The sequence below is a fragment of the Eptesicus fuscus genome, chromosome 12 (assembly GCF_027574615.1).
Source record: "Eptesicus fuscus isolate TK198812 chromosome 12, DD_ASM_mEF_20220401, whole genome shotgun sequence".
NCBI classification, from domain to species: domain Eukaryota; kingdom Metazoa; phylum Chordata; class Mammalia; order Chiroptera; family Vespertilionidae; genus Eptesicus; species Eptesicus fuscus.
The window spans coordinates 37,199,727-37,343,905 of record NC_072484.1 but is presented as its reverse complement, the minus strand read 5'-3'; the positions used below and the strand labels follow the sequence as shown (position 1 = coordinate 37,343,905).

Genomic DNA, 144,179 nt, shown 5'->3' with positions numbered 1-144,179 from the left:
GGGTTGGGGGAGCCGTGGCTGATGGACGATTAGTTCTCTCAGTTCATCTCCAGGCAAGGGAGTAAACAAATTAATCTCTGAACGGGGAGAAGCCTGGAAGAAGATGAAAGCCTGAAAGATCCAGCAGTCCCTGCTGGGAAACCAGGAGGCGTCACCGAGGCCTGGGTTCTCTTTTACTGCTGGCTCAGAGAGGTTGGGCACTTGTTTGAGGTCACACAGCAAGGTGGGGAACGCTGGCTGGGTTCTGTGGACAAGGTGGCAGCTGGGACTGGAGCTGCGTCTCCCACACAAGCTTTGGGCAGAGATGCAGCCTTTCCTCCCCACCCTTCTCCTTGACCCCCAGGACCCTCGAGTTGTCTCACCTATGTGGCTCTAGCGTCTGCGCTCACCGTTCCTTCTCATCTAGGCTGCCAGGTTCATCTCCCACTTTCACTGCATCCGGTTTCTGTAACCTTCAATGGCTCACTACTGCCCTTTGTTCAGACTCCTTCTCCTGATATTTAATCCCTCTAGGATCTGAGCACAGTCCACTTTCCCAGCTTAATTACCCACTGCTCCTTGCAGTTGCGATCAGATGCATAAAGGAGGGTCAGAAAGTGAGAAGGAAGGAAGGTGGGAAGACAGGAAAGAAGGGAGGAAGGGAGGAAAAGAGGAAGGAAGCAGAAACTGATGTTGGGCATTAAAATATTCCAGATTTGCTAAATAGTTTATATAAAAACTAGAGGCAAGAGTAGGCCTTCCTTCCCTCCCCCCTTCCCCCCCTCCCCCCGCTGCAGGCACTGTCACCGGCTTCCCTCTGGCACCCGGAACCTGGGCTTCCCTCGCAGCCCCGGCTTCGGAAGTCTGGTCTAATTAGCATATTACGCTTTTATTATTATAGATAATAGTGATGACAACGATGATCTTAGTAATTGCTATTGTCTACTAAGTGCTCACCCTATGTCAGCCCTGGCTTAACAGCACTTAACACTCCCTTTGTCCCTGTGAGGCAGGTATTGTTATCTCCACTTCACAGAGGAGGAAGCAGATGTCACACACATCGTAAATGACAGAACCAGCCTATTGGACATCAAAATCTGGATTCTTACCGATTGCACCTCCCACCTCACATGGCAGTCATTACTATTTCATTTTACAGCTGAAGACAAGGAGGCTCAGTGAGGTTAAGTGATATTTCCTACCCAGAAGAAACAAACAAGCAGAAACAAGAGAAATCAAAATTCTCTAGTCAGCCTTGTTTCATCTTCATAAGCACCACTCCTGGAGAATAAGATAAAATGCACTGAGCAGCCAGATCCCTGCATCCTGCAGTCGATGGTGTCAGGCACCCCAGAGGGAACTCACAGCCTCCCAGAGACCCAGCAAGGCCATGCTCTCAACGTGTCCACCAGATGAAGCCTGCAGGCTGATCCTGGTGGTTCTGAGAGGCAGCCTCACCCAGGGCCACGAACCCAAGGCCTGTGCAATGAAGCCCTGATGCAGAGCCCAAGCATCATTTCCCTACATTCTGGACAGGAAAGAGTGAATATGATCAAACTCATGCATTTTAACGACTTCTTCAGGACGCCTCGCTCCACGCGCTCGCCGGAATAAAGGCTGACAGGTGCAGCTGAGTTAATCAGAGTGGATAATAGAGGGAGAGACAGGAATCACTGGCCAAATTGCAGCAGGAAAAAATGGGGCAAAAGCATGAGTCGCCAGTCAAAAGTGTCCAATTAAAGTGTGATAAGGTTTAAAGGGCAAGAACCATCTTCTCAGTCCCTTAGAAGTTCTAATGCAACACTTAACGTGGGGCTGCATGGACCAGCGATACAGGAGATAATTCCTAGTAGCACACAGGTAAACATTTCTTTTATTTGAATAGTTATGTGTATTAGAAAACATAACTAGAATATAAAACCTGTGATTTGATGTTTATTGGGACCTAAAGTGAGTCTAAATTTCACCCAAAGAAGCCATTTAGTTGCTAATCAATTAAAAAATATTTTCAAATTGTATAGATAAAAGAAGAATGCAGCAAAAATATGAAGTTAGCACTATGTGACCAAAGTTTGGGAGACAATATTCCAGCTCCTTATTACTGAAAGAGGGGTCCGTGAATTAGTAGCAGCAGCAGCGTCTGAGAGAAATGCAGACCTACTAACACAGCATCTGGACCAACTGAAACAGCATCTGTATTTTAACAAGATTGCCTGGTGATTCACAAACATGTTTATATATACTTTGTTTTAACAGCACTGATCTACCTTATTTATTAGTGGGGACAACAAAGATCTTTTCAGACTTGGTCCCACAGGAGGAGCCCTGGACTGGGAGGCCATTCCAGCCATGAGATCCTATGACACTGAAAAGTTTACACTCTTGTAATGACAGAAGAGGAGACTGAGGTCCGGAGAGAGCAAATTCAAGATTGCAATGTGTGACTGTGTTAACCTTGGGACCAGACCAGGTCTCCAAACATCTGGTAGAAGGGAATTGCTCACAATGCTGTCAACAGAATGATGTAGCTTAAAAAAAAAAAAAAAAGATTGTTAAAGACATCACAAGGAAACAAAACTATAGACTAATATTCTTTGTGAATACAGATGTAAAAATCCTCAATAAAAATACTAGCATAGCAAATCTAGCAACCTATAAAAAGTATTATACACTATGACTAAGTGGGATTTACCCCAAGAGTGCAAAGTTGGGTTATACATGAAATAAATTAATATAATACACCATATCAATAGAATACAGGACAAAAAAAAAAACACAAAAAAAACCCCAACACGTGATCATCTCAATAGATGCAGAAAAAGCATTTGACAAAACCTAATTCTCTTTCGTGACAAAAACACTCAACAAACTAGGAATAGAAAGGAACTTCCTCAATCTGATAAAGGCCATCTACAAAAAACCCACACCTAATATGCTTAAGTGTCCAAATGCATTTTCCCTCTAAGATCACGAATAAACAAGAATGTGCTCTCACCATTTCTATTCAAGATTATCCTTGAAGGTCTAGCCATGGCAATGAGGCAAGAAAAAGAAATAAAATGAATTCAGGCTGGAAAGAGAAAGGTAAAACTATCTCTATTTGTGGATGACATGATCTTGTAGATAGGAAATCCTAAGGAAGCCATATTTTTAAAAAAGCTGTTAGAACTAATAAATTAATTCAGCAAGGTCACAGTTTACAAGATCAATTTTCTATATACTAACAATGAACAACCCAAACGTAAAATTAAGAAAACAATTTACAAAAAGCAAAATGAATAAAATCCTTAGGAATAACTTTAACAAAAGATAGTTCAAAACTGGTCATCTGAAAACTACACAGTATTTGTTGAAAGAAATTAAAGACCTAAAGAAAGGAAAAGACATCTCATATTAATGGATCAGAAAACTTCATAGTTTTAAGATGGCAATACTCCCCAAATTAAAACATAGATTAAATGCAATTCCTATCAGAATTTCATCTGGGGTCTTATTTTATTTTGTTTTATTTTCTCTGTGTGTGGTTTTTTTTTTATTTCAGTGAGTTTTGTTTTTTTCTGCAGAAAATGACAGCTGTTTCTAACAGCCATATGGAATTGCAAGGGACTTCAAATAGCCAAAACATTTTTGAAAAAGAATAACAAAGTTAGAGGAGTCACACTTCCTGATTTCAAAACTTACTTCAAAGTTGCAGTAAGCAAGACAGTGTGGTACTATATAGATGTACAGATCAGTGGAACAGAATTTAGAGTCCAGAAATAAACCCTTACATTTACAGTGAATTGATTTTCAACAAAGGTATCAATGGGAAAGAATCATTTTTCAACATGTGGTATTGGAAGAACTGCATATCCACATCCAAAAGAATGAAGTTGAACCTGTACCTCCCATTATATGCAAAAGTTAACTCAAAATGTATTATAGCCCTAAGTGTAAGAGCTAAAACTATAAAACATTTAGAATAAGTCATAGGAGCAAATCTTCATCATCTCAGGTTAGTCTCTTAGATACAACACCAAAAGCACAAGTGATGAAAGAAAAAAAGAAATAAATTTAACTTCATCAAAACTAAAAACATTTGTGCTGTAAATGATATCATCAAGAAAGTAAAAAGACAACCAACAGAATAGGAGAAAATATTTGCAAACCACATATCTGATAAGGGACTTGGATCCAGAATATATGAAGGACTCTTACAACTCAATAATAAAATAACTCAAATTTTTTCATGGGCAAATGATCTGAATAGGCATGTCTCCAAAGAAGATATACAAATGGCTAAAAACACATGTAAAGGGGCTCAATATCATCAATCATTAGGGAAATGCAAAAAACCACTGATATCACTTCATACCTATTAGGCTAGTTATAATAAAAAGACAGATAATAACAAGTGTTGGCGAGGATGTGAAGAAACTGGAGCCTTCACGCACTGCTGGTGGGAATGTAAAATGGTGCAGCTGCTGTGGAAAACGGTATGGCTGTTCCTCAAAATGTTAAACATAGAGTTGCCATATGACCCATTAATTCTATGTATATACCTAAGAGAAATTAAAACATAATTGTTCACGCAAAAACTTGTTCATGAATGTTTAGAGCATCATTATTCGTAATAGTTGAAAAGGGGAAACAACCCATATGTCCATCAACTAGTAAATGGATAAAGAAAAAATGGCATATGCATACATTGGAATATTATTTGGTAATAAAAAGGAATAAAATACTGGTATATGCTACAATATTATACTAAGTGAAAGAAGCTAGTCACAAAGGACTGCATATTGTACAATTCCACTTATATAAAATGTTTAGAATAGGCCAATCTATGAAGATAGAAAGTAGACTAATGGTTGCCTAGGGCAGAGGTGGGGGTTGTGTGGAGTTGTACTAATAGGTACAGTGTTTCTTTGGGTGTTGATGAAACTGTTCTAAAATTGAATGTGGTGATGGTGTCCAACAACTCTGAATATACGAAAACGATTGAGTTATACACTTTAAATTGTGAATTATATGATGTGGTAACCAGCATAATGACCTCTCAAAGATATCTATGTCCTAATCCCTGGAATGTGTGAATATGTTAGGTTATAGGAAAAAGAAGAATTAAGATTGAAGATGAAATTAAGGTTGTTGATCAGCTGATTGTAAAATAGGGAGGTTATCCTGGATTATCTGATCGTTCCAATACAATTGGAAGGGACCTTCAAAATTAGAAGAGGGAATCTGAGGAGAGAACCAGAGAGATGCCATCTGAGAAGGGCTTGTTCCAACATTGCTGGATTTGAAGATGGAAGAAGGGAGCCGTGAGGAAAAGAATGCGGGCGGGCTCCAGAAACTAGAAAAGATAAGGAAACGGATTCCCATAGAGCCTTCAGAGGCCTGCTGCCACCTTCATCCTAGCCTGGTGAGATGTGTGTCAGACTTCTGAACTACAGACGTATAAGGTAATACATTTGTGTTATTTTAAGGCACTAAATTTGAGCTAATTTGTTGCAGCAGCCGTAGAAAACTAATACATATGGTATGTGAGTTATATCTCAATAAAGCTCTTTTAAAATGATTATTATATTAGGCTGCATAAACAGAAGTATGATGTGTAGAAGGAGGGAGGTGATAGTCTCCTTGCAATCTAAGTGAGACAGACCCCATCTGGAGTTCAGCTCTCAATGCCACACTGTAACAGGAATGTGGGAGAACCAGGGTGAGTACAAAGGAAGGTCACTGTGAGGTGAAAAAACACGAGATGATGGAGGGTGGGGACTCATCCAGGAACTTGGGGCAGGTCAGCCTGGGGAAAAGAAGGCCTGAAGGTCTCCATCCCTGTCCCTGAAGGCTATTGTGGGCACGAGGTGGGGGTGAGTTTTGTGGGACATAAGAAAATAGATCTAGGGACAGTGGAATGTGTTACCTACAGACAGGGTTCAGCTTGGCATGAAAATAAATTTTCTTTTTCTTTGTTTAAAATTTTTTTCCACCCACAAAACATGTTTATTTGGAAAAAAATAGAAAATACAGATAAGCAAGAAGAAGTCGGGAAAAACAATCACGTAACATTTTGTTGCACTTTATTAATGCTTCTAGCTACCCTGCTCTGGGAAGGTAATACCATGTCTATCTTTTATTGTGATACTAGAGGCCCGGTGCACGAAATTCATGCAAGGGCCTTGGCCCTGGCCCCCGCCCACCGCCGGCGCTGCGGCCAAGGGCCTCTGCCGCCTCTGCCGCCTCTGCCATGGCCCCCGCCTGCTGCGGCTTTGTCTGGAAGGAAGGATGTCCGGAAGGGCATCCACTCTAATTAGCATATTATGCTTTTATTATTATAGATTCCCAGTGTGTGGCTCAAGGTAGCTAACCATAGAATGTTTGTTGAATGAATACATAATGCACACACACATTTTTATTTTACAAAAGTGGGATCCCACTGTACATATTTCTTTATAACCTTCTTTCCCCCTTTACCAATATGAGTTTCTTTCCAGTTCAATAAATACATATTTACATTAGGGATGTAATAGATATTGCCAGACTGCAAATAGAATTCAGTGGGTCCATGAATTTGAATGTGAAAAAATTACATCCTTATTTTTCCTAACTTCTAACTAAAATTTCTCATTTCCTTCCACTTGAACGCAGGCAACAAGCCACAGTAGCAGCAGCAGTATCTGTGACTTCACCACCGATAGTGATCACAGATATTTTCATATCAAAAGCCCATTGTTTCAGGTATCTTCAAATACTGTTAATGCTCATCACTGCTTTGAAATTACAATGCTGTTTTTACACTTGCTGCTAGATCTTGTTAAGTGAATATGGTAATAAAGCATGATATGTTACTATATCAGAAATTTCCAAATATTTTGGTAACTGTACTTCAATATAATTGGTCTTCTTGGAAAGCTTAAGCATCTTTTACATGTTTAAAACCATTATTCCGAGAAAGGGTCCATGGGTCTCCCCCAAAAGGTTCCTGGCACAACAAAGGTTAAGAAGCTCTGATCTAAACAATCATTTGTTTGTATTTAAAAATTTTTTGTTTTGAAATAATTTTAAATTTACAGGAAAGTTGCAAAAATAGTACATGGACTCCTCACACAGCTTCCCCTAATGTCAACATGTTACATAATCAAAGAATAATTATTGAAGGAAGGAAATTAACATTGGCACAATGTTATTAAATCATCTTCAGATAAAATCTGAATTCCGCCTGTTTTTTCTACTCACGTCCTTTCTTTGTTCCAGGATCTAATCCAGGATCCTACATGGTGTCTAGTTGCCATGTCTCCTTGGTCTCCTCCAACCTGCCATCATTTCTCAGTCTCTCCTTGCTTTTCATGACCTGGACACTTTGAAAGTACTGGTCAGTTCATTTGCAGGCTGTCCATCAATTTGGGTTTGTCTGATATCACCTCAGGATTAGATTGAGTGTGCGCATTATTGGTAAGAATAACACAGGAGTGATGTTGTGCCCATCTCAGGGCTTTTTTTTTTCTTCCCCTCTTTAACAATCATGGGGGCTGAGGGCTAGGAAGTAGGGAAGATCAGGCAGGTTGGGCGGAAGGCATGAAAGAAGAGACTGGCAGAGCTGAGGTTGGGAGGCCTGACATGTCTGCATTATAGTCAGGGTGCAGCGTATCCATTATATATTTAATTGGATGTAACATAATTTACTTAATCAGTCCCCTTCCAATCGTCTTTTAGCTTATTTTCAGTTTAGGGCTGTTGCAAATAGCATTGCAATAAATCAGGAAGTACTATGTGATGAGCAGAGCTGCCTGAAGAAGCAAGCAGCAGCCAGGAGTGGTGATGAGCATCCTGTCCCTGGAGGCATACAACAGCAGAGAGGCACCAGATGCCGCACCGATTTCCCCACCAAAGAGCATCTGGTGACCCAGAACAGTAACAAAATGTGCGCGGACAGTAATAAAGGATGTTCCCTTCCCCTGGATCTCCACCCAGGCACCCCATCTGCAAGGCCTCAGCCCCATTGGAGGACAAAATATGCTCCCCAGAATAGGCCAGGTCTGGTTAGTATTCCGAGCTGCCTGCTTCACTGATGGCTAATTGCCCCTAAGAGCTGAGATCATTGGAGGGGAAAATGCAAGGCAGCCTAACCTTTGCTGGGCTCAGCCAGCCCGCCAGCCTCCCAGCAGAAAGGACCGCACTGACACTCAGCGCGACCTCCTCTCCCTGCTGTGATTGCTAATGGAGCTGGTGGCTCAGGATTCAGTCTCAGGAAGGCTGGGGCTGCAGGAGAGTCAGTGCCAAACCTTCCAGCTGCTGGGTTCCTAAAACACCCAAACCACAATCATTTTGTAAAACTGTTAGACAGTATCTAAGAAAGTTAACCACATGCCTAAGCAACCCAGCTATTCCAGTCCTAGGTATACACCCAACAAAAAATAAATGCTTATACCTACCAAAGAAATATTCATGGAAGCTTGACTCATAGCCCAAAACCTGGAAACTTCTCAAATGCCCAGCAACAGAATGGATAAACAAACTATGATATATTCATACAATGGAGTACGTGATGGCAACAGAAAACAATAAGTGCCTGCTACATGCAAGATCATGAGTAAATCTCCAAATATTGTGTTTAATGAGAGAAATCAGACGCAAGAGGTCATACTGAATGAGTCCATTTATATAAAGTTCAAAAACAGGCAAACGATGATGATAGAAATGAGAATTAATGGCTACCCTTTGGAGGAGGCGGCATTGACTAGGAAGGGGCCCATTATGCGGGGGCTTCTAAGATGCTGTTCTACAGCTCAGTCGGGGTGGCGGTTCTGTAAATATTAAGTAAAATTTTACCAAACTGGACACGTTTTTATTTAACAACAACAATAGCAACAAGATGGGTAGGAGTCAAGGGCAGACTCGCTGGCCCAGGGAGGTGGGAAAGGGGCAAGGAGGTGGTGACAGGCTCCTGCTCTGTCAGGACTTGCTCTGTCACCTGGGCAACCAGATTAACTTCTCCAAGCTCTTCAGGTGGGGAGGGGCTGACGACGCCCGCTGCCCCTGCCAAGTTATTGTGAGGAATACATGAGGGTGTGTGACAAACCGACTTCTAAATTGGAAACTAATGTCTGGGTATTGACTCAGCCAACATGTGTTAAGCAGATACATGTGCCACGTGCAGGACTGGCCACCTAGGGCACACAGATGAGCCCCAGTCCCTGCCCTGGCAGAAAGTCTCAGACTTGGCCCCTTCCAGGCCGTCATCTGTGCGAGATAAAGACCAACCCCCAAACAAACAATTACAAACCAGGATGAGGGTTATACAGAGGCCAACCGGCACGGAGATGGTAAACAAAGGGTGGGGCGGGGGCATGGGGATGGCCTCTCAAAAGGGAGGATTTAAAGAGAGGATTTAGAAGCGGGGACTTGAAGGATGAAAGGCGTCAGGCCTGCAGGACATTCTAGGCAGAGGGATCCAAGAGGGCAGAGACCCTCCCGCTGCAAAGAGCCGCTGGAAAGAGCCCCAGAAATGAAGGGAGGCCGGTTTGGCTAGTGAGGGCAAGCCAGGGAGTGGGATTCCTGGGGGTGGGACCGTGCACAGCCTGGTGGGCAGGGGAAGGGTTTGGGATTTTAGTTGACGTTTATTGGAAAGACAATGGAAGGCTTTGAATCAAGAGGTAAGGTGATCTGATCTGTGTTTTTTTAAAAGATGACTTCAATAACTAGTTATGAGCCAAACATAAAAGATTATATACGCAAAAGTTCCATCTGTGTGAGATCCCAATATCTCACAAAACTAACCAGTAGTGATGGAAGCCGAAATAGTGGTTAACTTTGAGGGTCGTGATCTTGGAGCTGCAGGAACCCTATCTTGATCTGGATGAGATGTGCAAAAATGTGAAAACTCACCGGGATGAGATTGGTGCCCTTTACGGTATACTATACTATTTGTGTGCCATTCCTTAATAAGAGAAAATAATAAATTTTAAATTAGCTAACATTCTTATTGGCTAAAATTACTTTTAAAGTAAGGTTTATTGAGATAAAATTCCCATGCAATAAAATCCCTCTTTGAAAGTGTACAGTTGAATGAGTTTTGAGAGATATAGAACATTTCCACCGTCTCCCAAAATTGCCTTGTGCCCCTTTGCAGTTGACTCCCCTCCCCCACCCCAGCCACCCCAGCCCCTGGCAACCATGGGGCCTGTGTCTTGGCCCTTTCCAGGCTGTCATTTATTGGAATCATTTAGCATTTAGCCTTTTCAATCTGTTTCTTTCACGTAGCAGAACGTTTTGGAGATTCATCCATGTTGTTCTTTTTCTTGCCAAGCAGTATTTCAGCGTATGGATGTACCACAGTTAATTTATCCATTCATCAGTTGATGGACCTTTGGGTTGTTTCCAGTTTGGGGCAATTATGAACAGAGCTGTTATAAACATTTGCATGTGGGTCTTTGGTGGACATAGGCTTTCATTTCTTTTAAATACATGTTAGTATTCGGATCATTGGAATATATGATAAGTTCAGGTTTAATATTATAAGAAACCGACACAGTGTTTTTCAAAGTGTTTGTCAGGCACTACATACATTATCTCATTTTATTCTCAAACTAGTGATCCGGTGCCCTGATTCCTGCACATTGAAAGGAAATTAATTAGAAGGTGGCCAGTGGGGCGGGACTGGGCGAGATGGGCCGGACATGCCCTGGAGCCAACCTCCCACAGTCCCTCCCCGGAGTCTTCAGAGTGAGCGGGGTCCCTCCAGCAGGTGCGGTCCCTCGGCCTGGCCTGTGGGGATCAGGCCGAAACCGGCTCTCCGACATCCTCCGAGGGGTCCCAGAGTGGGAGAGGGCACTCTGCAAAGTTGCTGTCATACAGGGTGTGGAACGCAAATGCAAGTGTGCAGTAAACCAGATTCGGGGCCAACAGTGCCCCAGCAACAGCATAACCCACGGCCGGTGGCCCTACAAGGAATCGAGCTCCCTCCTCTCTGGTTTCAGGGTGCGTCACCCAAGAACTGCCGCTGCCAAGTCACTGCAGTTTGGCAGCTCCTGCGTTAAGCGTCTGCCCCCTGGTGGTCAGTGTTCGTCATAGAGACCAGTTGGACAGTTGGACACTTAGCATATTAGCCTTTTATATATATAGACAGGTAAGGAAAGTGAGGCTCACAGACTAAGCAACTTGCCCAAAGCCCCACAGTAAGTAGGTGACAGTGCCCCACAGGTAGACGCTGTTCTCAAGGTCCTCCAGAGTGGCCACTCCCATGAGGAGGGCCAGTGGGTGAGCACTGGTCTTCCCAGAGCCAGGCTCAGGCAAGTCCCAGACTAAAAATTAGGACCATGACAAAGGAGATAGTGGTGGATTGCATTACCTCCCCAAGTAAGATGATAGAAGAAGAAGAGGAGGAGGAGGAGAAGGGGGAAGGAGGGAGAACAAAAGAGAAGGGGGAAAAAGACATGAAGCAGAGAAAATTGCCAGCCACAAGCCAAGTATTAATTTGTTTGAAGTCAGCCATTTCCCTCTGCTCCCGATGTCCCTCAGTCCCCTGGCAAGCTTTCAAATTACAGTGTTGAAGACACCCCCCTCTCTTTTCTGACCCCCAGGTGGCGAGGGCTGGCAGGGTTGGGGGCTGTGGCCAGAATATTGCCTGGAACCAGCAAACCAGAATCCCCCACCCACCCCCAGCCCAGACAGACCCGGACCCCAGCTTGCTGGGAGGTGGCTTTTTTAAAACAGGCCTGACCCCAGCTGGGCCACTGGGGAAACAGAGGTTAATGAGATTCTGATGGACCTGCAGTTTCCATTTTTTGAAGGAGAAGGCTCAGAGCCTCACTAATTAAAGGGAGCTGACCTGTAAAATGAGTCTGGGGATAGATGGCGGGGCGGGGAGGCCAGCTGAGGGAAGAAGGGAGGAGAGCAGGAGGCCCCCAGCAGCCTTGTTGATGCATTCTAGTCTGATCGGGGAGAGCAGGCCCAGAGATGGAAAAGGATGGGCTCAAGGACACACAGCAACTCAGTCTAGACCTGGATCTTGAAAGGGGTAGAGGGAATGAAGGGGGGTGGGGGTGGGATCTGAGAAACAGAGAGATGGACAAATAGGTTGAAAGAGCACAGAGGGAATTTTGTTGATTGCATATTCAATAACAATAATATCCAACAGTCACTGAAGGTGTACTCCATGCCAGACACTTATGCTAAGCTCCCATCATCCGTTATCCAATTGAATCGTCACAGCTCCAGAAAGTAGGTATTACTACCCTCACATGAGGAAACTGAGGTTCAGAGAACTTAAGCTACTTGCCTAAGGGAACTTAGCCAGTCAAGTCTATGCTCCATGCTCTTTTTAAAAAATATATTTTTATTGATTTCAGAGAGGAAGGGAGAGGGTGAGAGAGATAGAAACATCAATGATCCCACACCCCACACTGGGGATCAAGCCCACAATCTGGGCATATGCCCTGACCAGGAATCGAACCATAACCTCCTGGTTCATAGGTCAATGCTCATCACTGAGCCACGCCAGCCGGGCTCCATGCTCTCAATCACCTTGCCCTATGCTTGGGGTAGCCATGGGTTCCTGTTTACACATGCTGACCCAGTGTAAATATTAATAGTGTCCCTTTCACTGTCCTAAGTGATTCGGTTTAGGCACAATATCATATGACTACCCTCCTTAGACTGCATCTTATAAATTGCTTCCTGTGGGACATGCCTAGCCCAGGATCCAACACACAAATAGTCAACCTAGACACAGATTCTAGTCCGTCATGTCTCAGAAATGAGGCAGCAGAGCACAGTGAGAAGGAACGTTAGCTCTGGAGTTAGCCAAACCTGGGCTTCCACCCAACTACATGGCTTTGGATTAGTCACTTGACTTCTCTGGGCCTCAGTCTGCCCACCTGTGAAGAGGGAATAATCATGGCTACTTCTCCAGGTTGTGAGAATGACCTGGAGAGAGGGGTATAAAGTGCCAGCATCTTTCGCTGTGATTATGTGGCAGACATAGGATTTTAGCACGCGCCTTTCCCGCTGCACCCTGTGGATTTCCGCCATGGGCACCTGGTTTGTGTTTACCTGGGAGAAAGCGTGTTTACAGATCTTTCTCCCATGGCTCACTCTGCAGCTCCCAGCTCCCTGCCACAGGGCCTTTGCACATGCTGAGGCTTTTTGTTTGCTTGTTTAGTGAAAAATTGTATGCTGGGCACCATTCTAAGCATATTACATATGTGAACTTACCCAATCCCCCAAATACCCTATGTTTAAAAATGAGGAAACTGAGGTACAGATAGGTTAATCAACTTGTCCAAGATCACAGAGCTATTTAGTGGCAGAGCTGGGAGTTGAATCCAATCAGCCTAGTTTAAGGTTCTACCCCATAACTACTTCCCTCTGTACGGAAGGTGCTACCCTACCCCACTCTCCCCACTGACCGCTCCACCTGCCTTTGTCTGGATAACTCCTACCCGCCCTTCCTGCCTCTGCTGAAATACCACTACTCAGGGCTCTCAATATTTGTTGACTGACTGCATCAGTAGCCTGGAAGGTCCACCTGCTCGGGCCCTGGGGCCAGGGGCGGCCAGGTGGGGCAGGGCTGAGGCCAGGCTTGGGGCAGGGAGGGACTCAGCACTCTGTAGTCACCAGCCTTTCCTCTCTGTCTACACACAAGCTCCCCACCACCATCCAACCCCTCCCTTCTCCCTTCCTCTCTTCCTTTCTGAGATGAAGCAACAAAATGATTTTTCTACTTGAGCAGTTTTCAATTTAGATTAAGAAAAATGTGGCCCGCAGTCACTCAGCAAGAGGGCCTGGCAGCCTCGTCCCTCCAGGGGCTGGGGGTTTCTCAGCCGTTGACAGAGCAGAGCTGGTTCTGGAATGGGGGGAATTTAGGGGGGACTTCCCACCCCCTCTACCTACCTCCATGCCCATCCCTGTGACTTGGCCTCCTTCTGCCTTCCTGGGTAAGGGACCAGGATCAGGGATCAGGCCCACTGTGTGGGTACAGGCTCTAACCCCTACAAACTTTGTGATCTTTAGGCAGGTGCCATACCTCTCTGAGCCTTCTTGTTTCACTTATAAAGGAGTTAAAGGTAAACCCTTTAATTTGGTCTCTGCCTCCCACCCAGATCAAATGGCTCCTTCCCAGCCTTCCCGACTGTAGAAGAATAAATAGCAAGGACAACATGAGGACTTTTAGTTGGGCTAGGACAGTGGTCGGCAAACTCATTAGTCAACAGAGCCAAATATCAACAGTACAACGATTGAAATTCCTTTTGAGAGCCACAGTTTTTAAACTTAAACTTCTTCTAATGCCACTTCTTCAAAATAGACTCGCCCAGGCTGTGGTATTTTGTGGAAGAGCCACACTCAAGGGACCAAAGAGCCGCATGTGGCTCGCGAGCCGCAGTTTGCCGACCACGGGGCTGGGACAAGGTGGGCAGAGTCTCAAGAACCCAGGGTAAGGGCAGAAAGCAGAAGAGAGGCTCAGGGTAAGGAAGGCTTGATCAGCATAAGTATAGATGGAACTTTCCAAGGAGGCCCTTAAGAGGCCAGAGGTCAACTAAGGCCAAGGCCAAGGGCATCCGTGTGTGTCATGGGGCAGAAGAAGAAAGAGGTAGAACTTGGGGGCTACAACTCTTTTCTAATCCTGAAATCTTTATTTCTGGGGTATATTTTGTGCTGTCTGTTAATGTTGCCTTTCAAAACAGAAGTCAGTTTTGTTTGTGTGGGTAAATATATGACATGTATTACCTGTAGTTAGTGGCACCAGTGCTGGAGTTGAGCACATGTGGGTCTCACTTCCTGCTCCCCCCCTTCAGTAGCTGTGCGACCTTGGGCAACTTAATCAGCCCTCTCTGAGCCTCTCCAAAATAAATGTATCATTTTCATACTGCCCTGCTTTTTTTAGTTTGTTGGTTTGGTTTTTATTTTTTTGTAAATCAACTTTATTGAGGTACAACTTACAAATGATAAGATGTACCCATTTTAAATGCACATTTCAATGAGTGTTGACAAATTTATACACCCATATAACCATCACCTTGAGCAGGAAATGAACGTTTTTATTAGCCTAAAAAGTTCTCTTGTGTGCCTTCCCAGTCCTTCTGTTGTTCCTAATATAAAAATAATAGGTTCTCCAGTCCCCATGACAACAAATCTTGGCATCAAATAAGCATTACAGGAAGGTGTGTGGTGCTTACACTGTGACTCTGCCCATGTACTCCACCAACCCCATACTCACACACATACTGTCTTTTTTTTTTAAATTTCTTTATTGATTAAGGTGTCACATATTTGTCCTCATCCCCCCATTCCCATCCCACACCCCTCCCCACACATGCCCCCACACCCCTGTTGTCCTTAACCACTGGTTAGGCTCATATGCATGCACACAAGCCCTTTGGTTGATCTCTCCCCTATATCCCCACCCTCCCCTCCCCTCCCACTGAGGCCTGACAGTCTGATCCATGCCTCCTTGTTTCTGGGTCTGTTCTTGTTCATCAGTCCATGTTGTTCATCATTTCCCCTAGATGAGTGAGATCGTGTGCTACTAGAAATACACTTATAAGAACCAAAAATGAGACAAGCAATAATGGTTATGCTGAAAGGCAAATGAATCAGTCTGTAGTGAGTTTCTTTCTGGGCCAACAGTTCTTTTGCGACCCAATTTCAATGTCCAACAGTTCCTTATGTGCACATGTCAGCAATGACATTTCAGTTCTGGATGGTGGACCAATGGTGGTAATGCAGGTCCGACCCTCTCTGGTCTGGCCCTGGGCAACCTGCAGTGACGCACAGCTGCTGACCACACATACTGTCTTATGGACCTGAGGACACGTGTTCCTTGTTAGAAAACCCAGTACTGCAAGATTCGAGGTTCTCTCTGACGTCCACTGGCCATGGTGAGCCACTAGATAGCCAGTCGCTCCCTGGGCAGACAACTCCAGCTGGCTGCTGGGCTCCCGGGCCACTTGCATGTGTCTCTCTAGGAAACCTTCATGAGTTTGTGAACTCCAGGGAGGGCCTGTGGCTGCCACGTGCCATTCACTGCTGTATACTTTGTGCCTTGCAGGGACCTGGCACACAGTAGGTGCTCAATAACTAGGTGTAGGATGAATGAATGAGAAGGGGGCTGCCAGTGAGAGGACCCCCTGATGAAGTGTGAGAAGCGTCAGACACTTCATCCAAGGGTTTCCCAAACGTCCATCCTTCAAGTCCTACTTTCACAAATGTTGTATCCAGGTACTATTATTGCATTCACTTTATTTATTTATTTATTTACGGGGGGGGGGCGTGGGGGGCAGGTTTACTTGCTTGAAAATCTTCATTTCTTCAGGCAGCTACCAAATCATTGCTGACCCGGGTAAGGATGCTTCAAAGTCACCAGGTGGGAATTTATATCGTCTTCAGTGTTTCCCCCATTCTATTCATGCCTTTGACAGAATCTCAGGGATGTATTCAGCCATATTTCAAAGACTTTTTATCCCAGTGATAAAAAAAATTTCCTAAATTAATCCCAGAAAATGATGTTTATTTGTTGATTGATGGATGGATGAATGGATGGATAAATTATGCACTTTTTAAAAACTGGCATGCTCTATAGACCATTCTTTTCTCAAACTGGTCTACAGAATCTTCATAGGTGCATACTAAAGTATACTGTAGCATCCTATAGTGTAGGCAGCCTCAAGGCTGACCCCAATAATCCCCGTCACATTCTTGTGCAGTTCCCTCGCAGATTCTGTTAGAATTGGTTTCTATGACCTTATATTTTTTTTATTGATTTCAAAGGGAGGAAGGGAGAAGGGAAGAGAGATAGAAACATCCATGATGAGAGAGAATCATTGATCACTGCCTCCTGCAGGCCCCCTACTGGGGATTGAGCCCCAAACCCAGGCATGTGCCCTGACCAGAAATCAAACTGTGACCTCCTTGTTCATGGGTCTATGCTCAACCACTGAGCCACACTAGCCAAGCTCATTTACTTTAAATTAGCTCAGTTAGTTTTTATCCTCTCTGTCTCACCTTAAGTAACCATGGTATCATGGTTTGATCTGATATATATATATATATATATATATATATATATTCCATATATAAAAAATATATCATAGAACTTAATTTTTTATGTGTGAATCCTCACCCAAAGACAATTTGTCTATTGATTTTTAGAGAGTGGAAGAAAGGGAGGGAGGGAGAGAGAGATAGAGTTAGAGATAGAGTTAGAGAGAGAGAGAGAGAGAGAGAGAGAGAGAGAGAGAGAGAGAGAGAAATATCCACGTGAGAGAGACACATCATTTGCTTGTCACCCCCATATGACCTGACCAGGGCCAGGGATAGAACCTACAACCCAGGTATGTGCCCTTGACCAGGAATTGAACCTGTGACCCTTCGGTGTGCAGGCCAATGTTCTAACCACTGTGAAACACCAGCCAGAGCTGGAACTTATTTTAATATGATTTCAAACTATTCAGAAAAGTTGCAGAGAACAACTATACACCCTTTTTACCCAGATTCACCAGTTTTATACATTTTGCCCCATTTGCTTTATTAATCTCTATATATCCTATATAATAAAAGCCTAATATGCTAAGTGTCCAACAGTTCGTTCAACCATTCGACCAGTCGCTATGACGTGCACTGACCACCAGGGGACAGACACTCCTATCGGTAGGTTAGCTTGCTGCTGGGGTCTGACTGACTGGGTGAGACGGGCTGGACACACCCTGGAGCCCTCCTGCGATCCCTCCCCAGCCCCGATCGTGCACCAGTGGGGTCCCTCAGCATGACCTGCACCCTCTCGCAACCCAGGACACCTCGGGGGATGTCCGCAGGCCAGGCCGAGGGACTCCACTGGTGCATGAATCTGTGCACCAGGCCTCTAGTATATATGTGTGTGTGTGTATGTGTGTGTGTGTGTGTGTGTGTGTATATGCATAGCTGTGTATTTTGGAATACACCTTAAAATAATTACTGTACTAGGTTGTATTAGTATTCAAAAATACTCCCTGCACCTCTTACCAGGTGCCTTCCTGCAAATGATTATACTTTCTGCCTCACTGCCTACACATTTGGCCATGTGACTTGATTTGGTCAATGAAATGTGAGCAGAACTGTTGTGTGCCACCTCTGAATGGAAGCTTTAAGAGCCATCATGTGGTTCTACCGTTGTTCTTTTCCCAGTACCATGAAAAGCATTCTAGGCAGTGGCTGCCCCTTTGGCTTGGTTCTCAGAATGATGAAACAAAGCAGACCCAGACTGACATGCAGCATGAGCAAAAAAGAAAACCTTATTGTTGAAAGCCATAGAGATGTGGGGGGGAGTCATTTGTTACAGCATAACTTTCTTTTGTTTGTTTATTTATTTATTTATTTATTTATTTATTTATTTATTTATTAAATATATTTTATTGATTTTTTACAGAGAGGCAAGGAGAGGGACAGAGAGCTGGAAACATCGATGAGAGAGAAACATCGACCAGCTGCCTCCTGCACACCCCCTACCGGGGACGTGCCCGCAACTAATGTACATGCCCTTGACCGGAATCGAACCCGGGACCTTTCAGTCCACAGGCCGACGCTCTATCCACTGAGCCAAACAGGTTTCGGCACAGCATAACTTTCTTTATGCTGACTGATACAAATCCATCACTATTAAAATGAAAAATGTTTATGTACCACCTACAAATACACTGCAGATTTTAAAAGCCTGGTATTAGGCATGGAGACCCCCCAAAGGTTTGGTTGAATGGCCCATTTAATAGAAGAGGAAACTGAGGCTCCCAATGGGTAAGTAGTTTGTCCAAAGCCTCTCAGAAAGGGAAGAGGCAGAGATGGCTCAGGGTACTGCTGTCTAGGGGACTGTTTAAGGGAGAGGCTATGGAATTGTCATGTGGCAAAACAGCTGTGTCATGGGTGTCCCTCCTAGACAATCTTCTCTCCTTGCAGAGCCCCCAACTTCTCCCCCTGGGGCCTCAAGACCACCAGGAGTCCCCCCACCCCCCACCCCCTGCCTCCGGCCCGTTCCTGAAGCTTCTTACAGCTGAATGTTGGGTGATTCCTGTGAAGGAGTTAGCTGCTAACTAGAGGTGTTAACTGTTATGAAAGTGCCAGCACTAGCTAAGGTATTAGCTAATAAGGATTAACACCTCTCAAGGTGTTGGCAGTTTAATAAGGGACCTTAGGAAGATCCAAACAATGTCAAGAGCCTGAGGCACAGAACACAAATGGTGGCAGAATAATTTGGTTCTGCAATTCTTTCTGCCCCTGTTGTGAGCTGGGCCCTGAGCTAAGACATGCAGTTAACATGTTGCATATACACCAGGCTTTACAGTATACACAACACTTGACAGTTTACAGATTACTTCCTCATCCATCATCAGCCCAGTGCGCTAAGCTTCGCTATCACCAATTTGCCAATGAGAGAGCTAAAGTGCAGAGAGGGGGAGTGAGTTACTCAAGGTCATGCGAGTCAGGGGCTGGGCTTGCTTCCCGGGTTATCTGACTCCCAGCTCCTTGCTTCTTTCGTGGACTACAACCTCCTAACACAACAGGGGAGTGACCACTGGGGGGCCAGAGCATCTCAGTTCACATCTGCCTTCCTCCTGGGCCTACCGTGAGCTCTCGCCCCAAGGAGTCAGGGCCAAGGCTGGTTCTTAGAATAACCATGACCTTCCTGCTGACTTCCCACCTTTTCAGATTCAACTCAGGTCTCACCTCCTCCTGGAAACCTTCTCAGATGGTCATAGGCAGCCTCTCTTTGGGCTCCCAATATATAGGGCATGTCTTGGTCCAACACACTGCATCAAAATGATCTCTTTACTAGCTGTAGAAATCTTGGTGCCTCCAGTGCTGGACATGTAGCACAGAATGAAGAAAAGTGCCGTAAGTGCTTGCAGAAGGAAGGAAGGAAGGAAGGAAGGAAGGAAGGAAGGAAGGAAGGAAGGAAGGAAGGAAGGAAGGAAGGAAGGACTTCTCTGGTTTGTAGAGAGTACTCACCAAAGTAAACTCCATTGTCTACCTGCCTGGAATAAGATTTATACAAAACGTGGTCATTTTAAAGTGAAACAAGAGATGAGCTATTCTCATTTCCTAAAAACCCTATTAATATTTCACTATCTAGCAGTAGATGATATTTGTCTTTTAGGGTACCTCTGTGTGTGTACAGATTTTATCTACCAATATAGCATTTCCAAGATATCTTCTATTAACTAGTGAGGGCCACATGAACAGTATGCTTCAGGAGCCTCAGACTGGAGAGAGGAAGTAATGTTATGAGAGCCCAGGAGCTGGGCTGCCTGGAGGGAGGTGAAACCACAGAGGGAGGAGCTATCTTTTTAGGACCAGGAACCATAGAAGAGATACAGCTACTGGAGATGCTGGGAAAAGGAGAGAACAGAAAAACTGCCTGGTTTCTCTCTCCCTCATGGCCTTCAATCTCTAGGTGCTACGATCTGGAGAGAAAATCAAAGATGGGGCCTGCTCTTAAAGCTTGCAGGGCACAAGGCATCATCTTGTTCCTTGAGATACTGTCCTGCAAGATACTTCTTGAAAAAAGGTTCTGAGTCAAATCAAGTTTGGAAATGCTGGTAAGTGCCTGGAGCACAGGGAAGTTCTGGAGGCCTTCCTCCTAGTCGTGTAGTGAGCTTCTCAGCCCGGGAAGTGTGCAGGCAGGGCCTGCAGCAATACTTCGCATACTATTTGAAGGGAACCCCCTAGCGTTCGTCATCCAGTTGGACTAAATGGTGTTTAAGACCCTTCAAAGCTCTCCTCCCCCGAGTCTATTAATGGCTCTACCCTCCAACCAGTCCCTTAAAACATGAAGCTACCAATGATGTCATCAAGACAGTGTCCTTGAAGATCCTGATCAAACACTACCTCCCTTATGAAGTTATCCCAGAAGCCCAGCAGAAAGGAGAGTTCTCTTTTTGACGCTCTGCATGGCTTTTATCCCTAATGAATATGGCCAATTTTGTGTTGGCTGGCTTGTGTTTGTGTCTTATCTGGTCTCCTGGACTGGAAGCTCAGAGAAAGTAGAAACTGAGACTAACTCATATGCCCCTTTATAATCCAACCCAGTGCCTTGTGTGTAATAGATGTTCAATAAGTGTTAGATGAATAAATGGATAGATGAGAAAAGGAAGGAAAGAAGGAAGGAAGGAAGGAAGGAAGGAAGGAAGGAAGGAAGGAAGGAAGGAAGGAAGGAAGAAAGGAAGGAAGGAAGGAAGGAAGGAAGGGAGGGAGGAAGAAAAGAAGGAAGAAAGGAAGGAAGGAAGGAAGGAAGGAAGGAAGGAAGGAAGGAAGGAAGGAAGGGAGGGAGGAAGAAAAGAAGGAAGGAAGGAAGGAAGGAAGGAAGGAAGGAAGGAAGGAAGAAGGAGGGAGGGAGGGAGGGAGGGAGGAAGGAAAGAAGGAAGGAAGGAAGGAAGGAAGGAAGGAAGGAAGGAAGGAGGGAGGGAGGGAGGGAGGGAGGGAGGAAAGAAGGAAGGAAAGAAGAAAAGAGGGAAGGAAGGGAGGGAGGAAAGAAGGAAGGAAGGAAGGAAGGAGAAAAAGAGGAGATATGAATAGATGGATGAGAGGGAACAAGGATGGGTGGATAGATGGGTGACAAGTATGCATAAATGTCTGGATGAGAAGGTGGATACATAGAAGGATGGATGGATGGATGGATGGATGGATGGATGGATGGATGGATGGATGGATGGTAGAGTGGATGGGTAAATAGATGAGGGGCTGGATGGATTGATGTGTGAATGGATTGATGGGTGGATAGATAAAAAAAATAGAGACTGTGAAGTGCTATGCAGTGGATGCTGAAGAATGTCTATGTGTGTGCAACAAACTGGTTGGAAGGGAGGCTTGACACTATTTGCAGAACACTTTACATAAGACTCAGAAACTATCATTTGTTCACATGAAAAAAAGAAGAAAGAGGTGATGAAAATAATGAGAGTTAAAGTCCCTTTAAGCCACCTCTCAACACTCCCACTATAGGTGTGACTATAGTAATAATATAAAATAGCAAGATCCTGAAAAATCAATGCACTTAAAAGATTCAAAGGTTTTAAGGTTCTGTGTTTCTAAGACTCAGAATTTAAGGACTCTACTAACTTGAGCAATGTACTATGTTCTAAGCACTTTACATAGAGTAGCTCCTTTAATCCCCACAACCACCCATGTTATAGACACTCTTATTATCGTCTTAATGAGGCACAGGGATGTTAAGTAATTTGCCTTAGGTCACACAGCTAATAAATGGCAGGACTGGGATTTGAACCCAAGGCTAGTCAGGGTCCAGAGTCCATGTATTTAACCACTGCACAATCCCACCTAAAGGAATCGAGGACACTGTACATCTCACTGTACATCTAAGTTTCAAAGATTCAGTGCCAAGGATTAAAAAGTCTGCAGTTCTGGGGCGCTGAGTATCTCCACACCCAGGAGGCTGGGCCTTTCTCCTGGGAAAGGCTGCAAGACGCCCTCCGAGGCTAAGGAAGGAAGGGAGGGAAGCCTGGCTGGCTCCTGCGAGCACCAGCCCAGCTGATGTCAGGAGCCTGGCCGTCAGTCTTCCTGTTAACCTTGGGGGAAAAACACATTTGTGGCAGATAACAGGCGCAAGGGTATGCCAGCCCTCCGCCTGCTCCCCAGACTGATGGATGGGTTACACGGGCCCCCCTTGACCTGTGTGTGTACCTTTATCTGCTCGGCCAAGGGAGGCTGTTCATCATGCCGACAGCTTGGCAAGGCACACCTGCTGGGCCTGTGTTAGCCAGAGCCACCAGCATCTCAGGAGGAGAGAGAGGAGGTAATGGGAGGGGTGGGGCAAGAGAGACACAGAGAGGAGGTCTAAGAACCCCCTGACAGAGCAACCCAGGCCCAGAAATGGCTCAGAGGATGGCACTAAATTCTGGGCATGATGGGTTGCTTCTGTTTCTGGTGATACCATGGATGTGCTGTGTGACGTGGGATAGTTACTGAACCTCTCTGGGCTGTAAAATGAGAGTAAGCTTTGCCAGAAACCTAAAGGTCATCCCGTTTCTCCTCCTCTTGCTCCATGCCTAGTCACTAGGTTTGATCAGTTCTGCCTCCCAATCTGTTGTGATCCTGTCTGTTTCCACTGCGACCATCCTGGTTCAGGCCATCATCATCTCTTGCCTGGATTGCCTGCTTCCTTTTCTGACCCATATGCTTCTTTCTACACATGCCAGCCAGAGGGATCTTTGTTACAAAATCACATCATATCGATGCCTTGCTTAACACCCACCGGTGGATCCCTGACACACTTAGAAATAAATCCAAACTCCTGAGCTCTGCAAATCCTGGCCTCTCCTTCCCTGTTCATCACCATGTCACACCTGCTCACCAACTTACCCAGATCCAACCACACGGCCAAGTCCTTTCCCACTGCTTGGTCTTCGCACATGCTGTTCCCTCTGATGAGTAAGCTCTTTCCCCTGTTTTTTGGCATAATTGGCCAACTCCTTGTCATCCGCAGATCTCAGCTCAGTTTTCACCTCCTCTGAGAGGTCTTCCAAGCCTGAAATAATACCTCAGACTACAATCTCACGCTATCATAGCACCCAATATATGCCATTCCCAACACTTTACAAACCAAAATCATGTTGTTAACTTATTTGTGCATTTAGATATTGTCTGTCGTCTCCACTGGAATGTAACCTTCAAAAGGTCCTGGGTTTCTGTCTTATTCACCACTGTGTCCCTGAATGCTTCCTCAATACTAAGTTCACCCCAGCGTCTTTGTACCAGCTGTCCCTCTACTTAGAACCCTCTTCCCCTACTTAACTCCTATTCACTCTTTAGATCCATGACAGATTGTATTTTCCAAAGATTATCACCACAAAAATCTTTCATCCTGCATGTTCTTAATAAAATATGATCCTGCTACTCCTCCCCTTGATTTGGGGGCGGGCCTATGACTTGCTTATAATGAACAGGATGCAGTGGAAGTGATACTGGGATACATCTGAGTTGAGGTCAAGGACACTGGCTCCAAAGCCCTGAGCAACCAGGTAAGCAGCATGACTGTCCGGAGGACACCATGCTCTGAGGAAGCCCAAGCTAGCCTATGCAGGAAACCACATGGAGAAGACCCAAGATTACCTGCAGAGAGGGAAAGAGATGCCCACAGCTCCCCAGCTGCTCCAGCCCCAGCCACCAGCTGACTGGAGCCTCGTGAGGGGCCCTGAACCAGAACTGTTCAGCAGGGCCCTTCCAGAACTCCTGATCCACAGAAACCATGAGCAACGACAGAATCATTGCTGTTGATTTAGCCACTGGGTTCCTTTGTTATGTGGTATAGATAACCAGCACAAGATCTCAGCTCCTGCTTGCCTCCTCTGGGAAGCCCTCCCTACCCAGGAGCACTGGGTCAGGTCCCCCTAGTTCTTTTTCCTTTTTCTTTATAACATGTATCACAATGGGTAATCATACAGTTATTTACAAGATGGTTGATTTTTGTCTCTGTCTCTTCCACTAACATGTGGAAGGCGGGGGGAAGGGATCACTGTCTTGCTCACCAGCATCTTGACTCATAATAGGTGCTCAGTAAATACCTCTGAATTAATGATTTCTTTAAAGAATCACACCAGCCTTGCAAAGTGGACTCTGTTGTCTCCATTTTGCAGGAAAAGAAACTGAGACTCAGAGAAGTTTAGTCCTGGTTCAAGGTCACACACCACGACTGGATTCTAGCTTGATTCTCTCTGACCCCAAAGCCGGAACCCATATCCTGACAGGTGGGGAGGGATTAGGATCCCAGAAGTGGGAGCTGAAAGGGACCAGCACGTCCTTTGGTTTTATACTTGGAGAAAGACAGGCCCAGAGAGGAGAAGGGACATTCCCAAGGTCACATAGCTCACCAATGTTCTGGCTGGGGCAAGACCCAGAGCCCACTTTCCTGGCCTAGAGCTCCTCTACCTACACCCTCACAGCTGCCCCGAAGACCTGCTATGCAAAAAGGGCAAGGCTAGACTCCAGGAGGGACAGAGACAGGAAAATACACTGTCCCTTTGGGGAGAAGAGAAGCCAAATTTCTCTGCACAGAGCAAAGGAGATAGGAAAAAGAAATTATTTATGGAAATCTAAAAGATATCTACAAGCCTAAATGATCTCTCTCTTAACAAGCCTGTATTATTATTTCCACCTTCCACAAGGGGAAACTGAGGCTCAGAGAAGTTAGAGGACTTACCTGAGGTGACCAGGATTGTAAGTGGCAGGGTCAAGATTTAAGACCGGATTTACCTGTCGCCAGGGCTTCTTCCAGCATGCCAGGCTGCCTCGCCAGGAGCCAAGGGAGCCCTGAGGTCACATAAGAACAAAGAATCAAGAAGGGCTGCATGGAGGAGGGAGCACCGGAGTTAAGCCTTCAAAGAAGCAGCATGATTTCTGAAGACTGAGCAGGGGAGAGCATTCCGAGGGAAGAAGAGGAGTGTGGGTAGGAGTGCCGGCAGATCTGGTGATTCTGAGGGAGGTGTGTGGCTGAGGCTGAGATGGATGCCTGTGCTGGGCCTCAGCAGCCAGGGCCAGGACTGGACCCTGCTGCTCCTGCCCTCTGTCACCTCTGCAGCTCCCAGTCACCTTCCCTGGCACCCACCCCCACCACCTCACCTCAGCCAGAGCAAGGACTGGAAAATAGATGAGTCTGTTTATGAAGCCCATAATGTTGCCAACAAAACAAGGCACTCAGCAGAGCAGCTCGGCACCTCTAATGGGATATTATTTATGTCATTTTCCTCCCGGCGCTGGAGCCATTACCGCCCGGGATGGCGCTCCGTCACCCTCCACTCCTCCAGTGATGCTCCAATGTCACGCTGAAGGATGTGCACTGCAGCCATCATGGCTGGGCCTGGGGGTGGGGAGCCGGGCCTGATGGTAGGGCAGTCCTGCACTCTTCCCATCAGAGGTCCCTGGGCCCACTTCTGCCAATGGGATCGAGCTTGTCCTGAGTTGCTCTTGGTGTTGGCCATCCTGCCAGGTATTAAGAGTCCCCCCTATAACTCCCCTTTGCCCCACAGATCAAGTCCCCTGCCTCCAGTCAGTCAATGAGGCCTCTAGGGTTTGGCTCCTGCCCACTTATCTAACCTCAGCTCTGGCCACTTTGCTTAAATTCCCGACTCAGACAGATCCGGTGCACCAAATCCAATTCACGCATCTTCCCAGATTGACTCAGTCCTACCCGATCCCTCTTGCCAGTGGCAAGCCTGGCCTTCTGCCTTTGCCTCATCTTCTAACCCAGCTGCCTCAGTCTCCCCCAGGTGCAGGTCAACCTTCCTCATGACCTCCATCAAGCCGAGCTGCAGCAGCTGACACTTGGGTCTAACCCATCGAGAGAGGCTCTGGATCCTTCTGCCACTTTCACATTCAGATAGAGCTCCATGCGCGGGCTGTGGGACCCAGCTTCCCCAGGGCCTCCGGCGGCACCAAGTAATAGCACCTCAAGGAGCAAATTGGGACTCCTGGCTTTCATCTCACCTCTCATGGACCCCCTCCTGCAGGACACCCCCAAGCTGCTCCCCCCTTTTGCAGGTTCCTGGCCCACGTAGAGATGAAGCGGGAAGCCTGCCCTGTGTAGCTTTCGGACACCTGAACAGCTCCACCACCTCAGCAGCTCTCATGGGAGCTGAGGGTTTGACTTCACCTCCAGTAAGAGATCTTCCGGGGCCGCCTCCTAATTTTACAGGCGGAGGAACAGTAGCTGGAGCAACTTCACTGTGCACCTATGTGCCTGGCACGTTTACACTTATTCTTATTGTTTTGCAATATTGCACCACTTATGGGTGAAGAACTGAGGCTCAGAGAGGGAGAGTGACTTGCCCGGAACCACAGAATGAAAAAGCCATGAAGCTGAGATGAAAACACAGGTTGGCCCAACTCCACAGGCGTGAGGTTTCCATTACACTTAGTTTTAAGATAGGAATCAGGAGCGTTTCAGCCCCTGGAACCAGACTGCCTGCTTCCACCACTTCATTTCTCTTTTCTGAGTCTCAGTGTCTCAATCTGTAAAATGGGGATAAGACTACCCGAGCACGGGTTAGCCCCATATAACAGCTGAGTAAGAAATGAGAACTCAGAGAGGTCAAGTGGCTTCTCCAAAGGCCCTCGAAAGGAGGTGATGAGGGTGGACTTGAACCAGCCTGCCTGAATCAGGTGCTGGGTACTTTCTGCCCCACCTCCCTGTCCCCTTGGCCCTGGGAGGAGTCAGTGGGGCCAAGTGTGCAGCGCTGGGGGGAGTTTTGGGTCGGGACTGAAAGAGCACCAGCTTGGTGGCTGCTGGATGGGGCCTGGCTCCTGATGGGACTTTGTCCCCAAGCCTCAGTCCTGGTTCCTGGGAAGGGCCACAAAGTGCAACAGCCCTGTTGGCTGCCCAGAGGGCCCTCATGTGCCTAGAGGAGTCAAAGGAAGGCTGGTGAGGAGGGGCTCCAGGAACAGAGGGTTGAAGCCAACTGGGCCATGACCCCAGGGCACTGAGCTGGGCCAGGGCCTAATCCCAGCCAGAGACCTGACCCAGACAAAGCCTATGTAGCTTGTCCCTGCCCTGCCTTTCCTCCCCGATGACCGTGGCACCGCTGCCAGCTGGACCACCAGCCTCCCACCAAGAGAGAACTTGGCCCATGGATTCAGGCAGCTGTAGGTTTGAATCTCAGCTCTGCCCCTCTGGAGCTGGCATGTCTCTGAGCCTTGGTTTCTGCATCTGTAAATTGGAGAGAACAAGTCCCCGCTCATGGAGTCCATCATAGAGATTAGAGAGAAGAGACATAAGGAATGGGCACATAGTAGGTATCAAGGAATCCCTGGTGGCATCTTCTCTCGGTTCACACACACCCTTGGGAGGAGATACTTTGGAGAATCAACTCATCAAAGACAGGTCCTGCCTTCAGGAAACCCACATGCTTGGGGAGGTGGAAAGGCTGAAGGGGGAAACCCTTTGGGTTTGGACCAGATCATCCTGGGTTTGAATCCTGTGTGACTTCAGGAGAGTAACTTAACTTCTCTGGACTTGCTTCCTCATCCATACAATTAGCTCATAATTCCTCTAATCGGGAGCATCCAGTGAAAGAATGGGATTGAAGGTGCTATGTGAACTGCAAAGTCCTGTCCAGGTGATAGTGCTCTCATCGGCCAGATATTCCAGAGCACAGAGTGCTAAGCAGATCTCCTTGAGTGCTAAGAAAAGGAGGGAGGGGGGAGAAAGGGAGGGTGCTGACTGAGCCCCAAGGTGTACCGGGCTCCTTCTGAAGGCTTCACATGGAATTCTCATACTGCCCAGGAGAGGACCATTTTCCCATAGCAAGTGTAGGGAATCATGGGATATTCTCTTCTCGGCTGTTCCCATTTTTTCAGGTAAAGGAGCATACCCAGAAGGACTAAGTGACCTGCCCCAGGTCACACCTCTGGTAGGTGAAGGAGCTGGATTTCCACCACCAGGCTGGGTGGATGACCGGGGTATCTGAGAGTCAGAGATATTAAAGGAGGAGGCAGGGGACAAAGGCTCCAGGTTTTATCTCCCATTCCTGGTATCCTCTGGGGTCAGGAGTGGGCACCAGGATGGATATGGAGGTGGCCTATGCCCATCATCGAGGAGTCTGGATCTGGGTGCCACTACCAGCCCCTAGCTGCCTCCTGACATTCTGTCTAAGTTTAAGAATCTCCTGCCTGGAATATCAAGCCCCTTTTAGTAGCCCTCTCTGCCTTCTGTCCCCTCAACCCCATCCAGGCTACCTCGCACGTTTTAAATCCCAGAATTGGTCATGCCGCACCTTGCTCAAACCCCCTCAGTGGCTCTTACCACCCTGGAACAGAGTGCAAACCCTCCCCTCAGCATTGAAAGATCCCTTGATCTTACCGCCTCTCCCTTCACACACACACACACACACACACACACACCAGGAACCCGCAGCTTCTCCCATACCTCTGCCTTTGCTCCTGCTCCTTCCTCGACCAGGGACACTGGAGGCTCTGCTCACATGCTGCCTCCTCTGAGACTTTGCCCTTGAACTTTCATGTCAGGATTACTTGCTCCTTCTCAGCAGACCTTCATCACGTGGTTTCCTCCTCCATTAGAGCACACATACTAGTAATCGCAGATCTATGGCCCTCATTCACAGAGCACTCCTAGTACTCTTATTGACTCCTTACATCACCTTTGACCATCCTCACTTTACAGATGAAGAAATTGAGGCTCAGAGGTATAAGAAATTCTCTTAAAGTCAGACTTCAAACAAGCCCAGGCATTCTGACTCCAGAGACAGTAATCGTAATTCCTCTATTGTACCACTTTACTGTGAGTCCCCCCCCCCCCACTTTAAGAGGGAGGGGGTCCTGTGTGGTTCATTTAAATTCCACCAGCACTTAACCCTGTGCTCAGAACTGGTAGATCATTTATTACATCCATTTTTTTTGAATGAAGTGTGAGATAACAGAGTGGCTGAGTCATAAACACACTCTGTACTTTATTGAGCACCTACTATGTGCTGGGCATTAATCTAGGTCAGTGGTCAGCAAACCACGGCTCTCCAGCCGCGGTTTGCCGCTCTGTTGACTAATGAGTTTGCCGACCACTGCTAGACTAAATGTTACCGTGTAGTTGGAAGCTGTGAGGATTAGGCAATTGTGGCATATTGTGTGCAAAGAGGTAAAGGGTAGTATATGACAGTGGTCGGCAAACTCATTAGTCAACAGAGCGGCAAACCACGGCTCGCTAGCCGCATGTAGCTCACGAGCCGCGGTTTGCCGACCACTGATCGAGGTGTTAGGAATACAGCAGTGAGTAAAACGCAAAAATCTCTGCACCAGGGAGTCTGGTGAGAGGAGACAATCTGCTCGGGAGAAATAGGCAACGTAAAATAAGTAAATAAAGGATCGATGATGAAAAGGGCTATTGAGAGAAATTAAGTGGGGGACGACAGCATGGTCATGTGTGTGTCCATAGTAGAGGCCCCTCTTCTGGGGTCCACTGGGAGAAGTTGATCCAAGAGGAGACAGCTCTCCATGTGGGGGGTAAAGGGCAGCATGGAGGGGTAGCGTGGGAGAGCAGCTGCGGCAAGGGGTAGTTGGGCCCAGGGTGAGGTTCCGCTCCCTTCTCCTCCACTTGCCTTGCCCTCACTTCCTTCACCTTCCTGTTTCCTGATCATCTAACAGGCTCAGAAAAAAAAAACAAAAAACACAGCCCATGGAAGGAGCCATCCAAACCCCACTGCGTGCCCCTCCCCCTCTCCCAACTCCCCCCAACCTCAGCTGTGACATGGAGGCACTAAAGGTAGCAGCGTGACGGGAATGGCAGCCGAATTACTGCTTCCTTGTTGGCCTTATTTATGGTCCTCACTGTCTTCGCTCCTGCCCTCCGGCCCAGGGCTGGAGGGAGGGGGAGGAAGGCTCTTCTCTGCCTGCCTAGCACATGATGACCTTGGCACATGATGTCCTTGAGGGTCCCTAGAGGAGGGGTGGCTTTTGGAACCTGGGTCCCTGCTTTTCATCTGGCAGCCCCAGGCATCCCAGTTTTATTCAAGGTGGGGTAGGTGAGGGGACTGACCCTTAGAAGACCTCTGTGCCAGGCATTCCATGCACATAATATCCTTCATGCCTCACAAGCATCCTATTGCTCATTGTAAGAAATGAGCAAACTAAGGCTCAGAGAGATTAGTTAATGAGCCCAAGGTCACACAGCAAGGAAAAGGCAGATCAGGATTTGAACTCAGGTTGGTCTGATTCAAAGGCCTTCACTTTGCCGTCTAGAACTCTGGGCTTCAAAGTCACTCTTTCTGTCTCTTGAAACTCCTAGCAAAGTCCAGTGAAAATCATCAGTGAGCCACAGACAGAATATAGTAGGGTCTCAAAGCAGCTTGGGCTATAAGACCAGACAAGCCTTAAGTTCTAGTCTCAACTACACCACATCATAACTGGGACCGCAGGCAAGTCTCTTTCCCTCTCTGGGCCTCAATTTCCCCATCTGTAAAATGGACAGAATGATACCCTTCCTCTTAACCTGTTTTGAAGGGTGGACGAGATAGATGCCAGGCAAGAAAGTCTTTGAAGAAGGCGCTGTTCGGAGACAGTGCAGTCATGGTGTGATCAAAATCCAGGAGAGGGTTAAGGAAAAAGGAGCTTTTATTGTTCCAGCAGCAGCAGCAGCAGCAGCAGCATCTTTGCAGCAAACTTCACCTGTTTACAGTCCATTAGAAGCCATTATTGCTGTGTCTGGGGCAGATGCACACCCCTGACCTTGACGCGTGTCTGACAGCCGCAGGAAGCAATCTGGGGAGCAGGAGTCATTCTGGCAGCATTTAAAGGGCCACAAGGGGCTGAAGGCCTCTTCCAGTGTCCTTCTCCCCTCCCAACTCCTAGTCCACAACCTCTGCCATCCAGAGGATGGAGGAAGGGGCCCAGCTCACATTCCAGGTGCCCAGGCGTCCCCCAGCCCTCTTGGGGGTTCTCCAGATCACCACCTTTAAATTTCTACCGTAGAAGAGCAATAAGTGAGTTAGGAAGAAACAAATAGACAGCTAGGCCTGCAGGGACCTCAGAGTTTAGTGCAACCCCCTCCTAGTGTCCAAGAAAGGAAGGGACACGCCCAAGGTCAGAAGAGAGCCAGAAAGAGAACTGAGCTGCCTAGGCTCTGAGATGCTAATGGTGGAGTTTTCAGGAGTGACCACTGGCGTGTTGGCAGTAGGCAGGGCAGAGAGGAGGGTTTTATATCATACTAGAGATCCGGTACACGAAATTCATGCACTGGGGGGGGGGGGGGTCCCTTAGCCCAGCCAGCCTGCACCCTCTCCAATCTGGGACCCCTCAGGGGATGTCTGACTGCTGGTTTAGGCCCGATCCCTGCAAGATCGGGCCTAAACCGGCAGTCAGACATCCCTCTCACAATCTGGGACTGCTGGCTCCTAACCACTCGCCTGCCTGGCTGCCTGATTGCCCCTAACCACTTCTGCCTGCCAGCTTGACCACCCCCTAACCACTCCCCTGCCGGCCTGATTGACGCCTAACTGCTCCCCTGCCAGCCCGATCACCCCCAACTGCCCTCCCCTGCTGGCCATCTTATGACAATGTGGGAGCGGCCATCTTGTGATGATGTGGGGGCAGCCATCTTCTGGCAGCCATCTTGTGATGATGTGGGGGCAGCCATCTTCTGGCAGCCATCTTGTGATGACGTGGGGGCAGCCATCTTCTGGCAGCCATCTTGTGATGATGTGGGGGCGGCCATCTTGTGGTGGCCATCTTGTGATGATGTGGGGGTGGCCATCTTGTGGCGGCCATCTTGTGATGATGTGGGGGTGGCCATCTTGTGATGACATGGCGGCCATCTTAAGATGCAAGGGCATGATGGTCAATTTGCATATTATCTCTTTATTAAATAGGATTGCATAGGCAATTGTCACCTCTGGCTTCAAGAAAGGCAGACCCTGGGTGCAGGTGGCTCCAAGCCAAGCTTCTTCTCACCAGCTTCAACGGTCTGGGAGAACAAAGGAGGTGGGGCAGGAGATGCTGCTGCCCATGGAAAATCAGCAGTCTCAAAGCCCTTGCTTTGCTTTTCTGCTCAACTCCCCTTTTCTGCCTTTTCATAATGTTCCCCAAAGTGTTCAGTGCTCCCAGATCTTACCTTTATTCCCCTTCAACACTCTTTTTTTTTTCAAGAAAAAAAATTCAAACTCTCATTCATACTCAAGTGTAAATGACTGACAACTCTAAGGCAGTGGCACTCCCTCATATTTTAGCAGGACTTTAAGAAAGAAATAGGAAGAGAACCACACATCTCCCCTTTTCTACCTAATCACAACACCGTCTTTCACTAGTAAGTTCTTATCTTTCAGGCTAGCACTCAAAACTTTCTCCTTCTGGCCCTAGCTGGTTTGGCTCAATGGATAGAGCATCAGCCTGTGGACTGAAGGGTCCCAGGTTCGATTCCAGTCAAGAGCACATGCCTGGGTTGCAGGCTCGATCCCCAGTACGGGGTGTGCAGGAGGCAGCCAATCAATGATCTCTCTCATCATTGATGTTACAATTTCTCTCTCCTCCCCTCCTCTCTCTGAAATCAATAAATATATATATATTTATTTTTTAAAAAAAGTTTCTCCTTCTCGAAGCTTCTTCAACCCCCTGGCTGACCTGCATCTCTCTTCTACACCCTCCCAGAACTGAGTTCCTTCTCTTTAGAGACCTTCATCGTTTGGTGTGATTACTTCTTGCACAGCTGTCCCCTGCACTAGACTTTTTTGCTCTCCAGTGTATATCCAGCAACTAGGAAAGTACCTAGCACATAGGAGATGCTCAATAAATACCTTTTGAAGTTTTGAGTGAATGAAGCCTGAGAGCTATAGAGTTTGGACTCTGCCTTCATTCCATGAAAAACAGCCCCCTGAAAGTAGTGACACTCTCCTATGACACTGCAGTGCAGGGGTGGGGAATGTCCAGCCCATGGGCCACATAAAGCCGGTGAAATCATTTGTTTTGTCCCTGAGAAATGATTAGGGGTGACTTAATTAAATGCTTGACCAAATATAGCAGGCTAATTTTATATATATATATATATTTTATTGATTTCAGAGAGTAAGGGAGAGGGAAAGAGAGACAGAGCAAGAGAGCGAGAGAGCGAGATGATGATGATGATGATGATGATGATGATGATGATGATGATAACGACGAAGACGATGATGAGAGAACATTGATTGGCTATCTCCTGCATGCCCCACACTGGGCCCACAACCCGAGCATGTGCTCTGACCAGGAATTGAACCTTGACCTCCTGGTTCATAGGTCGACACTCAATCACTGAGCCATGCCAGCAAGCAAGTAGGCTAATTTTTAAGTTGATAATTTTGTATGGCCCATGAATGATGGCATAACTATCCAAATGGCCCTTGGCAGAAAAATGGTGGATCCCATTAGTGCCCAATCCAGACCCCTTTCCCCAGGCAGGCACACCCATCCCCCTGCTGCTGTAGGGTTTAATGCCTGCTCAACAGCTGTTCCCTTCTCTGCACAACTGCCCTTAGCTGATCGAGGCCACCTCTTCTGGGAGGTTACAACTCCCTTTCTCAGCCCGGGGAAGCCTACAGCCAATAACGGCTGGCAATGGGGTATAAAAGGTTGCCCTTCTCATCTCAGGTCAGGGACCACCCTGTGGTGCCATTTATGCTCCAGAGCCCTCCGTGAGTCAAGCCAAGGGTAGACTTTACCTGAGATAACATCCTTGCTTGTCCCCTTCCCTCCTTCTCCTGCTCCCCTTCCTCCTTAGTGGTCTTTCTAAAGAGCACTTCGTCAATAAACCCCGTGCACTGATTCCCTATCTGCTCTGCCTCTGGGACCCCCAACCTGGAACACCCCTTCCCAAGTTTGTCATGGGCTCTAGGTTAATGACTTTTCCCTATTGAAGAATTAATGTTTATTAAGCACTCACTATGTGCCAGAGTCCATGCTGGATGCTCTATATTTATCATGTATATCTATCACAACCACCTGATGAGATAGGTCCTATTACTATCCGCATGTTGTAGAGGAAGATGGAGGGTCAGAGAGAGTTCATGACTTGCTCAAGGTTATACAGTTGATAAATAGTGAAAAAGGGATTTGAACCCAGGTCTAACCAGTGAGGTGATGATGGCTACCTATTATGGTAAAACAGGATGACTATAGTTGTAATAGCACAGGCAAAAAAAGGAAAATCAGGAGTTGGGGAGGATGATAAAGAAGACTTCTCAAAGGAGGAAACATTTGAATCTTGAAGAATGATTAGGAGCTTTTCAAGTAGTTGACGGGGAGGAAGGGTATGCAAGAAAGAGGGAACAGCATGCGCAAAGGCAAAGAGGCAGAAATAAGCATGTGTTTCATATGGTTTCAACAAAAAGTGTGATGTGTATGGAAAGATATGTTTCAGATATAGGCTGGGACCAAAAAGGCTTTGGGAGTTATGAAAACTGGACTTTGTCCTATAGGAAGCTAAATGCCACTGTTGGGTTTTAAGCAGAGGAGTAACATGGGGTAATAATCCTATCTAATAAAAGAGTAATATGCAAATTGACCCTAACTCTGCTACACCCACAAGCCACACCCACAAGCCACACCCACCAGCCAATCAGGAGCAGATATGCAAATAAACCCAACCAAGATGGCTACAGCCACAGAGAGCAAGGTTTCCCAGGCAACGGAGGAAGCCAAGCTTTCTGCCTGCCCTTGCAGGCCTAAGCCTCCACTCAAGCTACAAAGTTTCAATTATAGAAGGTAAACAAATCCAAACAGAAATGGCGGCAGCCATGGAGCTGGAGAGAGCAGGCCAGGGTTGCCCCTGGCAATGGAGGAAGCCAAGCTTTCCACCTGCCCTGGCTGGCCTAGGCCTCCACTCCAGGCTACAAAATTTCAATTATAGAAGGTGAATTAACCCCAACAGAAATGGCTGCTGGCCACGGATCGAGCAGGAGGCTTGGCTCCGCTCCAGGCTACAAAGTTTCAATTGTAGAAGATAAATAAATTCCAGATACCAGGGCCTCCACTTGGGTCTCCAGGGGGCGTGGCTGGCCTGCAAACCACCACAGGCCTCTTGCTCAGGCCACCCCACGCCCCAAGGGAACCCCCATCCTGATCCGGGACACCCTTCAGGGCAAACCACCCCTGTACCAGGCCTCTATCCTATATAATAAAAGAGTAATATGCAGATTGACCATCACTCCAATACACAATATGGCTGCCCCCATGTGGTCAAAGATCCTGTCCCCATGTGGACACAAGATGGCCACCACAAGATGGCCAGCAGGGGAGGGCAGTTGGGAGGCACCAGGCCTGCAAGGGAGGGCAGTTGAGAGGGACCAGGCCTGCAAGGGAGGGCAGTTGGAGGCGATCAACCCTGCAGGGGAGGGCAGTTAGGGGTGACCAGGCCAGCAGAGGAGGGAAGTTGGGGGCAAACAGGCTGGCAGGGGAGCAGTTAGGCATCAATCAGGCTGGCAGCGGAATGGTTAGGGGGTGATCAGGCTGGCAGGCAGAAGCGGTTAGGGGCAATCAGGAAGGCAGGCAGGTGAGCATTTGGGAGCCAGCAGTCCTGGATTGTGAGAGGGATGTCCGACTGCCGGTTTAGGCCCAATTGGGCCTAAACCGGCAGTCGGACATCCCTCGAGGGGTCCCAGATTGGAGAGGGTACAGGCTGGGCTGAGGGACACCCCCCCTCCATGCACAAATTTCGTGCACCGGGCCTCTAGTAATAATATAATGTCTAGGATGGAAGATGGACTGGAGAAAAAGACCAGATTCCAGGAGGCTAGTTAGGGGAAAGAGGGTGAGATCTTTTAAAGCTATGAGGATAATGAAAGGTGGGTAAATTCAAGAGAGAGTGATTTGGGAGATAAAAACAGCAAGTTTGGGAGGATGGATATGGGAAATGAGGGAGAAGGAGCCTCAATAATGTCCAGGGATCTGTCTAGGATAGTGCTACTTTCTGAAGTGAGAAAAAAGGGCAGGTTTGGACAGGAGGGAGAAGAGCTCAGCGTTGGACACGCAAATTGAGGATTTCTCCAGGGAACACTACTCAGGGGGCAGTAGGTAAATGGCATATCCCTGCTGCAGCTCAGGAGAGAGGTGGGAGTTGTTCTGTATCAAAAACTCTGATTGGCTCTTAGTGACATCATAGAATTGGGAGGGGGTAGTAAATGAAGCCCTTGACCATAAAAATATTGACTGGTCTAGCTGTCTTTTGTGTTGAACTCATTGTCCCAGGTGAGTTTGCCAGAATTGAATTATTTCAAACTAAGCTCCTTGGACGTTTTCAAAATTTTTTAGGATCATGAGCTTCCTGCTTCCAGGTGCCTTCTCCCCACCCCCCTGCACCCCAACCAAATCCTTTACCCACCTCTCCCCCACACTGCCTTTCCAAAAAAAAGAAAGGGGGGGGGGAACGGTGGAATGGATGATTTGGGAGCTGAAAACCTCCAAATGGGGAGGTTATATCCTCGAGACAGCAGCATCAATCACCACATTTTCATTATTAAGTAACATCGCGGTATGCTGGGCTGATTCTGCACCTTATCTGAACCTAGCAGCTGTGCCCTAAATTCCAGCCGTGGCGCCTGTCTGCAGGAATTCAGTTGCCTGTGTTTAAAATGAGTGTTAGCATCTATCATTTCCCCACACCAAATGGTTTTGTGTCGGTGGTTGGCAGCGCTAATCTGTCACTGGGGTACTCCACTGCCCGGCTCGATACCCTCTTCGTCACTGTTGTGGAGAGAAGAACGCGAGGCCCCCAGGATGGGGGAAATGTCACTGTGAGGACAACTGCAACATTTGGGACTCTTTCTCTCTCTCTCTCTCTCTCTCTCACTCTCTCTCTCTCTCTCTCTTCACACACACACACACACACACACACACACACCACAGACACAAACGGGGTAAGAGAAATGCCATCTGTGTGTATTACAGGCTCTGACTCCCTATGCCACTGATTCTGGGCAGCCTGAGTCATCTATCCTTTGGGTCAGTGTGGAAGTTGGTGGGACTTTGCCACAGACCTCAGGGCATGGCTCTGTGGCGTTGAACGGCTTTGGTGCTGTCCGTGGTTTTCAGCTCTCAAGGGTACAGAATCAAGAGTATGTGCTGAAGAGGATAATACACCATCTGGTATGTTATGTCTCAACCTCTTTTGAGACTCAAAAACCTTTTAGGACCCTCTACTCAGATAAATATACAAAACCCAAATTTTGCTCATCCACACCAGATAATAGTTTAACTTCCTTGTTTACAGAGGGAGTAGCTGAGCCTCATGCAGAGGAGGCTATTTGTCAAAGTATTCCGTGTGAGCAGGAAGAATTTTGGGCAGGGTGAATGAATCTAAGGAGTGAGATACAGTTGGAAAATAAGGGTTTAAGAGCTCCAAAGAACTGGGTTTGAGTAAGCTAGTTGTTACTAGTTTTGTGGCTTGCGGCGAGTTGATGCACTCTCCAAAATGCAGTTTTCTCATCTGTGAAACTGGATGATAACATCTCGTGTGTAGGATTTCGATAAGGATTAGTGTTCGTGAGCATAACATGCTGTGGTGGCTGCTGTGATGCACACCCAGATCCCCCTTCAGAACTGGAGAATTTATTCCACCAGTGAGGGTGCCACTGGCAGAAAGCCACCAGCGATCAGTCCCTTCCAGGAACTGCCTCAGCTGAAGAGAGCTGGTAACGCCTCTTCCTGGGGCAGCCTGCATCCAATAACTGATATGGCAGGGTAAAGGCTCACCCCAACTCTGGGCAACTCTGAAATAGCATCCCAGCATCAGAACCATCCATAGGGTTGGCTGAGGCCTCACAGCCCTACTTTTCCTCTGCCCAGGCCCACTTCCTTCCCTCCCACCCACAGGTGTTGACCCCACGAGCACTCCCTCACAAGCACCCTGTATGCTGATCTCCACCTTCGAGCCTGCCTCCCAGAGAACCCCTAGGCTAGGGCCGGTCCTGTTGGTTAAAAAGCTGCTGGGTGTTTTCCTGGTTGAGAAGCTATTAGTTCTGGTCTTTCCATTGTCCCAGTCCTCTTCTCTCTCAGTCCACTGATTTGATGCCTCTTGGAAGAAGAAGACATTTGGGCTACTGTGATTCTTTCAGTCCAACCCTCGGCCTCTAGGCATCAGAATGCCTCAAACTGACCAGGCAGAGATGCCTAAGCTACCTGACGAAGTGTCACTCAGGCATCCCCCTTCCTGCTCCACCCTGGAGATGCTCACCTCCCCCGCCTCATATTCATTTGGTCCTCAAAGCATGCCCGGGCAGTAGCAGCAATATCTGCAGCCAGAAAACTCACATATTCAATATTCAGCCAATGGTTGATGGGCACATGCTGTGTGTAAGGCTCTTACCTTAGGGGGCTCCAGGAATAGAGATGTTCATTCACTCAGTTGGCCATTCCACCGATACTTACGGAGCCAAGCCTTCTGTTGTGCCCTGGAGAGACAATGGCGAACAAGCAAGATGAGATCACTGCCCTAAAAAGGCCACAGCTTAGCATCTCCCATTCCAATAGGTTTTCCTCGGGGTTTTGTTCCTTCTTAGTTATTAGGGAGCTCTTCCTTCTGCTAATCAAAATCCCTTTGACTTCAAACTTGTCACATGCTTATTTTCCATCCCGTGTGGCTCTTATCTCACCTTTGAAGAGCCTCCTACCCACCAGCCCTTGCTTATCTCTCACCTTTTCCCTTTTTAAGCCAGAATCGTCTTTTTCAGATAACTCTAATCTTAATCAGACTGACAGTAAAGAGGCCAAGGTCAGAAGACCATTCACCCACATTGGTTCATTGGCACCACTTGGTGACCAGATGGTGCCTACTCCTAATCTTTGCCCACCCTCCAGGCCTGAACCCAGAGGGTGGGCGAGACTGCCCATCACTGGCTGAAAGCAGCATTTTCCATGATGAAGGGCTGTCTTGCTGTCCTGAGTGTCCCTCTGCAAGGAATAATCATACTTCCTATTATGAAGATTGGAAAACTGAATCACAGAGCTAAAATACTACTTGGGCAAGGTCACACTACTCTACTGAGGTTGAAATTCTGCCACTGAACTGAAAGGGAGAGATTGACACATGCAAACATATAGACAGGAAGAACAAGCAACAGGTAAGAAGAGAGGTGAAGACGGGGGAAGAGAGAAATGTAACTGGGGTCAGAATGAGAGAGGGGCAGAGGCGGTGAGTGAGAGAACTCGGCCCAAATGATGGCCTCTTTGCTTTCCGGGGCATTTATCTTTCATTTGACCTTATAAGAGTCTATTTGTGTTGAGATTTTAAATTGAGAATTTTTTCTTTTTAAAAAACATCCCTTTGCAGTTAGCACGGTTCTATATTAATTTCTATTCATGCCAGTGGGTTTGGTATTTATTCTCCTTCAAAATCACTGAGTTGGAAGGGACAGAGGGAAAGTCATTTGGCTTTGTGTTTGTCTGGACTCAGAGCCTGAGGCCCAAGGGGTGGGGATGAAGTGGGATGAGGATCAGGCTGAAAACTGGAAGGGGGGTACCCCACAGTGTTGTCAGCCACCTGATTTCTGTTCAAACCACACTGCATGTTGTGCTGTCAGCTCAGAAACCCCTGTGTAAGGGGGCTGGTGAAAGAGCCAGAGCCATGAATCCCCTCGATCCAGCCATTCAGCGTCCCGGAGGTGGTGTCTGAACTGGATCTTGAAGCTGTTGGGAAACCAAAAGTCAGTGTGGCCTAGAGGCTGAGGTTGGGCCTGGGAATCTGACTGCCTGGGTGTATGTCCCAACTTCACCCCTTGCTGTGTGCATGGCCTGCACTTCACCTCTCTGGGCCTCAGTTGCCCTCATCGGCTAACTGAGATCAGTAAGAATGATGACCTCCCAGGGCTGGTGTGAGGCTTGAGGAAGTGACTGCTCATGAAGACCTTGGCCCAGTGCCTTGGACCCAACAGGTGTTGAATAAATATTTGTGCGTTGAATGAATATAGTTTGTGCGCTCGCACAGGAATTCTGTGCAAGAGGAGGCATGGAACGTGACTAAGTACATAGGTTCTAGAAGCAGATAGACCTGGGTTCAAACTGTTGTATATTTCTCTGTTGGCTGGGAGTCAAACTGCCTGGATTGTGTCCTGGCTTCACCACCACCACTGTGTAACCTCAGACCAGTCCATTACTTCTCTAAGCCTCTGTTTATTTATAATTAAAATGGAGATGGTGATAATCTCACAGTGGCTGGGAACTGAATTGGAACACACATATAAAGGGCTTAGCATGGTGCCTGTGGCATACAGTAAGAGCTCAATTTAAAAACAAAACACATCCACACATAGGAACTCACAAAGCAGAGAAATGCAGGGGCAGGGTTTGAAAACAGATGGAACAGCAGGAGCAAAGGCCCGGAGGCATAAACCCGTACACTGTGATGAGGAGACTGGAAACAATAAGGCAAAACTGGGGCAAAGAGTGAGTAGCTTTTGGCCATGCTGTTCCCTCTCCCCATACCCTCAAAGGCTAATGCCTTCAGATCTCCTCTAAGATCCCTCCCCTGATCTCCCTATCTGAGTGTCTGGATATTCTCTCACCGAAGCTTGTTGATTTCCTTCATAGCTCTTATCATTGTTTGCCTCTGTGTATTAATTTATTGGTTTGATTCATAGCTGTCTCAAGATTGCAAGCACCATGAGGGGCCTTACCTCCAGTACCTTGTATAGGACTTTCCACATGGCAGACATTCAATAAATATTTGTTAAGAGGAAGGAAATAAGGGAAAGAGAGAAGGAGGGAGGGAGAGAAGGAGGAAGGGAGGAAGGAGGGAGGGAGGGAGGGAGGGAGGGAGGGAGGGAGGGGGGCAGACACCATGAGATAAGAGTTCTTTATGCCCATTTTACAGATCTAAAGAGGCTCAAATAATGAAGTCCCTGCCCATAGGCCCATAGCCACTAGGAAGCTGTGATGTAAACTCAGGCCTAACAGACCGCCTGAGTTACTCTTCCCTCTAGACCAGCGGTCACCAACTGGTGGTCCATGGACCACTGGTGGTCCATGAGGTCCGAAAGGTTGGTGACTGCTGCTCTACACCACTGATTGTCAGAGATGATCTTTCTTTTAAATTGTTGACACTATTACAGATGTCTCCATTTCCCCCCTCTTTGCCCTCCTAACCTAGCCCTGCCCCCTCCCTCTGGCCTTCACCACACTGTTGTCTGTGTCCATGGGCTATGCAGATATGTTCTTTGGCTAACTTCTTTACCTTCTTTTATCCAGTCCCTCTCCACCCCTGACATCTGTCAGTCTGTTCCATGTATCCTTTCCTCTGGTTCTATTTTGTTCGTCATTTTATATTGATCATTAGATTCCACATATAAGTGAGATCATATGGTATTTGTCTTTCTCTGACTGGCTTATTTCACCCAGCATCATAATCTCCAGGTCCATCCATACTGTCTCAAAAGGTAAGAGTTCCTTCTTTGAGATGATCTTGACAGTACAAAATATATAGTCAATTATGTAGCAAATGCCCATGGACCCAGCAGCACATGGTTTAAAGACCAGAACATTATGGAGACCTTTGAGGTCCCCTGAGTTTTCCTCCTAGATCCCATCCCTCCTTCCCTGCTCCCAGGATGTAACCACCATCCCCACTGGCTGTTTAGCATTTTCATGCATGCTTTGATATGTTTTACTCTGGTGTGTATGCTCAAACAGTATTGCTTTATATGTTTTTAGACTTCGTATAAACAGCATCATCCTCCGTGTATCTTTCTGCAACCTATGTTTTTAACTCAGTATTATGTTGTGAGCTTCTTTCCCACAACTCAATTTCATTTCTTTTCACTGCAGTATATCAGTCCCCTGGATGAATAATTCATGGTTTACTTACCTATTCTCCCCATTGATGGACATATAGGTTATTCCCAGCTTTATGCAACATGTAAACCTTTCTTGAAAAGAAATTGTTGGTGGAAGCTTGACATAAAAAGCAGATAAAAGTGTAACTGCTTTGTTTGCGTTGAGAAAGGGGCTGTCCCAAGGGCCTATGATCGTGTTCTGCTAGCAGGAGGTCTGCAGATATTTCTGGGGCCTGCCTTTGCATCAGTCTTTGAAAGTACGCAACAGGGGAGGCAAAAGGAGACAGGACCACGAGAAAGAGCTTGACTTTGCATCAGATTTGAGCACGCAGATTCAAAGATTCCAAACATTCCTTGTTGAGTCTTTTCTGGCTCAATCCAACCTTATCTTCAGATATACACACATGCACACACACACGCACACACTTTCTGTGATCCCGGCATGCATCATGCTTGGTCTCACTTCTGTTTCTTACTCTTCCTGCCTGGTGTGTCCTTCTTACCTTCTTCAAGTCCTACCTATCATTCAAGGCCCAGGCCCTGTCTCACCTCCTCCAGAAAACCTTCTCTGACCATCCCAGCCTGAGGCCATGTCTCCTAGACAGCTCATCTCCATCTGTGAGTTGGGTCAAGTAAAAATTAGGCTTGTTTGGATGCTTGTCCCGGGTCAGTTGAGGCAGATGAACTCCAACCTGCTTACTAGACTGTTCCCTTATAGTGGCCTCCAGGACCCTACAGGATCTGGCCCCGTCACTTAACTTCCTTCTTTCTATTTCCCTCCTTTCTCACCTTGCTGCAGCCACACCGGCCTCCTTACCAAAACTTACACATGCCAACCTTACTCCCACCCCAAGATCTTTGCCCGGCATGCCCTTCCTCCAGATATTCACAAGGCTTGCTCTTCACTTCTTTCACATCTCTGCTCCAACGCCCCTCAGTAAGGCCTTTTCTGACTACTCAATGTATTTGCTCCCCTAGATCTTCTATCCCTTTTCCTGATTTATTTTCCCCCATAGCCCTTGTCATCATCTAATATATCATATAGTTCACTTATTTTTCTTGTTTATTAACTATCCCCTTGATTAGAATGTCAGCTCCATGAGGGCAGGAATTTTTGCCTGTCTTGCTCACTGCTGCATTTGCAGAGCCTAGAACAGTGTGCCTGGCCCATAGGAGGAGCTCAATACACATTTAATGAATCAATGTCTTTCAGTTTCTTCATCTGTAAGATGGAAATCCCTCCCTAAATCATGACATGAGGATCACATGAGTTAACAAAAGTAAAGTGGTGTTTAAGAAATGCCACCCCTGCCCCCAAGAAGGTCTATAAAGAGTACTGTCAACTGTGAGTTGACTACCCTTGGAGTTGCTGCTGTCCTTCTAGTGGCAACTGCTGGAATTACAGGCACAGTGCTTGGGGAAACACGAGCCTGCTGTTAGGGACCAAGCTTAGTGAATCCCCTTTCAAGGCTAGCAAACATGCCCAGAACTCCTGAACAAGGCTCCCAGGAACAGAGCAGCCACCAAGTGTTTCAGAGACTTCCCCAAGCCCAGGTCTGCCTCTGCTCCCTTCCTGGGTCTGGTTTTTAATTCTGTTGCACTGTCTGTCTTTGCCTTCATTGTCCTCTGCCTGTCGTGGAGGGGTTAAAGTGGGGTCATATGGGGAGCAATGTCATTTACAGCCTCCTGTTGCTAAGCAACAAACCCAGGTGAGCCTTTGAACTTCTTTCTTACACTGAAATGTATTTGGTGGAGTGATAGGGGCCCTGGCTGAACTATTTCATTACTTGGGACAAGCTGCAAGCCTGGTTGTTCTGACCCTCTTGGGGCCTGGACAGGACTGGGGCCTGGTCCCTCTGGGTCCCACTCTCCTTAGTCTCCCCTAATTAACCAGTACTGCTCAGGGCCTCCTGGGTGTCCAGACTCAGGATGCATACACTCAGAGAGATAAATCAGACCTGCCCCTGCCTCCAAGGACCTGTCTCAGTGCAGAGAGAGATTCCCAAACAGTCCAGGGATGGTCCAGAGAAGGTGACTCTTTGAGTCTCGAGGAAGTTTCCAGGTGAGGGCACAGGCTCGTGCCCAGAGTGGTGGGACCGTGGGAGAGCCTGGACTCTGGGCTCCAGCCCTTGCTCAGCTGCTGACTCTCCATGTGACTTCAGCTCTGTCCTTGCTCCTCTCAGGGCCTTGGTTTACTAGGTCAGGGTGGAGACTGGACGGACTCAGAGTTTAACGAAGTACTGTATGCATACGGCATGCATGCTGCTGGGAGTATGTACCAGGTTTTGCGCATTTTGGGATAAAACTTCTATATATCTGATAGTTTTGAATTTACTCTAAAGAGCATTAGAAAAATATATAACTAGTATATCAAGCAAGTGATGTGACATTCTTTTAAAATTCTTTTAGTTATGTGTTTTACAAGCAAGTTATTTTAAAGAATAATATTAAGTAGCTCAAAGTGGAAAAGAGAGAAACAGAGAGGTGCCAGGATTGACCAGCAGACTCTGAGTGACGGATGAATAGATTACTCTGACACACGTTTCTGTGAAGGAGAGGCTAAGGGGCTGGTTGGCAGGAGGCACCAAAACAGCCTTGATTGCCTGCCTCATTAGGCTTTTATTGTAACAACAGCTTGAACCAAAATTAACCTCTACATACAATCAGCAGGGTAAGTATCCTTAAGAAAGCACATGCTTCTACAAGGTCGGGTTTAAAGACTAAACATAGAGATCCCAGGGGCTCGGACTTGTTTGGAAAAGTTAAGGCAGGGGCTGCCACCTTCGGCAACGTCCTCCAAAGAGGCCCCCGGCCTTTTGGAGAATCTTCCTTATAGACTGTCCAACCAAGTCCCATGCTTCCTCAGAGAGAGGTGGGGAGAGGGGGAAAGAGAAAGAGAAAACAAGAGTTAGCAGCTGGCCTTACTTAGTTTCTGAATCTAGCCATGCCTGAAGTCCACTTTGGCATCCTAGTGATTAAGCCAGTAAATTCCTGCCCCTGCCTCCAAGGACCTGTACTTACGCCAGCTTGAGGTGCGTTTCTCTCCACTTACAACCCAAAGAGTCCTACGTAATTTATACCAGTTCCTATATCCTTCCATTTAGGGATCTGGGGAAATGTGCATTAAGTAATCAATTCATTCATCCATTCAACAAACATTTATTAGCACCCACTATGTAATTGGCACTGCGCAAGTGGCACAGTGATGATATAGTGATAAACAAGATACTTGGGGGGCCTCAAAGGATTCACAGTCCAGTTGGGAGGTAGATAGGAAAATAAATTAGTACAATGAAGTGTGATGGAAGTCTGCAGAGAGTGATACCGTCTGCCAGCGAGGGAAAGGGTGAGGCTCTGTGAGGCAGACCTGGGGGTGCCCAGACAGGCGAAGAGGTGTAAACAATAGTCTGCCCCTTGGAAATGATGTGAAATGGTTTGGGGTGAAAAGGGGTGAGAGAGGCAGAGGAAGAAGAGGCACCTGTGTGTTGAGTGCAGTCAGTTTAAACACAGATCACTGCCTGCTCTATTACTTAGTCCTGGGCAGACCTGGGGGGTGGTTCCAAGATGAGTAAGACAATCCCCCCCTCCCCCCAGAAGTCCACAAACAAGGGTGCTGGGATATTATAGAGGCTGGGGGTGAAGTTCGTTTGTTGAAATACTGAGGGCAGTGGCCAGTTCTAACTAGGGAAGGGGGTGTCACATAAAATGTTCTTATACAAATCTACTGGATATTTTATTTTTAAAATATATTTTTATTGATTTCAGGGAGGAAGGGAAAGGGAGAGATAGAAACATCAATGATGAGCGAGAATAACTGATTCGCTGCCTCTTGCATGCCCCACACTGGGGATCGAGCTGCAACCTGGGCATGTGCCCTGTCCGGGAATCGAACCTGGTTCATAAGTCGACACTCAACCACTGAGCCACACTGGCAGGGCTATGCTGGGTATTTTAAATGAAGGTTAGGTGAGCAGGAATGAAGTGTGTATTCCAGGTAGGGCTCTAGGGGCAGGGATGGGCAAGGGCTCAGAGCTGTGGGACAGCCAGCCTGTTTGGGCAGCAGAGTAGCCTCAGGCAGGCAGAGCCAGTGCAAATCCTCTCTGCTGCGGCTTCGGTGGGATTCCCTCAAAGCAGATCCTGAGAGGAGGATGTGGGTGCAGGTGGTGTATTGGAGAAGTGATCCCAGCATATGAGGGAGCAGGGATGTGAGAACAGATAGGGAAGGAAGCTAATACAGGTATACAGGATCAGGCAGCTGCTGTGGACAACTGGAGAGATAGAAATAGTCTGGCTGTGGATCCTCAAGAGAGTGTGTGAAACAGGTGGCAGAATTGTCCCCTGAGGGGTGAGGATGCTGGAACCCTGCCCTCACTTATTAAGGGCTGCCCCTGAGGTTTTACCTCCCTGCCCATCATGCCTACCCTGTGGGCTCACACACTCCAGCAGGCCAGAGAATGCCCTCAGCATGTCCAGGATCTGTCTACAGATGACCCGTGGGGCAGTTCGAAGCTGGACAGGACACCAAGGGCATCTGCCCCTGCCACTCACCAGCTGTGTGAACTTAGCCTCTCCTTGCCTTGGTCTTCTTGTCTGTAAAATGGGGCTGATAATGGTACCTTCTGCACAGGAATCATGAGAATGTAACATGCTTAGCACAGAGCCTTGGAAATGGCTCAGAAAATGGTAACTATTATCATTTTTTTAGGGAATTGTGAGTAGCTCTGAGTGGTTGGAATGGAGGGTGGAGGCAGTGGGGACAGCAAGAAATGAGTGGGAAGGGGGGAGCATAGGAGAATAGAAAGGGCTGAAACTGTCAGCACAGGTGGTGAGTTTGACCTAGAATCCAGGAGAAAAATGAGCAGGACTTGGGGACAGACAGAGGGGAGGGAGTTCAGATGTCTCCCTGAACAGCACTGGGCCAGGTGTTCACTCCTAAATGTCTCCATGGCTTTGTACCAAGAGCTCTCCTAGGAGGTGGATCCTGGCCTGTAAAGGGCTCTTAGCTCAGGCAGGGAGGTGATACTTGAGCAGAAATCATGATAAGTTGAGTAAAAGCCTTCAGAGCAGTCATCAGAAAGAGAAACGGAGCTGAGGGAGCCGAGGGGGCGGGAAGCGTCACTTCTGGGAGAAGAGGTCGGGAGATGCTTCGTTGAGGGTGAGGGTATTTAAGATCTGGGCCTTGTCGGAAGGACAGAGATGTGGGCAGGTGAAGTGAGGGCAAGGCCCGGCCTCGGTGAGGGCAGAGAGGTGGGGATTGATAGGGAATGCTGAGGGAGAGGCACGTGGGTCAGTGTGATGGCATTTGAAATGCACACCTCACTGGGTGACTCTCTTTGGCATCAGAGTTATCCTGGTATGTCCAATTCCAGGCTATATTTGAGTTGAAAAGTTTGCTAGCACAGTTACTGGTGAAGCGTCTTACCCCTCCAAATGCTGGCAGTGTGTACTGCACAAACCCTATTGGGGTGGGCTCCCCAGAAGCAGACAAGAATCCCTGTGCAGGTGATTTATTAAGGGGGTACTCCCCGGGAAGACTGCAATGAGAGTTATAGAAGCAGGACAGGAAAGGGGAAGAAGCCAAGGTACGTGTATGGGTTACTCATTGCTGAATAACAGATTTCCCCAAACTTAGAATCTGAACCCATCAACATTTCTTCTCTCAGTATTTATTGTGTAGGTCAGGAATCCAGGAGTGGCTTAGTAGGATTGTCTGCCTCAGGGTCTCTCAAGTGGATGAAGTCATGTGTTGGTCAGAGCTACAGTCACTTCCAGGCTTCACTGAGGGAGGATCTGCTTCTAACCCCACTTTGGAGTGTTGATAGACCACAGGTCCTCACTGGCAGCTAGACAGACATCAGATCCTGCCACATGGACCACTGTGTAAGGCTACTCATAACATGGTAGCTTGCCTCCCCTAGAACAAGGGAGCTGAGAGAGGAAGCCTCCAAAACAGAAGCCGTGGTCTTTTTCCAACCTAACCTTGGGAGTGACGTCACATCACAACCTGCATTCAAAGCGTGGAGATTACACAAGGCTATGACTACCAGGAGGCAAGCATCGTGGGGCCATCTTAGAGAGATTTTAGGCAAAGTCCCGGCCTCAGCCTTGTCCCACAGGGAGCTCTGGAGTACAAATTACACCTCAGAGTTTGTCCAGCCTCAAGGCACGGAAACTGGGCTTTCCTACCTCTGGACCAGTCAGTCTTTGACTAGTTCCCGCAGGTGAAACTTAACTTGTTTTAAGTCCCCCCTCTCCGCCCCCCAGGTATTTCACTTGTTTTATAGGCAAGGCAGCTCCAGGAGCCTGAGTGCAGGCCTCTGAAGAAGGTCATAGGTGTGAACTGTTATAAGTCAAGCACACAAATTTGGGGGACACACAGCAAACCAGTAAGAGAGATCCAAGGAGATCACGGTGGAGCACCAATCATGTCCCCTACAAGGGGTAATTTGGAAACATTTACCAACATAGAGAATGTCTGTATCCTTTAACCATCAATCTCACTTCCAGAAATTTCTCCTACAGACACACTGAAGAAACAGCCTAAATATTCATCAGTAGGATCTGGTTAAGTAACTTATGGTCCATTCACACACTGGATTATAACACAGCTGTTAAAAGAACTAATATGAAAAGATCTCCCAGACACACCATTAAGTGAAAAAAAAAAAGCAGAGCATATTGACCGTGTTGGAGAGAAAGGAATGATTTGTGTATATCTGTACTTGCAAAGGGATGGAAATGTTCAGGTAAGATAAGCAATAAATTATAATCAGTGAGAAGGAGATTGGGAGCCTGGGTGGGAGGGAGAATTTTTTATTCTATGTCTTTGGTAATAATTGAATATATAACTGTGTGCACATATTACTTTTGTCATAATTTTTAAACTTGTTTTCAAACAAAAGAGACTGAATCTGGAAACCTGGAAGCCATACATATGTCTGTGACACTTCCAGTCACCTGACCCTGACGCTCTGAGGACCCAACAGAAGAGGTTTCTCACCCAGCCCAGAGTTGTCACTGGGAACATTTTTGGTTTGGTTCAATGAGATTGTATCGTCTGTCTAATTTGTTTCTGCTTTGTGTTTTATAATTTACTCTGAAGATTAGATTTTATGTTATATTTCACTCTAAAATTTTATAATAGCCGCTGGCTAAAAGCATTAAAGATCTGATTTTGACAGCTGTGTAAATTACCAGCCTGCAGCAGCCTGTTCCTGTCTCGCCCCATCCAGGTCATCTTGCTCACAGTCACCTCCAGAGCGCTAAGCAGCAAACCTTCTCCCATCTCCCCAAAACTCCCCACTGCCCTCAGCAGAAGCAATAATAGTAAGAGCACCCACTGATTGAATACCGACTATGGGTCAGGCCTTGAGCTTCATGCTTTACACGGATTGTCTGAGTTTTCACAAAAACCCTGGGAGACAGAGATCATCTAAACTCTTTTAAAGATGAGGAAACTGAGTCACAGAGCCACGAAGTCGTTTTCCAAGTTCACACAGCCAGGATCTTGCTGAGCCCAAATCCAAAGTCCTATTTGGCTTAAAGAGCTGGATCTGGATTGAGAAAGTACAGACAGGGCTGGAGAGGTCAGGAGGACCAGACGAGGAGGTGCCGTGAATGCTAAGGCCTGCTGCAGCCTGCTCCCGGGGATAACGGGAACCAAGGAAGGCTCTATCCTGCAGCCTCTAGTCCCTGTTCAGAATGACCTTCGGTGCCCACTTCGGACTTTCATGGTCACTTCCCTCCAACCGTTTCCTGGTTTTCTAGCCCATAGGTGTTCATGCAGTCAACAAATTCATGTGCAGAAACTGAAGTCCAGGGTCACAGACCTGCATCAGATATGATCCCGCCCTCCAGCAGCTCTCAGTGTCAATCAGCAGTGATAACTCAGAGATCCATGTTTGGAGCAGAAGGAAGCTCAGAGGGTGTAGGAGCACGAAGGAAATAGCTACGCAGTCAGGGGAGGGAGGGAGGTCAGGGCCAAGGAAGACTTCCTGAGGAGATGATGCCTCGGCTGAGCTCTGAGGGTAGCAGACAATGAGGCGAAATGAGGGAGAATGGTGCAAAACCAGAGAGAGAGCTTTCAAAGCAAAGGGCACAGCATGTGCAACGGCCCGGAGGAGATTGTGAATTGTTTACGACCAATCCTAGAACAGCATCAAACACATAGTAGGTACTGAACAAATACCAATTGAGTAAATGGAGTATGGCACATACAGAGAACTGCAGCCAGATCATACCTGCTAGGCAAGGAGAAGTCAAGCAGAGGCTGGATCAGATTAGGAAAGGTCTTGAATGTCAAGTTAAAAATTGTGAGCATCAGAGAGCCATTGAGGGGTTTCGGTTTGGGGAAGGGGCAGTTTGTGTGGTTGAATTGGTTTCTGAAAGAGCCTCTGGTGCATCGTGTGAAAAATGTACTGGAGAGGACAAGGCTGGAGGTAGGCAGACCAGTGAGGAGGCTGGTGCTGTCATTCAGATAAGGAAAAATGACTTATGCCCTGGCCTGTGTGGCTCAGTTGGTTAAGCATCGTCCCATATGCCGAGAGATCACCGGTTCCATTACCAGTCCAGGGCACATGCCGAGGTTGTAGGCTTGATCCCTGGTAGGGGGACATGCAGGAGGTAGCAATCAATGTCTCTCTCTCTCTCTCTCTCTCTCTCTCTCTCTCTCTCTCTCTCTCTAATACAGGGTCTCTGTTTGTCTCTCTCCCTCTCCCATCTTCTCTCTTTAAAAGCAATAAAACTTTATTTTTTTTAAAAAAAGGAAAAGATGACTTAGAATCTTACCACCTAATGAGCTACCACACTGTCTCCCTGCCCACTGAGGACTGTTTAGAGCCCCATAAGCTTATCCAGCTGAGTTCCATCTCCCAGGTTGACTAACCAGCACAGAGGAGATCCAGATATCACCCTCCTAGGTCCAGGTTCCACACTCCTCGTGATGCAGCCAAAGACAGCACTCATGTCCAGGTGAGCACAAGGTCCTTTTCATACCTTTCTAATGGACTGAGTCATAGAGGTGTATCAGTCTTTGTCTAGTCAGAAAAAACAGAAACAACTCTTTTCAGCAGAGAGGAAGTGAATGCATGAACTGTATAACAGGTGTTGGGGGTGGGGGTCAGAGCAGAGAAGATGATACTCGGTTATGCAGAAGTAACTGCCGCTATGGGCTTGGCCCACAGGCCAGCACTCAGGCTGAGTGGCTGCAGGTGCTGCCCCTGCCATCGGGCAGGAGCCTCTCCTGTGGTCACTACTGAATCCCTGACACTGCTGGAGCCCACGTTGGCTAGTGGTCAGCGGAAGCCATCTGTTGTCATCACGGCTGTGTTTAATCTCCGCCAGGATCTCTCCCTGACAGAATCTACTGCCCCCAGCTGATGAGATCACCTGGGAAATGTAGTTTGCAGGCTTCTAGCCCAGCAATCACAAGCGAGTAGAGAAGGGGGGGATGGGACTGAGAGCCAGCAGCAAATAATTGGCCCACAGGACCCCCTCAGTCACCAGAGCAAATGACAGAAGAAGCCCTCTGACAACATCACACTGACGTAGATGGATTTCTGTCGGTTATAGCACCAAGGTGGGAGACAGACAAATCTTTGGGATGGATGAGCCCTAGGGGGGCAGTTGCATGTGTCCCAGAGAGCAGCTCTAGTTGAGGCCGGGGAGAAGACACATCCAGCCCCTCTCTGCAACTGGCCCCTCCTCGCATAGCCCTCCTGATAGTCCCTAAAGGGACTTCACACAACCACCCTACTCTGAGGAACTAACTGTGCCCAGGTCTTAATTTATAAAGAATACTGAGTGACAACACGAAGAAGTGAATGCCATTGAAAAAAGAATTTATTACAATTCCTAAGAGAAGGGAGCAGGCCAGGGGGCCACATGAGGAAGCACCGGTTTGGTCAGGAGGCAGGAGCAGGAGCTAGGGGAAGGCCCGGCCACAGACTTCGCTGGGGTTTCCACCAGAAAGGCAAGGCAGGGCCGGGTAGCCAGTTTAGGGCTGGTTAGTTTGAGTGACTCCAGTGGACTTAGGGGCATAGAGGCTATTCTAGGTTGAGTTAGGACTGGGGAAATAATAGCTAGGTGTGTGTTAGATAATGGAGTATGGGGAAGCTCATAGGGAAGATATAAACAACTGTGGCCATTAGTTTAGGCCTCTGACTAATGGATGCCAAATAGACAAATACAGAATCTAAGAAAACCGAGTTAGAGTAAGAACCAAGAGGAAAACCACTGACCTTGTCTGGTTCTTACACATACACCCATTTTACAGATGGGAAAAGGGAAAGGACCACCCCAAACTTTACACTGAGTCTGAGTTGAGATGAGAACTCAGGCCACCTCTTACCACTCAGCCACGCCTCTTTCCCTGGCTCCTTTAGGCCTGTGGGGGAGTGTTTGCAGGTGCAGGGCTAAAGAAAGCTTTCCCTGTACATTTTTTCCCTTATCCTCCCCATGCCCTCTGTCTGCACTGAGCCTCCAGCCCTGCCAGCTTTGCTGGCCCTCCCCAGACTAGCCTGCAGATGAGGACATCACCTCTCCAGTGGTGGGTTCAGTGTCAACAGGGCTCCATCTCAAGAGGCTGTGAGTCCAAACCAGCAAGAGCAGAATGACATATTCAGACCTTTTCTGCCCACCCCTTAGAGAAAAGGTCTCACCTCCTCCTCACACAGGAGCACATCTAGGCGCACACACTGCCCACTTCCGATGTGTTCTCATTCCTCAGGCCTCAGTATAACGTCCCTCCCTCCCGTGGAGCCCTTCCTTGACCAGCCACGTGAATTCTTCCCCGCAGATACTGACTTTCCCAGCGCCTCTGGTTGTAATAGTGTATGTTGGTTGGTTGATCTTCCCACTGGCTGTTGCTCCCTGAGGATGGGATTATGTCTGTCTGATTCCATCTCCAGTGCCTGAAACATCTAACGCAGACATAAATGAATGTTGAATGAGTGAATGGAGGAGAATGGAGCTCAAAGAGGAGAAATTATTTGGCAAGCTCCCCTGTCCCTACCCCCCCCCCCCCACACACACACACACACACACACACTGCTATACGGAGCAAGGATCCATTCTGGGCTCTTTCTCCAGGCCCTCCCTCCCAGGAGCTCAGGCACCAGTGAGTGGCTTCAACCTGGGGGAGGGGGGCTCCCCGCCCCACGCCCCCCACCGCCTTCCTGCCTGGAGTCTCCCATCCTCCTGCAATGGGAAGACCCAGGAGTCCTCCCCATGACACCTCCCCTGCAGAGTAGCCTCCCCACGCTAAAAGGTGTGGCGGGGCCACTGGCCCACCCTGCCCGCCCCCACACAGGCCCTGGAAGCGGAGGGGGAGCGCGCAGCCCGGAGCCCACCCCCTCTGCCTCCGCGAGGGCGCTGCAATCAGCAGCCCGACCTCAATTAGCCCGGTGCCTACGCGCGCCAATTACCGCGTCAATCACTGCGCCAGAGGCAGAGGAAGAGGGAAAGGGAAGGGACAGCGGAGGGGGAAGGCCAGCCTGGAGCAGCCCCGCTGGCCCCAGACTGGCTGAAACCGGTCCAGGCTTCCCTCTCCTCCTAGCCCACGCCTAGGGCTCAGGCAACCCATCTCAGCACGATTTTGGACGCCTCCCAGATGAAGGATTGGAGGGCCTCCTCCACCCAACCCCCCACCTCTCCATGCTCCACTCTGCTCACCCTCTGTGCAAGCCTCAGTTTCCCCACCCACCAAATTCTAACTTCCTTGAAAGAGAGCCCATATTTTGCCTATCTTGCACACCCTAGACACTCAATAGTGAATAAGTGGTGACATAAATACAGAGCAAATCTGTTACACGGGGATCAAAATACCACATAAGACAGTTGTGTCGATAAAGCGAGATGTCTAGAGAATTACAAGAATTGGCACACAGTGAGTGCTCCAAGAAATGCTGTTACTGTCTCCACCCATCACATGACAGCTGATGGCACTGTCTTTGTGTCAGGCTCTGGGCTGGATGCTGGGGACCCAGCCAGGAGGCTGGTCTGGTATACACAGGAGCTCAGGTTCTGCTAGTTTTGACTACATTGTTAAAGTTTGTATTCTCCGCATAATGCCTCATTTTTCAAGCCCCAAAGCTTATTTGACCTTGACAACTACCAGGTGGAGGCACAAAGCGGAGACAAAGAATGGGACAGCTGGGTAAGAGAGCACCAAGGAGATGAAGTAGTCTGAGATCCTATCCTTGAAGAATTTCCCACCCCACACGGCATACGGACAAACACAAGGTCCCCAGCACTCTTTTTCAGCCTCCTTTCTTCTGGTACCTTTGGGGGGCTCCATGGAGGGGCTGTAGTCATGATGCTGCTCCAGTCCTGACTTCTGGTTGGCCAATCAGAGTCTCCCATCAGCCTAGACACAGTGATTGGTCCAAGGCAGGCAGGTGGCCTCAGCAAAGCCAATCAGAGTTTGCCCTGGGATTGCTATAGAGACCTAAGGAGAAAGACTCTCAACTAGGACTGCTAAAATGACTTGAAGCTGGGTTGGTAGTGGTCATTTTATCTGCCATAATGAGAACTTTTTTGCATAAACAAAGCCACACCTGAAAAAGATGGAGAGGAAGACACAGAGAGAGATTGTTTAAATCCCCAGGTCTATCAGTTACATGAGCCAACAACTGAATCTTGGGTTTCTGTCCATTGTAACCAAGGGTCTTTCCTTTCCACAAATGGGCCTGTCTAATCCTCCTACATAATAAAAGGGTAATATGCAAATGGACCAAACAGCGGAATGACCAGAAAGCCTGCGGCCCCTCACCCCAGCCAGCCCCTCGCCCTGGCGGGCCCCACCCCCCCGAGCGGGCACCCCCACCACAATCGATAAACTGTAGCCCCTCGCCCCAACCAGCCCGCCCCCTATAGCCCCCATCAGGGCGGGCCGGCTGGATCCCACTAGTACACGAATTCGTGCACCGGGCCTCTAGTTATCATAACAAAAAAATAGAGAATCTTTAGAAGTACTCAGGTACAAAAGTGATGCCCATTGTTTTCATTTCTGTTCATTTGCGCTTTGTATTATTTCTACAATGACAAGTATTACTCTAGTGATAAGGGGAAAAAAAAACCAATCAATTATTTAAGAACAGATAATTCACCTTTTATATCAAAACATAATGAGTAAAAGAAGCCAGGCCCAGAAGTTCATACTGTACGATTCCATTCCTAAGAAGTTCAAGAACAAACAGTGTCTGCGGTAACAGAGGTCAGAAGAATAGTTACCCCTGAGGGGATGTGGACTGGGAGGGACACAGGGGAGCGTTGTGGAGTGATGAATACATTCTCTGTCTTCATCTGGTATTGGTTACATAAAAAAGTCATTGAGCTATACCTTTACACTTTGTGTACTTTACTGGGTATATGTTAGACCTCAATAAAATTTTTAAAATAGAAAAATAGCATGTATTCGTTTCTCTCGGCACTCTAATTTTACATGGAAACTGAGAAGTCTTCTCTTCATTGGGATTCTGAAATACAATAACTTAATCAAACAATTTAAGTTTAAAGACAAGATCATAGGGGGCCCCTGCCTTCTGGAAAGTCTTTCTCCCCTGCCGAGTTTCTCACCACCACCACCACCACCCCCCCACCAAAAAAAGGTACAATCTCAGAGTAAGATGGGAATCAGAGCTGGTAGATTCAACAGAACTACTAGTACATCCTCTTAGAACAAAAAGCAGCCTGGCATTTGGAACAGAAAAGCCTTGCTTTCCCAGCAACTTTTCAGAAGTGATTTCTAGTGTTAATGGGCAGAACCTTCTGCTGGATTGATCCCCCTTTTCACAGGACTAATTATGGATTTATTAATATTTATGGGGCTCTCGTCACAGCCGATAGCTCTTGTTTGAGGACATTAAGCCTTATCTCACTACCTCCAGGAAGGGGCATTTGAAGCCAGCTCTAATTGGGTGACCTGCAATCAAGATAGAAGGGGGAAAAAAATGACAATAGCTTGTCTGTTGCCATATATTAAAATACGGTCTGCCCAGCTTAATGATTATCTTTAGAATTAATAATCTTGCTAGCCCAGGTTTGGGCCCTAATAGCGGAAAATCGTATTAAATGCTTTGCTAAGAGCAATCAGCATTTTGATAAGGCTAATGGCCCTGGCCCTGGCTGTTTCTCATCTCTGAGCTCTCCGTTTTCCTTCCCCAGCAGAAGGCCACTTTGTTCCTATCGCTTGTCATCTAAAGTCAGCATCACCTGGTGCTGTCTCCTGATGGGGCTCCTGCTGCCTCCCTCAACCCCAGGCAATCCATCTTGGGTGCTGCAGTGAGATTTATCTTTGGATGATGCAGCTCTGGCCCTGTTATGCCCCTGATCTCCAATCTTTAGTGGCTCCCCATTGCCTACTGTATGAATGGCATGAACAAGCATCTAGCCCTCCACCATGCAGCCCCAACTGCTTAATGCTTTGTTCCCTCCAAGGACCCACATCTTTAGCCGCATTGGACAATTACTTCTCTGTTCCCAGGACACAACTTTGGTGTTAGAGAAATAACATGGGTTTGGGAATTGGACTGCCTAGAGTCGGACTCCAATGCTACCACTTTCTAGTTGTTTGATCTTGTGCAAAATGCTCAACTGTTTTAAGCCTCAGTTGCCTCATCTGCAAAATGGAGATAAAATACTATCTACCTCATGTGGCTTGTTCTAAGGTTTGCATGTGATCAAGTAGGCAAAATGCCTTGCCCAGGGCTTGACATACCTGCAGAACAGGTGTGCAGTTAATGCTTGTACCCATCCTCTTCCTAATTCTGCAACTTTACATTCCTCTACCTGGAGTGAGGAGCAGTGTGGGGCTTCAGAGCTCAAGTAATTGAGAATTCAAATTCAGGCCCAGGTGATCTTGGCAGATGTCTTAATCTCTCTAAGCCTCAGTTTCTTCATCTATAAAATGGATATAGTAGTCTCTACTACCTACTGCTATTTTGAGCTTTAAATAAGACATTGCAGGTAACACATTTACAGTGCCTGGCACATAGTAAGTGCTCAATAAACATTCATTACACTGTTGTTGCATTCCCAGTCATCAAAGTACCAATCAAAGGCTTTCTCTTCTGGGAAGCCTTCCCTCGCCTCAGCTTTTTCTGACGCTGTCTTATAAAGTTATGTACTTTTCTCAGATAATTTGGGTGCTTCGATCCTCCACCCCAGCCAACTCCCAAATGGGCTCTGAGTGCTTACGGACCAAATCACGCCCAGGTCTGCACTCTCTCCCAAGGCTCTCAGTGCCTGGCATGAAGTGTGGCACAGCAGGCACTCAAATGTCAATAAAAACAATAATTATATCTGATAAATACTGAATGCTCTCTATGTGCTTTAAAACAATTAACTCTTTCAGCAATTACATTTTAACATTCATAGCAATTAACAAGTAATTCACTCCCATAGCAATTCATTCTAACAAACAACCCCATAAGGTGGGTGCTGTTAGTATATCTCCAGTTTATAAGACAGGAAAGCGAGGTGTGGAGAAGTGAAATGACGCGCTCAGTTAGGAGGTAAAGGAGCCAGGAATCAAGTGCATGCTGCCTATGGGCTGCCAGGAGCCCTTGCCCACCAGCAATAGGAGCTGGAGTTGGCAGTGTTTCCCTGAGCTTGTTCAGGCAGCCCCTATGGACAGAGCTGTGGCTTTCTTTCCCCAGGATGGAGTCCAGCACTTGCATTGCCAATCTCTATGCTAGACCCTCCCCAACTTCTCTCCTTAAATTGAGCACTATTGTCCTCATGTTATAACGGTGGCAACCGAGGCTCAGAAAGGTCAAGTGACCCTCCGAAGGTCACACAGTGGATAAGCGGAGAAGCTGGGATTTGAACCCAGGTCCAGCAGCTCCAGTCTCCTTTGGGATTGGTGGGCTCAATCAGAAATATGAGGTTTATACTCCAGTTTTTGCTGGACTGCACCCTGTCCTGACTTCTGCGCCTTTTTCCTAGGACCTTGACACCCTGCCCTATGGTCAGCAGCTCCTACTCTTGGAGGGCATGAGGGATCTGATCCCCTCACTGTGCCTCTCTCCTCACACCAGAAGGTGGTCTCATTGTTTTTTTTTAAATATATTTTTATTGAGAAGAAGGGAGAGGAATAGAGAGATACAAACATCAATGATGAGAGAGAGTCATTGATTGGCTGCCTCCTGCAGGTCCCACACTGGGGTTCGAGCCCACAACCCAGGCATGTGCCCTGACCGGGAATTGAACCATGACCTCCTGGTTCATAGGTTGACGCTCAATTACTGAGCCACGCAAACTGGGCAGGTGGTTTCATTTGAACACCAACAGAGTTGTCCCCCTGGGATCTAGAACCTGCCCTGCCTCTGGCCCTTGTCCCCTTTGGCTGAGGGCACCTGAACCCACCTGGTCTTCCTCCTTGAGCCTCAAACATTGGGAGTGGGAGTTAAAGGCAGGCATCCACCTGAATTCTCCTTCCTGACAACCGACATGCGTAGTAGCAGAGAAATGTGCAAAGAGTTGTGCGGGGTCTGGGGAGGAAGGATGTGCCTGGGTGAAGCAGGAGGAGCTGTCTGAAGAAAGGGATTGTGAGCTGGCCCTGGAAAGAGTTCGCCCGGCAGAAGAGGGAAGCCGAAGCCTTGGAGGCAGAGTGAGCAGGAAAATCAGGGAGGCGTGAGCCTGTCCTCCAAAAGCAGCCTGATTGGAAGACGGTGCGTGGAAGAGGCCGGAGTCAAAGCCAGCGACGTCAGTCCACTGGGGGTGGGTTGGGGAGGGGGCCTGTGATCCAGATGCTCGGGAACTGGGGTCCAGCCTCTATGGAGAGGGGTCAAGGAGCAGTGGAGCGAAGAGCCGCCCCATGTCACCTTCCTGCTCCCTCTCACAGCCATCACCAGGACAGCGATTAGGTGCTGCCGACAGGTGCCAGGCAGTTCCCGTTATCACTGCTGATGCCTGTGACAGCCGCTCCAGCTGTCTCCCATAGGAGAGAGCACACATCTGAGACCAAACTGATGAGGTTGTCTCAAGACAGGTGGCTACGGAGGGAAAGGGGGACGGAGACAGGCCCTATTACAGTGCACACCCTGCCCACCTCCCAGCACCACCTGGCAAGAGGCTCTTAATCACCAGAGAGCTTCACAGGGCCTTTGCCTGGCTCCCTTGACCTCACTGGCACATGTGTGTGCACAGACATGGCCTTAAATAGATCTGAAGGTCCATCTAGGCACCATATGACAACTACCTACGTGTGTGTGGACACTGACATGCACACACATTCACACCAGTTCTCAAACAGAATAGCTCCTATAGGTGCACACTTTGATTCCTGCATGCTCACGGACAAGAACACATGTGCACCCGGAGTCACACATGCACACAGCGTCTAAAGCTGGGTTCTCTGCAATGAAGACTCGAAGACAGGGATTTAGCAGTTCCTTTGGGATTGCAGAAAGCACAGCGAGGAAGACAGGAGATTGGGGGTCGGAGGGACTAGGAGTTAGTTCTACTAGACACTCTGAGAGATGGTGTGGAACACACTGGAATTGGAAGGGTAAGGAAGTTATTTCTCTAAAACTCCTGTCCCTCATTGGTTGAGTGTGGCTGCTGGACATTAACCTTCCTGCACTTCTAGGTTGAGCATATCCAGGAGGCACCCTTACATGGAGAAAGCCATAAGCGTAGGCAAGAGCTGTTGCGGCGGGCGGGATACACAGGCCAGGAACAACAGTGGCACTGACAGTGTCTGCTCCACACAGGGCATACCCCAATACGTGTACTCTCAAAAACAGGGATAAAAGGGGGTAAAAAACAAACAACATGCCAAATAATGAAATATCACCTCCCTCCTGTTAAAATGGCCATCATCCAAAAGACAAGAGATAGCAATTGCAGTTAAATTAGTAAAATTGGAAACAGTTCAGCCTGGGAAACATCAAAAGCCATGCACAACATATCTATAGTCAGAAAGTAGATTAGTGGCTGCCTAGGGCAAGGGGGATGTGAGGGTTGGGAGGAATGGGGAGCGACTGCCAACGGGTACAGCATTCTTTTTGGAGTGATGAAAACGTTCTCAAATTGACTGTAGTGATGGTTGCACAACTCTGTGACTGTACTAAAACCACTGAATTATGTACCTTAAGTGAATGGATTATATGGTATGTGAATGATATCTCAATAAAGCCATATTGCAAAAAAGAAAAAAAAAAGAGAGATAACAATTGCTGGCCTGGATCTGGAGAAAAGGGAACCCTTGTGCACAGACTGTAAATTGGTGCGGCCACTATGGAAAACAGTGTGGAGGATTCTTAAAAAAATAAAAGTAGACCAAGGAGGAATTTCAGGGTGAGTGGACCGTTCCAGCTCCCGAGTTCACTGCTGCTCAGCCTGAGGTCGCAGACGGGTCTGAAGGCACAGGTGCCCCCCGTGCCTGTCCAGCAGTTTCCTACTGAAGCCTGGAGTGCTCAGCCTGCCTCTGAAGACTGATCTGCAGCCTCCACTGCTCAGGCCACTGTAGGGTAAGAACAACCACTGTGCGGTCTTAACTATTCTTCCATAAACTCTTAACAGAATGGAAATAAGGCCAACAGAAAAGAAATAGCTTCTAAAAGTTGGAAAAAAAATTAAAGATAGAGTTACCATATGATTCAGCAATTCCACTTCAGGCAATAAACCCAAAGGAAACTAAAAGACTGACTTGAAAAGATACCTGTAACCCCGTTCATTGCAGCATTATTTATAATAACCAAGACGTGGAAATAATCTAGGAGTCTGCCAACGAATGAATGGATAAAGACGTTGTGAGAGAGATATATACATAATGGATTATTATTCAATCATAAAAAAAAAAAGAGAGAAATCCTGACATTTGTGACCACGTGGAAGCAACTTGAGGGCATTATGCTAAGTGAAATAAATCAGACAAGGAAAGACATCCTGTATGATCTCACTTATATGTGGAATCTGACAAAACCTCATAGAAGAGATCAGATTTGTGGTTATCAGAAGCAGGGGTAGAAAGGGGAGGTGGGGGGAGAAAGAATTGGCGGAAGGCAATCAAAAGGTACAAACTTCCATTACAAGATAAGCAAGTACTAGGGATACAGTAAAGTACAGCATGATGACTATAGTTAACACTGCTATATAATATTACAAAAGTTATTAAGAGAGTAAATCTTAAGAGTTCTCATCACAACGAAAAAAGTTTATTTTGTTTTTTGCTTTCTCTTTATTGCATCCATATAACATAATGGATGATAACTAAACTAATTGTGGTAATCATTTCACAGTATGTATGAGTCAAACCATTATGTTTTGATGTATTAAGCTTATATAGTGATGTATATCAACTATATCTCAATAAGACTGGAAAAATAAAAAGACCAAGAGATAATTAAAGAAAAACACATGAAAAACATGCACCATATGTATTGATTCCATTTTAACATTTGAAACATGTTAACACCCCTGAAATTGGGAGATGTTTTACAATTAAAAGAAGCAGTGATTTTTAAAATTTCTTTCTGGTACATAAAAGATGGTACATGTTATCATTGCTAGGGTCTTAGATTTAGTGAAATATGATATGCATATATGCCCTTTCCAATGTGCATAGAGTATTCCCCAAAGGATACACAAAAAACAAGGGAAACGGCATTGGAGGGATACTTTTATTTTATAACAGCTTTGTTGAGATATAATTTACTTGCCATAAAATTTATCCTTTAAAATTATATGTTCACTGTGAATAAAGTCGCTGTTCTGATTTTGTAACAATCAGGACAGACTAAACATTTGCTGTATTAAGACCACGCATGTGGCCCCAGACCTAGTTCTTTCCCTGGGTCTGGTTTTATAAATGCTGGTAATAAACCAAGTCTGATTTATATGATTAACCACCGGAAATGACAGCACAGCTAGTACAATAACTTGAAGATAACCTCTACTAATTTCATGATTACCAGTTGTCATTAAATGAATTGTAAAATTATTATTGTTTTAAAATAAATAAATTAAATTATACATCCAGTGTTTTCAGTGTATTCACAAAGTTATGCAGTCATCACTACTATTTCATTCCAGAACATTTTCATCACCCCCCCAAATTAGCAGTCACTCCCCATTCTTCCTGCACCCCGCCCCAGGCAACCACTCATCTACTTTCTGTCTCCATGGAGTTTCCTTTTCTGGATATTTCATATAAATGGAAAGATATAATACATGGCCTGTGGGTAGCTTCTTTCACTTAGTAGAATGTTTGTAAGGTTCATCCATGTTGTAACATGTAAGTACATACTTCATCCCTTCAGGTCTTAATAATATTCCATTGTGTGGATATACCACATTTTTTACCCATTCATCAGTCGATGGATATTTTTGTTGTTTCCATCTTTTGCTATTGTGAATAATGTTGCTATGAATACATATGAATAAGTTTTTGTGTGGACATATGTTTTCCTTTGTTTTGGATATCTACCTAATAGTGGAATTGCTGAGCCATATGGTAACTCTATGTTTAACCTTTTGAAAAACTCCCACTTTGTTTTCAGTTCACTGCTCCATTTTACATCCCCATCAACAGAGTATGAAGATTCCAATTTCTCCAAATCCTTGCCAACACCTGTACTGCCCTTTTAAAATTATTATTTTCATCCTAACGGGTATAAAGTGATATTTCCTTTATTTCCTCTCTAGTTTTTATTATTTACTTCCTCTGCTTGCTTTGGGTTTAGTTTGTTCTTCTTTTTCTAGTTTCTTATGGTAGAAATGTAGGTTATTGATTTGTCTTTTTCAATATAGATGTTTACAGCTATCCATTTCCCTCTAAGCACTGCTTTTGCAGCATCCCATAAGTTTTATGTTGTTTTCCTTTTCATTCATCTTAAAATATTTCCTAATTTTTCCTTGTGATTTATTCAATTTCCACATATTCATAATTTCCCTAAATAATTTCATTATTAATTTCTAATTTAATTCCATCTGGTCAGAAAACATACTTTGTATGATGTAAATTCTTTTAAATTTATTGGGACCTCTTTTGTGACCTAACACATGATCTATCCTGGGTAATGCTCTACGTGCACTTGAGAAGAATGTTGTTGATGGGAGTATTTTATAGATTTCTGTTAGGTTTAGTGTATTATTCAAGTCTTTTATTTCCTTGTTAATCTTTCGCATAGTTGTTCTACCATTATTGAAAGTAGAGTACTGAAGTGTCCATCTATTATTGCTGAATTGTTTATTTCTGCTTTCAATTCTGTTAGTGTTTGCTTTATATATTCATTAGGTCATGTGTTTTTATAATTGCTATGTATTCCTGATAAATTGACCCTTTTATCATTATAACATGTCCTTCTTTGTTTCTAGTAACAACTTTTGTCTAAAGTTTATTTTGTCTAGTATTAGAATAGTTTCTCCAGCTCTCTTTTGGTTCCTGTTGCATGTTATATACTTTTCCATCTTTTTCCTGATGAACTAAGATTTATGTCTCCCATTTTGCTTTATTTCTTATGTCTTATGTCTTTTTTTCCCTCTGTTCCTCCAATACTGCCTTGTTTTGTGTTAAATGGAAAATTTCTAGTATACCATTTTAATTCTCATTTTATATTTTATTATATCTTTGAGTTATTTTCTTAGTCATTTCCTGATGGTTACAATTAACATCTTAAATTGAAACAATTCAGTGTGGACCAATACCAATTTATTTTCCATAGTATACAAAAACTGCTCTAATAGAGCTCTATTCCCTCCCTCCTCCTTTGCACTATTGTTGTCATACAATTACATCTTTATACATTAAAGCCCATTAACATTGTTTTATAATTATTGTTTTATGCAGTTGTCCTTTAAATAAGGTAAGAAAAGAAAAAGTTACAAACAAAATCACAATCATGCTGTCGTGTATTTACCTACATACTTATCTTTCCTCTTTATTTCTACACTCTGTTTCTTCATGCAGACTTCAGTTATGACTGCTCAGTGTCCTTTCAGTTCAGCCTGAAGGACTCTCTTTAGTATTTCTGGTAAAGCAGGTCTGCTAGTGACATATCCTCTAATATTTTAAAAAATATCTGGAATGTCTTAATTCCTCCTTCCTTTTTGAAGGATAATTTTGCTGGATAGAGAACGCTGAAAATCAGTCCCCTCCTCTCCCTCCCAGGGTTTGTTGTTGTTTGTGTGATTATTGACTTTCCTGGACTAATTCTGCAAAGTCTGTATTCTTTGTCATGTGTGGCCATTGAAGTCTCTGCTCAGTGAGTTTAGTGGTCAGCTAATGCATGGAAAAAGCTTTTCTTAAGTGCCCTGAATTAATAACTCTCACAGCCTTTGCCAAGGGGCTCTGTGTATGTGTTGTGGGGAATTTAAATTCTGCCTTAGCCTTCACTCTGCTTACACAGAGCCTCAGTTCAACCGGAGGCGAAAGGTTATGATCTTCTCATATCTTTCGTAGGCATGCACATGAACATGGCCTTCTAAATTGCCAGGAATATGTTAGAACTTTTCAAAGTCCCTTACCCATTCCCTCAATATATTTTTTTGGAGTTTATCACTTTATTTTAAAACAAAGGGTGGCATTTTTTAAGTGATAATCTAACTTTAGTTGAAAGTGTATTTGAAATACTTTGTAATCATCCTATAGAATGTGAATACTGTAACTCTTATTTTAATGGAATTTATTGGAGTGACATTGTTTAAGATTTTTGGTTAGTCTCTTCTTAGCTCCAACTGGTATGGTTGCCTCAGGCAGCTGTGATGCTCAACAATTGCATCTGATGGTCATTGACAAATGCCCTTGGAGATAGGTCTTTTGCATGGAGAGATCTCTAATTCAGGCCAAAGAAAAGTCCTGGAAATGCACCTTTTGAGCAAGCTGCCAGACAAGTCAAATACTGAGAAGTCTCACCCTGGCCAATGTGGCTCCGTTGGTTGGAGTGTTGTCCTGCACACCAAAGGTGGCGGGTTCTATTTCCCGTCAGGGCACATACCCAGGTTGTGGGTTCGATCTCCGGTCCAGGCCTGTGCGAAACCAATTCCTGTTTCTCTCTCACATCAACGTTTCTCTCTCACATTGACTTTCTCCTTCCTCTCTCTAAAAACAATTTTTAAAAATACTGACAAGTGTCTGGGGACGGGGCTTTTGAGGAGCTCCAAACCTGCTCCGCCCTCTCTAGTTGCTGCTCGGCTCCTGGTTTACACGGTTACTGTGGTTGCAAGACTTGATTTTTTTCAAGATGGCCATGAAACTGGAAAGAGGGCATGAAATTAAGGCAAAGTGAAAAACATCATAACACTCACTGCTTTTTTTTACCAAGATTCAGCCATTTTTCTTGAATAACTACACCTCGAATTGTTGTAAGTCTTTAATTTCCAACATTCAAAAAAAGTGTATTTGAGGGTTCTTCCAATGGTCTCACTGCTGTTTATGGAGTTGATTTTTGAAAGTCCTTCCTCCACCATTCCAGAGGTCAGACTTTTCCTATGCATCTTTCTGCATTGCATGAAGGTTTCCTCCCCACACCATGTCCAGCTATTACCCAATCAGAAAGTAAAATATATATAAAAGCAAAAAGGGTATGTACACACATGTACAAGTGCTCACACACTGATGCCGGAATCCACATGCATAAATATATTAATCTGTCTGTGACATATTTGCTCTTCCGTGTGCAGGAGTGACAGGGTCAGCTCTGCGCTTCAGAAAGATCGCCCTCACTCCTGGTTGCAATGTGGAGCATGGAGAGGATGAGGTGGAAGCAGAGAAGCCAAGAAGAGGCTGAGAGTCATCCGGCAATAGTGATGCTGTGGCCTGGGCTAGGCCCAGGGGTAGCCACACAAGCCCACCGCTAATTACCCCCGAGGACCCGGTGGGTACACAGGCCCGAGCATATGCATATGTAGGTACATGGTCCATGTGCTCAGGCATGTGTGCTGCTGGAGCTAAAGAAATGTGGTACGGATGTCTCAGAGGGATTGGAGGACTGGATTGTGAACTATGAGAGACGTGGTGAGAAGGACAAGATTCCGGAGGGGAGAGCATGAGGGAGGTGTGATCTTCCAGGCCTGATGCCCACTTAGGTTCTCTCCTTGTCCCCCTGACTTGCTATCAGCTCTTCCCGCGTGACCATAGGTCACTTCCCTTCCCTGTGAGCAATTTCTACAGATGAGGGTTATGTTTGTTTCTTGACCTGATCCACCCCTGAAGTTCATCTCCTCTTCAGCGTTGGGCCACTTCATTGTAGGGAGTACGCAGACAGAGGCCGGAAGCTAGCTGAGCGAGATCCCGGGTGTAACAAACACACTAGATCATCTTGAACCCCTCCTGACACCAAAGAGTGCAGATCTCCTAAGTCCAACATACTAAAATTCAGAAATTTTTAAAAATACAGTTCCTTTTTATTACAAATTATTTCAAACATGTGAAGAATAATGGGATGAAGACCAATGTACTCGCTACCTCATTTTGACATATCAAAATTTTGCCTTTTTACCTTTTCTTTTTTTCAGATTTATTCTGTCAGCAAACAGATATATTCATCCACTCTGAGGCTGTTGAGCATTTGGGTTGTTCCCAGGTTTTCACTATTGTGGGCAGAATGAATACAAGCATTCTTGTCAGGTCTCCTGTTGTGTATGTGCAAGAGTTTCTCTTGGGTATATACCTGGGAGTGGAATTGCTGAATGTTCAGCTTCATGAGATTCTGCCAAACTGTTTTCCAAAGTAGTTGCATCAATTTGCACTCCACCAGCAGTGTCTGAGAGGTCTTGGGGATCTGCTTTCTCTGCTATCTCACATAATAGAATGCTATCCAGCAGCCAAAATGAATGAACAATAGCCACAAACAACAACAGAGATGAATCTTAGCAATATCATCTCAGCCAGTGGAAGAAGAATACATGGAGCAGGCCACTCTTTCAAAAACTCTATAAACAACTTACATACACAAACATGTATGTGTGTACATATTTAATTAGTCACTGTCTTTTCAAAGAAAGAAAATATTGCAGCTACAACTGAAGACCCCTGCATATACCACTCCCCAATTCAATTCCTTTCTCTTTCTCCCCAGACCAAAGGAAACATTCTCAGGGAACATGATGTGTTACCTTTCCAGCCATCTGTGTTTTTATACTTTAACTGCTTATGAATGTATTCACACTGTTGGTGAGTTTAATATTTACATTAATGCTATCTAATCATACATAGCCTTCTGCAATTTGTCCCTCATTCCCCCCCCACTCACCAATATAGTTTTGAGATCTAGCCATGCCACTACATGTGGCTGAAGTGAATTCATTACTTGTAACTGGAATAGTTAATTTACTAATTTGCCACACTTTAGTCATCTTCCTATAGATGGCAATTAAGAAATGCAGAGTTCTTGTGATTTTGAGATTACAAGTGCCCAGCATTGTATCATTCTAATATCTCAATGTAGTTGTATGATCCTTTTGGAATATGAATCCATTTTATTATGTCCTTGCCCTTGATTCCACCCCCATAGTCCAGTTGGTGTCCTCCTGGTCTTGAGTTTGCAAAGCCACAGCCCTGAGGGGAAGAGGAAAGACTTGAGACACTGACTATAGAGGTGGGAGAGAGGCTGAGGGTCCAGGAGTATAACCACGCTCTCAGTTACCCCTGAGACCCCAACACTCCTCTCAGCTGGGCTTCAAAAGAAGAGTCAGAAATCCTTTGTATTTCTGTGGGGTCTGTTGTTATTTCACCTCTTTCATTTCTGATTTTGTTTATTTGGGTCCTCTCTCTTTGTTTCTTGGTGAGCCTGGCTAGAGGTTCATCAATGTTGTTTATCCTTTCAAAGAACCAGCTCTTGGTTTTATTGATCTTGTGTATTGTTTTTTTGGTCTCTATGTCATTCATATGTTTGTATATTTTCAGAAAACAACTCCGAGACCATGTGGATTCTAGCAAGAGAAGAATCGACAGGACTACTCCAGCCATGAAGACAGAAGAGAAGAGTCCAGAGACAGAAGACGCTGATGTGGCCTTCCCATACTAGCAGTTAGCAGCTGTGCATCACTGCAGATTGCCCAGGACCAAACCAGACAGAGTCGGACCTGCATTGCCACCAGTTGTCCACCATCCAGAACTGAAATGTCGGTGCTGACATGTACACATGAGGAACTGTTGGACATTGAAATTGGGTCTCGAGGGAACTGTTGGCCCAGAGGGAAGCTCACTACAGACCGATTCATTTGCCTGTCACCATAACCATTATTGCTTGTCTCATTTTCGGTTCTTGTAAGTGTATTTCTGGTGGCACATGGTCTCACTCATCTGGGGGAGATGGTGAACAACATGGACTGATGGGCAGGAGCGGACCCAGAAACAAGGAGGCATGGATCAGACTGTCGGGCCTCGGAGGGAGGGTAGGGAAGGGTGGGGATGGAGGGAGAGATCAACCAAAGGACTTGTGTGCAGACATATGGGCCCGGCTAGCGGTTGGGGCATGTGTGGGGAGGGGGGTGGGATGGAAATGGGGGGACGGGGACAGATATACCTTGATCAATAAAGAAAAAAAAAAGAAAAGAAAAAAAAAAAAGAAGAGTCAGAGGGAACCCAACTCTTAAAGCCCCAGGCCATTGAAAAAGGAGTCCCACCTTGTCTCCAGGGCCGAGGGTGATGACAGAACCTGCAGCCAGGTCTGGAGGAGCTGAGAGCAGCAGTGACTTATGCCCCATTCATCTGAGCCCCTGAGAAAAAATGGCTGGGGGTACGCAGCCTGAGATGGCCTTGCAGAAGCTCCCGTGCCTGGCGTGGTGAAGGAGCACTGGGAAAACTTGCCAGACCCAGAGCAGCCTCGAGGCCAGCAGCCAACCATGGCAGCCAGCAACAGAGGGGCCGCATGTCTTGATGGGCAGACAACAACTGCGGGTCTATTGTCCTCCCCCATGATCTGTGTCAGTCCCAAAAGGTCCTCCAGCCCCATGAAAGGGGAGAGCCCAATCTGCCTGTATTCCTCCCACTGTGGTCTCCAAATGGAAATGGCATTGCACTATGGAAAAGAAAGCTACATTCCTGGTACACGTGGTATGTGTGTAGGGCGGGGGGATTACACCCTCTGCGCCCTCTAAAGAATCTGGGTTTCTAAGATGATAAGCTTTCCAGGTTACCAAACCTCATGTTCAAGAGCTGTTTGGAAATGGGAAGGATCTAGCCTTGGGACTGCTGAGAACTTTGCCAGGATTGTGTCTCTTTTCCTGACTCTCCAGGCCCCTTTGGGACAGCTGGAGAATAAAGAGGTTGGGGGTGGAAACCCCGTCCTTCTTACCCCAAGATTCCGCCAGGCCTTGATGAGGCAGGACTCAGAGGCCCCAGTCAGTCGAAGCTGTAGCTCCTACCCTGGCCCACTCACTATGCAAGAGGGAAAACTGAGGCCCAGAGGAGGCCTGATTTGCCCTGGTCACACAGTCAAGCAGCACCTCACACACACCCTGGCTCACCTCCAGTCATAGCTCCTTCCCCAGTCTGGCTGCCTCCACCCTCTGCTGAAGTCGGCTGGGAATGTGCTCCCCACTGCCCAGGCAGTCATGGCTGGCTCCCCTGGCCCAGGCCGCTCACTGCCGAAGGTTGCCATCCATTTTCTGTCCACCTCATTTGTCTGAAAACCATGAAGAAAAATCACTCCCGTCTCTCTGCCTCAGCTGCCACTGTGATATATGGCCTCCATCAGAGCCCCCTCCCCCTGTTGGCACCCTCCTTCTCCCCAGAACTCCCCAAGGCTGGGGTCAGGGAGATGGAGTGATACTGAGCCAGCTAACAGGGTGCACTTTCATAGACATTCAGGAGATTATGCCTCTGCCTTGTCTTTGTGGAGGGAAGGCAGTGTAGACATTACTGATCATTGCTGTGTGACCTCTGGCAATTCATGTCACCTCTCTGTATAATAATTCCCGCCCTGCCCCCTCCTCCCTCCCCCCAGAAGCCACACAAGGTCTGTTTACAGATCTTACTTCATTTGCTCTCTCCATCATCTCTGCAGGATACCTGATGAGAATAAATAGAAACCCTACTTTCTGTTTACCCTTCATGCCAAGCCCCATGCTAGGCACTGGGGAACCGTAGCCACTGCACTGCCCTTGAGCCAGACATGCAAAACATGAAAGCACCACCCCAATGTGGAAATACAATAATCAACACTTCCTGCACACAGGGATGCCTAAGATGAGGACGGGGGTGGGGTGTCTCTCTGCTGGAAATGGGGAGGGGGAGAGCAGTGTGTGTGTGCAGCTCAGAGCTGGGTTTTGAGGTTCTGAGGTTAGGAGCATGGGCTCAGGAGTTGGACTGCTTGTACTGGCATCTGCTGTGTGACCCTGGGCAATTTGCCTGGCTTCTCTGAGTCTCCTCTGACTTCTGGAGAGCTGGTAATAGGGATATCTGAGCGGGGCTGTGAGTATCAAGTAGGGCATATACTAGCAAAGTGCTAAGTTTAAGACTTTGTACAGAAAGCTGACATTTTCACAATTTGTAATAAGTGCTAGGAAGTTGCCTAGAGGACAAGGTGGAGGCAAATGGTCTGGACAGAGGGGACAATCAGTACACAGTGTGGACACTGGGAGGTCTGAGTTGCTGGGAGAGGCTGGAGCTTGGGGTGAGTGGCAGGAAATGCAGAGAGAGGAGGCTGATATGGACAGCCTCCAGGGCAATGGGGAGTCATGGAAGAGTCCTGAGCAGGAGAGTGGCAAGGTGAGATTGGACATTAGGAAGATTCCCCTGATGGTGACTGAGGAGGAGATGCTGGAGGGTCAAGCTGGGATTCAAACCCTGGTTTCTCTTCTCAAATGCTCCTGCACATTTCCACTAGGATTTCAAATCCTTTGTAAACCAGAGCCGGGTTTTCCGGTAATCCCCATGCACTGGCCAGGTTCCCATCTCAGATATGTGTTGGGGTAGAAGGAGGGGAGGAATCCAGCTTCCCGGTTGGAGGTCCATGGGGCAGATTCTGGCTGGGGAGGGTGGTGGCCCAGACAGCCCCCAGCTCACCTGACCCTTCCACTGTGGGCTCATCAAGCATTCCTCCCGGCAAGGAGCAAGGAGCGGAGGCCGTCAGGCGTGTCCAAACTGCGCTCCTGGCTGCCTCAATTTCGCATCCTCCAAACAGGCAGACACCGTGAATGGACCGGAAATTAAATGCAAAATCAAAATGCAGCAAATAAATAGATGCAAAATCATTTGGAGCCAGTAATAAGAATCACCTCTGGACTCTGAAGCCTGGAAAGTTCCGCGGGGAGGCTGAGCTGGCCTGGCCCAGAAGGGATGTTAGACCGGGCACCCCTCCCCCCTCCTTCCCTGGCCCCAGCTCTCCTCCACTGACCCACATTTCTGATGATCTCCAAGGTCACCAGTTCAGCTCCTCAGCGTGCAGGCAAGGAAACGGAGGTTTGGAAAGAGAGGTCAGAGAATTAGGGCCCTAAAGTCAGACCTGGATTTTGATCCAGCTCCTCCTTTCTAGCACACAAGACCTTGGGCTGGTGGCCTGATCCTCAGTTTCTTCATCAGACAAATGGGGAGAAGGCCCTCCCCACAGTTTGGGTGGGCAGATTGAAGGTAATACGGGGTGTGGAAGGGTGCCCAGTGTCAAACCGGTAAGAAGTTTTGTTTTGTTTTTTCAATATATTTTATTGATTTTTTTACAGAGAGGAAGAGAGAGGGATAGAGAGTTAGAAACATTGATGAGAGAGAAACATCGATCAGCTGCCTCCTGCACACCCCCTACTGGGGATGTGCCCGCAACCAAGGTACATGCCCTTGACCGGAATCGAACCCGGGACCCTTGAGTCCGCAGGCCGACGCTCTATCCACTGAGCCAAACCGGCTTCGGTAAGAAGTTTTTATGAGTTTATTTGAGCCAAACTGGTGACAATTGCTGGAAAGCAAAAATCTCAACAGATTGAGAAAAAATGCTTTGGGAAATGGCAGTTTTACCACTTATTTTATGTATTAGAATCAAAGGGGAAGATGTAAGGGGGTTACATGAAATCCATTGGTGGTAGATTAGGGAGGCAGGAGAAAGCAAAGCGGGGGAACCTCTTTGCATAAAAAATAAAAGGGATTAAGAAAATAAATAAAATAAAATAAAAGGGATAGATGCATACTTCTTTTACATTGGTGGGTATAGGATAGTTAACAGTTAACACGATAACAATGACAATGAGGGGTTCATATTGAACTTCAACTTCCTCCTCCCCTAACCCCCCTCACTGAAGAGCCTCAGCAACCCGAGTCCCCCAGCTGGGCTCCCTGGTGCTGCAGACTCACTCTTCATTCCCTCAGGGCCCTGACAGCAGAGGGAAAGGTTGCACTAAGCCTGACAGTCACAGCTGCCAGCAGGCACTGTATGGTTTACAGAGCATGTTTCCCCCACCCCCACCTCCACCCCCATCAACTTCACAGACAGGGAAACAGAAACTCAGACCTCGGAGGGGACTGCCCGAGGGTCACGGTCATGTGGTGTTGAGTGTGACAGCAGGGATTAGAATGTCAAATCCCTCTTTGTGTCACTCATTCCTTCAACAAAAGGACAATGAACACCTGCTTGCTGGGTCAGGCTGAGGACTTTGGGGCCTCAAACAGGCCCTGGTCCCACTCGGGGAGTTGCAAGGGTCCCTGGTCTGCAGACTGAGAGCCAAGGCCCACCTGGGCCACCAGGAGCTGGGGGGACAAGAATTAAGGAGCAGAATGAGAGGCAAGAGGAGGAGCCTCTGGCTGGGACCACAGGGCAGCCAAGACAGCAGAGAGAGAAGAAGGGACAGAAAGAAAGGCAATTACACCAGACACATCTTATAAGTACCTACTGCATACCAGGTACTGAGGAGACAGCAGTGAGCAAGACAAAAGCAGGCACGGAACTTACACTGTGGTGGGAGAAAGACATTAAACAATCACCCCGATTTGTAATCATTTCTTACAAATAGGGCTTTAAAGGGAAGGACCAGGTCCTAGGAGTGACACAGGGACATAAGCTGGGCCTGGACAGTCAGGGAGGGCTTTCTGGGGAGGTGGTGCTTGGATTGAGAGCAGGAGGATGAAAAGAGAGGGAAAAAGGCAGGGAGGAAGGGAGGGAGGGAGGGAGGGAGGGAGGAAAGGAGGAGAGACAGAGACAAAAGGAAGGGGGAGAGAGAAGAGACAGAAAGTGGGAAAGGAAGAATCAGAGGAAGAGAGTTTGAGAGAAGGTGATGGGCAAAGAGGAGCCAGAAATGAGACAGTTGGGGAACAACATAGAGAGAAGCTAGCCAGACTCAGCCAGCTGGCCAGACGGACAGAGAGAGAAGGCTGGGGGGAGAAGGGGGGGCGGGTGTAACAGAAAGACAAAGAGCCAGGGAGAAAGGGAGGGTGAGGGGAAAGAGAGACCGCAAATGGCTCCAAGCTCCCCACCCACTGCCGCCTGGACTTTCATCTCTGATACACGAGGAACTTGAGCTCCCCTCGAGGGAAGTGTGGGCGTCCAGGCTGGAGCTGAATAATGCATTTCACGTTCCAGGACTGTTTCATCTTTCCCTTTGTAAACTTGGACTCCAGAGCGGAGCGAGGCTGCAGCCTGGGGGGTGTGAGGTGGGCTGCCGGTGCTGCTGCCAGAGGCAGGGCTGGGACTGGCCGGCCAGGCCTCCCGGGCAGAACAAGGGCCCGAGCCTCCTCCCTCTCCCACACCCTCGGTGAGGGCCTCATCCTGATTTCCAACTGGAATTCAGTTCCTGACAGAGTCAGCATCAACTTGAAGTGCTTGTTGTTAAGTGTTAACTGTTGATGAAGGTGCTGACCATTAACCAGGATATGTTCACTGTTAACTATAGTTGAGTGCTGTCAACCGAGGTGTTTTGTTAAGTAGCATGTTTGCAGGTTGACTAGGGTGTTAACTGTTAATAAAGAGGTTTGCTGTTAACTGGAGTGTTCACTGTTAACGAGGGTGTTCAACAAGTAAGGGGTTTTTAGGTAGGATGTTTGCAGTTAACCAGGGTGAACTAGTTAATGAAGGTGCAGAGCTCACCTCTGGCCCCCAGCTGGTGCCTCCTGGCCACGCAGAGAGAATAGCTGTGGTTGTCAGTCCTCACAGTGGGCCACCCTGGACCAAACGCTCGATGGGCCCTTTATTTAATTCTCTCAATAGCACCATGAGGAAACAGGTTCCTCTACTCACCCCATTTTACAGAGAAAAAGACTGAGGCTCAGAGAACTGGCCTAGGATGTTTGGGGGCAGGGGAAGAGGGCCCTGTGTGAGCCCCTTCTCTTCAACCCCACCCCAGTCCCAGCAGCAATGAGTCCCCACCTTTGCTGCCTCCATGCCTTTCTGGCCCAGAGGAAATGTAGCCCCTGCCTCCAGAGATGACATTGAGATCAGCACAGCTCTCTTCTAATTTGAACAACTGCCCTCACAGCCACAACCCCTCCAACCCTTCCAGGTTCGATGATAGAGGCCTGGGAGCCACCACACCCCAGGATGCACTGGATCCAGCTTCTGCTAGGTCATAAGAGGCGATTGTTCAATTTTCAGAAATTTGAAGAAGTGGTTGTTAAACAAGGGACGACTTAAAATCCGCCATGGTGGGAATAACTTACACCAAGGAAACTGGCAAAGGCTACAAAGCAGGCTTCTCAATGGAGAGTTGGTTTACCAGCACACAACTGACTGCATCCCTTTATCAGACTCCTACCTGAGCCCCAGCACTGTCTGGACTTAGAAAATGTTTTATTTGGCATGTTGAACCAATCCATTGTGTATAAACCTATAGACAATAGGTTTCATTATCTCCTTCAGGGTTGCCAGAGAATATATTCTTTTAATATGTAAAATTAAGTTTTAAAAACTAAATTACTTTGTTTTCTACACGTGGTCTTTTCACGAATTTCTTTACCTTAGGAACAAAACAAAAAAAATTCACATCCACCGCTTAGCATCTCCACCCTAACCTTCCCCCTAGAAAGGCCTATCTTGACCTTCCTTTTAAAGATTTCTAGATTCATAGGATCTTAGAAATGCTGAGTCCCTCAAACTTCAAGTTATAGGGACTTTAGATTCTGGAATCCTGAAAACTTTGACTCCTGGATATTAGACTTGGAGCATCCCAATTAGGGGAGTAACATCTTCTTCAGGGATTTGATTCTAGACTTAGTGGTGAGCAAATATTCCAACCTGGTGTGAACTCCCCTCATAAATCCTCCAGAGACCCCATGCTGGAGGCCACCCATCGCTCAGTGAGCCAGGGATGCAATGAACCTCTGCCTTTTCAATGGAGTAGTAGGTCGATTATGTAAATTAGTAATTATGCAACAATATGTAAAATATTACAGGTTATGTAAATATATAAATTAGCAATTATGTAACTATGTATCTTTAAACCGTGGAATTTTACTCAAGGTGGCATGAGAGATACCTGGAAGGCAGAGCTACATACCATTTCATAGTCTCATGATATATACAGAAGCCACAAGCTTTTCTCTCCTCAATCATAGCTGAAGTTGAATATAGCCTTTAATCATAGTAAATTAAAATAATAGAAATTTGGGATTGGAAGGGACCTGGAAACCAGGCCCTGTTAAATGCTGAAATCTCCCTTACAGCATCCCCCAAAAGTTCATTCAGTCTGTTTGAATTCCTTCAGTGGCAAGGAGCTCACCACCTTGCAAGACAGACCATGTCACTTCTGATCATTTTTAATTAAATTGTTGGAACAGGATGGACCTTCCCATATCTCTGAACATCAACAAACATCGCAAAGCTCCTCCCCTGCAGGAGCTGGGACACAGAGGAACTCAGGCCCTGCCTGGCTGGGGGGCCCTGAAGTGGCAGTGTGGAGGCAGAGATCATGCTCTGGACATTCGGAGAAGGACCACTCACTCTAATGAACCTAATGACCCCATTGACTCCAGCCCAATTTTGCACGTAATGTCTAAGTACTCCCATGATCCATCCACATCTCTTATAGTATAGATAAGAAAATTGGAGCCCTGAGACAGAAGAGACTTCCCAAGGTCAAGGTCACACAAGACCTAAGAGGCAGAGGCAGGATCCAAACCTACATTTTCAGCCTCAAGTCCAGCAGACTCCCTCCCTCCCCCATCCCATTCCTACATCAGGCGCGGTTCCCCAGCCAAGCCTAGACCAGCCCAGAGTCTGGGATCTAAAGCAGAGCCCCCCACCCATCCTCTCAGCGCACCCCCCACCTCCCCATCACTGGGGTTAGGAGGTTGTTAGAGCTGCCTGGCAACCCCCAACCGTGGTGCTTACCCAGGCCACTGAAGGGGTGGACAGCTGGGCTGGGTGATGGGTGGTTTTAATATTTAAACACAGTTTGCCGCTGCACAGCCAAAGGCAAAAGTAGCTGCCTCCTTTTTCTTCTCCTTCCTCTTTTTCCTTCCTCCTCTTTTTTTAAATCTTTAATGTCTCCCGCCAGCCGCCAGTGGGGGAGGCGTTGTTTGAGTGTCATATTTCAAAGGGTTGCCACAGCTGGAGGGATATTCAGAGCATTTCGAGCCAATCCATTGTGTATAAATATATAGATATATATATAGGTTTCATTATCCCCTTCAGGGCTGCCAGAGAATATATTCTTTTAATATGTATAATATATTTGAGCTGCTACATGACTCGCAGCAGGGGAGGGAGGGAGGGTGGCCCGCAATTGACATTTCAGAGGCATTTCCAGGGACAGAGAAACAGCTGACTTTGGGAAAGGGGAGGGCTCCATTCAGGCGAGGTTGGTCTCTGGGGTATGTTGCCAGGAGGGCATGGGGTCTGAAGCCTAATCCTTACCCAGTGCCTGGCCCAGCCCTGATATTTATGAGAACCTTTGAGAATGGTTCATCTGATCCTTTTGCTTATCCACAGCTTTCCATTGTTAAGTGGTCTTCAGCTCTAACAAAGGATTGGGGGGCAACGTTTACTGGATCTGTGGCAGCCACGGGAGCTCGAGGCTGTGTGCTGGTTGTGTGATCATGGGCAAGCTGCTTAAACTCTCTGAATCTTAGTGCCTTTATCTGCCTGCCTCGCAGAGTGAAAGCAGATCATGTATGTGAATATGGAAAGAGAGTGCCAAGTGGGTGCTCACCCTTAGGGATGTGACCCAGTTGTCCAGGGGGGTGGGGGAGTCTTCAGGGAGGGCTTCCCTGCAAAGGTGATGCTTGTGCTGAGACCTAAAAGATGACCCCAGATGAAGAGGGTCAGGGAGAGAGAATGGTCCTTGTACCTCTCAATCTGCCAAAGCAAGGGGATGGGTCCAGAGAGGACTAGGCTGCCCTCAGCTGGCAGATTTAGCTTGGAGCAAGCCCAGGGTCCCCGTGGCCCTCAGGCCTCAGCCTTCAAGGCCTTCACTTCTGCAAGTGCACGGAGCCAAGACTCCAGCCTTGGGGTCCTGTTTTGTTTGCCACATGCTCTTGGTGCTTCCCCCAGCCACTTCCCAGGAAGCTATATAACATCTTGGCAGCTGGGCTTCTTTAGAGATGAAGTCAACATTAAAAGGAGGCTTGTTGCCCTGGCTGAGTGGGTCAGTGGGTTGGAGTGTCGTTCCGCACACCAATAGGTGGCGGATTTGATTCCCATTCAGGGCACATACCCAGGTTGCAGGTGTGATCCCTGGTCAGGGCACATATGGGAAGCAACCGATCGATGTTTCTCTCTCACATTGATGTTCTCTCTCACACTCCCTTCCCCTCTCTCTAAAAATCAGATAAGGATAAAAAAAATTTTTTTAAAGGTGGCTTGTTTCCCTGCATGTCTTGGCATCTCTGACTCTCAGCAGCCGCTGCTCATTTGTCTCTCTCTGGGCCCCTCCTGACTCTCCAGACAGTGGCTCCTTCCTCACTTGGGTCTGGTCGGTCACCTGAAGAGGAAGACAGAGGACACCAGGGACCTAATGGGAACAGGAACCCTAGCTCTGGGGCAGGAGCGCCTACGTATGTCCTCAGACCAGCTGAATCAGCAGCACCTGGGAGCTTCCGTGTCAGAATCATATTTCCCAATGCTCCAGGGCAGTGGTCAGCAAACTGCAGCTCATGAGCCACATGCGGCTCGCGAGCCGCGGTTTGCCGCTCTGTTGACTAATGAGTTTGCCGACCACTGTCCTAGTTCATAGGTTGAAGTTCAACTACTGAGCCATAGTGTTCCTCTTTTAAATGCTTAGGCCAGTGGTCGGCAAACTCATTAGTCAACAGAGCGGCAAACCACTGCTCCAGGGTGATGCTGAGGCAAGGCCAAGTTCAGGAGCCTTAACCCTGGAGTTCAGAACCACGACCCACCACCAAAGGCAGGGGAATATGGAGGGAAGAGGGCTGGACCCTGTTCTGGGATTCCTAAATTTCTGCCAGTAGTTCAATTTATGACCCTCTCAACCTGCTTACCACACACCCTTCCCCATCTCGGTAAAGGATACTTCCAACCACCTAATTTTTTAAGGCATCATCCTGGACTCCTCCCTATCTCCTACCTCTCAACTAACAGCGAGACCTATCACCCCTACTTTCAAATACATCCAGAATCCTTCACGTCCATGGCTACCACCCTGGTCTGAGCTACCAGCATCTTCCCCTGAATTATTGCAACAATTACTATTGTCTGGTCTTCTGACTTCCATGCATGCCCTGCTCCAGCCCATTCTCCACCAGCAGCCAGAAGGATCTTTTAAAAATATGAATTTGATCATTTTCCTTGCCCTATTTCACCCTTTCCACTTGCCTCGCCTCTGCTTGGCTGGCTCCATCTCATCTTTCAGCTCCTGGTTTAAATGCTGCCTCATTAGAGGGCCCTCCCTTGACAGCTCCAGCTAAGAGGAGCCCCCCTCCTCAATTGTTCTTTATCCCTGCCCTTTCTGGGTTTCCCTCACAGCTCTGACCACAATTTGCAATTACTTGTTTCTTTGTTGTTTACTTGTTTTGACAGTCTGTCTCCCCCTCTAAATAGCAAGGTCCCTGGAAACAGGGCCTCCTTTTTCTGCTTATTGCTCTATCCCCAGGACTCAGCACAAAGCATGGCGCACAGCAGGTCCTCATTATGTTTTCCGAAAGAACGGGAGGGTGATATTTAATTGACCCAACTCATCATTTTGACTTAGGCTGCTTAGGTAATGAAAATGCACACTCTTGGTTCAGATGACCATCTCATTATACAAATGAGCAGTGTCCAGGAATGAGTGGTGGTCTCTTCTGGAAGTGGTTGTGCCTGGTCGGTGCAAGGATGGAGTCACTAGGACACTGGCCCAGGTACCTCTTAAGCCTCCAGCCTGAGCTAAATTGAAGCAGAAAGGAAGAGAAAGCATTGGAGGTGCCAGTTCCCTACATACCCATTTTACAGATGAGCAAACACTCTTTAGAGCCCCTCCCTCATACTGCGGAACCTCCAGAGGGGCAAGATTCCCCCGCTTTGCCCTCTATACCTCAAAGACTTCCCAGCAGCCAATGAAAGTCTCGGAGGGAACTGAGTCACTGAGTCCATCCCACTGCTTAGAAGCAAGTCTAAGCAGCCCAGTTAGACAACAGTCCTCCACCCTATTTCCTACAGAATCCCCCCCTCCCCCATTAAATCTGGAGAGGGTGTGGTGCGCTGGGAATAGAGACTGGGGTTTAGGAGATCTGAGTAGCCTCCTCCCCTTTCTGAACAACAGGGGCATGGGGAGTCTCAGAACCAGTTGAGAGTGATCTCTCCCAATCCTAATCCGCCCTCCGCCCACAGCTGCAGAGTAAAAACGCCGCGCCGCTTCTCCACGGAGCGCTCGCGCCCCCTGCTGGACAGAGGCGGGAGCGCAGTCCTAGCTCTCGCCGCTGGGGTGCTATCTGCAGGCAGATGGGGAGGCCTCCCCAATCCGGTCTGCTGTGCCAATGAGCCTAGGACCACAGGTGGCGAGAGATTCACAGACACACAAATACCTGCCGGCCTCAGACACTGCAGGCCCACCCTAAAACATGGACACAATAGCACCCGGGACCTTCCCATGACCCCAGGAGCCCAGAAGAGCAAGGGGTGCCTGGTGGTGGAAGGTGTGAACAGAGCTTGGACTCCTGTGGGCCAGGGGCCTCTCATGGTGTGGGGCGCAGGAGGAAGGGGCGGGCCTGCATAAAACACCCCATGAGGCAAAGGCACCCAGTCACCCAACAGTGGGGAAAGTGCCAAGTGCAAGGAACAGGCCGAGCAAGCCAACTCCACCGTCACATGTCAGTGTTACAGGAAACTCTCAGGGAAATTTGGGTGGAGGGTTCGAAACCCCTGGCGGGACTGTGTCATTAGTTCCCCTCTACCTTCAAGGTCCCAAGTATACAAGTCCCCCAGGAACCACAGCAGGCACCTGGGGCCGGGGAGGAGGACCGGAAGTCAGCAGACCCCTGGCTTGGAGCTCTTCCATTTGGTAATCAGCCCTGATGGCTTTTCACTCACTCAGTATCAGTATGGACTTGCTGAGCACCCACTGCAGGTCCATGTGCTTGCTTGGACCCAGCATCCAGTGGGGAGCAAAGTCATGGCCCTCACGAAGCTTAGTGGAAAGATGAGCCATTTTTTAAAAAGCAAGCAAATAGGAAATATGATGCCAGTTGATCATCTAGTGATTCCACTGCTAGGTAATCCCAAGAGAAATGAAAACGCATGTCCCTATGTCCACAAAACGGCTTGCATGAGAATGTTCACAGCAGCTTTAGTCCCGATAGCTAAAAACTGGAAATAGCCCAGGTATCCATCAACAGCAGAGTGAATAATCAACTCAAGGTATATCCATAAGATAGGACACAGCTCAGCAATAAGTATGAATAAGCAACATGTATGAATCTCAGAAACACGATGCCCGGCAAAAGAAATCAAACACCAAAGAGTACATTTCCATGAAGTAAATTCTAGAAAAGGAAATGCTGAGCTAGTGACAGAAAGCAGACCATGAATGCCTGGGGCAGGGAGGGAGCTGTCCAACTGAACCTTTTGGTAGCCTGATGACACAGGCAATGCAGACACTGACAGTGCCACTGCCATCAGCACCCACACACCCTGATGGCTTCCCGAGTCGCTCTCCCCGAGGGAGTCACCTGCCCACGGCACTGAGCGTGGCTGGATACAGAGGACAAACCAGGAGTGTTAAATCTCAGGGGTGACCCTCAATCAATGAGGACCAGAATTTAGAGGATAAATACCCCACTTTCCACAAGGGCCAGGATGAAGGTATAGAAGGGAGATGTTGAGAGCTCAAAATTTGAGACCCTCACTCTCTTGGTTGTGCAAATATAGAGTCCACACCTGAGAGTGAGGGCTTCTTAAATGATTTTATAACAGCTTTATTGAGATATAATTCACATACCATAAAGTTTACCCTCTTAAAGCATACAATTCAGTGGTTTTTAATATATTCATAAAATTGTGCAACCATCACCACCATCTAATTCCAGAACATTTTCATCACCCCTAAGGAAGTTCTGTCCTGGTTAGTTACCCAAGTACCATCTCACCTTCCACCCCACCCCCAGCCCCCAGGTAACCACAATCTACTTCCTGTCTCTATGGATTTGCTTATTCCAGACATTCACCAGAAATTGAATCATGCACTTTGTGGTCTTTTTGTCTCCCTTCTTTCTCCTAGCATCATGTTTTCAAGGTTTAGCCATATGTAGCATGTATCAGAGTGTCATTCCTTTATATAGCTGAACTAGAAGCCTGGTGCACGGATTTGTGCACATTGAAAGGAAATTAATTAGAAGGTGGCCAGCAGGGTGGTACTGGGCAAGACGGGCCGGACATGCCCTGGAGCCAACCTCCCGAGGTCCCTCTTGGACCAGCCGCACCTGGGGTGGCGCCGGGGCTTGAAGGGCATCTGTGGAGTGAGCAGGGTCCCTCTGGCAGGTGGGGTCCCTCAGCTTGGCCTGCAGGGATGGGGCCAAAACCAGCTCTCCAACATCCCCCGAGGGGTCCTGAATTGCGTAGAGGGCAGTTCTTGGGTGATGCACCCCAAAATCGAGCTCCCTCCTCTCTGGTTCTGGGTGTGTCACCCAAGAACTGCAGCTGCAAAGTCACCACAGCTCAGCAGTTCCTGCATTGTGTCTGCCCCCTGGTGGTCAATGCTCATCATAGCTACTGGTTGGAGCATCTGCCCCTGATGGTCATTGTACATCATAGCTACCGGTCAGACAGTCACTTAGGCTTTTATATATATAACTAGAGGCCGGGTACATGAAATTCGTGCATGGGGGTGTGTGTCCCTCAGCCCAGCCTGCACCCTCTCCAATCTGGGACACCTACTGAGACCGGGCCTAAACGGGCAGTTGGACATCCCTCACACAATCCAGGACTGCTGGCTCCCAACTGCTCACCTGCCTGCCTTCCTGATTGCCCCTAACCACTTCTGCTTGCCAGCCTGATTACCCCCTAACCACTCCCCTGCCAGCCTGATTGATGCCTAACTGCTCCCCTGCCAGCCTGATTGCCCCTAACTGCCCTCCCCTGCAGGCCTGGTCACCCCTAACTGCCCTTCCCTATAGGCCTGGTCCTCCCCAAATGCCCTCCCCTGCAGGCCTGGGTCCCCCCCCTCCCAACTGCCCTTCCCTGCAGGCCCAGTAGCCCCCAACTTCCCTCCTCTGCAGGCCTGGTCACCCCTAACTGCCCTCCACTGCAGGCTTGATTGCCCTCAACTGCCCTCCCTTGCAGGCTTGGTCCCACTCAACTGCCCTCCCATGCTGGCCATCTTGTGTCCACATAGGGGCAGCCATCTTTGACCACATGGGGGCAGCCATCTTGTGTGTTGGAGTGATGGTCAATTTGCATATTACTCTTTTATTAGATAGGATAGAGGCCTGGTGCATGGGTGGGGGCCAGCTGGTTTGCCCTGAAGGTTGTCCCGGATCAGGGTGGGGGTTCCCTTGGGGCGTGGGGTGGCCTGGGCGAGGGGCCTGTGGTGGTTTGCAGGCTGGCCACGCCCCCCCCACCACACACACACACAACCCAAGTGGAGGCCCTGGTATCTGGGATTTATTTATCTTCTATAATTGAAACTTTGTAGCCTTGAGCAGAGGCCAGGGCAGGCTGGGGGCAGGGTTGGGGGGGGGGGGGGGCGGGAAGCTTGGCTTCCTCCATCGCCAGGGGCAACCCAAGCCTCCTGCTCTCTCCAGCTCCATGGCTGCTGCCATTTTTGTTGGGATTTATTTATCTTCTATAATTGAAACTTTGTAGCCTTAAGAGGAGGCCAGGACCGGCCAGAGTGGGTGGGAAGCCTGGCTTCCTCCATTGCTGGGGAAACCCAAGCCTCCTGCTCGCTCTGTGGCCGCAGCCAACTTGTTTGGATTAATTTGCATACTCGCTCCTGATTGGCTGGTGGGTGTGGCTGGTGGGCGTAGCAGAGGTACAGTCAATTTGCATGTTTCTCTTTTATTAGTGTAGATATCCCATTGTATGGATAAACCACCTTTTGTTTATCTATTCATTAGTGTGGACATTTGGGTTGTTTCCACATTTTGCCTATTGTGAGAATGCTGCTATGAACATTTCCATACAACTTTGTGAAGATGTATGTTTATTTCTCTCGGGTATATACCTGAGACTGGAATAACCAGGTGGTGTGGTAACTCTATATTTAACCTTTTGAAGAATTGGAAGACTGTTTCCACAGCAGTTGAACCATTTTTACATTCCCACTAGCAATGTATGAGGGCTTCAATTTCTCCACATCCTCACCAATACTTGTTATTGTCCATCTTTTTTTTATTACAGCCATCCAATGGGTGCAAGGTGGTACATCATTGTAGTTTTTCCTTAGCTTCATCACCCTGGGCACCACACTCACTTCACCCTAGTCCTGGCTCTGGCTTCCTCGCCCCACTGTTGGGCCTTCTTGATGTATATACATTTATCTCCATGTAGTTCCTCAGAGGGTCCCCTTGGGATTGAGCCACTGCCCACAGCATTAACACCCATCGCCATGCCCTGTGTTGGCTCTCTCTTCCCTCACTTCCTAGCTCCCACATGTACTTCTTGTGATCATTTCTTATACCCAAATCCTGGTCTCAGGAATCCAAGCTAAGACACATTGCCTGAAGGGTCACAGTGAGAAATTAAGAAATTCTTCTAAGAGCAATGGGAGGGGCTAGAAGTTAAGTGGATGGGTAATGGAGCCTAATCTCTCTTTTAAAAGATCACACTAGCTCCCAAGAGGGAACAGGCTATAGGACATCCAGAGTGGGAAGAGGAGAACAGGGAGGTGCCACTGCTTTCGTTGGCTGGACTGAACGGGGCCACAAGGAGCGAATGGACTAGCATTGTATCTGACATGTACTTGGTGCTTGGGGAGTTAAATGGAATTGGGAAGGGGTGGGAAAACCTCTAGATCGGTATGATGTCTGGGACAGAATTCGAGGGCATGGTGGGATTTCAAGAGATGGAGTTGTGTGTGTGGCATCCACGTGGAGGACAAAATATGAACTAACACAAAAGGCAGGATTCTAAAAGAACAGAAAGGAGGTTGGTTTGACCAGAGCCCAGGGTGCCTGGGAGAGGAGCTGAAATGGTCAGGAAAGGGGGTCCCTGCTTCTTAGAAACTTCTTGGAAGCTGAAATGACCAGATCGACCTTAAATAATGGAAAATGAGGCAGGGCAGGAGTGTGCACTTGAGGTCTCTGAAGAGGGGAGGGGGAGGGGGAGGGGGAGGTTGGAGGTGGAGATGTCTTATCTTCTTATCTTTTCATGTGGTCTTTCATAGAGCAAAATTTGTGATGGGGTCAAAATTAATAAGGTCAATTTGTCCTCTTATGGATCATGCTTTTGCTATCAAGTCTAAAATCTCTCTGCCTAGCTCTAGATGCTAAAGATTTTCAAATATATATTATATATATATATAACATATATATATATATAATTTTTATTTATGTTCAAAGTATTACCTATGATTTTCTTTTTTTTTACTAAAAATTTTATAGTTTTACATTTAAGTCTGCAACCCATTTTGAGTTAATTTTTGTGTAATGTGAGATTTAGGTTGATGTGTGTATTTGCCTATGGGTGTCCAATTGCTCCAATAATGAAAAAATTACCTTTCCTCCATTGAATTGCTTTTGCATCTTTGTCAAAAATAAGTTGGGCACATTTAGGTAGGTCTAGTTTTGGTTTCTCCATTCTTTTCCATTTATCTATGTATCTACCCTTCTGCCAATACCAGCTTACATTTCTGTAGCTGTATAGTAAGCCTTAATATCAGGTAGAATAATTCCTCCCACTTTCTTCTTCTGATTCATGATTGTTTTACTATTTTAGGGCTTGTGCCTTTCTATATATTTTTTATCTTTTGTTAATGTGGTGTATATTACACTGAGTGGCCAGATTATTATGATCTCTGAATGCATAATAATCTGGCCACTCAGTGTATATATATATATATATTAGAGGCCTGGTGCATGAATTCATGCATGGGTGGGGTCCGGCCAGCCTGGTCAGGAGGTGGGGACATGGGCGGTTGGCCGGCCTGCCTGCTGGTCGAACTCCTGGTCGAGGGGACAATTTGCATATTAGCCTTTTATTATATAGGATATACACTGAGTAGCCAGGTTATTATGCGTTCAGAGATCATAATAATCTGGCCACTCAGTGTATAGTGATCGATTTTTGTATGTTGAGCCATCCTTGCATTTGGGAATGAATCCCACTTGGTCATGGTGTATAATCATTTTAATATGCTGCTGAATTTGGTTTGCTACCACTCAGATATCCCCCACTAACCTATGAGGTCTGGTTGTGAGTCCTTGACTGCCATGAAAACATAAACAAGTGACTTTACAGTGAGAGGGGGTGGGTTGGAGAACTACAGAGAATGTAACCAGACTACCCAGTTTCGTTTTAAAAGTGTTCCTCAAACTGCACTATGGACTTTTTAGATTAGATCATTGCTGTTGAGGTTTTTTGCATCAATGTTCCTAAGGTAGATTGGTCTTTAGTTTTCTTTTTTCCTAATGTCTTCATCTGGCTTTGGTACCAGGATAATGCATAGAATGAGTTAGGAAGTGTTCCCTCCTCTTCGATTTTCTGGAAAAGTTTGAGAAGGAGTGGTAGTAATTCTTTTTTAAATGTTTGGTAGAATTCGCCAATGAAGCTACCAGGTCCAGGGCTTTTATTTGTTAGGAGATTTCTGATTACTGATTCAATCTTCTTACTAGTTATAGGTCTATTCAGATTTTCTATTTCTTTGTGATTTAGCCTTGGAAGGTTTTGTGTTTCTAGGAATTTCATCTAAGTTACCCAATTTGTTGGCGTACAGTTGTTCACAGAACTCTCTTATAATCCTTTTTATTTCTCTATAATTAATAACGTCCCCACTCTCAATTCTGATTTTAGTCATTTGAATCCCTTTTTTTCTTTCCTTAGTCCATCTAGCTAAAGGTTTGTCCATTTTATTAATCTTTTCAAAGAACCAACTTTTGGTTTCATTGATTTTCTCTTGTTTTTCTATTTCATTTACCTCTGCTCTAATCTTCATTATTTCTTTCCTTCTGCTAGCTTTGGGTTTAGTTTGTCCCTCTTTTACTAGTTTCTTCAGTTGTAAAATTAGGTTGTTGCTTGAGATCTTTCTAGTTTTTTTTAATAGTAGCATTTATAGCTATACATTTCCCCCTTAACATTGCTTTTGCTGTGTTCCATAAGTTTTGGTATGTTGTGTTTTCATTTCATTTGTCTCTAAGTATTTTCTAACTTCCTTTGTGATTTCTGCTTTCATAATTGGTTGTTTAAGAATGTATTATTGCCCTGCTGATATTGCTCAGTGGTTAGAACATTGGCTGGTGCACCAAAAGGTTGAGGATTTGATTGCTGGTCAAGGGCATGTACCTGGGTTGCAGGTTCACTCCCCGCCCCCAGTCAGGCCACATGCAGGAGGCAACCAGTCCATGTATCTCTCTCATATTGATGTTTCTCTCTCTCTCTCTCTCTCTCTCTCTCTCTCTCTCTCTCTCTCCCCCTCTCTCCCTTCCACTCTTTCTGAAAAGCAATAGAAGAAAATATCTTTGGGTGAGGATTTAAAAAATATTTTTTAAAAAAGAGTATAACTCATTAGTACACATGCTCCTCAGTAAAGAGAAAGAAAAATTTATGAACAATCAGAACAAGCCCTTCATGACATTGCTGCTTAGTTCTGGATGAAGTTGAAGTTGTCAACAATAAATTAGTTAGATAAGTCTAATTTTCATATTTAAAAAAAAATCCAACAGTGAAATCCCTCTTCACATGTGTATATATATTCAGAAAGTCCACAGGGATCGGGCCTAAAACAGCAGTTGGACATCCCCTGAGGGGTCCCAGATTGGAGAGGGTGCAGGCTGGGCTGAGGTACACCCTCCCCCCCCCCACAGTGCACAAATTTTGTGCACCAGGCCTCTAGTACTAAATAAGTCAATTACATAGTATGTTACAAGGTGATGTTATGGGGGTAGGTTGCAGTGTCAGATAGGATGGTGAGGGTCAGCCTTGTTCAATATGTCTACTCAAAGATTTACAGGATGTGAGGGAATATGCCACAAAAATATCTAAGGGAAGAGCATTCCAGCAGAGGGAATTGCCAGTGCAAATTCGTAAGGGGCAGCATGTCTGAATCTTCAAAGAACAAAAAGAATGAGAGAATGCTGTGGAGGTGAAGTCAGAGGGGTGGCAGGGAGGCAGCTCATGGAGAAATTATGGGTTTAGGATTTTGAGGACGGTATTGACATAATCTGACTTGTTTTTTAAAATATATTTTTACTGATTTCAGAGAGGAAAGGAGAGAAACATCAATGATGAGATAATCATTGATCAGCTGCCTCCTGGATGCTCCCTACTGGGGATCCAGCCTGCAACCGGGCATGTGCCTGACTGGGAATCAAAGCAGCAGCCGCCTGGTTCTTGGGTCAAGGCTCAACCACTGAGCTATGCCTGGCAGGCTGATCTGAAACAGGCAACCATCCCTGCTCACATGAACTTATTTTTTAAACTTTTTTTTTTTTTTTTAAGTTCAGAGAGGAAGGGAGAGGGAAAGATAGAAACATCAATGATGAAAATCACTGATTGGCTGCCTCCTATATGCCCCTTACTGGGGATCAAGCCCACAACATGGGCACGTGCCCTTGACTAGAATCGAACCTGGGACCCTTCAGTCCACAGGCCGACGCTCTATCCACTGAGCAAACCAGGGCTGACTTATTTTTAAAGAAATCACTCTGGCTGTTCAGTCTTCACCAGAGGACAAGGCTGGAAAAAGGAAGCCAGTAAAGAGGTATTTGCAATGATCCAGGTGAGGAGTGAAGGTATCTTGGATTAGGATGTTAGTGGTAGAAATGGTGAGAGGTGGTTGGATTTTGAAGATACTTCACAGGTAGACATTGACCAGACACAGAGAAAGAGTCAAGGTGGTTCTCAGGTTTTTGGCCTAAGAAATGAAAGAATTGCCTTGCCATCAGCCAAGATGGACAAAACCGCGGTAGATTTGGCTACGTGAGCACCAGGACTTCTGTTTTGGGCATGCTGAGTTTAAGATGCCTGTTGACATCCAAGTGATGGTACCCAGTGAACAGTAGAGCATACAAGTCTGGAGTTGAGAACATTGATGTTAACCCCCTTCTCTAATAGGGTTGGAGACAGAGAATTAATTCTTTATCAAAATGATGTCATGACTTTTATACAACAAAGTTTTGGTTTTGGAAGCCATCTGAAGCAATCTCCACAAGCTGTCCTCCCATGGAGTGTGTCAAGTTATTTATCGATGTCTGCAAAGTGATGAGAAAAGGGCTCTTATCCACTCGCAGCTGTTTTCCAGCTTGGGAAAATAAACACAATGATCTTTTCATTCAATTTTTAAGTGTCCCTTTGTCTTGTGCAAAATAATTTCAGTGAGTTCAGCAGCTAAGTTTATAACCAGATCACTGAGAACCCCGAAAGGTTTTTGGCATTTGTCTTGTAACTGACAGACTATGTGGGTGATATCCTTCCTAGGACACAGGGTGCTGTGTGGGATCCCAGAGGTCATAAGGGCAGCTTCCTGAGTGTTTACTGTGTGCCATGCCATGCGCTGTGCCAACTGCTATATCTGTACCAATGGTGTCACAACCATGCCAGGAGGGAAGTTTCATGATTATACCCATATAGCTGGGGAACCTGAGGCTCCAAGAGAGAGTGACTTTCCCAAGTTCACATGGTACATGAGTGTTGGAGGTAGGAATAAAATGCTCTGAGGGACCCTAGAGATGTCCTTGAAGCTACTGAGCTCTGCTGGGTCGTGCAGTGGAGGCTGATTCCAGGTCAGGGGGGTTGGAGGCTCTAGCTTTCTGCTTGAGCTTGGGCTCAGGACTGAGCCACCCAGCACTCTAGAACTTGGAGCCCACTCTGGCCTCCTGGGCCTGGCCTCAGGATCCAAGCCCCTGCTAGTCTTTAGTCCCCATAGAGGGGCCTTGGGGGCAGGGCAGCCTCTGCTAGGTCTGTGTGGCAGGACACTAACGAACACATTAAGAGGCCATCACAGCCCTGCTCTTGTTTCCCCTTATTCCCCAGAGTTCCTTTCCTGCACCACCGAAAATGCCCTCCCACCCACTTCTGAGAACCCTGAGAAGAAGGTAAAAGTAGGGTGTGGGGCAGGTGGGGTGTTATTCACCATTTCCCTGCCTGAAAATGAATCAGTTTCTCCCTGATTGCAACCCTGGTAATCCCCTCCAACCTCCTCCCACAATCTCCAGCCTCCTTAATACGTAGACACATAGAAAAAGGAGGTCACGGTGATCATGCTTCCCCCAAGAAAAATGGGGAGGCGGCATTCTAACAGGGACATTTCTGTTGGGTGTGAGGTGCCCCTCAGACTTGGAGGATGATGTAACTACCCAGAGCCCTCTTACCCATTTGTGCTCAGGACTGGAGATTCGTGTCTGGGATGCCATTAACTGTCCAGCAGGGTGTGTACTGCACAAGAGCGTTCAGCCTGAGACCAAAACCCAGAGGAAGGGGTGACTTTCCTGGTTCACACAAAGATAATGCTAGTATAAGGGCTGGACGTTAGTCTGTTCATTAAACAAAAAGTCTTCAAGTGTTACATTCAAAGCTTAAGTTTTTTATTTTAACATAAAACATATAAATGTGCATTCCACTCACCGATCTTTTGACATAGGTCCAAGGCCTCTTCTTTTCTCTACCGATCAAAATTCCAGTTCATTACCTACATCTATAATTTCCAATTTTGGAGTCTTGAAAGTGCAATGGAAAGTTAAAACACTTGTGGATTATCTGCAGGTGGAATTATTGAGGATTTCTCTCTGTTAACCTGCTCATATCTAATTAGAGAGCAGTGTTTCAACAATTTGCCATTATTGGGGTTTCACAGATCGCCAACCTGGATCCCAAAGCTCCCACAAAAGGCACTTTGGTCCATGAGTAGCTGCCCAATTAGTGTTGCTGAGGGGGCAGGACCTTCTATTCTACCATCTTCCTGCTGTCCTTCCTCTACTAGCTTTTTAAGCGAGCATTTATCAAGCATTTGCTAGGTGCCAGCTTAGTACTAAATATTTCTCATGCACGGTCTGCCACACTAAGAGGCCAGAATTACGAGCTTCATTTGACAGATGAGGACACTGAGACACAGGGAGGTAAAATGAGTTGCTCTTTCTGATCACACGACCTCTATGTTTTTTTCTATTCTGAGACATTGCTAAAATCAGGATTTTGATGAAACATAGAAGACATGATTTTTAAATGTGTGTGTGTGTGTTTTTTACATTTTTAACTTTTATTCTGAAATAATTTCAAATTTACAGAAAAGGTCACAGGAATCGAGCAAAAAAACTCTCACATGCCCTTAAGCCAGAATCACCCAGAATTATATATTGTGAACTTTTTGCCACATTTATTTTTAAATTATTTTTTCTTACTTGGGGTGGTACACACACAATACAATATACAGATGATTAAAGAATTGTATACCTGAAACCTATATAATTTTATTAACCAATGTCACCCCAATAAATTCAATAAAAATAAATACAATTATTTTTCTCCCTCCTTCTCTCATATATATATATATATATATATATATATATATATATATTAGGGTGTGGGGCAGGTGGGGTGTTATTTGAAAGTTGAAGACATCATGCTTCTTTTTCCCTAAATATTTCCCAAGAGCAAGGATATTTTCTTACGTAATCATAGTATAACTATTAAAATCAGAAAATTTAACATTGAACAATCTATGATTACCTTTTTCATGGTTCACATTCAAATTTTGGCAATTTTCCCAATAATGTCCTCCATAGCAAATTTTTCCCAGGGCAGAATTCAATTCAGAATCACATGTTGCATTTAGTTGTTAATCACTGTAGTCTCCTTTAAGTTCCTTTCTTTTTCTTTCTTGACATAGACATTTTTGGAGGGTCAGGCCAGTTACTTTGTAAAACGTCCCACATTTTGGTTTGTCTAATTGTTTTCTCATTAGATCCAGGCTATGCACTTTGGGCAGGAAGAGCACATCAGGGATAGCCTCCTTGGTACATCCCACACATGTGGGTTTGTCCTGTCACTGTGATGTTAACCTTGACCACTGAGCTAAGGTGGGGCCTGTCAGCTTTCTCCACTATAGTTACCATTTTTTTCCTTTGTAACTAATAAGCTATTTAGGAAGAGACACTTTGAAACTGAATATTCTGTTCCTCATCAAACTTTCACCCATAATTTTAGCATCCACTGAGTCATACTCATATTCATATGAATTGCTATTATGGTTGCAATTCCATCATCTCTTCTATATTTATTAGTTGGCATTCTGCAGTACGGAAAGGCTCTCTGTTCTCTCCCATTTATTTTTTTATTAACAGTACGGACTCTTACATTAGTCGGTGGAAAACAATGCAATAATGTCATTATTGATGCTGAAGTTGCTGAAGTTTTATTGTCACAAAGAAGTGGGATTTAAACCCAGGTCTTTTTTGTTGTTAACCCTTACCTGAAGATACCCTTTCCATTGATTTTTAGAGAGAGGGGAAGGGAGGGGGAGAGAAACAGAGAAACATTGAGCGAGAGAAACACATGGACTGGCCGCCTCCCACACATGTCCTGAGACAGGGATTGAGTCTGTAACTGAAGTATATGCCCTTGACCAGAATTGAACCCCCAACCCTCCAACTGAGCAAACTGGCCAGGGCAAAACCAGGTCTTTTTTATTCCAAAGCCTATGTTCTTGACCAGGGGTCCTCAAACTATGGCCCGCGGGCCACATGCGGCCCACCGAGGACATTTATCGGGCCCGCCGGGTGTTTTTGCCGCCACTGCCTGTCCTGCTTAGCTGCCGACTTAGCAGTGTGCATAGGAATTTGTTCATAGTGTTTTTTTTAAACTATAGTCCGGCCCTCCAATGGTCTGAGGGACAGTGAACTGGCCCCCTGTTTAAAAAGTTTGAGGACCCCTGTTCTTGACCAATCTCCTATGCTCCATGCTGCTTACTATGTTACCTTAAACTCTCTAAAAGTCAGCTTTAGCCCTGGCTGGTTTGGCTCAGTGGATAGAGCGTCTGCCTGCGGACTGAAGGGTCCCAGGTTCGATTCTGGTCAAGGGCATGTACCTTGGTTGTGGGCACGTCCCCAGTAGGGAGTGTGCAGGAGGCAGCTGATGGATGTTTCTCTCTCATCGATGTTTCTAACTCTCTATCCCTTTCCCTTCCTCTCTGTAAAAAAAACAATAAAATATATTTAAAATAATAAAAGTCAGCTTTAATATTAAAAGGATATAAGAAGCATGTGTAATGAATGACAAATATCCTAAAGGAAAAGTCTGTGGCGTTCCCACTCAGCTGAGTCTTAGGACTAACCCCCATTCTCTGCCAGGACCTCAGTACAATTCCACTCAACCAACTCCAAGCTGCACCCGCCTTTGTGCTAGGCTAGGCACACACAGGTAAGTCAGGCCTGGTACCAGCCAAATTGAGGTTGCTCCATCTGCTGGTGCCCAAAGTGAAACAGTATAGAGCAGAGCCCCAGCTGAGCCACCGTGGGCATGCAGCATCCATGAGAAAGAGACACTGTGGTCACCAGCCACTTAGGTTTTGGACTAAGTTTCTCCCAGCATCCTAAGCTCACACCCCCTGTGCTAGGTTCTGGAAGTACAACAGGGACCAAGACAGACAAAGTCCCTGTCCTCATGGAGCTCACAGTCAATAACCACAATTATTTAGTCACAATTATGACAAGGGCTGCAAAGGAGAAGCACTTGGGACAGGAACAGCATCTATCGAGGGTATCCAATTCCACTTCGAAAGCCAGGGAGAGCTTCTGAGGAAGAAACGCTAAAACTAAGACCTTAAGAATGAGGTTTTTTTGTTTCTTGGTTGGTTTTTCAGTTTCTTTTTCTTTTCTTTTTTTTTTTTTTTTGGTCAGGAAGTTTATTCATATGTAGGAAAAACTGCTCAATTTAAAATTTCACATTGTTGAAACCTAATGTATTTTTTTTGAGTTCAGCAACATCCCTAGTCAAAGTCATTTTCAGTTTTAAAATTGTAGAAAAGTCCAGACCCTCTGTCTCAGCAGTTTAAGTACAAGATATATTTCCAGAAAAAAAAAAATCAATTCTTATGCAAAACAATGACTACTTTGATAGGAAATTTTACAAAATAATTCACACCTTCTCTTTGTAACTATCATGTCTAACCCCTCAATTTATTTATTTTTTTTACTTTTTAATTGCATTTATTGGGGTGATATTGGTTAATATAATTATATAGGTTTCAGGTGTACAATTCTACAATACTTCATGTTTATTGTGTGTTCACCACCCAAGTCGTCTCCTTCCATTACCATTTATCCCCTCTATATCCTCTTCTACCTCCCCTTACCCCCTTTACTCTGATAATCACCATACTGTTGTTTGTGTCTAATTTGGTGTTTTTTCCCTTAATCCCTTCACCTTTTTCACCCAGCCCAATTCTCCTCCTCCTGACAGCTGTCAGTCTGTTCTTAATCTATGAGCCAATAGACTCATAGGTATTTTGTTAGTTTATTTTGTTCATTAGATTTCACATAGATGTCATATAGTACTTGTCTTTCTCTGACTGGCTTATTTCACTTAACATAATGCTCTCCAGGTCTATCCATGCTCTCATAAAAGTAAGATTTCCTTCTTTTTTATGGCTGAGTAGTATTCCAATGTGTAAATGTACCACAGCTATTTTATCCACTCATCTACTGATGGACACCTGGGCTGCTTCCAAATCTTGGCTATTATAAATAACGCTGCAATGAACATAGGGGAGCATATATTCTTTCCAATTAATATTTCAGGTTACTTCTGATATATCCCCATAAGTTAATATATCAGAAGGTCATAAGGCAGTTCCATTTTTAATGTTTTGAGGTAATTCCATACTGCTTTCCACAGTGGCTGTACCAATATGCATTCCCACCAATAGTAGGTTTCCCTTTTCTCCACATCCTCAACAACACTTGTTTGTTGATTCATTTATGACTAGAGGCCTGGTGCACAAATTCGTGCATGAGTGCGGTCCCTAGGCCTGGCCAGTGATCAAAGTGCAAGCATCTAGCATGGAAGGGCAGGTTCCAGCTGACCTCTGGGCCCTGGCAACACCTGGGCCCCTAGGCCCCTGTGCGCCTCCCCCCCTCTGCCTGAATCATTGGGCCCCTACCTGGAGCCCTCAGAGCCTGAGAGCTGGGAGGTGACCCCCCCACCACCACCGCTGGTCACCATCTGTGGGGTGATTGGTGGGGCAATCGGGCCCCGCTTGCACCTTGGCTTGGCACCACCCGCTCACCTGCTCCCCCATCCCGCTGTGGTTCCACTCTCGTCGGGGCCCATCAGGACCAGCAGAACCTCCACTACCACCTGCTGCCAGCGCTGCGTTGCCAATGCCTGCCATGTTCTGCACCACCCCCTGGTGGTCAGCGCACGTCATAGCGAGTGGTCAAACTCCCAGTAGAGGGGACAATTTGCATATTAGACTTTTATTACATAGGATAGCCATTCTGACAGGTATGAGGTGATATCTCATTGTGGTTTTAATTTGCATTTCTCTGAGGATTAGTGACATTGAACATCTTTTCATATGTCTATTGGCCATGTCCTCTTTTGAGAAGTTTCTTTGTGTATGTCCTCTTTTGAGAAGTTTCTTTGCCCGTTTTTTAATTGGATTGTTTGGTTTTTTTATGTTGAATTTTATAAGTTTTTTACAAACTTTGGATATTAACCCTTTATCAGATGTATCATTGGCAAATATACTCTTCCATTCAGTAGGTTATCTTTTCATTTTGCTGATGGTTTCCTTTGCTGTGCAAAAACTTTTTAGTTTGATGTAGCATATTAATTTCTCTTTTGTTTCCCTTGTCTGAGGAGGCATAACAGAAAAAAATGTTGCTATGAAAAATGTCTGAGATTTTACTGCCTGTTTTCTTCTAGGGTTTTTTTTTTTTTTTTTTAGAGTATGTTTATTAAAGTTGGGTACTGTGAAACAAGGAAGGGCTTAGGATAGAAGAAGCAACAGGAGAGCCCAGGTGGGGCTGCTTTGGCTCTCTAGAAATATTATAGGAAAGAAATGAGCTTAGGCGGGGCTGCTTTGTCTCACCCAGAAGTCAGAGAAAAGGGGACCCTGTAGAGTCTACCCTGTACAGTGTAGAGAGTTCAGGGGATTAGCCCAGGACAAGTTGCCAGTGCCCACTGCTCCCCTGGTTGCAAGTTTCATGGGGTCCCTCAGAGTTTAGGAGATGCACACCTGAGAGGGAATAAGATAGGGAAAGGCACAGGCATGCTCCTAGGACAGGGAGCGCACCAATTCTTATGGTTTTGAGTCTAACATTTAAGTCTTTACTCCATTTTTAATTTGTTCTTGTGTATAGTGTAAGAAGATGGTCTTGCCTGGCCAGTGGTACTCAGTGGTTGAGCATTGACCTATAAACCAGGAGGTCATGGTTCAATTCCTGGTCTGGGCACATGCCCGGGTTGCAGGCTCAATCCCCAGTGGGGAGAATGCAGGAGACAGCCAACCAATGATTCTCTCTCATCCTTGATGTTTCTATCCCTCTCTCCCTCATCCTTCCTCTCTCTGAAGTTAATGTAGACAGATATAAATGCCTAAGCAAAGGAGAACAGCAAATACCATGAATAACCACAGTAGCAAGAATGATCAGGAAGAAAATGAAAAATCCCTAGAAAGCAAGCTGGAACACATGGAAATATATGATATAAATGACAAAGATTTCAAGATTGCAGTTCTGAAAATACTGAACAAGATGTGAGAAAATACAGACAGGCAACTCAATGCACTCAGAACACAAATCAATTAACAAAATGAGTACTTTACCAAAAAGATTGACATTTTTAAAAAGAAACGATCAGAAATCCTGGAAATGAAGCATGCAATTAAGGAGATTAAGAGTGAACCACTGGACATAGAAAACAGAGCCAACCAGATGAGGAAAGATTTAGTGATATCAAAGATAGGAACCTAGAGATGATGCAGAGGGAAGAAAAGAGAGACCTGAGCATGAAGAAAAATAAAAGAGCTCTACGAGAACTATCTGACTCCATCAGAAAAAGTAATATTAGAATTATAGGCATTCTGGAGGAGGAGGAGAGGGAGCATGGAACAGAAAGTTTATTCAAACAAATAGTGGATGAGAACTTCCCAAGCCTATGGAAAAAACTAGATCCCCAAATCCAAGAAGCAAACAGAACACCTAGTTACCTCAATTCAAAGAGGCTCTCTCCAAGGCACTTGGTATTAAAGCTGTCAAAAATTAATAACAAAGAAAAAATTCTCAAAGCAGCCAGGGAAAAGAAAGAAGTGATCTACAAAGAAAAAACCATCAGAATTTCATCTGACTTCTCAGCAGAAAATCTGGAAGCCAGAAGAGAATGGAACCAAATATTCAAACATTTGAAAGAGAGAAAGTGCCAGCCACGAATAATATATCCAGCAAAATTATCCTTTAAATATGAAGGAGAAATAAAGACCTTCCCAGACATACAGAAGCTGAGGAATTTTATCACCAGAAAACCTCCACTGCAGGAAATACTCAAGGGAATTATTCTACCTGAAACAAAGAACATAAGGTGCCAACACTATGAGTAAGATCACCAAAAAACTTACAGCATAAATAGGGATAATTTGTGACAACAAAAATATAAAAGGGAAGTGGGTAAAGGTCTGAATGGCAAAGGAGGATGAAGAGCAGATGCACTCAAAAGAAAAAAAAATACAGTATATATGCAATTTTATTTTTTATAAACCTAATGGTAACCACACACAAAAATCCCCAAACCAGGACACATAGCTTAAAAAAAAAAAAAGAAAACAGAGGAAAGAAGTTTGGAACACTACCAAACAAAAATAACAGACAGAAACGCAAAGGAAAAGAACCAGTGGAGGCACAGAGCTACCAGAAACCAGTAGTTGTCCACTGGTGGTCAGTGCACTCCCACAGCAAACCTCCCATGGTTCCTCCCCCACCAGCCGGCCAACCTCCTTTGGTCCCTTCTCCTGGCCCCCGGGCTGGGACAGGGAACCGGGGGTGCGTGGCAGCAGACAGTCGTAGCCCCTTTCCCAGGGGGGCCGAGGGCCACTCCCTCCTTGGTGCTGGTGGCCAACCTCCCATGTCCCATCCCTCCCAGCTGGCAGGCCCCGATCGGCCTGCTGCCCACCTGCCGTGATGCCAGCGCAGTGGCGAGGGAGGGAGGAGTGGGGAGAGGCGGGGAACCACACAGTGGCAGGGCGCTGACGATGGTGGCATCGACATCCAGTGTCCATTGCTTCCGTGCCTGGCCCGGAAACCATCGCCTCCTCTCCGGCCCAGCCTTGATCGGCCCTGATCACCAGCCAGGCCTCACCCATGCACGAATTTCATGCACCAGGCCTCTAGTATATCAATAATTACCCTAAATGTAAATGGTCTGAATTCACCAATAAAGAGGCACAGAGTAGCTGAGTGAATAAAAAAACAAAACCCAACCATATGTTGCCTACTGGAGACATATCTAAGCTGCAAAGACAAAGGTAGATTCAAAGTAAAAGGTAGAAAATGATTCTCCAACAAATAACATCCACAGAAAAGCAGGTGTAGCCATACTTATACCTGACAAAATAGATTTCAAGATAGCAAAGACAACAAGAGACAAAGATGGACACTTTATAATGATAAAGGGGACACTATATCAAGAAAAAATAACACTTAATATATATGCTCCCAACCAGGGAGCACCGAAATATGTAAAACAACTACTCTCAGAACTAAAGGGAGAAACAGATCAAAACACAATCATAGTTGGGGACCTGCGTACTCCATTGACAGCTCTAGATAGATTAAACAAACAGAACATCAATAAAAAATATCGGCCTTGCCCTAGCCAGCATGGCTCAGTGGATAGAGCGTCGGCCTGCAGACTGAAGAATCGCAGGTTCAATTCCAGTCAAGGGCATATGCTTGGGTTGCAGACTCTATCCCCAGTCGGGGGCATGTGGGAGGCAGCCGATCAGTGATTCTCTCTCATCATTGATATTTCTCTCTCTCTCCCTCTCCCTTCCTCTCTGAAATCAATAAAAATATATATTTTTAAAAAAAAAACACCCGCCTTAAATGAAACACTGACCAAATGGATATAATTGACATTTACAGACCTTTCATCCCAGGACATCAGATTATACATTCTTCTGCACATGGGACATTCTCAAGGATAGACCATATCAGTTGGGTCACAAAACTAGCATCAACAAATTCAAGAAGATTTAAATTATGCCAAGCATATTCTCTGACCACGGTGCCTTGAAATTAAAGGAAGTAAAGAAACCCACAAATACATGGAGATTAAACAACATACTATTAAAAAATGACTGGGTCAAAGAAGAAATAAAAGATGAGATCACAAGATATATGGAGGCAAATGAGAATGACTACAACATATCAAATTCTCTGGGATGCAGTGAAAGCAGTAATAAGAGGGAAGTTTATATCAAGAAACAAGAGAAATCCCAAGTAAACAACCTGATATCACATCTTAAAGAACTAGAAAAAGAAAAACAAAAGCAGCCCAATGTCAGCAGGAGAAATAATAAAAATTAGAGCAGAACTGAATGAAAGAGAGAACAAAAAGACTTTATAAAACGCCCCTGGATTCGGGTGAGGCCGCATGCCCCTGGGTTCGGGTGAGGCCGCGCACCCCTGGGTCCGGGTGAGGCTGGATCCCGGGTCCGGGTGAGGCCACGCGCACCTGGGTCCGGGTGATGCTGGGTCCCGGATCCGGGTGAGGCCACGCGCCCCTGAGTCCAGGTGAGGCCACGCCCCTGGGTCCGGGCGAGACCAAACCAGAGGGAGTCGGACCTATATTACCACCATTTGTCCACCATCCAGAACTGAAAAGTCAGTGCTGACATGTACATATAAGGAACTGGTGGACATTGAAATTGGGTCTCAAAAGAACTGTTGGTCCAGAAAAAAACTCACTACAGACTGATTCATTTGCCTGTCCGCATAACTATTATTGCTCGTCTCACATTCGGTTCTTATAAGTATATTTCTAGTAACACATGATCTCACTCATCTAGGGGAAATGATGAACAACAGGGACTGATGAACAAGAACAGACCCAGAAACAAGGAGGCATCGATTGGACTGTCGGGCCTCAGAGGGAGGGTAGGGGAGGGTGAGGGTAGGGGGGAGAGATCAACCAAAGGACTTGTGTGCATGCATACGAGCCTAACCAATGGTTAAGGACAACAGGGGGGTGGGGGCATCCGTGGGGAGGGGTGTGGGATAGGAATGGGGGGATGAGGACAAATATGTGACACCTTAATCAATAAAGAAATTTAGCTTAACAATAACCCACAACCGTTGGACCAACTAATAAAGAAATTTAAAAAAAAAAGACTATATAAAAATGAATAAAACAAAGAGCTGGTTCTTTGAAAAGATTAATAAAATTGACAAACGACTGGCTAGATTCACTAAGAAAAAAAGGGAAAAGACCATATAAACAAAATCAGAAATGAGAAAGGAGAAGTCACCACAGACATCATAAATATACAAAGGATCATACTAGAGTATTATGAAAGACTATATGCCACCAAATTCAATAACCTAGAAGAAATAGATAAATGCCTAGAAATATAACCTTCCTAGACTAAATCATGAACAATTGGAAAATCTAAATGGACTGGTCACCAAAAACCTCCCAAAAAATAAAAGTGCAGGACAGAAGGCTTCACCAGTAAATTCTACCAAACGCTCAAAGGGGATTTAAAACCTATCCTTCTCAGACTCTTCCAAAAAATTTAAGAGGCAATACTTCCTAACACATTCTATGAGGCCACTATAAACCCTAATATCAAAACCTGGCAAAGAGGACACACAAAAAAAGAAAACTGCAGACCAATATCTCTGATGAACACAGATGCAAAAATCCTAAACAAAATACTAGCAAATTGAATACAACAGTAAATAAAAATAATAATACATCACAATCAAGTGGGGCTCATTCCAGGGGCACAAGGATGGTTCACTAAATGCAAATCAATCAATATAACATACCACATTAACAAAAGAAGGGATAAAAATAATTTGATCTTATCAAAAGATGCAGAAAAAGTATTTGATAAGATACAACATCTATTTATGATTAAAACACTCAATAAAATAGGAATAGAAGGAAAGTACCTCAACATTTAAAAGGCCATATATGATAAACCCTCAGCTAATATCATACTCAATGGTGAAAAACTGCAAGTTTTTCTTCTAAGATCAGGAACAAGACAAGGATATCCACATCCACTCTCAACACTTTTATTCAAACTAGTGCTAGAAGTCCTAGCCAGAGCAATAAGGCAAGAGAAAGAAATAAAAGACATCCTAATAGGGAAGGAAGAAATAAAACTGCCACTTTTTGCAGACAACATGATCCAGTATATAGAAAATCCTAAATATTCCATCAAAAAACTATTAGCAACAATAAAAAATACAGTCAAGTTGCAGGATACAAAAGCAATGTACAAAACTCCATTGTTTTCCTGTATACTAACAAAACTTCAGAAAAAGAAATGAAAAAAAATTCCTTTTGCAATTGCAAACAAAAGAATAAAATACCTAGAAATAAACTTCACAAAGACCTACATACTGAAAATTACAAAGCATTATTAAAAGAGATTGAAAAAGATACAATAAAATGGAAACATATCCTGTATTCATAGATTGAAGAATCAACATAGTTAAAATGGCCATATTACCCAAAGCAATATACAGATTTAATGCAATCATAGTATTTATCTCGGAACCTGGCATAGAGGGGTTAAAAATGCAGACTTCAGGGTATTCAAATCTAGCTCCCTCACCTATAGCTGTGTAGCCTTAGGCAACTGACTTCCTTCCTGAATCCTCCTTTCCTCTTCTGTAAAATAAGAATTACAATCTATTATTTATAGAATGAAATTGAATAACTATCAGAGTTTATGTAACACTCAGTGTCTGGCATATAGGAAAACCTTTATATACTTTATTGTCCCGGTCATTAATAAGTTGACAGTTTGGTAAGAATATTAGGCATTTCTCTATATCACCACTAGGTGTCGACACAGACTTGGCTAAAATAACCACTAGCTTCCCAAGTATAGAAGCCCTAAGAAGTATGCAACAAAAGGGCCTTAGAGTTGGAGAAACTGAAGACAGAGTTGGTAGGGGGATGTGGCAGTCATGAAAGATTTGAACTCACTTGTCCTGCCTCCGCCGTGGGCTAGCCTATTTTATCCATTTGTAGTACTAGGTAACTATGAGTGCTATGTGACAGGTGCTATTCGCACTTTAAAATACAAACTCATTGAATTCCCAGAAACAACTATATGGGGGAAATGAGGCACAGGGGAGTTAAATGACTTGCTCCACAACACACAGATAGTAAATGCAGAGTGGAATCAAAACCCTGGCATTCTGGCTGCAATCAACGTTATTCCAGAGCTTGCTTCTTTGGTCACCTTGGTAATAATCCTTATTACATTCTAAATCGTCCAATATCACATAGCTTCTTTGGTGACTTAACAAATTACTATTGTTCCATTACAGGTTAAATTTCCTGAATCTAAGTTTTAGTAAGGAAATAATGTGAATTTTCTAAAAAAGTTATCATCAAGTGGAGAGATGATATAGGAAGGTAGATACTGTGGTTTTATAAAACATCTATACTAATAATAGGGTAATATGCAAATTGGTCAGGATGCCGGCACAGTAATGACGGATCAGCAGGCTGCATGCACAGCAGACGCAGGTGGGCAGGGACTTGCAGCTTTGGGGATGGGGGCGGGGACATGGCAGAGAGGCCTCTCCACGCGCCGGGGGTCCGCAGGCCTCCACTGCGGCCAAGCCCAGGGGCAGGGCCACGGCGGGGGCCTCCATGTGCCTGCGCCGGGGGTCTGCAGGCCTCTGCCATGGCCTGGCCCGGGGGTCTGCAGGCCTCCTCCGGTTCCAGCCTACCTCTTTGGGGCAATCTATCGAGGAGCCCCGGATGGGTGGGCGGGGCCTACCTCTTTGGGGCAACAGATTGAGGGGCTCCTGCACTGTGACAGGGCACAGGCCAGGCCAAATTTCATGCACCAGACCACTAGTTGTTCTATAAATAACTATCTTTTGCTGATTCTTTCACTTTAGCTCCAAGTTTGCCATCCAGTTTCAGTTGAATTTCATGAACCTGGTTGTCAGCTACATTGGAGGCTTGGAGGACAACTGAGAAAGGAGGAGATTGGCCTGGCCTTTCGTTCATTTATTCATTCCTTGATTTAATGGCTATTGCGTCCTCCTCCCTACCAGGCCTTGTACTGGGCTCTGAGGCCAATAAATGACCCCAAATGAGCCCTGCCTTCAAAGAGCTCACAGCTAGTGAGAGTTAACCAACATAGGAAGTGTGCACACATTGGCACTGCTTAATTGCCCATCTCTCCAGACTGATGGCATTTGTCTTATTCATTTCTCTATCATCCCTGCCTAGCACAGTGCCTAGCACATTTTAGGTGCTCAACAAATGTTTGCTGAATGAATGCAAAGCCTTCATAAAGGAGGCAGCATTTGATCTGGGGCTTTGACAACTGGAAAGGCTCTTGCCAGGTGAAGACAGGGGAGAGGGGACACCCCCTCAAAAGTGACAGGGTCATTTTATTTTACTTTTTAATTCAATTTATTGTAGTATACATGGATTGAAGAATCAACATAGTTGATTCACATTAACGAAAGAAAGGATAAAAATCCATTGGTTAATAAAGTTATATAGGGTTCAGGTGTACAATTCTATAATACATCATCTGAATATTGTATTGTGTGTTCACCCCCCCACCCCCACCCCGCCGCCATCAAGTTTCCTTCCATCAACATTTTTCCTCCCTATACTGTCTTCTACCTCCCCACACCCCTCTCCCTCTGGTAATCACCGTCTTGTTGTGTGTGTCCATTAGGTTTGTATGTTTATTTGGGTGTTTGGGGGCTTTTTTTGCTTAATCCCTTTACCTTTTTTACCCAGCCCCACAACCACCCTCCCCTCTGGACAGGGTTACTTTAAAAAGATCATCCTGGCTGCTGTATGAAGGATGATGGTTCTTAGAGAGATGGGGGACCAGTGAGGAGGCTGGTGCAGGGTCCAGGGGAGAGAGGATGGTGGCCTAGACCAAGGCTTTGTTGGTGGGGACAAAAAAAGCCTGAAGAGGGATTTAGAAGGGATAGATTAGACTTGGGAGATATGGAGCAGGAGAGAGCAGGAGTCATAGGCAAGTTCAGATGGCAGGTTGGAAAGGCCTTGGCAGGAAGTTGAGATCTGTTGAGCAAAATTTTAGGGCAGAAAGACCTTCCCACCCTGAAGTCAGAACCCAGCTTTGGTGTCATTTCTACCAATGGGAACTGAGCTTATATGGTAAAGCAGTCTTGTGGGTACAGAGAAAGGGAACCACCTGGGCAAGAGCCAGCCCCATATGAGTAAGAAGCTCTGCCTCACCTTCTACAGTTTTCTGGGGCTCCAACGAGGAGGGTTGTCTACTGAGGCCTGGTCAATGCCCAGACCTGGCATTAAGGTTATAGGAAGGTGGAGTCCCTCCAAAATGGACCTTATTCTTGCTCAGCAGCACACATCACAGACCACAGGTTGGCAGGACCCCTTTCTCCCTTTTATTATATTTTATTTTTCTTGGAGATATAACATATACAAAGTCCCCTAAGCTTATGGTAGAACTTGATGAATTTTTGCCCATGTAATCACCAACCAGATTAAGATATAGACCTTTCCCAGCACCCCAGAAAAGTCCCTCTTGCTCCTTTCCCATCTCTATTCCCTCTCCAACCCAGATAACTACTATTCTGATTTCTATCACTATATATTAGTTTTGCATGCCCTTGAACTTTATATGAATGGAATCATATGATATGTACTGTTTTTGTGTTTGAATTATTTTAGTCCACATACTCTATGTGAGATTAATCTATGATATCACATATATCAGTATTTTGTACTTTTAGATGTAAAACATAGTATTCCATTGAGTGAACATGCCATAATTTGTTTATTAATTCCCTTGTTGATAAACATTGGGCTATTTCCAATTTGAACTATGAATAAATCTGCTATGAAGATTCTTACACAAGTTATTTTGTACACATAGGCACTCACTTCTAGAATGAATACCTAAGAGTGGAAATTCTAGGTCATAGCATAGGTGTATATTTAGATTTAGTAGAAACTTCCAGTTTTCTAATTTCCTCTCTCACCAGCAAGAATTTCAGTTGCTCCCCATCCATGCTGACACTTCTCTTTTAAGCCCCTTCTCTTATTCTAAACAAGAGTTTTCACTCTAAGACTCCTTTTTTCCTCCAGTATTGAATACTGGGTGTGCCTGGCAGAGGTGCACTGATCCCTCAGCCCATTAGCAGCAAGCGAGTGAGAGGCCACATCCACAGTTTGTTTGAGTCTCAGCTAGAGAATAAATGGGCATCTTATTGAGATAGATGTAACCCCAGGAACTGGGATGGCTGTCCGTGACCATGAGCAAGAAACCAACATGAGGACACTAAAGCAAAGATGGAATGAACTTGAGACATGAAATGTCCTTGATGACTTTGCCAAGCCTACCAATTAATCTGCCATTGAGTGGTAGGCTACTTATTTTTTAAGCCAATTCAGTAGGATTTTTTTTTTCTTTTTGGAACTTGCAATGTAAAGGATATAGTCCATAGGCCCTCCTTGTAACCAAACCCAGTGGTGCCATTTCTGCCCTCACATAGCCAGCCCCACTGAGCACTGCCTTGAAACCTTCTCTCTGGGATCCCATGCTCAGCTGGTCCTTCTCCTACCCCACTGGTCACTGCTTCTCAGCCTGCTTTCTTGGCTCCTCCTCTTCTGCTTACTATTTTATCCACCTTTTCCCCCTTGGGATCTCATCCCACACCATGATGTATCTATCACCTGTGAGTGATAGATACCCACATATGTATCTACAGTCCAGACCTCTCTTCTGAGCTCCAGTCTCATACAAAACTGCCCATTGACCCTCTCCATCTAGATGCCACCCAGGCATTTCAAACTTACCTTCTCAAAGCCAAACTCTTGATCTTCTCTCCCAATCTGACCCTTCTTCAGGCTTCACCACTTTAGTCAAGGGCTCTTTCACTCCTTCATACTCAAGACAAAAAAACTAGATGTTATTGCCAATGCCGCAGCACCCACCCACATCCAATCATTTTTTTTAATTTAAATTCTTTATTGTTGAAAGTATTACATGTCTCCGTTTCCCCCCATTGACCTCTCACCAGCTGCTCCCCCTCAGCACATGTACCTGCCCCCCTACTGTCTGTGTCCTTTGGTTATGCTTATATGCATGCATACAGGTCCTACAGTTGATCTCTTACCCCCACTCACTCCCACCCTCCCCTGCCTTCCCTCCAAGGTTCAAGGGTGTGTTGGATGCTTCTATGTCTCTGGATCTATTTTAGTTCATTAGTTTATGCCACTTCCAATCTTCCATCCTCTCTGCCTCTCCAAGCCACCACCCTGTCTGACTCACTCTTATTTTGCACCTGGCTAGCTGCAACAGCCTTCTAACTGGTCTCCATACACCCACTCCCAAGTGCCTTCCAAACCTTGCAGCCAGGATGGCCTTTCAGAAACCCAAAGTTTATATCATTCCCCTGAAGAAAATGGCTTCTCATTACTCTCAAGATAAAATCCAAATTCATTAGGGGGCTCTACCTGCACTACTCCCTTGGTCACCTCTAACCTTCACCCTGCTCCTTCCCACCTTCACATCTAGGACAAGTGGTTCCTTCTGCCTAAAACATTTCCCCTCTCACTCTTGCCCTGAACAACTCCTAATTGTCCTTGGTCTCTCAGCCTAAGTCCCAGCTTCCCAACACCCTGCATTAGGACCCCATTAATTTTTCATAACTCTTTATACTTTCCCCCACAACACTTCACACATTGCATTATTACATATTGATCCGATTAAAATTAACATATAGTTAGTATTTGATGACTGTCCTTCCTTGCCCCTCCCCCACTGGACTGGCAGCGCCTTGAGGTTAGAACGGTACCTATACCACGCTCTCTTCTACCTTCTTGCCTTTAGTGCTGCACTTACACGTAGTAGGCGCTCCAGACATGTGCTTGATTAGCTAATAATTGAGCACACTGACTCATTCGATCCCTATAACAACCCTGTGAGGTAGGTATTTCATCAGACGTGGGGAAGCTGAGAGCCTGGGTCAGCAAGTGGCTTGCCCAAGGTAGCGCAAGGGGCGGAGTCAGGTCCTGACCCCAAGTCAGTCCTAAGTCCCACCCGGATTTTTCCGCTCCTGAGCCTTGGCCCATTGGTGAAAGGACCAGGAAGGAGGGTTGGAGCCAAGAGGAGGGTTTCCCTGAGTACAAGGGTCATCCACGTGGACCAGAGGGAACAGAAGCGCACTTACAGAGAACAAGGTACGCCCCCCTCAGCTCTAGAAGTGTGCGATCACAATCTGCTGCATATGCATGAGGGGACCACGGGCCCGTGGTTTGGGGCTGCCCAGGATTCGCCTGATTAAAAATTCTTCGGGCCTGAAGACTTTAGAGCCCTCGGAGTTCCTCAAACAATACGTAGAAAGTCCTCAAAGGGTCATTTGGAGCGGACATTTGGAGAATGTAGGAGGAGAGACCCCCCCAATTTGGGTCTCGTGATCGGGCGTCTGCTGTAGACAGCCAAGTCCCAGAAGGGGTCCTCGATCGCTGGACTAGAAGACGAAGGGGGCGTCTCCCCTGCTTCCTGCAGCGTCCGTGGCGAACTGAGGTGGAGGCCGGCTGCGACCGCGAAGGCGACAGTGGCGGCGGTGCCATGGCAGGGCTTGCAGGTACCGTGTTGTCGGCCTCCTGGGGGCTGGACGAGAGGCCTCAGTGCGTCCGCGCCGCCATGTTGTCCCTTTGGGGTCACCTTAGGCGTCCCGGTCCCTTTCTGGGGTTTTCCTTTCGCGCACCCTCGGGCCACCTCTGTCCGGCTTCACAGGATTGCCCTGTTTGGCCCCAGCCCGGGCCTTGAGGGCCCCTTCCTGGCCGAGGGCGGGTCACGGGATTCCTGGGTTCTCGTTCTGGCCTCCAAGGTCAGCGCTCGCCAATCCGCTCCGGGTGTGGGCGGGGGGAGCGGGCGGCTGGGGGGCGCGACCATCCCCTCTTCATTTCTGGGGCCCTGGCAGGCGACCCAGCTTCTGAGAAGCCTGTCACTCTGTCCCTACCACTTCGGTTGTATTTTTTTTTTTTAAGTCAGAAGGGGCGTGGGGGGGGGGAGAGAAAAGGGTCTCCTGCCCCGAGCCCTGCTTTGGTGTCTGGGATGGTAGGTCGACTCTGCTTTGAGTCTCGGGTACTTCTTACTCCCTCTAACTTTGCATCAAGTCTGGACGCCCGTCCCTTTTCCTCCGGTGTATATGGGGAGTGGCCCTCAAGGGCAGCCGAAGGAACGGAATGCCTGGCACACTTTATAGCCTGGAAAGGAAAATGGGGAATGGGGGCTGGGGGGTGGGGGTGGGGGGGATAGTTGCTTTTTCCCTCACCCCTTCCAAACCTTCTTTCATTTCCTTCCAGGCTTCTGTGTGCCTTTTTAACGCTACATGTTGGACAGACTGGGGTTTGTCCTAGGGAAGAAATGGTCTTTCTTGTTTATAGGTTTGGATCGTGTTTTATCCCTTTCCAGGGAACTGGTGTGTTGGGGACAGCTTCTGTTTGCCTTGCCTGATATGGTCCAACCATTCCCTCAGCCTTCTGGACGGCAACGCCAAAGCCAGGATCAAAAAAAAAAAAAAAAAAGTTCCAGCTTAAATGCTAATGCCAAACGTTAGGTCTTGTTTATTTGTTTTAAATACGAGATTAATTCATGTCAAGAAAATCTGTTAAAAAGATTCAGAGCCCTGGTTGGTTTCCAGAGACTAGATCAATTCCATATCTGAAAAATTGGTCTCGTTAGAATTGCTGCCCAAAACAGTTTAACCTTTTATGTGTAATATGTTGTTTCCAAGAGGAATCTGGAAGTCTGGGTTTGGCCATCGTTTTGTTGTTGTTCTCTTATATTTGAAACATATGCATTCCATTCAAACCTGTCACTGTGTGATATACCAAGGACCATGTGTTGCCTGCCTCTCTGACTTCCTGTTCTGGGAATGCTCAGGAATCTGGATTCTGCTGGGGAATGGGCCCTATGGGAAGGAGAAGGGGGTGAGACAAGGGTGAACAGGAACTTTCCCAGAGAAGATGATGATATGTCTCTGGGGCATATAAAGGAAGTAAGAGGTCACCAGGGAAAAAGAGACTGTTATTAATGTTTGTGTGTGCACCTGTGTGCATGCACTCGTGCACATTTAAATCTCGGGCGGGAGAGAAACTTAACTGCAAATTCAGACTCTCACTTCAGGATGCTGGCTCCTGAGCAAATACAAGTTTGAAAATAATGTCTAGCAAATGGCTCACAGCGAACCTTCTCCCTCATCCAAACCATGTGTAATAAACTGTTGCTGTCCCATAGTTGAAGCTCAAGAAATGTGTCCTCCCTGCCCCTTCCCTTAATCACAATCCAGATACTCCACAGATAGAGGTAACAGTGTCACATAGCACCTCTGAACGTTATGGTACCTGAACTCCCCTGGGGCTTAACTTCAGTTGGTTAAGCTAAGAAACTAACATCCTTCTTGGGGCAGTCTCACCTGTTACTGCAGTTCCACAAAGCCATCCCAGTCCTCTCACAACTCATCTGCTCTATCCTTGGCCTTGTGGGGGTGGTAGAGACAGTTTAGGAAAGGGGAGGCCTGTGGACCAAGGGCTTTACAATAAAACTCTAGTCATTTTCAGCTCCTCCCATTGCTATCTGTCAGAATAAAATGTTTTAATGGTGTCACTACTGGGGGAAAAATATTATAAACAAGCTGTTTGTACCAGACTTCTAGTCCTTGCACTGGAATAGAAAGTGAACGCATTCCTTCTGTCTTCTCTGTTGGGTTATGTTTGTTGCCAAGACATGATGGTTTGGGAATGGGGGACAAAAGAAGGGAGTGGACATTGCACACTCAAGCCCACCCATGCAGGTGTAGGCCATCATGGCAGCCTTTGCCTGGAAGTCTGACATCTCACAATGCTCTGAGCCCTGCTGATATATGAATGGAGAAAGCCCCATGGATGGGTTTTGCCAAGATCATCTAGAAAGCTCTGAGGCTACCTCCTGTGTCCAGAGCGGCCAGACCTGTCTATGCTGCTGCAGCCTGTCTCAATGAACCCAGCTGCCTTAAAACTGGGCTGAGGTTAGAGCCTCTGGGGTAATGGGTACACCCCTGGAAGGCTCTGAAGGGAGAGGCAGCCTTCATTAAGAACACATGTTGAAATATGTTCATGGTGCTGGGGGTTTCGGTAGAAAACCACACAAACTCCAGTCTTGAGGCTTGCTAAGAGATGGGCTTCAGAAGGGAGGTGTGGGCATTGCCTGCTGATGAGGCAAAGGAGAGACCTGCCTTGTCTTCAGGCTATAGTAGAAGCTGGAGCCACCCAGCCTAAGGAAGATGGAGTCTCAGATTGCACATCCCCATTCCAGTCCTATCATTCCTGATTGCCACTTTGATAGCAGAATGTTTCTAGTATGTTAGGGTTCACTGGGATCTTAGCAGCCCTTTTACAGAGGGTAACTAAAGAGGAGGGTTAAGTGACCTGGCCAGATTCCCTGGGCTGATTGATGGCAAAGCCGATATCAGAACTGAGGTCTGCACCCTCCACCCCCATGATTCTCTGATCCCTCCAGAGGTTCGGGTGGTTGGGTTGAGAAACACAAGGGGCTTGCTAAGAGGACAGAAACATTAGGTTCAAGGGGGTAAGGCGAGTTGTGCTTCCAAGTGTTTGTGACAGCTGTGACTAAGGGATTTTAGTAAGTGGCAGAGATTTATGGCTCTCCAACTCTCTCCCTTGGTGTTGACCCAGGAACAGGTGTGGTGACAGAGACACATAAAGCCACAGACAAGACTGAATAGACAGCAGGGCCAATTGGTGAGGCAGTCAGCTGACCCCATGTCAGGAGCCCTAACTCACTGAGGAGTGGGAAAAGGGAGAGAAGTCTGGAGCTGAGCAGCCCACCCACTCTGATATGAGGGCCAGGGTCCTGATAAGCACTGCTAAAAATAAGGAGGCTAATTCTAGAAGCAGAGAACCCAGTATTGGGGTGAGTGTGCTGAAGAGAGGTTTCTGGGAGTGGGAGGGATAACCTAGAGAGTAGCAAGACCAGCAGGATGCCCTTGTAATGATCCTGATAGAGGTTATAGGGCATAGAAGGATGAACTGGGCAAGGGAGGCGCCATAGCATACCACTTATCCCATATTCATTGCCCAACCCACTGCCCACCTGCACAGTACTCATTTCCTTGGGGCTCCTGGATAGAGGTAGGGCTTGTGTTCTGAAGTCCTGTCATGTGTGTGTGTGTGTGTGTGTGTGTGTCCCCGTGTGTCCCTCCGTCCCTGCACTCCCCTTCCCCATTCCTAATACCCCATTTTGAGGGCCACTCCCGGCATTCCACTCCTCCCATCTTTCCCAGTGATTATCGCCAAGGCCCCTTATTCCTGGACAAGTGAGGGCACCTACCCCTCTAGAAGGGAGGGAGGTGGTAGTGGTCTCTTATTCTGAGACCACAAGTGAAGACCTCTTTGGGGAGGGGGATATGGTCCTTTATCTCAGGACAGTGTTGAGATATACGAGGGTCCCAATACCCATTTTGTTGCCTCCCCATCCTTCCCTCCTTCTCCCAAGTATCATGCCTACTTCACAATGGGCACCTCAACCCAGTCTTAGAAGTATGTGTCGCAGCCACAAAAGAAGTTACAAGAGACAACTTTTTGGTGCGCTTCCACCGCCCCGCAGGGTCCTGGGACACTGCAAGATGGGGAGGGGTGCTTTTTTTTAATTTTTTGTAGAGGTGGTCCCTGTCCTCCAGGAGCTTACAATCTAGCCGGGGAAACTCAACTAATGCACACTTACACAATTATTACAATTAGCGATTACCACAATATTGACCACAATTGCGTGAGACCAGGGAAGAGATCAATGAGGGACTGGGGGCTTGGAGGTGTTTTAGTCAAGTTGGGATTCTTTTACTGATTGAATAGGTCCGAATTGAGTGACACATTTTTTCTAGTAGGGTGGGCTTGGGAGGCAGTGGGGGGTGGGGGGAGGAATAGAGGGAGCAAAGGCAGCAAGGCTGGAATGCACATGCAGTAGGCAAGGGACAGTGAGAGGGCCCCGCTCTGTTTCTTAACCCTCTTCCTCCCCCACCCAAGCCCTCTTGTCCCGCCACACAGGCACGCAATTGACTCCTTGTCTGCTGCTCAGAGATTCAGGGCTTCGGCTGGCAGATGATGTTGGAATGTTCATTCTGCTGGCTGGTATGGTGGTCTGGATCTCTGTGGTGGGGCCTGCTGGCACGGCCCTGGCTGTGGGGCTGGGATGTCGCTGTCCGACTTGGTCCAGATCAGAGTGCCTTTGCCCAAATCTCAGAGTTCTGCTCCCTCCATCCCTCCTCCTCCCTCTACCCCGCCCCATAGTGGGAGGGGTAGAGGGGTTGGAAAGGAATCTGGTATTGTCGTCATTGCAGTGCTGCTTCTCCGGAGGCCTGCCAGCCCCTCATTGACCTTGGCAAATGCTCCTCTGGCGAGAGAGCACAGGGGACCCCCTATTCCTGGGCGGCACTGGCTCCCATGCTGGGCGAGATGCACAGGAGCACCGGGTGACATGGCCGCCCAGGGCTGGGGGCTGGGGCCTCAGTTGGGGGCCCGGCGGCGCTCTCCCAGCACGTGCCGCCCGGTCCTCGACACGGTGTACGCCACCTTCTGCAGGGAGTACCTGAACACCTGTAGTGAGAGACCCAGGACCTGCTCTTAGCTGCGGGGATCCACAGCCTGTGTACAGCGCTTCGGTTCCCGCCACCGCCCCACCCCCTGCCCCGCCCACCTGTCCGACTAGGAGAGGCAGGCAGGGGCACAGCTTGTCCACGAGTCAGAGCAACTGGAGCTTTTCCAGCTGTGCTGAAGGCTGCATGGCAGCAAGCTGATTGGACCTAAAACTTAAGTATACCTCACTTCTTGCAATAGGCTGGGTCCCTGGAGAATTTCGAAAAGGGAATCCTACCCAGTAAATGCAGCATTCCAGGAACACCTTGAAGGAAATATGCAAGTCCTTTGGCAAAAGAATCCTTTAGCAGGAAATTATTCCTGCAAAGGGTGCTTTTAGGGTAAATGATTTTATGGGCAAAGCGCTTTTTTCTGATTTTTTTTTTTTTACACAAAGTGCTTTGCCTCTTAGATTTTTTTTTTTGTAAATAAAACGAATTTGGTTTTTTAGAAAGCGCCTTTTCCTCTTCCATTTTCCTGCAAAGAGCCTTTTCCTTTCATTGTTTTCCTCAAAGCGCTTTTACCTGATTCATTTTTTGTTAGCTTCTTTGTCTATATTTTTTTTCTGCAATGCGCTTTTTATCTAATGCAATTTTTCTGCCAAGTGCTTTTGTCTATTTTTCCTGCAATGCGCATTTTCTCGAATTCATATCCCCCCACCCCCCGCGAACTACTTTTTTTCTAGTTTGTTGTTTGTTGGTCTTTGTGAAGTGCTTTGTATTTGAGAAGTGCCCTTTCCTAATTTATTTTTCGGCTCAGCCCCGCAAGCGCTGTATTTTTTAAAAAGAAAATTTCCCCGCAATGCGCAATTTTTTAAGGCGGAAAATTTTGCTATGCGAGTTCTAAAGTCTTCGCAAAACAGAGGTGCCCCGCCTCCCTCCTGGGGTCGAGTCTGAGTGTAGCGGGGTTTTCTTACCACGTTGGTTGCTAAGAGCCTCAGCGTTCGTCGGCGGCTGGCGCCCGCCGCGCCCCAACTCTTTGTTCCCAGCCGGGCGCGGGCGCACTGAGAAGGGTCTGCGCTAGGAGGAGGGCGCAGGGAACGGGTGGGGGCGCGTGGTGCCGGTCGCGGCACTCGGGCAGGCAGGGATCGCGGCAATCAGGGATCGCGGCAATCAGGGATCGCGGCAATCAGGGATCGCGGCAATCAGGGATCGCGGCAATCAGGATGGGATGGGTATGAGAGGCGGCAATTGCAACGTGGGCTTGCCGGTTCAGGGTATACACATTGGGACCCCTCTGCCACCCAGTACCCCGGGCACACTTACCTGCAGCAGCACGCGGAAAATGTACCAGCCGATGATCAGCAGTTCAGCCGATGCTGCCGCCACTGCCGCCATGGTTCCGAGAGTGGGTGGTTGAGAGAGTTTGCCGAAGGCTGAGGGTTCGCCGAGGGCCGCTGGTCTCTCGGAGTCCGCTGTTGGGCGCACTGCCGCAGCCGCCCTTTAAGTATCCGCCCGCCACCCAAATGCGCATGCGCACCTGTCGGGTTGGGGGGGGGGGTGATCCTGCAGGGTGCGGGAACCGGGGGCGCTCCTCATTCGCTAGGAGAGGACAAAATAATCCATCTGCTCTTTCCACACCGACCCCCGCCTCCTGAGTTTCATCTTAGCCCCTTTCCAGAAGATTCTGCTGTACTCGCTTTTGAATTTTAGTGTAAAATGGAGATGGATTGCAACTCTGAGTAGCGAACTGCACAAGTGTAGTGGTTGTGCGCCTCTTGGTACGGACCTCATCTCTTCGAGCCCAATGTCCGGTGCCGTCCCAGAACCCACCTTGGGCACAGATGGAAACCTAATTTGGAGAGGGATCATTTACCCACAGAACAGAAAAGGCTGCCTCTTCCAGGAGCCTTGTCTTCACAGGTCCCTGCTCAGCGCTCTTTTTCGAATATTTGATGTGCTGTAAGCCAGCGTCCTCTGTTTCACGGGAGTCTCTGAGCGTGTAATCTTTCCCTGATTCCTTGAGTCCCACTTCTTACGTTGCTAGACCTATGGCCGTGGCGATTGTAGGAATCCTACCAGGGCACTGAACTCTAGGCGGGAAAACGGTAGTCATTGGGTATACCCTCTGAGCGGGGTACAGGAAGGGATGGGATGAACTCTCGCGTAAAGTGGTCAGAATGCGCTGTGGGATAGTTTGCTGCTGGACAGGTCATTTCAACCTGTCTTCTCTTCTTCCCCCCGGCCCTGGTCTTCCGCAGCCAACGAGGTTCTTTGTATTCGTTGCACTGGACGGCTGGAGCCGGGTTTTGCTACCGCCACCAGAGGGTTGTGGCTCCCGCGGTATCCAGGCACATCAATTAGACCTTAATGCGAGCGGGTCTGCGAGTGCGGCCCCAGGGCACTGGTGGCCCGCCGCCGGAGAGCACCTCTCTCCAGCACGCTGCCTGGCACAGGGGCCAACTGGCATTTGCTCCTATGTGGACAGAAAATTAATTTTTATTAAAAGCTCACAGAAATCAGGTTCTATACAGTGCCAGTAGCAGATGGAGAGTGTAAGTGATCCAAGCAAGGTCAGTTTAGACAAAGTAATATGGTGATTTATTATTATTTTTTTATATTCACTTTCTAAGAAGTTGGCTGATTTTGGTAAAATGATGCCAGGCTAATTTGTAAAAGCAAGCTCATCCCAGGCTGCCATCTTAAAACAAAATATTTGATAGTACTGCTCCTGCTGCTGCAGTTCCCGCAGGCCCTGCGTGGTTAACTGCTTTAACTCCCTACTGAGCACCTGCTGTGAGAGAGAACCCTGTGCTAATCCTGTGGGGGCACAACATCGAGCCATGACCATTTGATGGCAACCACAGAGCGGTATTGTGAGGTCTGGACCCCTTGAGGACGGGCCGCAGCCCCAGGAGGCGATACATGATCTCTGCTGGGCAGGGCCCAGGCAAAGCCAGTCCACTGTTCGGGACCTGCCGGAAGAGCCCCCAAGAAGCCCAGGGGAGACACCCCAGGAGGCTTCTAGAAATGGTGACTTCCATGGGTGGGCAGGGAGGAAAGGGCATTCACATTTATTGTTGTTAACCATGATCCATTTTCCCAAATAAGTATACATTCTGTTCCTGTTTTTTTGTTTGTTTGTTTTTTGTTTTTTGTCTGTCTGTCTGTTTTTGTCTGTTTGTCTGTTGTGTTGACTTTTCTCTTCAGGACCCCTGCTGCCTTGGTGATCCTGGGCTGACAGCCAGAGAGCACAGCGGCTGAGCTCCTGGAGAGTGAGGGTTGAAGAACGCGGAGGGCAGCGCCCACGCCCTCGGGCTCCCATTAGGTCGGTTCCTGCAGCGGTGTTCAGCGGCCTTGGCGAAGGCCCTGCCTGACAGAGATCATGTATTGCCTCCAGTGGCTGCTGCCTGTCCTCCTCATCCCCAAGCCCCTCAACCCCGCCCTGTGGTTCAGCCACTCCATGTTCATGGGCTTCTACCTGCTCAGCTTCCTCCTGGAGCGGAAGCCTTGCACAATTTGTGCCTTGGTTTTCCTAGCAGCCCTGTTCCTCATCTGCTATAGCTGCTGGGGAAACTGTTTCCTGTACCACTGCTCCGATTCCCCACTTCCGGAATCGGCACATGACCCCAGCGTTGTGGGCACCTAACAGCCTGCACATTTAGCTTTCTAAGGAAGCAGAAGACGGGAGGGGAGGCATTGACATAGGTCATAAAGCATTGGAGTTTCAAATCCCGCAGCCTGCGGGTGCCACATTCCTGACGGCGCCTTTTTGGCCTGTGATGTTTTATCCTTATAATGTGAATAATAGCACTGACAGGTGCTTTTATTGTAGAGTCCTATAGTCGTGGGTGGTCTTGTGGTTGTGTGTGTTCTGTCCCCATCTTGGTCCCAGCTGTCAAGATGCGCCCCCCGCCCCTCCTCGCCTCATTCCTGCGAGGCGTCTGCACCCGTCCTGATCAACTACCCCAGCATGACCTGGGCAGATAAAATGCCAAGTTATTGTCACCTCTGTGACTCCCTCCTTGTCGAGGTCTTTTGCCTTCCCAGAATATTCCCAAATCCTCAGTTCCTCTTCTGGTTTCCCTTTAGTTCTCTCCTACCCCTTTCCTTTTTTGGGAGCATCTGTCTAAGACAGGGCTCATTTTTGCACTTATCTCGAATTTAAAGAGATTGCTGACGCCCGAGAGCCTCGCTTTTTCATTCTTCTTTCCCTGATCAGCAGGCTAGACAGAAACATGTATTGACTGTTTGTTGTTCACAAATCTCCAGTATTTTTTCCACTTCATTTTTAAGAAAGAAGTAACATGTTGCTCTTTCACCTGGATGTCTGGGCTCATGCTCAGCCTCACTCCTTTGTCCTTCCTCCTGCCCTCCTCAGCTATCCAGAGGGGGCGGGGGGTTAGCCTCATTGTCTCTCCTGTGCATGCTCTGCAGGATTGAGGTGTAGTGTGTTCATGTAGATCTAGAGTCCCCAGCCGAGTGAATGAGAGAGTACTTGTGTGTTTCAAAACAGCCATGATCTCTTGATAGGTGTTTGGATATTTTTTGGTGTGCCGTGTGTGTACGTGAACAAATACATGTGTATATTCCTTTTAAATAAGCTTTATTGAATGTGTTCTGATTTTGAGGTATAGCAATAGCTACTATAGTAGGTGCCGCTACAGTTTTTATTTAGCATGGGATTGCAGAGTGACCAGCACACTGGACTCCAAGGTGGTTCAGACAAGACAGAGGGGAGCAGTGACCATCCTCGTGCCAGGAGCTCCTTCAGTCCTGCACATATAGACTGTGTGAAGAATACAAAGAGGAAGACTTGTGACTGTCACTGGCTTTTTTGCTCTGTTTCTGCGCTTTCATACAAGTATTGGCAAACGAGACTTTCTCCTGGCCCCTGCCCACTGGCAATCGGTATGATTGTCCCTCCAGTCTAAACCATCCATCTTTCTCTTGCCTGAGCAGGAAGGGAGGTGGGCCAGGCTGAGGACAGAACCGGAGGCAGTCCATCTAGGAAATCGGACCAGGAGGCCACACTTGTGGAACATTTGGACTGTTATTCTGGAGCTTTTATTTCTGGTGTGTTCGTTGCACAGCTGTTTGAAATGTTTAATAAAGCTTTATAAACTTTACTTTGTGGTTTTATGTGGCTGCAGTCCATTTAGGTCATGGTGTTGGATTTCTAAGTTGGTGGGGGACAGAAGGTAGCATGGAGGGGCTGAGTCCTTGGCGCCAGAGTACCTTAGCCTGAAAATTTGATCTGCTCTCTGGAGAGCAGATGGTGGGTTTGGGAGAGGGGGAGCAGGGGGCAGGCCAGGCGGTGAACAAGAGGGAGTCTGAAAGTTTTCAGAGATGAGACATTTGCGTTTCTCAGCTCCCATGGCTTCTCGCCTGAAACTGTTTCCCTCCATAGGAGATTTGAGTAACCGATCCCTTGACAAACAACTTAAGACAGCTGGAGCTCTAATCATCAAGGATTTTTATGGTGCTGTTTTTGAAGTAAAAATAAAGTGAAACCCCTTATGGCATCTGAAGTGGAAAAATAAATAAGTCTGGCCATTCAGCTAGGGGGCTTAAGGCTTAAGGCAATGCTAGAAGTGCAGTTCAGTGTCATCGATGTCCATGTGCTCCCATGGCTGTGACCTTTGAGACAAAGCAGGGTAGCCTGTCAAAGCCCTTGTGCTGGGTGTCCACCTCTTTATCTCTTCTAGAAAACAATAAGAGCACTACCTATCCAAGGCACAAAGCTGTTGTGAGGGTTTATTGAGGTAACAGTTGTGAAAGGTCTTTGGTAACTTCATAGTTTACCTAGATTTTTAATTTCTTGCTATAGTTTTATGTAATTTTCTCCCGTCCTTTTTAAATCTCTTTGTTGTCACTTTTTCATTTTATTCACTCCAGTGTTTTTAGTGATTTCTCTTGACCAAAACTTGCCAAAGATTTGTCCATTTTAAAGGTATTTTCAAAGAAACAAACTTGTATTGATTATATCTGCTATCTGATTCACCAATGCTTTTATCTCTGAATTCTTCTCTTCTGGGTTTCTGGGTATATTTCCTGGTTCAGCAAAGTCTTAAGCTGAGGAGTCACACATGTGGAAAGGATGGTTTATTCAGCAAACATTGAGCCCCTGTTCTCTGCTTCCTGGGGATTTCAGGGGCAAGACCTAGGCCTGACTCTACAAGACCACATGATTCTAGCCTAGTGAGAAGACTTAAGAAAATAGACAATTGCGAATTCCAAAAACAAAACAAACAAACAAAAAAGGCTTTTGTGGCCCTACTCTCCTGTGGAGGCACCTGGATGATAAAGGAAACCAAGATTATTGCTTATTTTGCTCTCCCTCAGAAACCAGCTTTCTGTCAAAGGTCAAGCCTGCTTGAGAGTCACAAACAGGCCTCCCTCTGAAAGATTTCTGACCCTTTACAGCAGGATTCCTGCAGCCCACCCCTTCCCAAGGTGACTGCCAAATCATTCTTTCCGCCTTACCAAGGCAACACCAGCATCACCCTGCCCCCTTTCCTGAAACATTTTTCAGGAAAGTGTAAAGAATAGATACTTCTGGAAAAGAGCAGGAGCATGCTCTGCAATTCTGCTGGTCTCTAGTGTGACATGGTAATTGCAAGACCCCAAGAGGCTTAGGTCTGGGTTTGTTTAGGAACTAGTCTATGTCCTGCTCTGGGCCTCATTTTCCTTATAGGTAAAATAAGTTCTCTTAGGGTCCTCCTGGATACATTTGAGTTACGTGGCAGTGCCCTTGTAGGACAGCCTGCATATGCTTTATGCTTTAGTCAGTGTACCATGTGAGCTCAGCTATGCCTCTGTCAGGAAGCCTTCCTGAACTTCATCCCTCTCCCTGGAGATCCGCTTGCCTAGAGCACTTTACTCAGCCTCCTGTTTAGTGCTAGTGTTAGTGCTAGGCAACTTCCTCTTCTGTAGTTATTGGGATCCTATCTCCCAAGGGAGCCTGAATTTTTATTCAGTCAGCAGGTCCTTGTCAGAATCCCATGCAGGAATAGGCCTTGGGGCCACATTGTAGACAAGATGGACAGTCCATGCCACCATGGAGTCAACCAGGCCACTGGGAAAGGGAATGACATTGGACAGATAATCCCATATATATATACCATGGATTGTGGCAGGTGCCATATAAGAGGAGTCTGAGAGGGGATCTGATATAGACTGAGGAGGATTGCTGTTCAAGCTGACACCTAAGAACAAGTATAAATGTTTGAACAGCGAAGTAATAAATGTGATGTTCTTTCCCACCATTTGATCAAGCATCTCTGTGCTTACATATAAAGAGACTGGGCTAAAAGTAAAGTGAAAGACCACCAGTACTTGGCTACCCTACAGTCAGAACTCCAAAAGGGGTGGGCTTAGGGATCAGTCTATTTAAAGCTAGAGGGCTGTGTTGGGAGATGCAGAGGGGGGCTAAGGCTGACATGGTGGTGGCAGATCCCAAAACTCAGTCCCAAGAACTCTTGTTTCCAGGTGACTGGAACCATCACAAACAAGGATCTGATGGGAATAAGGGGTGACCCAATCAGAACAGCATTCAAGGTTGGATTCTTTCAGTAGGGAACAGGATAGCATTTGAGTAGTGAAAAGCAGTAGGGCTGTCAAGAAGGTCATTGCCCTGGGGAGAAGTAGCTCTAGGGCTTGATGGTGGGTGAGGTACAGAAGGCTGGAGAAGGTAGGCTAGAGAAGGAGAACGACAGAAAAAAATGATAGAAGGAAAGCTGACTCCCATTGAATAGCTGCAGGAAAGGAGGCCAGAGAAGGATTGTTAGAACCTAGTCTGCTGGCATCCAGTGGAGAGCTCATCCCTCATTCCCCACCCCCTCCATAATGGGTGAAAGGGTCACTGTTCTGAAAAGAGGGAAAAACTAAGATGTGCTCACCTCAACAAGTGATAGAAGCTGATCCTGACTATGGGGGGCTTATCTGATCTCAGCCCAGCACCCTCCCTTCCCAGTGTCTTCCTGAAAGCCAGAGGAGGGGCAGAGTTTGGTTTACCAGGCTTCTGAGAATTCCATATCTTGAGAAAAACTTATTATAGAGTGGGCTCAAGGTGAAGGGAGGAAGCTGGCTAAGCAGCAGCTAGAGGCTTCAGACAGAAGTCCTTGGTCTCCCTTTGGGCTATCAGTACTCAGTGGGTCGGTGTGAACTTGGGAAATAGTTTAGGATGGATAAACCTTTAAAGGAGAGACCTCTGGGAGTCCTAGGCCCTATGCCTTTGCCTTTGTGTCTGTGCCCTCCTGAGCCTCAGTTTCCTTACTTGTAACATGGGTATCCTAGCATCTACCAAAGCCTGGCTCAAGGTGAAGTTTTCACAATGTTATTTCCTCTCTTCTGGCTCCCTTACCACTGACCATTATTGAGCTCAGGCCTGGATGTGATCTGATCATCCTGCTTTCTCGCTCATTCATTCTTGAAGGAGCATTGGCTAGACCCTGTGCCAAGCTCTGAGAACCTGATGCAGAATATAAACCAGGCCCTCCTTGAGGGGCTCAGCTCAACAGAGGGAGGGCAATAGCAAGTCCTTTAAGCAAGTGATTATAGTGCCATGTCTTTCAGGCTGTAATGGAGTTAGGGAGAGAAATCACATGTTAGCACCTCAGTGTGAATTTCCTTATTTTCTGTAATCCCCAAAATGACAATATCCTAAAAAGGGAGAGGAATACCAAAGCATAGCTCTTTCCTGAGAGGCCAAAATCCTGACTATGTGTTCCTTGGCCACCAGCTTACTCCAGACCTTCCATGGATTTCCCCCCTCTTAGAGAGAAACTGCTGTCTGTCCCATCTTTCCTCATGAGGAACTGGTGTAGGGATATGTTTGAGTCCTCTCAAACAGATATGGGTTGCACATGACCCCTCTCCAAAGTCTAATCCTTTGAGTGGTTCTAGCCTCTCACCTCTTTTCCTGGACAGTATGGCAGTTTGTGAAAAGTCTGCACTTGGATATCTTATCACTTCTTCCAAAGCGAAACCCTCTGCTAATTCCCTACCTCCAAATTGATAGAGGCAGCCTGGAGCAGGGGTTAAGAGTGGGAGCTGAGGCCCCGGTCCTGGTCCTCACCCACTTCCCATGTGACCTTCCTGTGCTTTGCTCGCTCTTCTCCAGGTCTCTGTTTGCCCACCTATACGCCAAAGAGGGTGCTAGACCAGGAAGTCTTTTAATATTTCCAAAGCTATCTTCTGTGAAACATCATTGAACTTTACTCTTGTTATTTTAGTCTTAGAGATATTGCTTGAAAGAAAGTGAGTTAAAACAAGCAAGTGTTTAATCAAAGGATTTTTGCATTAAAGAATAAACTTTAAATCTCTTGGATGCAGAACTATCAAGAATCTTAGCTTAGAGTCCAGGCAGACTTAGGTTTCTGAGGGAGGAAGACAAACAGCCCTTCATTGGTTCCATGTTGCCTGTGGTTCTAATTTCTTAGTTTAACCATCAAGACCCTGCACAACCCTTGAGGGTGGGGCTTGGTCTTTGTCCCTTGACCAGGACAGTACCTTCCTGACCAGGTCTGGCAGGGAACCTACTGATGTCTGGCCAGGGGGGTAAATGGATAGATGGCCCAATCAATCAATCTCTAGACTCCCTAAGGAATTAATTGGCCCAGTCTTCCCAGGAAATAATGAAATTTAGTTTGCCTCCCAAATCTCCTCTTGGCAACTCTGAAATGACAATATTTTCTAGCCTCCAGACTTATATTTTACACATAGATATCACAAACATTAATATCTCACAAAGATATGTGAGAAGACAGACTGACGATCTCAGATGGAAGGAGGGAGGGGGGAAGGGGCAGGCAGAGATTAACCAAAGAATTTATATGCATAATTCATGGACACAGACAATAGTGTGGTGAAGGCCTGGGGTGGGGAGTGGAGGAACCGGGTGGAGGTGGGCAATGGGGGGGTGGGATGGGGGTCATCTGTAATAGTTTCATCACTAAAGATAAATTTTTTAAAAATCAATTTTTAGTAAAAGGGCTCCACAATTTGGCATCCTCCTTATAGCAACAAGTGGCTGTGAGACACCTCCCCTCACTGAGTCTCAGTTTTCCCATTTGTAAATGAGGTGGTTGGACTAGATAATCCTTGAGTTCCTTTCTAGCTCTAGCATCTCCCTCAGCTGCCCTGGTGCCTAGGGCAATAATTGGGCAGGGGACATGATGACCTCAGGATCTTGGAGCATGGAGAAATCATGGTGATGGCTGCAGAACTCTTGAAGATGAATTTGGCAGGAACTGGCTGAGATGTTTTTCTGCTGATGGTAAAATGTCCTGGCAGAGTCTGTACAGGTAGGTTGATGCAGGTGAGAGGTGGGATTGGGCTCTCCCCCTCTTATGATCCCTGAGTAATGTTTCCTTGCAGATTCAGAATCCTCCAGGACTGATCAGTACCAACTAGATTCAGCCATTCATATCGGCAAAGTAGTTGAACCATCTTTCTACACGCTGTCCTGGCAGGGCTTCCAGAAAGGCTTTCTGCTCCCACCTCTTAATGCCTCCCTGTATTTCATTGTCACTGTCTAAAAGCATACTTTCCCAAAGCTTTCCAGTTCCCTGTCTAGGTGGCATGTTCTCTGAGAAGACTGTGCCCCTGATGCCATAATCAGCCAGGAATAGTTTAGCTCAGAATCAAACCATGAGGGGAACACTTGTCCAAAATTGGGGCTCTGGCTATTAAAAGAAAAATAATAATTTATTTTCAACATCATCTGAGAACACACACCCAAATTCAAAAACTATTTTAAAAGGTCAGTAAAGAGCTATGTTTCCATTAAAAACCAGGGAGGAAAGGAAATGGGTATTTAACAAGTATCTGAATAGGGGGTGTCCACTAAGCTAAAAAGCAACAAAATGATGTCAAGAAAGCAGTGACAAACCAATTTGACTACATCAAAACTAAATATTTACAGTGTCAAACAATATCACCAACAGAACCGAAAAGCAGAGTGGGTGAACTATTTGCAGACCCATAATGTATAAAAGGACAAATGCAAAACCTTAACAGTAAAAACACAACCAATAAGCATTTAGTTCACCTAAACAGAGTCTACAGAAGCAGAAATAGAATTGACTAAAAATTTTTTGAAAAATATTCGATTTTATAAAAAAAAAAAAAAAAAGAAAAATATTCGATTTTATTAGTAACTGAAGTTCAACAATGAAAAACAATAAAGAAATAAGTTTTCTACCAACAAATTAGGGGGGGGGGAAGTTTAAGAATACACAATGTTGATGAGGATACAGTGGAATGGGCACTATTACTTAGTTATAGTGCTAGGTATTAAAATATGATGATAATGCCCTGGCCAGCGTGGCTAAGTGGTTAGAGTGTTTGCCTGCACACCAGAGGGTCGAGGGTTCAATTTCTAGTCAAGCGCATGTACCTGAGTTGCAGGTTTGATTCTTGGCCTTAGTCGGGATGCAAATGGAAGACAGTGATGTTTCTTTCCCTCTCTCCCTTCCTCTCTCTCCCTTCCTCTCTCTCCCTTTCTCTCTCTCTCTCTCTCTCTCTCTCTCTCTCTCTCTCTCTCACACACACACACACACACACACACACACACACACACGCGCGCGCTCTAAAAATCAATGGGAAAAATTATCCTCAGGTGAGCATTAACAACTATATATGAAGATAAATATATATATGAAGATAAGTAAGATGTGGTGCCCACTCTTGGGCATGCAGTCAAAGAGGTAAGAAAGACACAGACAGATACTAAAATTATTATGTGTAGTGAGAAGATGGCCAGAGATATCGGACATGGGCAAAGCATGCAGCCGCTGTGGGTGGTGAACTAGTAAGTGTGAAGTTTTATGGGAGCATCCAGGAGCATTCCTAGAGAGGTGCCTGGATAAGTAGTTTTCAGGTATAGGGCAGAGACAGAAGTGAGAAGCATCATGGATGAATTCTTAGACAGTTCAGGCTTGCCAAAACATGAAATAAGAGGCAAAGATGAAGGTTTGTCTTCATCACAGTGTAATGTTTGTTTAATTGAAGAGTTTTGTCTTTTTCCTTTTGACAATGGAACCACTGAAGCATTTTGAGCAGGCAGTTGCTGTCAGAAGATTTCTGTTTTAGCGTAATTATTCTGGTTGCTTGAAGACATTTGGAGGTTCAAAGGCCAATGAGGAAATGATTGCCTTGGTAGAGAAGGCAAGACCTGAATTAGGGTGGAAGCCAAGAGGATGGTGGGAAGGTAAAATTAGAAGAACCTGCTGACCAAGGATGCTTTCTCTGTTTCTATCTTGGGTGACTGGGAGAATACCCAGGAGAAAGAACAGTCTTTGGAATGTGGCTGGAGAAAGATTAGTGAGCCCAGTTTTGGACAAGTTGAGTAAAAGGTGGGCATCCAAGTGGATGTAGGTAGAGAGTTTGGATCCAGTAGGAAATTTGAACAAAAGATTTAGGTTGTGACTAAGGGTGATTATAGCCATGGGCTTTGGTGAGGTGGTCCTAAGAGAATGTAGCAGCTAAAAAGAGAAAGGGGGTCTGGACAGAGAACCTCTTCCCCATTTAAGGGGTGGATAGAGAGAAAGAAAAGCCCACAGAGGCAAAAAAGGAAGTCAGAGATGGAAAAGCACCTAGAGCCTGTGTAACATGGAAACCCAGGGATGTGGAGCTATTCCAGGAAAGAATAATATGAAGACAAAAGAGAAAAGCCAGTTAGATAAGGACTGAGAGCCCACCAGATGGAGCAATTGGGGGCAGGGGATTGGGGGGGGGGGTGCTAAATCCTCACTGGAACATGAAGTGGCAGAGGAAAATAGAAGTGGAAGTGAAAGGGGAGGGAAAACCAGGCAGCATGGCCACCTATCCTGGGGAATTTGGGATAACTGGGGAGAAGTTGCTAGTTATGATTTGAGTGAGGGAGAATTTCTGAGCTGGGTTAAGAGGAAATAAGGATAGATATGATAGAAGAGAGAGTGAAAGTGCTGTCACCTAAAGTCCTCCTGTTTGCAGAAATCAGAGGGAAGATCAAAGAGGGGTAAGGAGGGAAAATGTTCATTGGTGACATTGACTAGGACTGTCAAGCTGGAAAGTATATATGCCAGTTTGGAGCTCACAAAGGAAGTGTGGGCATCTCCCAAGGGGGATAGATGGAGAACTAAGGATGAGCTTAAAGGAGAAGGTGCAGAGTTTATGGAGTAGGGCTAAACCCAAAGCTGTGACTGACATTTTAGGGATGGATGCAGAAAGAGGATCCTGCTAAGGAGACTGAGCAAAAGGGGCCAGAGGAGAAGACCAAAAACGTGGGCATACTAGAAGCCCAGGAAAGAGAATTTTTAAAGGTCAGGGTGGCCACTGGTGGGCCAGATGCACAGAGTCAGGGAAGTGAGGGCATCTCCTGGATCTGGTCTTTGGGGATCTTTGCCACAACAACTTTGAGGGAGCGGCCAGAAGCCCACCTGAGTGGGGGATGATCTGGCTAAGAAAGCAGAAGAGAAAAGGGGGGACTTTGAGGGGACAGGGAAGGTGCTTTTTCTTACATGCTAACATTTGAAGGGAGGAGGGCTCTGTAAGCCCAAGTTTGAAGAGCAAGAATAGGTAATGAAAGGGGCCCTAGAGCGCTGGGATTAAGTGCAGAAGTGAAGGGATTAGTTGTGTTGGTGGAAATGGACAAAATTGATTCATGTACATTTTACAAGTCACCTGATCTCCATGTTCTTCTGGAGGCTTTTTCTTTGCCCTCTGGGTACTTAACTACAGCTCTAATTAGCAGTAGTTTTATCCTGCCTGTGTCCAGGGCCATGTCTTATTCATTCTTTGTACCTTTCGGCACCTTGCAACAGGCAGTGAGCTAGTTAGAGGCAGGATAATTTCTTTCTGCTTGAAATCAAATGTCTGAAATAGTGATTCAGAATTTTTTTTACCACAGAGATTTTGTAACAATTCCCACGAAAACAATGAACAAGGGGGAAGGAAAAGGCAAGGTTGAGGCTGTCTGGATATAAGGCTATCTGGACTTCAGGAAATATATTCTGCACTCCAGTGTGGACATAGCTCTTTATACTAGTAGTTTACATGGTGGGGTCATGACCATTATCTCAACTGATTATCCTAACCCCATCCTCCCACACCAAGTTACCATTAGCCCCATCTCCCACCAGTTAGGAAGCTGAGGCCCAGAGAGGCAGATTAGAGGAAAAGAATGATGGGTAATGAAGTAGAAGAGGACTGGGGCACAGTCTTAAATGCTACATTCAGGGTACCTGGTGGTGTCTGCTAGACCAGCTGTCGCCAACCTTTCAGACCTCACCGACCACCAGTGGTCCGCGAACCACCAGTTGGCGACCGCTGTCCTAGACATCGAATAATTCTATTTCTGTCATATTTGGACAGAAGTCAAAATCACGAGAGAGCCTTGGTCTAACTGGCTGACCTGGATGATGAGAGGCATAACTTGGAGGAAGAGCCTCTGTTGTTTCTGTGAGACAGCAGCCTCGTCCCAGGACAGCCACATAAAACAGGGAACAGGAAATTTCCCTAAATGTAACAAGAGACACTAGGGAAGAATAAGGGATACTAGAAAGCCCAAATCCCCAGACATCCATCATAAGAACTAGCCCAGAGGCAGGGAGGAGCAATGTCCAGATAGGAGAGTGAGAGGCCTGAACTAGACCAGTGGAGATGGAGAGAAATAGGTCAGAAACTTGTAATAGATAAAAATTGGTGAATAAGGGTAGTGACAAGGATGACTTGGATGGGTGACAGGGTGAATGGTGGGGAGGCCCCTGGGATGGGGAACACAGGCAGCATGGGGAGCCAGTTTGAGGGGCAAGACAGTGGGCTTAGATTCAGCCAAGTGGTTCGGGTCACAGCCAGGTAGAGCCCAGCAGGCTCTTGGATCCACATCTGGAGCTCAGGAAGAGATTTGACCAGAAGTACCAGCCTAGAGCCATGCCCACTCAAAGAGTAATTGGAACCTTGAGAATGAGTGAGATCACCAGAGAGAATGGGACAGGGTCCTGGGCAGAATCCTGATTTATAGTGATATTTGAGGAACCAATCAAGGTGTGGATAGGCAACTAAGGAGAAAGATGTGGCAAACAACTAGGAGAGTGGGTTGCCATGGCGACCAAGGTAGTGAAGAGTTTCAAGAAGAAAGTAATCAACACTGTCAAATGCAGCAGAGCAGAGAATTCCAATAAGACAATTTTCTACTTTGGATTTGATAATTAATAAACTTTTGGTGACCTAAATAAGAGCATTGGGGGAGTGATCAGGCATAGGCTGGAATAACGTTGAGATATGAGGGGGAGGTGAATCCATCACTAAAAGTCCTTTGAAGAGTCTGAAGAAAGACTTCATGATGTGAGGGATGGGGTGGGAGGTTGAGCATAGGAGGCAGACATCAACCCCCACAAGTGATATGCATTCTTTAGTGACCAAAAGTTTATTCATTCCAAATTTCCTAACTTAGCACCTATTGTGTGCCCAACACTATGGATACTTGAGTGAATGAATTAAAGTAGACAGAATCCCTGTTCTCATGAAGCTTGTTTGGTTTAGGGGAGAAACACGTGCATCAGATAATCACATAAACGTACAATTTCCAATATCAGTAGACACTCTGAAGGAAAGATACTAAGTGCTGTAGGTGTACAATTTAAGGACCTGCCCTAGGCTGACTCCAGGAGGCTTCCGTGAGGAGGTGACACTTCAACCAGTTCGTTAAGAAGGGGAAGGAGTTCATGGGACAGAGCAAATTTGGGAAAAGCATTCGGGCAGACAGTACAGCCTGTGCAAAAGGATGTGAGGTGAAACCAGAGAGGCAGGCAGTGCTAGCTGCACAGAGCTATTGAAGATATACATAAGGAAAGCTGGGTTGAGACCTACCCTAGTATATCACTATAACCTGAGACTGGCTGTTCTATGGAGAAGTCATTAGGGCAGCATGGATAAAGTTGGAGACCAGTTAAGAAGCTTATGTCATCGTAGTGGCCAGGATCTGGACACAATCAGCATATTCTAGTTAATCTTGGTGCTAGGTGGAATGAAGAGGGACAGGGAGAGGAGGAGGTATTCAGGGTTCCCCCTGAATTTCTGGCGTGCCTTACTGGTGAGGTGGCAGTGCCGTTCTCAGAACTGGGGAGCCCTAGAAAGGGACTGTGTCTGTGAGGCAGCCCCCAAGTCTGGTGGTAGACAGCTGAGACTCATCCAAATGGAGGTAGGGAGGGAAGTGGCTAAATGCTTAGATGTGGAGTACAGAGTGAGAAATTGCAGAGACTGGTTCAGAGCTCCTGAGGAATCCTGGGTGGAAACCTGAACTGATGTCAGGTTTCTGGAGCCTTCTGGGGCTATGAGGACTGCTGAGGAAGAAGCCAGAACCTAGCCCAGGAAGCACCAACATTTGGGGACTATAAAAGGGGGGGGGGGACTTCCTAGGGTACTAAAAAGAAAGAGCCAGAGTGGTCTTTTAGCAGAAAGCTGAAATGGACAGCAGAGGGTATGTGCAGAGAGGTCATGGGACAAGGCCTGATTGGTGAGCCCCTCCAATGTGCACAATCAACATGATGCCCCTGGAATTGGAGATCCTGGTGGCAGTGCTGATTAGCACCTTCCAGGGCCCATGAAAGACCTCTGGGGACCTTTACCAGAGGCAGCTTGGGGGAAGTATTGACTAAGGAGAATAAAGAGGAAGGAGCAAAGTCTAGGGCTTTTTATTTTATTTTTTAAATCTTCACCTGAGGATATATTTATTGATTTTATTTTTTATTATTATTGTTAAATCCTCTCCTGAGGATATGTTTTTATTGGTTTTTAGAGAGAGAGGTAGGAAGAGAGGGAGAGAGAGAGAAACATTGATATGCGAGAAACATCGATTGGTTGCCTCCCATACTCACCCCAACTGGGATCAAACCCACAACTTTGTTATGGGCCTTGACTGGGAATCAAACCTGCACCCTTTTGGTTTATGGGATGACGCTCCAACCAACTGAGCCATCTCGCCAGAGCTAGGAATTTTTAATATTAATCTTAAAGGAAAGAACAGCGCTGGCATAAGAATATTCTGAGGTATGTGAGCCCAAGCGACAAAGCGATTATGGATGGAGACAGTTAGTGAAATGAGCTCCCAAAGGACTGGGATCAAGTGTTGAGGTGGATGAGTTAGTTTGGGGCAATAAAGTGTATTTGACTGGAAGGGGCAAAATTAAATTATTTACCTTTTAGAGAGTACTTTGATCTTCATATTCTTTTTGGGAGCTTTTCTCTGACCTGTGTACTTACTACAGTGCTAATTAGCACCAGTTCTCTCCTGCCTCATGGCTGGAATCAGGTCTTAACTATTTTTTGTGTTTCTCAGCACCCAGCCTCAAGCAGTAAGCACTTTGGGTGCTGAATCAGTATTTTCTGCCCTGGAATCAAATATCTGAAGTCAACGCTCAAACTTTTGACCAAAAAGAATGTATGACAATTCTTCAGAATGCAGGAAAGAAGAAAGAAGTGGGATAATAAGTCATGGGTGGCAGGGGCTTGGGTGGGTGGGTGGAGAAAAAGTAGAGGAGTCGGCTTCCCTCATCCTTGTAAGCTCTGCCATTTCTGTGTTCTGTTTATATTCCCCATCTCATATGAACTTCATATCCCCCCACAAGACACAGAGCATTGCCCCATTTCATAGAAGAGGAAACAGAAACCAGAGAAGGAAGTGCCTTACTGACATACAGTGTAAGTGGCAGGAGCTGGGTTCAGCACTCAGTCCACCAAGTATCGCTGTCCCCCTTCCCAGGACAGGTTGAGCTCAAGAGGAAGAGAAGCCTGCCAGGTCCAGGTGGAGATACTCCACAGGCACTTGCAGGAGGTTGGAAGTACAGTCCGACTGGAGACCTACCAGAAATTAAAGCATCCTTTCAAACTACAGTGCTGGAATCTGCAGAACGGGCATCAGAGCAGGTTGCACTCTTGTTAAGAAGCTTTCCCATCATGTGAATGATATATTCTACATTTGCATCTAAAATTCCTAAATTTTAATAAAATGTTTAAGTCCTTAATCCATCTGAAATGTATTTCATTTTGTGGTGTGACACAGAGTTCTAATTTGTTCTATTTCCAAATGGATAACCAGTAAGCACTATTTATTGTCCCCACCCCATTTTTTCTCCCAGTTCCCTATGTCTAGACTCTATTCACATCTGTGGATCTATTTGTCTACTTCTAGGCCAATACCAGATTTTAATGAGCAAAGCTTTATCTTGCTACCCAATATGGTAAGTACCTCTCTTCCTGGCTCTTTATTCTTTTATAAATTAACCCTGGTCATATTACACATTTACTTTTTCACATACATTTTAGCATCAGCTTGTCAGATTACCATGAAAAAAACAAAAACAAAAAAACCTCCTGTTGGAATTTTGAGTGGGATTGCATTGAAGGGAGAAATAACATCTTTAGGATATCGGTTCTTCGCATCTATAAACATGGTATCTGTCTCCATTTAATCAGTCTTATTTGTTTGGTTTGGTTTTTAATGACTTTTAATAAAGGTTGGTCGCTTTTGTCATAAAGGTTTTTCACATTTCTTAATAGATTTATGCCTGTGTACCCACCTTATCAATTTTGTTGCTTTTGTGAGTGGAAAAAGGTTGTTTTTTTCTTATTGTTTTCCAAGTTTTAATCAGTTTATTAATCATGATGCTTTATTCACAGAATAAATGTACTTTGTCCCTGGGCACACAAATGAGAACACAGTACACATGTAAAGTAGAGCTAATTGGCTGGAAATGCATTAGAACTTGTGAATTAAATTTTAATTATACAAGTAATACATGAATATATTTTCTTATACATAAAATTAATGCCTTACAGATAAAGAGGTTTCTTCTGACCTCCTAAGGCCACCTTCCCCCATTCAGAGGTAGTTAGTTGTTCTTAGGTTTTTGCTGTTTACCCAAAATGTTTTCCTATGCCCATTGAAACACATCTTTTATTCTCTTTGTGTGTATGTTTGTTTGCACAGACATGGTGTGTACACGCTGGAGGTGTTGCTCTCAGCTTAGTGCGCCCTACGGGACCCTGGTATAGCCTGCCAAACAATACAGTGCTCCTTGCAGCTGGCAACCAGCGGCCATAACCGATACACCACGTTTGACTTCCTTGCTTCCTACGGATTGACTATTAAAATGTTTCCAGTGTCACTACATTAAGACGAAGCCATTAAGAGCTTCCTTGGACATTGCCTGTTTGCATACATTCAAGTGTTTCTCTGAGAGATATGTAGAAAAGGAATTGATGTGTCATAGATTATACACATCTTAAATTCTAATAGAGACTGCTAAAATGTTCTTCAAAGTGCCATAATAATGGAATCTTCTGCCAACAATGTGTGAGAGTGTCCATTTACCCAGACCATCTCCAAATTCTACATTTTTAACCAGTCTGATGAATGAAAAATAATATCTTGCTTTAGTTTGCATTTTCTGAATATACCTGCAAGCCTGAAGTCTTCATGTGTTTACTATCTATTTATATTTCCTCCTCTGGATTGCTTGTCCGTATCCTTTGCCTATATTTTAAAGATTTTTTTGGTCATTTTGCTATTGATTTTTAGGAGTTCTTTATGCATTTTGAATACTAATACCTTGTTATGTATGTTACAAATATTTTTCTACATTGATTTTTATCATTTAATTGTATCTTTTGTCTTAGATAAATTTTATGTTTTAATACATAAAAGACTGATAAATTTACAGTCTTATTTAAGAAAGCCTTCCCTATATCAAGGTCAAAAACATTTCTGTATTTTCTTCTCTAAAATTTATAGTTTGCATACATGTATATATTTAAGCTTTTATTCTATATATAAAATAAACTCCATACACATGAATCTTAGAATCTAACTTTACTCCCTCCCCACCCCTCAAAAGATAGGTAATTGTTCCAACACCACTTATGGAATAATATATTATTTATCCACTGGTTTAAAATTGCTACCTTTGCCTGACACCAAATGCCAATGTGGGTCTATGTCAGAGCTCTTTCTGGTCCACTAATCTATTTGTCTACTCCTGAGCTTGATAATATGCTTTGCTAACAGGCGAGACAAATCCCACCCTCTTTGTTGTTTTAGCAAAATTGCTTTGGTCATCCTTGCATGTTTGTCCCGCTGCATGAATTTTAAAATTAGCCTGTCAAGATCCAGAAAAATTTCTGCTAGGATTTTAATTGGGATTTCATTGAGTTTATGGATAACTTTGAAAAAAATTGGCATCTTGGTCATACTGAATCTCCCTACCAATGCACATTGCTATATTTCTCAGTTCCAGTCAGCGTGTATGTCTCTAAGGGATTTTCTGTGGTCAAAGTCTTGCACATTTTCTGATAAATGTATTTCTAGATTTATTATAAGTTTTGCTGTCAACTGAGAATAGGACTCCCTCTCCCCTTATTTGGTTGGTCCTTGTTCCTTCATATTCCATTGCAACCCGTTTGCTAATAATCACTGTACCTGATTTGCAGACACACATGAAAAGTAAATGTTCTTTCTCCCTGAGCACAAACATTCGGTCGGGCACAGCCAAACAGAGCTGGCATAGTTGGCTGAAAACAAATTAGAATCTTTTCCAATTATACTTTAATCAAACAAGTAAAGGATGAATGCATTCTCCTCATTAAAAGTAGAACAATGTGAATATAGCTAAAGTTTCTTTTGGCCACCTGAGATCCTGGTCCCTTCCCCTTCCACAGAGGTGGCTGCTGGTTCTGTTTTATGTATCAACCTCCACATAGTATTGATGGAGGCATTTCGAATAAATTATACCACACCATAGGTATTGTACTATATCCTGAATTTTTTTTCATTCAATCTTATATTTTTGAGATCTACAATGTTAGTTGATATAGCAGCTCTTGTTCCCTCCTTATAATAACTGTTAGTACCCCTTCCCATGGCTGTACCCTATTTTCCCTTTACTAGCATCCATAGACCCTGAGGGGTATCCCCCTATTATGAAGAATGCTGCTGGGAACAGCCTCTTGAAATGTTTCTATGAGATAGGTACTGAGAGTGAAAACTGGCCTCCCTGGTGTCCACTGTTTTAGTTTTATTAGGCATGGCCCAGGTTAGCTTCTGAAGTGGCTGTGCCAATTTAAACTCTTTCCACAACTAACTGTAAGTTCATATTTTTTCCAGATCATCACCAGCTTTTAAAGTTTATAGCTCAAATGGGTAAAAAAAAAAAAGGTTTCTTCTTGGTTTAATTTATATTTTGCTAAGTAATTGGTCATTATGTGTTGTCCTCACAGGTTTCTGGCCATTTATATTTCCCCCTGTTGGAATAATCTGTGCATATCCTTGGTCCATATTTTTTCTGAGTTATCTTTCTTTATTGATTTATGGGAATTCTTTATATTTTCTTAATATTAATACCCTGTCCACTCTATGCATTGAACATAATTCTCTGCCATTCTGAACCTTGTCTTTTAACTGAACTATATCTTTTATTATAGAACTTTTAATTTTTATGTCAAATGTAGAGTCTTGCCTTAAAAAGGCCCTCTGTTAACTAAGATCACAACCATTTTTTCTAAAGCTTACATAGTTCTCTTTTTTGTATTTATATTTTGCATTTTACAATTTCACATTTAAGATTTTACTGTATATGAAGCTTATTTTTAATGTGATATTGGTGTTGAATTTTCATAAATATCAAAATTGATAACCAATTTTTTTCAATGTCACTTATTGCATAATCTGTCATTTCTTCTGTGATTTCAAATTGCTACCTTTGCCTGACACTAAATGCCGATGCGGGTCTATGTCAGAGCTCTTTCTGGTCCACTAATCTATTTGTCTACTCCCGAGCTTGATAATATGCTTTGCTAACAGGCGAGACAAATCCCACCCTCTTTGTTGTTTTAGCAAAATTGCTTTGGTCATCCTTGCATGTTTGTCCCGCTGCATGAATTTTAAAATCGGCCTGTCAAGTTCCAGAAAATTTTCCGCTAGGATTTTAATTGGGATTACATTGAGTTTATGGATAACTTTGAAGAAAATTGGCATCTTTGTCATACTGAGTTTCCCTACCAATGCACATTGCTATATTTCTCAGTTCCAGTCAGCGTGTATGTCTCTAAGGGATTTTCTGTGGTCAAAGTCTTGCACATTTCCTGATAAATGTATTTCTAGGTTTATTATAAGTTTTGCTGTCAACTGAGAATAGGACTCCCTCTCCCTTTATTTGGTTGGTCCTTATTCTTTCATATTCCATTGCAACCCATTTACTAATAATCACTGTACCTGTTTTGCAGATACACATGCAAAGTAAATGTTCTTTCTCCCTGAGCACAAATATTCGGGCACAGCCAAACAGAGAGCCGGCGGAGTTGGCTGAAAACAAATTAGAATCTTTTCCAATTATACTTTAATCAAACAAGTAAAGGATGAATGCATTCTCCTTATTAAAAGTAGAACAATGTGACTATAGCTAAACTTGCCTTTAGCCATTCTCTGAAGTCTGAGTTTCCCACCCTGTCCACAGTTTTGTCTCCTTCCATAGTATTAATGTAGGTATTTTGAATGAATCATCCCACTATATAAGGACTTTAGTGTGAACTGCTTTTTTCATTTATTTTTTTATTTTAAGATACACTCATATTGATGCAAATGGCTCTTGCCCAATTCTTTATTATATTTATTCCCATGAATGTACCATAATTCTGCATTATATTTATTCCCATGAATGTACCACATTTTCTCTTCCCCAAGATCTACAGACATTAAGTTGCTTCCTTTTGTCTCCTCTATAAGCAGCACTGTAGGAAAACAGCCTGCACATGCCTCCACTGTAATGTTTTTCTAGACTAGTGATTCAGAAATGGAATTTGGGTCTCATGCTTTCCACATTTTTAGTTTTAACAAATATTACTAAAGTATCCTCCATAATTTATGTACCATTTAAAATTCCAGGCAGAGGGTATGAGAAGGCTCTCATCCCCATACCATAAGTAGTTGTTTTAAATATTTGCCAATCTGATGGATGAAAAATTGAATCATTTAAAAAATATATAATACCTGTTTGCTAGTGACATTTTAATATGTGTATGGCATTTGTTTTTTCTCTTTTCTGAATTATCTGTTCATTCTTTTTCTCATTTAACTCTGTAGGATCTTTTGTTAGACAATTTGTCAATTTTGACATAATCAAATATAGCAATCTTTTCCTTTATTCCCTTTATTTATATATCCTATTGTAGGCCTTTTTTACTCCAAGGTTTAAATATATTCTGTATTTTCTGATAATTTTGTTTTTATTTAGGTCTTTAATGCATCTCCAATATATTTTATGATTGAAATAAGATATGATCTAACCTTTCTCCGAACATGGAGCTGATAATTTCAGTGCAGTAAATTGACTAGTACGTTCTTTCTCCATTGAGCTGAAGTGCTAGGGGGGTCTGAGGCCCCTGTTCTGTTTCATAGGTTTATATATTCCTGTCTGTACCAGACTATTTTATTTGCTATAACTTTATACCATTTTGGTATCGTTAAATAAAATGCTCCATTTCATTGTGCTTCCTTTCCAATGATCTAATCTAACTATTACTGCACATTAAGTCCTCCACATGAATTTTAAAGCTTGCCTGTCAAGTTCTGTGAATTTAAAGATCAATTTGGGGAAAATTGAATCAATACAATACTGAGCCTTTCAATTTATGGATACCGTGGAGCCCTACATTTATTCTGATCATCTTGTGTGTCTTTCAGCCACATATTACAGTTTTCTCCATAAAGAAGCTATCCGTTTCCTAATGGTTTGTTCCTCTAGTTTGTATTGTGATTGTGAAGGAGTTCTCTTCTCACCCCCATTCTTGTTTTGCTTTTGTTGGTTACATTTTTCTAAATCTACTTACTAATCACCGTATTTCATTCATATACACACACAAAGTAAATGTTCTATCTCCCTGGGCACAAACATGCCAGCACTGCCAAATACACAGAGCTGGCATAATTGGCTGAAAATGAATGGGAATTTTTTCAAATTAAAGTTTAATGATACCAGCAAAACGTGAATATATTCTCCTTTTTAAAAACTAGAACATTGCAGATGAAGCTCAAGTCCCTTTCGGCCACCCACTGCCGTCCCATTTCCTTCTTTCTCCCGAGAGGTAACCACTGTAATGGGCTCAGTGTGCACTTTTCTAAACTTTCTAAAAACTTGTAAATACATGGACAGGCACCCACAGGAAATATATGGAATAGTTGTCTCAAATAATGATAATTTTGTCTTTTCCACTTTTCATTTATATTCAATTTTTGTATTGGCCTGGATTTGATTATAGTTTCAGCATAGGATGTCAGTATTATCACCCATTACAACATGAAAGTAAAGATACAGAAGTTGGGAGATACCGATGTAGGGAGGGGGTAGGAGGGCTGATGAGAATGGTAGTGGGGAGGCAAGAGCCTCTGTGAACACAGCGGAACAGGAGTGAAGAAACAAGGAGATGTCTTACAATTAAACTGATAAATAGTTGAGGTAATTTAAAACTGTGTTGGGAAAAGCAGGAATGGAGGGAAGTAGTTTCCAAGTGACCTAACGCCTTATCTGCCATGTGGGACATCAGTGAATCTTAGGAACTAGATATAGGATATAGCAGATGCTGTTCAGAGAACTCCCATGACCCAATTTTGACTAGGATCTCATAAGGGGAAATCTTCAGGCAGCTTCAAGGCAGCACTTTCCTCCCGATTAAAGAAATAACCTGGGAGCTTTCTTGGCCCTGCCCCTTCCTTTCTACTTAGGTGAAAACGTGATGCTTGGAGCTCTGACAGCCACCTTGTGACCAGGAGGGGAAGGCCAGGAGATGCAGCTCTCTGCTGACCCAGAGCCTAGACACCTGAAATCACTGACTTCTGGACTTACCATTCTTTGAAATAAATAAACATTCTACTGCTTAAGACACTCTGAAGTGTTCTGTTCGATGCTAGTAAAAGCATTCCATCTAATACAAATAGAAGGAATCTAAGATCTTTTTAGAGCTAGGGAGATGACCTCAGGAACTCTGGGGTGACAGTTTGGGGTGGGGAGAAGGCATAGAAGGCTAGTCTTCATCAAACCTCTTCTATCCTTTTGGATTTTTAAAAACTATATGTATGGGGCTTCCTGTCAAGATGGTGGCATAGGTAAACCCCATACCCATATCTTCCCACAACCACATCAAAATTATAACTAAGCTTCATCATTCAGAACCTCCTGAAATCTAGCTGAATGGAAGTCCTACAATTAGGAATTTAAAGAAGAAACCATAACCCTGGCCAGTGTTGGAGCATAGGCAATCAATCAATGTGTCTCTGTCACATAGATGTTTCTCTGTCTCTCTCCCTTCCATGCACTCTAAAAATCAATGAAAAAATATTCTCAGGTGAGGATTAACAAGAAAAAAGAAACCATATCAAGACTGGTAGGAGAGGCAGAGACATGGGATGGGCAGATAAAAATTGGTAGAATTATCTAGGCTGGAGAGGTCCCGCCTGAGAAATGACAGGTCCTAGTCCCACACCAGGCCCCCAGCCCAGAGTTCCAGTGCCAGGAAGAGAAGTCCCCATAACTTCTGGCTATAAAAACCAGGGGGATTGTGAAAACTGCTGGAGTCCCAGGCAGTTCCCATGCATGGACTTACTCAGACTCACTCTGAGCTCCAGTGGTGGGGCAGCAGCTCAAAAGGCCCCAAGGATATATAGGGAGGAACTGAATTGGCTGGCATCAGGGCAAGAGCTAGAGGGGCAACTTTCTGCCATACTGGTAGAGGCCATTGTTCCTGAGACAACCCCCCTCCCCCCCACCCCCCGACACACACAGAGCTGGAAGGCAGGCACTATATCTGAGACTCCATCAACCTGGCTCACACTGTTTGCCCTGCCCTGGTGATTCCTTGCCCCAACCTACTTGGAGATCCACCCAAACTGTTTTCAGTGGCTTTTCCATATGAGTGGCCTATTTTGGCTCATACTTCAGACTCTCCTAAAATCTCTCAAGCAACAGCTGGCCTCAGATTGCCCCATACCTCTTGCTAAGTGGCCCCAGGCCTGGCACTAGCAGCAGCTGGCCTTGTCACAGTGTGGCCTTACCTGGGCACCTTCAAGCCCAGCACAAGTGACAGCCATCTGCAGATCACTCTGGAGCTCATTCAAGGTGCCCCAGAGCAGAACATGGGTGGTGGCTGACATTAGCCTGCACCTTCTGGAGGCCTCAGAGACAGCACACATAGTGGCCAGCTTCAGATGCGTCGAAGTACCACAACCATCTCCACAAGAGACATACTCAAGATGTGTGGTTGTTACACAGCATTATCATGATTGTAGTCATCTGATGCACAGGCTCTGTGTTTAACTGACTTAGCAAGCACCAGAGCCCTGCTGAAGTAAGTCCTGCTCTGTGAAGTGGACCATTGCACAGATGATCCTCCATGGTCAATGATCACAGCCAGTCCTTGCATCTGATTGGCTTGTGGGTAAATCCCTCCCATTGACGTGCCAGCAGCAATCAAGGCTCAACTACAAGAGGAGGGTGTACATATCCTAGATGCAGAGTTCAAAACACTAGTTATATCCAGTTTGGCTCAGTGGATAGAGCGTTGGCCTGCAGACTGAAGGGTCTCGTATTTGATTCCCATCAAGGGCACATGCTCGGGTTGCAGGCTCGATCCCCAGTAGGGGGCAGGCTGGAGGCAGCTGATCAATGAGTCCCTCTCATTATTAATGTTTTTATCTCTCCCTCTGCCTTCCTCTCTGAAATAAAAAAAAAGTATATTTTTTTTTTAAAAAGAGGAAGGTGTACACAGCCCACCTGGGGGGCTCACTTCAAGTGCCCCGCTTGGGTGATCAGGAAGGCTGTGCCACTGTTCTCTACATAATACCTACTACAGAAGGCCACTATCCCAAGCCTGGGAGATGTAGCAGCTCTACCTAATACATAAAAACAAACACAGGGAGTTTGCCAAAATGAGGAGACAAAGAAACATGTCCCAAGTAAAAGAACAAAACTAAACTCCAGAAAAAGACTAAACAAAATGGAGACAAGCAGTCTACTAGATGCAGAGTTCAAAACACTAGTTATACCAATGCGCAATGAACTTAATGAGAATTTCAAACGCATAAAAAAAGGATATGGAAACCATAAAAAAAGAACCAGTCAGAAATGAAGGATATACTAACTGAAATGAATAATAATTTTCAGGGAATCAACAATAGAGTAGATGAGGCCAAGAATCAAATCAGTGATTTGGAATGTAAGGAAGCAAAAAACACCCAATCAGAGCAGCAAAAAGAAAAAAGAAACAACAACAACAACAAAAAATGAGGGTAGTGTAAGGAATCTCTGGGATAACTTTAAGCATACCAACATTTCCATCATGGGGTTGCCAGAAGGAAAAGAGAGAAGGCAAGAAGTTAAAAACCTATTTGAAAAATATAATGACAGTTAAGTTCCCTAACCTGGTAAAGGAAATAGACATGAGTCCAGGGTGCAGAGAATCCCAAACAAGAGGAACCCAAAAGAGGCCCACACCAAGACACTTCATAATTAAAATGTTGAAGGTTAAAGACAGAGAGAATCTTAAAAACTGTAAGAGAAAAGCAGTTATCTACAGGGAGCTCCCATAAGACATTCAGCTAATTTCTCAACAGAAACTTTGTGGGTCAGAAGGGATTGGCATGAAATATTCAAAGTAATGAAAAGCAAGGACCTGCAACCAAGATTACTCTACCCAGCAAAGCTATTGTTTAGAATCCAAGGACATATAAAGCGCTTCCTAGACAAGAAAAAGCTAAAGGAGTTCATCATCACCAAACCAGTATTACATGAAATGTTAAAGGGTCTTTAAGAAGAAGGGGGGAAAAAGGATAAAAAAATATGAAAAATAAAATGGCAATAAATACATATCTATCAACAATTGAATCTAAAAAAACAAAATAAACAAACAAGCAGAACAGAAACAAACTTATAAGATGACGAGAACATTTTGGTAGTTGCCAGATAGGATGATCAGGGTTGGGAGATGGGAAAAAGGTGAAGGAATTTACAAGTACAAATTGGTAGTTACAAAATAGTAATGGCGTATAAAGTACAGCATGGGAATGTAAATAATCTATACTAATAAAAGGGTAATATGCTAATTAGACTGGACATCTTCCGAAAGTCCTTCCGGACAAAGCCTCAGTGATGGGGCCAAGGCAGAGGCAGTTAGGGGTGATCAGGCCAGCAGGGGAGAACCATTAGGGGGATCAGGCCAGCACAGGAGAGCTGTTATGGCAATTAGGCCAGCAGGGGAGAGCAGTTAGGGCAATCAGGCCAGCAGGGGAGAGTAGTTAGGGCGATCAGGCCAGCAGGCAGAGGTGGTTAGGAGCCAGCGTTCCCGGATTGCGAGAGGGATGTCCGACATGTCCCGGATTGGAGAGGGTGCAGGCCAGACTGAGGGACACACACCCCCCTCAGTGCACGAATTTTGTGAATTAGGCCTCTAGTATTCTAATAACCATATGTGGTGTCAGATGGGTATGAGACTTATCGGGATGATCACTTAGTGAGCTGTATAATGTTTAATCACTGGGGTGTACACCTGAAACTAATAAAATATGGTATGTCAACTGTAAATAAGTTTTTTAAGCCAACCCAAATTGTACCCAGGGCCAGAAGTAGGCTGGCCCAGTAAAATCCAGCTAGATCAGCCAAGCACCAGCCAACCTCAAGACTCATGAGCTGAGTAGATGCTTTCTATATCTACTGCAAGATATGTGGTTGTTCGTTATGCAGAATTATCATGATCGTAGTCATCTGATGGACAGGCTTTGTGTTTGACAATTTTTTTGGAGGGTTGAAAACTTGAGTTGTAGTTAAGGGACCAGAAGTCACATTTTTAAATAACTCTAGTTCAATAACAAGGTATCTAAGTTGTTGGGGCAAAAGTATTTCCTCAGAGAGCCAAAGATCATTTTAAAGGAGAACACCCCTCTCTTTGTTTTCAAGGAGTGCCTTTATCTTTTAGTTACAAACTCATAGTTCTGGAAGGATTTCTTCTTGATCCCATCCAGTGATGATTATGACAGAAAATAGTCTCTGTCTCGATACACATTGAAGAAAAGTTTGGTTAAAAATAAGTATGTTAAGAAATGAATAGATCAATACAATAAGTTGTTGGAAAAACTAACTAAATAAATAAACAAATAAATAAATACTACATATCACATGGAAAGAAATGGAATATTGGTCTTTTAAAAAGCAATTCTGATAAGTATATCAAGATGTGAACAGTGGTTGCCTCTGGGTACTTTGGATACTTCACAATTACCTAAGATGTTCACAAATTGTCTTTATAATTGAAAAGAAAAAAAAAAAAAAGTCAAGCACCCAGTTCTTAGGAGATGACTTATGACAGAGGCAATTTTTGAACCCAGAGCTTAGAAGAGACTGCCCAGGTGAAATCCTAAATAGACTTGGATTCAAAGAACTTGAGAGTCAGGAGAGGAAAGGGAGCAGGCAGAGCCGGCCTGTATCTCATCTCTTACCTGATCCTGAGGCCAGCAACATCCACAGGGTATTAGGGACAACAGTGAGTCCAGCATGTATGGGGCATACAGGGCTGGGGGCATGGATGCAGCAGGAGATGGAGCAGTGACAAGTCAGGCTAGCCAGTACATGCAGGGCCTGTGTTACGCCAAGTAGTTTCCTAAGGGTAATGAGGAACCAGTGCTTAAGCAGGGAGACAGGTGTGATCACATTCTCATTTAGTCACTTTTCTTTGCCAGTAAAAGAAGCTCAACTCAAACCAGCTCAGTCAGAAAGAGAGCTTGGTTGGCTTCCATAACCAAACCACAGGATAGGCTAGGTGGGCCTCCAGGTCCCCTGAAGCCAGGGGCTTGACCAGCAGACCCACTCTCCCTCATTTCTATGCCTCCACATCCTGCTGCATACCAGCCTCACTCTCAGGTTTGTGGCCAAACAGAGACCAAGGTGGGAGTGCCAGAGTTGGGTTAAGCTGTTTCACTAAAGTCAGTGCTACTTGCTACTCACTATTTTGGCTGATTTCTCTGCCCTCAGTGTCCTCATCTGTGAAACAAGGAGAGTAGCAGCTCCAGGCTTAAAGTGTTGTCACGGTCAAAGGAGATAATGCCTGTAAAATGCTCAGCTCAGGGCCTGACATGTAGTAAGCGCTCCAGTGATGTTCATTATGAGCTCTCTCTGTTCCCAAGTCAAAAAATCTGGGGAAGGACTCAGCCTAAGTCAGGGATCCAATTACCCCAGTCCAATCAGTGATACACAATAAGATGGATTATGTAATAAGGAGAATTCCTTCAAAACAGGTAGGTTGAAGTGCAGAATGATTTTCCAGGGGAGTTGGCACTGGTCTAGGTAAAGAAAATAATGGATGTATCATGTTATCCCTCTGGCTGCCTGTAGAAAAGGGTTTGAAAAGGGCCCCACAGCCCCACAGGCCTGGAGGTAGGAGGAATGCCTAAGAGGTCACCACAGTTGTCCAGGTGAGAAGTGATGCACAGCTGAGCTAAACAGTGCGGATAGAGAGGAGATGGATTCAAGAGAAATTCTTGAGGTAGACATAGGGGGCATGAGAGATGAGAGAATGAAAGGTTGAAGATGGCCCCAGGTTGCTGGCCCAGAAATTACCATAAACAGAGCCTTGCCAAAATACAGCTTCTTGTTTCTCTATACTCTCACTCTTATCACCACTGCCACTCCTTTCTGTTCAGTAGCACAAATTTAATGTCAGTTCAAGGTAAATGCAGCCACATATGGACTTTTCCTGTCTGGCCTAAGTAGATTCTTTTGTTATTAATCCTTTCCCAAGGAAACTTTTCCATTGACTTTTAGAAAGAGTGGAAGGGAGGGGGAGAGACAGAGAGAGAAAAAAATCAATGTGAAAGACACGCATCTATTGGTTACCTCTCTTGCTCACCCCTTGCAACTGAGGTACATGCCCTTGACCGGAATCGAACCCGGACCCTTCTGTCCATGGGGTGATGCTCTATCCACTGAGCCAAACCAGCTAGGGCTGTCCTAAGTAGATTCTTGGTCCACTTCCAGCTTCTCTACTTTCCGCTGGTCCTTTTCTCACTGAGGGTGATCTGTGTTCTGGGCTCTCCTATTTTGCCCTGACCCCAATCATCAGGATCTACTAGTATCCACTGAGTTGAAACACCCGGGGCTGAATCCTTGTCCTGACCACAAAGCATTTCCAACTCCACCAGCTACACTCACCCAGTTCCCTATACCCTCACCATCAGTACTTTGATATGGGTACACACAGGACCCTGAAGGACACCCACAGGCCCATCTGTCAGACATCTCCTCCCAGCAGGGCTCTCAACCTCTCCAGGCCAAGCTGGGAGGTTTTGGTCTCCTGGGGAACACCATAAGAGATCTAGTATATACTATTAGTTATGCCTCCATATGACACGCCTTCTCCCACTAGCTGGTCAAGACAGCATCTGCATTCTTTTCTATTTACTGCTCATGGCATCAATTTCAAGTTCTGAGTTCCTTGGGTTCTTTTCCCTTTACAAAAGGTCAGCAACCACAACCAAACTCCCTGTAGGATTCAAGAAACTGTTTGAAACTATCGGCTGTCTTCCTCATTGCATTCATGCTACAACAATACCAACCATTTCCCAAAGCTCTGACAAATCAGGAGAGAGTGACGATGATAGCTGGTTTCCAAAGATGGTCACCATCAATTCCACCACCATCAACCTCCTC

At 45.9% G+C, this 144,179-nt stretch overlaps 2 protein-coding genes, 1 long non-coding RNA gene and 1 other non-coding gene across 8 annotated transcripts; 2 read left to right on the top strand and 2 right to left on the bottom strand.

Moving 5' to 3' along the window:
- Window positions 1–38,748: 38,748 nt before the first annotated feature.
- On the bottom strand, window positions 38,749–107,089 carry LOC114234463 (uncharacterized). Of its 3 annotated transcripts, none has more exons than XR_008557605.1 (5): window positions 106,722–106,923; window positions 105,674–105,764; window positions 71,182–71,289; window positions 69,642–69,799; window positions 38,749–38,852 (listed from the first exon to the last, which is right to left on the bottom strand). It is a non-coding gene; the product is annotated as an uncharacterized LOC114234463 (long non-coding RNA). The 3 variants fall into 3 exon arrangements; XR_008557606.1 differs by lacking the exons at window positions 38,749–38,852; window positions 106,722–106,923 and adding exons at window positions 52,947–53,146; window positions 107,050–107,089 and having other exon boundaries at window positions 105,674–105,757; XR_008557604.1 differs by lacking the exon at window positions 38,749–38,852 and adding an exon at window positions 52,947–53,146.
- Window positions 61,924–62,055, top strand: LOC114234497 (small nucleolar RNA SNORA72). The gene has a single exon (XR_003620707.1). It is a non-coding gene; the product is annotated as a small nucleolar RNA SNORA72 (small nucleolar RNA).
- Window positions 106,841–117,584, top strand: BLCAP (BLCAP apoptosis inducing factor). Its single transcript, XM_008149637.3, has 2 exons — window positions 106,841–107,466; window positions 115,666–117,584. Exon 2 carries the CDS (start codon window positions 115,841–115,843, stop codon window positions 116,102–116,104), a length of 264 nt encoding a protein of 87 aa, XP_008147859.1. The 5' UTR covers window positions 106,841–107,466; window positions 115,666–115,840; the 3' UTR covers window positions 116,105–117,584.
- Window positions 111,449–113,925, bottom strand: NNAT (neuronatin). 3 transcript variants are annotated; one of them, XM_028157742.2, is made up of 3 exons: window positions 113,782–113,925; window positions 112,706–112,781; window positions 111,449–112,477 (listed from the first exon to the last, which is right to left on the bottom strand). In XM_028157742.2, exons 1-3 carry the CDS (start codon window positions 113,851–113,853, stop codon window positions 112,251–112,253), a joined length of 375 nt encoding a protein of 124 aa, XP_028013543.1. In that variant the 5' UTR covers window positions 113,854–113,925; the 3' UTR covers window positions 111,449–112,250. The 3 variants fall into 3 exon arrangements, with proteins under 3 accessions (XP_028013543.1, XP_008147857.1, XP_008147858.1); XM_008149635.3 differs by having other exon boundaries at window positions 112,321–112,477; window positions 112,701–112,781; XM_008149636.3 differs by lacking the exon at window positions 112,706–112,781 and having other exon boundaries at window positions 112,321–112,477.
- Window positions 117,585–144,179: the final 26,595 nt, after the last annotated feature.

Coding starts and splice junctions, on each gene's coding strand:
- NNAT (XM_028157742.2), bottom strand. CDS start 113,853: ATGGCGGCAGTGGCGGCAGCATCGGCTGAACTGCTGATCATCGGCTGG. Junction 112,782..113,781: donor TTTTCCGCGTGCTGCTGCAG/GTAAGTGTGCCC, acceptor ATTTCCTTCAAG/GTGTTCCTGGAATGCTGCAT. Junction 112,478..112,705: donor GACCCAGCCTATTGCAAGAA/GTGAGGTATACT, acceptor CTCTCACTACAG/GTGTTCAGGTACTCCCTGCA.
- BLCAP (XM_008149637.3), top strand. CDS start 115,841: ATGTATTGCCTCCAGTGGCTGCTGCCTGTCCTCCTCATCCCCAAGCCC.